General features: G+C 46.9%; 2 protein-coding genes and 2 pseudogenes across 2 annotated transcripts; 3 read left to right on the top strand and 1 right to left on the bottom strand.

Annotated features, from left to right (window-relative positions):
- Positions 1-45,892: 45,892 nt before the first annotated feature.
- FZD9 (frizzled class receptor 9) lies at positions 45,893-48,232 on the top strand. Its single transcript, XM_012449041.3, has one exon. It carries the CDS (start codon positions 46,122-46,124, stop codon positions 47,895-47,897), a length of 1,776 nt encoding a protein of 591 aa, XP_012304464.3. The 5' UTR covers positions 45,893-46,121; the 3' UTR covers positions 47,898-48,232.
- A 4,833-nt stretch (positions 48,233-53,065) lies between these two features.
- On the bottom strand, positions 53,066-132,632 carry BAZ1B (bromodomain adjacent to zinc finger domain 1B). Its single transcript, XM_064375670.1, has 20 exons — positions 132,151-132,632; positions 118,205-118,321; positions 117,152-117,296; positions 108,182-108,383; positions 103,069-103,190; positions 99,089-99,286; positions 88,005-89,706; positions 82,252-82,390; positions 81,416-81,549; positions 78,315-78,420; positions 77,513-77,611; positions 75,034-75,211; positions 71,683-71,865; positions 64,123-64,270; positions 62,852-62,999; positions 59,483-59,598; positions 56,138-56,283; positions 54,914-55,017; positions 54,370-54,742; positions 53,066-53,874 (listed from the first exon to the last, which is right to left on the bottom strand). The coding sequence occupies exons 1-19, from the start codon at positions 132,255-132,257 to the stop codon at positions 54,385-54,387; spliced, it is 4,452 nt and encodes a 1,483-aa protein (XP_064231740.1). The 5' UTR covers positions 132,258-132,632; the 3' UTR covers positions 53,066-53,874; positions 54,370-54,384.
- Positions 115,675-115,742, top strand: LOC135274674 (U6 spliceosomal RNA; annotated as a pseudogene).
- An 8,944-nt stretch (positions 132,633-141,576) lies between the features above and the next one.
- On the top strand, positions 141,577-142,083 carry LOC105715034 (large ribosomal subunit protein uL22-like; annotated as a pseudogene).
- The last annotated feature ends 2,096 nt before the right edge of the window (positions 142,084-144,179 follow it).

Here is a 144,179-nt window from a genome sequence, read left to right as displayed (position 1 = left end):
TCTAACTGTTCTGACCAACTGAGTCGTGATAAGGGCACAGTAATGCTCAGCAGAGGGACTTCATCCACGGCCACCACTAAGCCAGCGTGTGTGTACACATGCCCAGGAGGCAAACACTCTAGAAAGAGACAGAAATGTCAACAGATAAATAATAATATATAACATATTATAATAAACCAAAAAGCGTTTCATCTTATGTATCTGATATTCTTCAATTCTCAACTATTCAAACTGTAAGTGCAGCTGGGGCTGGGCATGGTGACTCACACCTGTAAGCCCAGCACTTTGGGAGGCCAAGACGGAAGGATAGCTTGAGCCGGGGAGTTTGAGACCAGCCTGAGCAACATAGTGAGACCTTGTCTCTATTTGTATTTTTTAATAATAACAAAAATGGTTTTGACTTTTTTGGGTTTTTTTGTTTTGTTTTGAAACAGGGTCTCACTCTGTGACCCAGGCTGGAGTGCAGTGTTGTGATCTCAGCTCACTGCAACCTCTGCCTCCTGTGTTCAAGCAATTCTCCGGCCTCAGCTTCCTGTGTAGCTGGGACTACAGGCACACGCCACCATGCCCAGCTAATTGGTTTTTGGTTTTTTTTGGTTTTTTTTTTTTGTATTTTTTGTAGAGATGGGATTTTGCCATGTTGGTCAGGCTGGTCTTGAACTCCTGACCTCAAGTGATCCGCCTGCCTTGGCCTCCCAAAGTGCTGGGATTACAGGCGTGAGCCACCGCGTCCAGCCTGAAAATATTGTTAAAAATGAAGGGGCCGGGCACGGTGGCTCATGCCTGTAATCCCAGCACTTTGGGAGGCCAAGGCAGGGGGATCACAAGGTCGGGAGATCAAGACCATCCTGGCTAACACGGTGAAACTCCGTCTCTACTAAAAAACACAAAAAAAATTAGCTGGGTGTAGTGGCACATGCCTGTAGTCCCAGCTACACAGGCAGCTGAGGCCGGAGAATCGCTTGAACACAGGAGGCAGAGGTTGCAGTGACCTGAAATCGTGCCACTGCACTCCAGCCTGGGTGACAGAGCAAGACATCCTCTCAAAAAATAAAAAATAAATTAATAAAAATGTAAATGTGCTGGGGAGGGGCAGTGGGGCTCTTGAGTCAAATCTTCATGGTCCCCCATCCTACCCCTCACCTTGCTCCCTCCTGCTGAGCTTACCCCCTTGCTCAGGCCAAGGCAGAACAGCCCCTCCAGATAGGAGAACCGTTCAGACCCAGACAATGGCCACCCAAAAAAGAAAAGAGCTTGGGGGTACTGGGGTTTGGTAGCTGCTTTTAGAGAAATCCCAAAGACAGGAGCAGCACCAGGAGTCCAGTCCCAGGGAAATGAGCCCTGTGGAAAAGGTTAGATTCTGGAAATGGGGCCACGTGGCGTCCCAGAAAGAGCCCTGAACCTACTCCCGCCAGGTGACAGCCCCAGCATCACTGCAGTGGCACTCATGAGACCTATGCAAGGGGAGCATCTGTTACTCGGTGCTGGGCACACTGTGGGTGCTCCATGAGTGCCATTCGAGTCTGAGGCCCCTGAGGCCGACCTTCACGCGGGCTCTAACACTGAGGGAGGTGGTGAGTTGGAGAGGTCGTGGAGGTGGCTGGGGTCGCGGTCTGTTCTGGAACAGGCTCGCCAAACTCTGGTTGGTTGATTTTTATTGGAACGCCTCCTCCACAGGTGGAGAGACCGCCACACACACTGTGTGGACCTGAGTACCCTCCACACAAAGAGCAGGAAAGTCACTTATCGGCCGAACATGGTGGCTCACGCCTGTAATCCCAGCGCTTTGGGAGGCCAAGGCGGAGGATCGCTTGAGCCCGGGAGTTTGAGACTAGCCTGGGCAATATAGGAAGACCCTGTCTCTATAAAAATTTTTTTAGGCTGGGCATGGTGGCTCACGCCTGTAATCATAGCACTTTGGGAGGGCAGATCACCTGAGGTCAGGAGTTCGAGATCAGCCTTTAGTTTAGTTTCACCAAACTAAAAATGTCTCTACTAAAAATACAAAAATTAGCCAGGTGTGGCGGTGGGCACCTGTAATCCCAGCAGAGGCAAGAGAATCACTTGAACCTGGGAGGCAGAGGTTGCAGTGAGCCAGGATTGTGCCACTGCACTCTAGTCTAGGCAACAGAGACTCCGTCTCAAAAAACAAAAGAAAAATTTTTTAAATTAGCCAGGAATAGAGACGTGTGCCTGTGGTCTGTGTACTCAGAAGGCTGAGACAGGAGGATCACTTGAGCCCAGGTGGTTGAGGCTGCAGTGAGCTATGACTGTGCCACTGCACTCCAGCCTGGGCACTGTCTCAAAAAAAAAGTCATTTATCTCCCCCTACTGCCCAGCCCCTGATCCAGACTCTGTGTCCTGCTGTGCCTCCTCCCTGCAGCCCCATCCCACTGGTCTCTGAGGCCTTGGGCTTTGTGTCTTCAGGTGCCCACCCCTCCTCTCCATCTCTCTGCCCTGCCTGTATGGGATGCTGACACTTCTCACCTAGATTAATCACTGCCACACTGTCCCCAGGGCCTCCCCTCTCCACCTGCCACCCCTGCCTCACTCTGGCTGGAAGGGCTTCAGTCGCCTCAGTCGCCTTTGGGACCAAGTTCACACTCTCTATTTAGCACAGAAGCCCACCCCACCACCCCCACAGCAGCTGCTCTCTACCTTCCAGCCACATTGAACCGCCGTGGGTCCCAAATGTCCACAGCAGCCACCCCGACCCTGCGCCTTCCCGCGTGCGGCTGGCTCCGCCTGGACTGCACTCCGGTCTTTCCAAAACAGCAGACGCCCTATGGCTCACAAGCCTCAGGGGGCAGGAGCCAGGAGTCCAGGCACCACTGCCCCAGCAGCCATGGAAAAGGGGCCCCCTCAGCATAGGACTGAACTCTTTCCCAATCCAAATAAAACCACAGGAACGCTCCTCTTTGCCTGGTATTTAAATATTCCTTTCTCAAGTTTTCAAAGAAACATTTTCATTTCCTTATACAAAAACCACGCATAGAAGGTAGTTAAAAATACACACATAGGACTGGCGCAGTGGCTCACGCCTGTAATCCCAACACTTTGGGAGGCCAAGGCAGGCAGATCACAAGGTCAGGAGATCGAGCCCATCCTGGCTAACACAGTGAAACCCCGTCTCTACTAAAAATGTAAAAAATTAGCCGGGCAGGTGGCACATACCTGCAGTCCCAGCTACACGGGAGGCTGAGGCAGGAGAATCCCTTGAACCTGGGAGGAAGAGGTTGCAGTGAGCCAATATCCCACCACTGCACTCCAGCCTGGGAAATGGAGCAAGACTTCATCTCAAAAAAAAAAAAAAAAAAAAATAGACGCATAAACCTAGACAGAAAAAACTGCTGAAGCTCCACCTCCTCCAAGCAGCCTTCCCTGACCACCATCCAGGTAGATGGGGGTGCCTGGAGTGCACCGGGTCACACTACTCTCATGGGACCCCAGGCAGGCCTGCAGGCTGCAGTTCTGAGGACGGTCACCAACCCAGGGAAGTGCCTAGGGGCACTCGGAGTGAACAAAGTCATGCTCTGTAGCTTTTCTCCACCTGGGGCAACCACGTTACCTCCCTCCATGCCGCTTGTGACCCTCAAATTCGATGAGATCCTCAGGGGCACCCACACATTGCCAGTCACACAGCGGGGGTGTCGGGAGAGCCCCAAGGCCTCTGAAAGCAACCCGTCAGTCAGAAATGCAGGCAGGGTTTGAAACGTAGTTGTGAATGATTGTCAGAGAAACTACAGTTGAGGCGGGGCGCAGTGGCTCACGCCTGTAATCCCAGCACTTTGGGAGGCCAAGGTGAGATAACCTGCTTTTTGTTAGCTTAAATCGACTCTTTCTTAGCTGAGAGCTGTTCAGGCTTCACGTTAGCTTCTTGAGCCAGACAGACTCCATCTTGGCTTCTTCATTTTGGTTATTTTCCCCTCATTAAGTATGCAACCGTAGTCTGTAGCTGGGGCAGGATGACACCGGGCGCATCCCGGAGTGCATTTGCTGACGAGAGGCGGAGTTAAGTGGCACCTGCAGAGCCTGGGAATGCAGGTGCTGTCGAGTGCCCAGAGCCCCCATATCTACAAGCTGTATGTCTTTCATGACAGCTCTAGCCCTCGCATCTGGCACTGTCTTATTTCTCATGTACTAGTTTATCTTTTAACTTTTTGCTTACTCTGCTTCTGTGAAAAACTTGCTTCAGCTGGGTTCCCGCCTCCCTTTTCAAACTGGGATGTAAAAAAACCCCCAGACTCTTTCTTCGGGGCCAAGAGAATTTTGGGCGTTAGCCGCCTCTCGGTCGCTGGCTAAACTAAAGGACTCATAATTCAATCTCAGAGTGTGGTGCATTCATTAACTCGCTCGGGTATAACAAAGGCAGATGGATCACCTGAGGTCAGGAGTTCAAGACCAGCCTGGCCAACATGGTGAAACCTTGTCTCTACTAAAAATACAAAAATTAGCCAGGTGTGGTGGTGTGCACCTGTAGTCCCAGCTACTAGGGAGGCTGAGGCAGGAGAATCGCTTGAACTCAGGAGGTGGAGGTTGCAGTGAGCCGAGATCGTGCCACTGCACTCCAGCCTGGGTGACAGAGCGAGACTCTGTCTAAAAAGAAAAAGAAAAATCATGGTTGACTGGGAGGACTGAAACTCTAAGCCATGTCAGCTACCTCTTCTACAGTCCTTAAGCAGTTTGGGTCCCCAACTCAGGTTGGTTGATTTGTTTCATTTCATTTTGTTTTGGAGACAGAGCCTTGCTCTGAAGCCCAGGCTGGAGTGCAGCAGCATGATCTCAGCTCACTGCAACCTCTGCCTCCCAGGTTCAAGTTATTCTCATGCCTCAGTCTCCCAAGTAGGTGGGATTACAGGTACCCACCACCATGCCCGGCCAATTTTTATATTTTTAGTAGAGACAGGGTTTCACCAAGTTGCCCAGGCTGGCCTTGAACTCCTGACCTCAGGTGATCCACCTGCCTTGGCCTCCCAAAGTGCTGGGATTACAGGTGTGAGCCATTGCACCCGGCCCCCAACCCAGTTTAGAGGAGGAGGCCATCACAGGGGGTACCCCTGGCTCTCATGGACACTGTGCACCTCTGCCTGGGCGAGGCACCTCCATCCCCCTTCACACACACACATGTGGCCCTGCCTTCCAGCAGCCGCTCCTCAAAGGGCACTGGAAGGTCCACTTGCCCCACCCCACTTGGCATTTGGACTATAAAGCAGGCGCCTAGATGGGCAACCCCTGTGTGGACACAGCCGATAGCTCACAGCCGCGAATAGCACAGTGTTCCACAGCGGTGTACAAAGAGCCTCACTCAGGCCCCGTGAAATCGACGCGAAAGTCACCAACGTGCATTTCCAACCTCAGAATTACTCAGCAGCCCTTTCCTGCGTCACTGGCTCCTTTTTGATTCCCTGAGGAGGCCCTTCCCGGCTTCCCCCTTGACGCTGAGATCCCCCTTCCCTTCCAGGCACCCACATGCTTCTCTCCAGGCCCAGAGAAAATAAAAGCCACCAGGCAGAAAATAAGCCCTCCCACGGGCCAAAGACTCCTTCCCTCACACCAATCTTCACCCACCCTCACCGCCTCCTCTGGGCCCTTGAAGGCAGACATGCCTCTTCCTCTGCGCCAGTGACGCTGGCCCCACGGACTCCATTACCATCCTCTGCCTCCATCAGTCCCCTCAGTTGCCCCTGGCGCACCACTGTCAGGCCCCAGCATCACCCCTCTATAAACACTACACTGACCTTGGCCCCAGTGACCCTGTAGTTAACTGTCCAGCGGGCACCTTCCTTCTAGAAAGAAGTTATCTTCCCAAAGACCTCAGAGACCATGTGCCACCACTTTTGAACCATCCTTTCTTTTCTTTTTTTGAGGCAGAATCTGGCTCTGTCGCCCAGGCTGGAGTGCTGTCGTGGCGCAATCTCAGCTCACTGCAACCTCAACCTCCCAGGTTCAAGCGATTCTCCTGCCTCAGCCTCTTGAGTAGCTGGAATTACAGGTACCTACCACCACCATGCCTGGTTTATTTTTGTATTTTTAGTAGAAACAGGGTTTCACCATGTTGTCCAGGCTGGTCTCAAACTCCTCATCTCAGGTGATCCACCCACCTTGGCCTCCCAAAGCGCTGGGATTACAGGCATGAGCCACCGTGCCCGGCCCAAACCATCCTTTCTTTAAAATTCCTTCTCACACGGCTTTCACGAACCACTCTCCTTGTTCTTCTGTCTCCTTCACAGACCTTCCTTCTCTCCTCCACTTCTTTTCTCTCTCTCTTCCTCTGCCAGTTGCATAAATGTTGGGGTTCTGTCCCTGATTCCCTGATCATCTTTTTTTTTTTTTTTTTTTTGAGACAGAGTCTCTCTCTGTTGCCCAGGCAGGAGTGCAGTGGCTCAATCCTGGCTCACTGCAACCTCCGCCTCCTGGGTTCAAGCAATTCTCCTGCCTCAGCCTCCCGAATAGCTGGGATTGCAGGCGTGTGCCACTGCACCTGGTTAATATTTGTATTTTTAGTAGAGACGGGATTTCACCATGTTGACCAGGCTGGTCTCGAACTCCTGACCTCATATGATCCGCCCGCCTTGGCCTCCCAAAGTGCTGGGATTACAAGCATGAGCCACTGCACCCGGCCTCCTCTTTTCTTCCACACAGACGCTTCGTCTTGGGTAAACTCCTCGACTCCCAAGGCCCCAGCCTCCATCTTTACCTCAGAGCCTCACTGCTCCTCCCTGGACCTTCAGCTTTGCACCTCTGGGGCCTCAGAACCACCCCTTCCTGGTTTCTCCTGGGTAACCCGAGCTTCTGCTCACCTTCCTGAGGGTGGCTAGTGACAGCAGCCGAGCTAGAAACCTCGAGGCTACTGTGCTTGAGTGTCCTCTCCTGCTCTTCCCTTCCCAAATCCCATCGATTGTCACATCCTGTGCCTTCTGCCTCTCAAATATTCAGAAAGCCGATCTAGGCTAGGGCACGGTGGTGGCTCAAGCCTATAATCCCAGCACTTTGGGAGGCTGAGGCAGGAGGATCACTTGAGACCAGGAATTTGAGACTAGCCAGGACAATATAGTGAAACCCTGTCTCTCCAAAAAGTAAAATAAAATTAGCTGGGCTTGATGATGTGTGCCTGTAGTTTCAGCTACTGGAGAGGCTGAAGCAGGAAGATCATTTAAGCCCAGGAGTTCAAGGCTGCAGTGAGCTATAGTTGTGCCACTGCACTCCAGCCTGGGCAACAGAGCAAGAGGTGTTTCCAAAAAAAATTTTTTTAAAGCAGATCTAAAGAGAGGGCTGGCATGGTGGCTCATGCCTGTAATTCCAGCACTTTGGGAGGCCAAGGTGGGCAGATCACCTGAGATCAGGGGTTCAAGACCAACCTGGCCCAACATAGCAAAATCCTGTCTCTACTAAAAAATACAAAAATTAGCCAGGCATGGTTGGCGGGGTGCCTGTAATCCCAGCTACTCAGGAGGCTGAGGCAGGAGAATCGCTTGAACCTGGGAGAGGCAGAGGTTGCGGTGAGCCGAGATCGCGTCATTGCACTCTAGCCTGGGTGATAGAGCCAGATTCCATCTCAAAAAAAAAAAAAAAAAATAGATACAGAGCAGGCTCATGCCTCCAGCACCCAATTCTGCATACGGGATAACAAAATGGGGTGGGGGACAGCCACCCAACTGTAAGCATCAAAAGCCCAGGTGTCAACACCTGACATAGGTGCAGGAGCAGGGCAGGAAGAGGGGCTTCTGCAGAAAGCATCTAGGAGACATGGCACACTGAGCTGGTCTGAATCTGCAGAGTGGATAATGAAGCCTTTGAGCCACGCCACACGGTGAAGACGCCCAAGTGTGGAGGTCAGGAGCAGTCAGTCCCCAGGGGAGGCCAGAGAGCAGGAGAGTGAAGGCAGGAGCTGGGTGGTGGAGTCAGATGATGGGCTGGAGTTCATTCGCATCCCCACCGCCCGTGTGACCTGGGGTACAGTACTTCATGTCAAAGTCTCGGTTTCCTTATCTGTCACCTGAGGTGTGGTGGGGATCATCTCCTTTCATGCTTGTGAAAGTCATTTGTAAATAAAACATGCAGGACAAGCGTAAGGGGGCCCCAAGGAGAGGAACGCATGTTACACCTTGCAAAGGCCACCAGTACCAAGTCCAGGTGCCTGAGCTTTATTGTTTTTCAGATGGAGTTACCCTCACGCGGTAAGGGTATTCGGTGGGACTCTATTCTTTTTTTTTTTTTTTTTTTTTTTTAAGATAAGGTCTTGCTCTGCCACCCAGGCTGGAGTGCAGTGGTGCCATCATAGCTCACTGCAGCCTCCACCTCCTGGGCTCAAGCAATCCTCCCACCTTAGCCTCCCGAGTAGCTGGGACCACCAGCACACACCACCATGTTTAGCTGTTTTTTTTTTTCTTTCTGTAAAGACAGCATCTTGTTATGTTGCCCAGGCTGCTCTGGAGCTTTTGGCCTCAAGCAATCTTCCTACCTCCACCTCCCCAATTGTTGTGCCATGGTCCCTAGCCAAAATGGGACTCTCCATTCCAACAGTCAAAACCCTGACTTAAAGTAGCTCAGACACGCAGAGAATGGATTGGCTGCTGTCGTTCGTCTGCAGCCACAGCTGGATGCAGTACCCAAGGAGGATGTCCCAGCGTCTGTCTCTCTGGGATCTCATCTTTGTCCCCTGCCCTCACTGACTGCGTCTCATTTCTGCTTCCCTCTGTGTGGCTTCCTGTTGGTGGCAGGGCGAGGACCCCAGGACAGCAGGCAGCCTCACCTTTTCCCAGTACTGAGACCCAGAATCTCACTTCGAACTTCTTGAGAAAATCCCAGGGAAGGCTTTGATTGGCTTAGCTTGAGGTGTCACTGCTCATCCGTGGACCAATCAGAAGCTGGATGGTGTTTCCTGATTGACCACCTGGGTTAGTGCTGCTTCTGTGCTGGAGGTAGGAGCCACCCCTGAGGAGGTCCTGGAATTGGGGAGGCAGGGTCTTGGGAGGCCAGGCTGGGACCTCCTCCCCCAGGGAGTCCTGGGGATTCTGAACAGAGTGATGACTCCTCTGTGAGGAACAGGGAGCCACGGATGGAGAGGATGATAGGGGCGGATCTGGGTTGTGCCCAGAGAGGGGACCCTGCCAGGAGTGAGTGTCTTAGGGAGACAGAACAAGCCCCTGAAATTCCCAAGGTCCCCTTAGACCCCCACAGCCTCTGTCCCCAGCCTCACACAGAGTCCTGAGACTTCGGGGAAATGACTTAACTGTGCCCGTTTCACCGGTGAGGTTCAATGACTTTCCCGACATGATGGGAGTCAGAGGCCACCCAGCCTCCACCCAGTCCAGGAGGACTTCCACGGGGAGCCAGCACTGGGTGTCCAGGGCGAGTGGCAGAACCACAGGCCCTTCCTTCATCCACCAACACGTTTGGGTGGGGGCGAGCTCCTCTCGCCCTAGTTGGCGGTGGGGCTGCAGGAGGGCAAGGGGTGGGGAGATTGGGACTCGCCTGTGAGAGTTCAGCGGAACCCGGGCCGGCTTCCCGGAGGAGGCGGCCTCCAAGCCACTGGGCACTCCGATCCGCCCGAGCCTGGAAGAAAACGGGCGGCGCAGGAACAGAGGGAGGGGAGGCGGGGAAGGGTGCGGCTCCCACCCGGGGGCTCGGGGCGCACAGGGGTCCCCGCCGCCAGCCCGGCCGCCTGGCGATTCCTGCGCGTCAGCAGAGCGGAAACGCGGAGCGGCGCCAGCCGGGGCGGGCGGGACGGAGGCTGGCAGCGCGGCCGGCGCTCCGCAGGTTCGGTTCCGCCCGCGTTTGTGTTGGCAGCGGCCCGCGGCGCGCGGCCGGGCGCATGAAAGGGGCCTCTGTCTGCGCCCCAGCCGCCCCGCTCGCCTTTCACTCTTAATATAATCTTCACTTCATTTTTAACCCAGCGGAGGTTCTCTTGGAATTTTTCCCCTTCTTCCAAAAATACATGTGCGTGCGTGTGTGTTTGCAAAAGGCCTCCTTGGTGAAGGTCGGGATTGTCCCCGGGAAGGGAAGGGCGAAACCCGAGGCGGAGAGGGAGGGAGACAGAAACGTCTTTCTTCCTGTGCCCGGGCCTCCTCGGGGTCGCCGCCGCCGCTGGGGTACCCCGTCCAGCGCCACCTGGGGACTGGGGGTGCAGGACAAGATGGGGGTCCTTCTCCGACCACCCCCACACCCCAACCCCGGGATGAATGAATGGGCTGTTTTGAAATCGGGGTCAGCAGGGATGGGTGGGCGCCTCCTGCAGGGGTCCCTGCCCAGAACTGGTTAGAGAGTGGTGTCACCAGGTGTGGCCAGCTGGGGCTGTCCTCCCAGAGGGGTAGGAAAGGAGACAGGACCCTAGTCCTGCTGGAAAAGAACTTACTTTTTTTTTTCTCTGAGACAGGGTCTTGGTCTGTCACCCACGCTGGAGCACAGTGGTGCAATCATAGCTTACTGCAGCCTCTACCTCCTGGGCTCCAGTGATCCTCCTGCCTCGGCCTCCTGAGAAACTAGTACCACAGGCACTGCCACCATGGCCAGCTAATGTTTTGATTTTTTGTTTTTGTTTTTGTTTGGTAGAGATGGGCTCTCGCTATGTTGCCCAGCCTGGGTCTCGAACTCCTGGCCTTACGCAGTCCTCCTCCGCTGGCCTCCAAAGGTGCTGGGATTACAGGTGTGAGCCACCGTGCCCAGCCCTAGACTCCACTCTGTGCCGATGCTCACTTGTGAGTTTAAACAGCTGCCACAGTGTCTGGAAATTGTCACCAGTCAGCCCTCTGTTCACTTGCTGGGCAGAGGGGCGTTACACCTGAGGGGATTTTCCAGATTGTACCCACGGCGGCTGTTGGGAGAGTTCTCGCTTCAAGCATCACGATGCTCATCACAGAGCTTTCCATGCGAGTTCCCAGGCAGGTGTCTTTCGGCCAGGGAAGTCAGGTGTGATTATCCCAGCAGACGGGGAAAAGAAAGCTCAGAGAAGGCAACTAACTCGTCCCCAAGTTGCGGAGCATGAGGTGCTGGGATGGGAATGAAAAAGCGGGTGATGGGAAGCCCAGGTTCTCCCTGCTGAATGCCTGGTTTTCAGACTGTTTTCTGCAGAGTTTCTGTTGACATTGGGGGCCCCGGAAATGTATCAGTCCTGTTATTTAAAATATATTTTTTAAATATATAAATATTTTTATTATATTATATATATTTCATATATTTTTGTTTATATATTTATTATGTATTATATTATATATTTTATACATTTTATATTTATAAAATATTATGTTTTATAATATAATTTTATATATTATATTATAAAATATATAATATAATTTTATATTATATATAAATAATATATATTATATTTTATAATATAATTTATAAAATATTTTATAAAATATTATATATAATATTTTATATATATAATATTTTATATATAAAATATTATATATATATATACCAGGCAAAGTAGCTCATGCCAGTAATCCCAGCACTTTAGGAAGTCCAGGTGGGAGGATTGCTTGAGCCCACAAGTTTGAGACCAGCCTGGGCAACATAGTGAGACCCTGTCTCTACAAAAGTATCCTTCTGCCAGGCACAGTGGCTCATGCCTGTAATCCCAGCACTTTGGGAAGCTGAGGCAGGCAGATCACCTGAGGTCAGGAGTTCAAGACCAGCCTGGCCAACATGGCGAAACCCCGTCTCTACTAAAAATACAAAAATTAGCCAGGCGTGGTGGTGTACACCTGTAATCACAGCTACTCAGGAGGCTGAGGCAGGAGAATCACTTGAACCTGGGAGGCGGAGGTTGCAGTGAGCCGAGATCTTGCCATTGCACTCCAGCCTGGGTAACACAGTGAGACTCGGTCTCAAAACAAACAAACAAAAACACTTCTTTAATTTTAAAAAAATTAGCTGGGCATGGCCACGGTGGCACATGCCTATAGTCCCAGCTACTCAGGAGGCTGAGGTGAGAGGATCCCTTGAGCCCAGAAATTGGAGAAGGCAGTGAGCTATGATTGTGCCACTGCACTCCAGCCTGGGCAATAGAACGAGACCTCTATCTCTAAAAATATCAAGGGGCTGGGCGAGGTGGCTCATACTCGTAATCCCAAAACTTTGGGAAGCCGAGGCAAGTGGATCACCTGAGGTCAGCCATTCGAGACCAGCCTGGCCAACATGGTGAAACCCTGTCTCTACTAAAAATATAAAAATTACCCAGGTGTGGTGGTTCACACCTGTAGTCCCAGTTACTCAGGAGGCTGAGGCAGGAGAATCACTTGAACCCGGAAGGCGGAGGTTGCAGTGAGCCGAGATCATGCCACTGTACTACAGCCTGGGCGACAGACCAAGACTCCATCTCAAAAAAACACACAAACAAAAAACAAAAAACAAAAAGTAGGAATTGAAACAGTGACACCAACTAAAATGAGGCTGTCCAGGCTAAACCCTCAGTGAAACAAATGTTTGAGAAGGAAGATTTTTAGGCACAGAGAGATAAGAAAGAAATTTGTCTCAACCTGAACTGGTGGAATTTTTTTTAAAAAATCCCTCCCATATTAAAAAAGAAAAAAAAAATCTCCTGAGGATTTGTTACCATGGGCCAGTGCTCACATGTTTCAGATTCAAATGGACTCCACCTTCGTTATCCTAAAATTCAGAGGGCCGGGCGCAGTGGCTCACACCTGTAATCCCAGCACTTTGGGAGGCCAAGGCGGGTGGATCACCTGAGGTCAAGAGTTCAAGACCAGTCTGACCAACATGGAGAAACCCCATCTCTACTAAAAGTACAAAATTAGCCAGGTGTGGTGGCAGCCGGCTGTAATTCCAGCTACTTGGGAGGCTGAGGCAGGAGAATCGCTTGAACCTGGGAGGTGGAGGTTGCGGTGAGCCAAGCTCACACTACTGTACTCCAGCCTGGGCAACAGAGTGGGACTCTGTCTCAAATAATAATAATAATAATAATAATAATGAAGTACTACCTTGAGTCATCTGCTTCACTCAGTACAGCTTTCCTCCCACTTGCTCGTTACATTTCCATATGTCATAGTCCCAACAATACATAATATGCAGATTGTTTTATACTTTTGCTTTTTAAAACAGTTAAGAGAAGAAAGAAAAAGGAATATGACTTGATCTTTATTTTTCATTTTTTATTTTATGTTATTTGAGACAGACTTTAGTTCTCGTTGCCCAGGCTGGAGTGCAATGACATGGTCTCAGCTCACTGCAACCTCCACTTCCCAGGTGTAAGCGATTCTCCTGCCTCAGTCTCCCAAATAGCTGGGATTGCAGGTGCATGCCACCATGCCTGGCTAATTTTTTTGTATTTTTAGTAGAGATAGCGTTTCACCATGTTGGCCAGGCTGACCTCGAGCTCCTGACCTCAGGTGTTCTGCCTGCCTTGGCCTCCCAAAATGCTGGGATTACAAGCATTAGCCACTGTGCCTGGCCAAATATGACTTTCTACTGTCTTTTATAATTATGTAACTGTCTTTATTGATATATATATATTTTTTTAAGGTGAATTACTCTCTGGGGTCACTTGTTTTCAACCCAAAGAACTTTCTTTAGTATTTCCTATAAGGAAGGTCTGCTAACAACTAATTATCCCAGTTTTTTATTTGGGAATGTCTTTATTTTGCTTTCATTTTTGAATGATAGCTTTGCTGGATATAGGATTCTTGGTTGACAGGTTTTTTTTTTCCCCCTAGAGCATTTTGAATATTTTTGAAATATCTATCTCAGTGCCTTTTGGCCTTCATTCTTTTTGTTTATTTTTTTGTGACAGAGCTGAGATTATAGGCATAAGCCAGAATGGCCTGTCATTCCTCAGCTTCCCTTGTAAGTGATGAGTTGTCGCCTCTTCCTGTTTTCAAGATTTTTCTCTTTGGCTTTGGCTTTCAATAATTTTGCAAAGGAGATTTCATGCCCAAGAAGTGAGGCCTCCCGTCTTCTACTCAGCCCCAACTTTGCTGGGGGTATGGCACCACTGAGGCTACTGGGGTCCTCAGCCTCTGCTCTGGCTTGTAAGACAGAGATCCTTTGGCCAGGTGTGGTGGCTCACACCGGTAATCCCAGCACTTTGAGAGACTGAGGTGGGCGGATCACCTGAGGTGAACCCCTCTTGGGTTCAAGCAAGTCTCTTGTCTCAGCCTCTCCAGTAGCTGAGATTGCAGGCAGCGGCCACCACACCAAGCTAATTTTTGTATTTTTAGTAGAGATCTGCCCTCCCAAAGTGCTGGGATTACAAGTGTGAGCCACCACACCCAGCAGTGGTCAGGTGGTTGTTAAACTGTCTTTCAGAAAAAAATAATTGGTTGCAGCTGGCACCAGGGAACGGCCGTCTCCCAGAAGATAGAAAACACCTGAAGCTGGTGATGAGCAGCTTCCTGATAAGATCTCAGGAGCTGGGCAAGCGGGCTCAAGCATGCACACTAAGAGGCAACATGGTGGTGTTTAACTGGCATAAGCCCTTACAGGTACACTTGGCTGGTAAGGGAAGAACGTCCTGAGTGAGCATGCACACAAGTTCAGTACCCACACTGCGAATGCAGCCCCTCCCAAGTGTGAGCAGGCCACTGGGCATGCGAACAGCCCACCCTGAGGAATAATCAAGGGAGGAAAGATACAAACCCCGGAAACATGGCAGTGTAGAAAACTCCAAGTCAAGACCAGGCGCTGTGGCTCATGCCTGTAATCCCAGCACTTTGGGAGGCAGAGGTGGGTGACTCACTTGAGGCCAGGAGTTCCAGACCAGCCTAGCCAACATGGCAAAACCCCATCTCTATGAAAAATACAAAAATTAGCCGGGCATGGTGGTGCACGCCTGTAGTCTCAGCTACTAGGGAGGCTGAGGCAGGAGAATCGCTTAAACCCGGGGGGCGGAGGTTGCAGTGAGCCGAGATTGCCCCACTGCACTCCAGCCTGGGCAACAGAGCAAGACTCCATGTCAAAAAACAAAACCCAAGTCAAGGGTTGGACAGGGCACTTGCATCTCTCAAGTCGCCCACTTGGCTCTCTTCCAAGTGTACTTCCTTTTATTCCTTGTCTAAAGCTTTAAAAAACTTTCACTCTTGGCCAGGTGCAGGGGCTTATGCCTGTAATCTCAGACCTTTGGAAGGTCCAGGCAGGCAGATCATGAGATCAAGAGATCAAGACCAACCTGGCTAACACAGTGAAACCCCATTTCTACTAAAAATACAAAAAAATTAGCCAGGCATGATGGCACATGCCTGTAATCCCAGCTACTCAGGAGGCTGAGGCAGGAGAATTGCTTGAATCTGGGAGGCAGAGGTTGCCGCAAGCCAAGATTGTGCCACTGCCCTGCAGCCTGGGTGACAGAGCAAGATTCCATCTCAAACAAAAAGACTTTCACTCCTGCTCTAAAACTTGCCTTAGTCTCTCACTCTGCCTTATGCTCCTCGGCTGGATTCTTTCTTCTGAGGAAACAAAAATCGAGTCTGCTGCGGACCAGCATGCATTTGCTGCCGCCAACACTCCCAGGGTTCCCCGTGAGGTCCTCAGGCCATGCACCGACAGTGATAGTGTTACTGGTGGAGGGTGTCCCGGTTCTTGGAGATTTGGATATAGAATTGCACAAAACCCATGACCAATACAAGGAATGGGTGAAGCAACAAAACCAGAAATTTATTAAAAACGAAAGCGCACTCCACTGGGCAGGAGTGGGCCCGAGCACAGGTGCTCAAGAGCCTGGTTACAGAATTTTCTGCGCGTTTTTTGTTTTGTTTTGTTTTTGTTTTGTTTTATGAGACGGAGACTCGCTCTGTCACCCAGGCTGTAGTGCAGTGGCACAATCTCGGCTGACTGCAACCTCTACTTCCTGGGTTCAGCCATCCTCCTGTCTCAGCCTCCTAAGTAGCTGGAATATAGGCACCTGACACCATGCTCCGCTAATTTTTGTATTTTTTTTTTTTCTCTTTTTTGAGACGGAGTTTCTCTCTTGTTACTCAGGCTGGAGCGCAATGGCGCGATCTCGGCTCACCGCAACCTCCGCCTCCTGGGTTCAAGCAATTCTCCTGCCTCAGCCTCCTGAGTAGCTGGGACTACAGGCATGCGCCACCATGCCCAGCTAATTTGTGTATTTTTAGTAGAGACGGGGTTTCACCATGTTAACAAGGATGGTCTCGATCTCTTGACCTCGTGATCCACCAGCCTCGGCCTCCCAAAGTGCTGGGATTATAGGCGTGAGCCACCGCGCCCGGCCTAATTTTTGTATTTTTAGTAGAGATGGGGTTTCACCATGTTGGCCAGGCTGGTCTCGAACTCATGACTTCAAGTGATCCACCTGCCTCAGCCTCACAAAGTGATGGCATTACAGACATGAGCCACTGCCCCCATTCATTTTCTGGGGTTTAAATATCCTGTCGAGGTTTCCATTGGTTACTTGGTGTACACCCTATGAAAATGAAGAGGATGAAGAAAAGTTAAGTCATTTACTCAGTGTACACCTATGTAAATGGAGAAGATATTTCCTGTTGTAGCTGAAATGTTTCCTCGTGATTTCGTTGTAGGAAGTTAGTGTGAATCAGCCTATGTTCCCTGCCTCCAGACCCTATTCTCCTGCCTCAGTAGTAGCCAGCATTCTATGCCATGTGCCATTAACTCATATAAACTTTCCAACAGCACAGCAGGTACAATTATTACTCTCACTTTACAGATGGGAAAACTGAAGCACGGGGTATTTGAGGATTTTGTCCAAGATCACAAGCTAGTTAAGGGTCAGAGCCAGAATTTGAACTCCGATGGTTCTAGTCTCTGCTCTAATCCATTCACCATGGCACTTTAATGTTCTCTCTCTCTTTTTTTTTTTTTAGATGGAGTTTTGCTCTTGTCACCCAGTCTGGAGTGCAGTGGCATGATCTCAGCTCATTGCAACCTGGGCCTCACGGGTTCAAGCGATTCTCCAGCCTCAGCCTCCCAAGCAGCTTACGGGCACACTCCACCACACCCGGCTAATTTTTGTATCCTTAGTAGAGATGGGATTTCACCAGTTGGGCAGTCTCGAACTACTCACCTCAGGTGATCCACCTGCCTCGGCCTCCCAAAGTGCTGGGATTACAGGCATTAGCCACCGTGCCTGGCCTTGATATCCTCTAGAATGTAAGTGCCAGGTGAACAGGGACCTTGCCTGTTCTGTCCCCTGCTCTACCCCCGACCCAGGAACAACATAAGAGGTCCTTCCCCATAAGAGGTCCTCCATGAATGCTTGTAGAATGAATGAGAGAATTCCCAGTTTAGAATAAGAGGGGCCTGTCTGTGGGTTCTGTGCTCATAAAGTGTTGCTTTTGTTTTATTTTGTTTTGTCTTTTGAGATGTAGCCTCACTCTGTCACTATGCTGCAGTGCAGTGGCATGATCTCGACTCACTGCAACCTCCGCCTCCTGGGTTCAAGCGATTCTCCTGCCTCAGCCTCCCGAGTAGCTGGGACCACAGGCATGCACCACCACGCCCGGCTAACTTTAGTATTTTAGTAGAGACGGGGTTTCCCCATATGGGCCAGGCTGGTCTTGAACTGCTGACCTCGTGATCTGCCCACCTCAGCCCCCCAAAGTGCTGGGATTACAGATGTGAGCCACCACACCAGGCCCAAGTGTCGTTAATGTTACCAGAAAGGGGTCCAGATCCAGACCCCAAGAGAGGGTTCTTGGACCCTGCATAAGAAAGAATTGGAGCAAGCCCATAAAATGAGAGCAAGTTTATTAGAGAAGTAAAGGAATTAAAACATGTGATATGGTTTGGTTATATCCTCACCCAAATCTCATCTTGAATTGTAACTCCCATAATTCCCACAGGTCGTGGGAGGGACTCCGTGGGAGGTAACTGATTCATGGGGTTGGGTCTTTCCCATGCTGTTCTCGTGAGAGTGAATGAGTCTCACAAGTCTGATGGATTTATAAAGGGGAGTTTCTCTACACAAGTTCTCTCTTGCCTGCCACCATGTAAGATGTGCCTTTCACCTTCTGCCGTGATTGTGAGGCCTCCGTATCCACGTGGAACTGTGAGTCCATTAAGTCTCTTTTTCTTTATATGTTACCCAGTCTTGGGAGTGTCTTTGTTAGCAGCATGAGAACAGACTAACACAGAATGGCTATTCCATAGGCAGAGCAATCCCAAGGGCGGCTGGTTGACTATTTTTTTTTCAATTGATGAGAGCTCTCTATGCTGCCCAGGCTGACCTTGAACACACAGCCTCGCCTCCTCAAGCACCAGGACAACTGACCTGAACCACCGCCGCTCCCTGGTTGGCTATTTTTTATGGTTATTTCCTGATCACATGCTAAACAAGGGGTGAATTATTCATGAATCTTCCAGGAAAGGGACAGGCAATTCCCAGAAATGAGGGTTCCTCCCCTTTTTAGACCATATTGGTGACTTCTGGATAATGCTGTGGCATTTGTAAACTGTCATGGCCCTGGTGGGAGTGTCTTTTGTATGCTAATATATTATCATTACCATTAATGAGCACTCTGGTCGCCATCTTGGTTTTGGTGGGTTTTGGCCGGCTTCTTTCTTGCATCCTGTTTCATCAGCAGGATCTTTGTGACCTGTATCTTGTGATGCCAGACCTGCTGACCTCCCATCCCATGCTGTGACTTAGAATGCCTTACCCACCTGGGACTGCAGCCCAGCCAGTCTCAGCCTCATTTTTACCCAGCCCCTCTTCAAGATGGAGTCACTCCGGTTCAAACGCCTCTGACAGTCACACAAAGGAAGCTCAGAGAAGAGTAACTTCTCCGAGGTCTCCTGGGGCGTGGTGTGGCCAGAACCACTGCTCAAGTCCAATTAGATGCATAGTGTCGCCGCAGTCTCTGCCAGGATGAGAGCCTCTCCCCTCAGCACCCAGGGCATGGCAATGTTCTGCCAGGCAAAGGCCGCTGCCCAGGAAGAGGGCTGGACTCCAGGGAGGGCGGAGAGGGCACTCTGCCACCTGCTGGACGCCCACACCCTGGACATGATGAGAGAGAGAAACGCTGGAGGCAGCTACATGATAATCCTGAGCTTGGACACAAGAAGGTATTTGGAGTTTTCCACTGTGATCTAGACCCTGGGTTGCGGTTAGAGAGACCCCAGTTCAAATCCCAGTGTGTAAAAATAGAGATGATAGCTGCTGCAAACGTGTGTTGTTGTGGATTGAATGAATGAGCTTGTGAACCGCACCTAGCAGGTCCTTCTCCACCGGCCCTTCCCTGACCCGGGGCCTGATCCCCAGGAAGGCTGCCTCCCTGCACCCCCAGCTGGGAATGGATCCTTCAGAGAGAGGCTGGGACACGGGAGAACTGGGTGACCAGGGCAGAGTGTGATCATGCCCCAAATAGGTTGCTTTTCCAGCCCGTCACTTTTTCCCACAGTTGCTGACCTAGAGACAACTGGAAAACTGGCTGGCCCCAGGGGAAGGGATGGCAGGGAAGGCACAGAAGGACACCTTGACCCTGTCCTGCCTTCCACCTCCCAGGGCTGCAGTCTTCTGGTGGGGGCTGTATCAGAATGGGGGTTGGGGGGGCCTGGGACACTTAAGGCAAGGACAGTGGCTCTTGGAGCTGCACGGGGATGGGGTGTTGTTTAAAATATAGCTCTGTGGCCAGGCGCGGTGGCTCACGCCTGTAATTCCAGCAATCTGGGAGGCCAAGGTGGGTGGATCACTTATGGTCAGGAGTTCGAGACCAGCCTGGCCAACATGGTGAAACCCCATCTCTATTAAAAATATAAAAAATTAGCCAGGCATGGTGACGCATACCTGTAATCCCAGCTACTCAGGAGGCTGAGGCAGGAGAATCACTTGAACCCGGGAGGCGGAGGTTGCAGTAAGCTGAGATTGCGCCATTGCACTCCAGCATGGGCAACAAGAGGAAAACTCTGTCTCAAAAAAAAAAAGGAGCTCTGCACCAGATGCAGTGGCTCACTCCTGTAATCCCACCTACTCAGGAGGCCAAGACAGGAGGATTGCTTGAAGCCAGCAGTTCGAAACCAGTCTGGGCAATATAGTAGGACTCTGTCTCTACAAAAAAATTAAAACTGAGCCAAACATGGTGGCATGTGTACCTGTGGTTCCAGCCACTGAGGAGGCTGAGGTGGGAGGATCACTTGAGCCCAGGAGGTCGAGGATGCAGTGAGCCATGATCACACCACTGCACTCTAGCCTGGACAACAGAGCAAGACCCTGTCTCTTAAAATATACAAATAAATATAAAATGATAAATTAAAAAATAAAATGTAACTCTGGCCCCAACCCCAGAGAGTCTACGTCTTGCAGGGGGCTTGAGGCAGGCCCTGGAGTCTTTATCATAAGGAGCACCCCAAATGACCCTGCTGTCAACCCCAGACTGCACTGGCAGACCCTGGTTCCAGGTCACCCTAACTAAGCTCCTCCTTTCCCTCTGCCTCAGTTTCACCTGCTGTCAGATCACAGAGGAGCTAATAGGATGCTTTTTAGGGGCTTTCAACTGAAGTCTCTCTCCTCACAGCCCAAACTGGCTGCCGGCTCTGACTGTTTCTCCACCTTGACTTTGCCCATGGGTCTGTCCTGTCTCCTCTGCAGCTGGCCTGAGCCAGCCTGAGTCAGCCGTGTTGGCCTGGCCCCTCTCCTCCAGCAGCTCAGTCTGGAGGACAGCCCCCATTTTGGGAGAGACAGGGCAGGCAGTAAGCCTGGTGCTGGATGAGGAAGAGAAGGAGGAGGAGCAGGAGGAGGAGGGGGAGGGGGAGGAGGAGCAGAAGGAGGAGGGGAGGAGGAGGAGAAGGGGGAAGAGAAGGGGGAGGGGAGGAGGGGGAAGGGAGGAGGGGGAGGAGGAGTAGGGGGAGGAGGAGTAGGGGGAGGAGGAGAAAGGGGAGAGCAGGAAGAAACCAGGCAAACTAGGCGTGACCAGCGGGTGGGGTCTGGGGAGGAGGGGGGAGGGGGGTGGAGGGTTGGCCAGGCCATCTCTGCTCCACGCACAACCATGTGCAGGATGCCATGTGGCTATTTTTACCTCTGCCGAGGAAATAGCCTGATTTATGTGAGGCCTGGTCCCATTCGGAGCTGTGTTATAAATACACCTGGCCCCACACTCATGTTCGCTTGGAGAGAGAACTTGGGCCCTGGCCTGCATGGCCATCTCTGGCCTCCCTCCCTGCCTCACCCTGCCATGCAACCTTGTTGAGAAGCCCTTCTGTTCCAGTAGGGAGCTAGTCACACAGGAGCAGGGCAGGAGAGCCCCCACAACCAGGAATGTCAGGCAAACGCTAGGTGACGGTCAGATGGTTCTGTTCTTGTTGTTGTTGTTTGGTTTTTGTTTCTGAGATGGAGTCTCGCTCTGTCGCCCAGGCTGGAGCACAGTGGCGCGATCTCGGCTCACTGCAGACTCCGCCTCCTGGGTTCAAGCAATTCTCCTGCCTCAGCTCACTGAGTAGCTGAGATTACAGGCGCCTGACACCATGCCTGGGTAATTTTTGTATTTTTGGTAGAGACAGGGTTTCACCATGTTGGTCAGGCTGGTCTCGAACTCCTGACCTCAGATGATCCGCCTGCCTTGGCCTCCCAAAGTGCTGGGATGACAGGCATGAGTCACTATGCCTGGGCCAATATCTCCCACTGTAACTGACCCATGTCCCGGCTTCATGAACTGGAGTACACCATAGGGTTTTCCAGAGAGTTTATTTATTTGTTTATTTAGTCACTTTGTCACCCGGACTAGAGTGCAGTGGTGTGATCTTGGCTCACTGCAGCCTCAACCTTCCAGGCTCAAGAGATCCTCCTACCTCAGCCTCCCAAGTAGCTGGGACTACAGGCACATACCGCCATGCCTGGCTAATTTTTGCTTTTTTTTTTTTTTTTTCCATAGAGACGGGGTTTCACTGTGTCACACAGGCTGGTCTCGAACTCCTGGGCTCGAGTGATCCACCCATCTCGGCCTCCTAAAGCATTGGGACTAGGGGCATGAACCACTGTGCCCTGCCTATTTATTTATTTATTTTAGGCTAGTCCAGTGAAGCAATGGGAGAGGAGAAGGAATAAAAAAAAAAATCTGTAACTGGCTGTGATCAGTTAACTGTAGGCGCCACCACTCTCGGGCCAGCCTCCATAAGTTCACTACGGGGAAATGCGGAAGGAGAGAAGAGAGAGAGCAAGCTTTCTAGTTTCTTTCTTTTTTTTTTTTTGAGACGGAGTTCCGCTCTTGTTGCCCAGGCTGGAGTGCAGTGGTGCGATCTCAGCTCACCGCAACCTCTGCCTCCCGGGTTCAAGAGATTCTCCTGCCTCAGCCTCCTGAGTAGCTGGGATTACAGGGGTGCACCACCACACTCGGCTGATTTTGTGTTTTTAGTAGGGAAAGGATTTTGCTATGTTGGTCAGGCTGGTCTTGAACTCCCGATCTCAGGTGATCCACCCACCTGGGCCTCCCAAAGTGCTGGGATTACAGGCGCGAGCCACCACGCCAGCCTGAGAGCTTTCTACTTTCTAGACCCTGGGGTTTGTGGGGAGAGGAAGGCCGAGGGAGGAGAGGAAGAGACTGGATCTGGCGTGCCACCATGGGCGTCTCCATCTGGGCTGCTGCTAGAAGGGGTGTTGTTCTCTCTTTTTTTTTTAAGACAGAGTTTTTGGCTCTTGTCACCCAGGCTGGAGTGCGGTGGCGCGATCTCAGCTCACTGCAACCTCCACCTCCCAGGTTCAAGCGATTCTCCTGCCTCAGCCTCCTGAGTAGTTGGGGTACAGGTGCCCACCACCACACCTGGATAATATTTTTAAACGGGATTTCACCATGTTGGCCAGGCTGGTCTGAAACTCCTGACCTCAGGTGATCCACCTGCCTCAGCCTCCCAAAGTGCTGGAATTACAGACGTGAGTGACTGCGCCTGGCCAGTTGTTCTCTTAAGAGAGGCAGGATTCTCTTGCTCTGCTGCCCCATGGACTCATGGAGGAGACCCACACAGCCTGCAGCGCCATCCTGGGCCGAGAAGCATCAAAGCAGATGTGGGGCCAGCAGGCTCACAGCGGGGACGCTATCACCATGAGCTCTCTAAGGCCTCTCACAGCGGTCCTTGGCAGGAGTCCTAGCTTAAAAGCCAGCCACAGATGCAGTGACTCATGCCTGTAATCCCAACATGTTTAGGAGGCTGAGGTGGGAGGATTGCTTGAGGCCAGGAGTTCGAAACAAGGCTGGGCAACATAGTGAGACCCCCTCCCTACGAAAAATTTAAAAATTAGCTGTGCATGGTGGTACATGCCTGTAGTCCCAGCTACTTGGGAGGCTAAGGTGGGAGGATCTCTTGAGCCCAGGAGGTTGAGGCTGCAGGGAGCTGTGATGGAGCCACTGGACTCCAGCCTGGACAACAGAGTGACACCCTGTCCTAAAGGATAAAAAGAAAAAAAAAGGCCAGCCAAGACGTCATCTGTGGTGGGCAAGCGGTCGCCTGACAGAGGGCAGGAAGGCGTGGGTACCAGGACCACATCCTGGGAGCTGGCAAACACCCATAGGCCCATGAGCACGAGGCTAGATGCAGTGGGCATACAGATGAGAGAAGTCACGGACAGAAATGAAAAACGGTGCTGCCTTCCAAGTGTTTAGAAAGTCACGGGGAAGGTGAGGCACATCCACAGAGCGCAGCAACGGGAGTCAAGGCCCGGGAGCCAAAAGCTTAGAGGACTCCAGATGTGAGTTTCATGTAAGCCAGGACCTTGTCACCTTGTTCGACCTAGCATCGCCTGGTGTCTCACAGGGCTCCATCAATCTGGAATGACTGAATGAGTCTCAAGGGAGGCTTTGGGAATGGTGGCTGTGAGTCCAAACGTGGAGGCAGTCAAAGGTGTATTCCTGGTGGTGGCAGTGCTAAGCCCAGGTGGTGAGGCCAGAGGCTCTAGGTCTGCAACCTGGGAATATTTCCGTCCCTCTGCAGAAGCCTGATAGCCTGGAAGGGGTTGCAGGGTCATAGTTGGAGGGCCTGGCAGGAGCCAGGGAGGCTGAGAGGGACAACGAGGTGGTTTGGGGCGTGACGCTGGATGAAGACGTGGGAGAGGAGGATGCCTGTCCCCCAAGCAGTAGGATCAATGTCCCCAGCCCTTTCCCTGTATATAAAATCCCGAGCTCCAGAACCTCATCTGTAAACCTGGGAGGGTGCATCTTCCACTGCCAAGGTGTTGGGAGAATTAAATGGGATCATCATAAATGATGCCTAATGCAGCATCTGGTGCATAGCAGTTGCTCAGTAAATGCCTGTTCCCTTCATTCTCTCTTTTTTTTAACCCTTTTTCTTCTTTTGAGACAAGAATCTTGCTCTGTTGCCCAGGCTAGAGTGCAGTGGCATAATCTCAGCTCACTGTAGCCTCTCCCAGCCGGGTGTAGGCAATTCTGCCTCAGCCTCCCGAGTAGCTGGGATTACAGGCGTGCACCACCATGCTTGGCTACTTTTTTCTATTTTTAGTAGAGACGGGGTTTCACCATGTTGGTCAGGCTGGTCTCGAACTCCTGACCTCAAATAATCCAGCCACCTCGGCCTCCCCAAGTGCTGAGATACAGGTGTGAGCCACTGTGCCCGACCGAAAAAGTTATCATTGAAATGAAAATTAAAATTTTAAATCCTCAAGGAATTTGACGATCTCTCCAAATGCTTTTATCCCTGTCTTGAGAGCCATCCCTGGGAAACATCGCCCCATACAGACGCGGCAAGCCTCCAGGGCCCAGGACCTCACTGTGTAAAGCCCAGGACAGAGCAAGCACTTGGTAAAAGCTGATGGGTAATTAAGTGAAGGAAAGAAAGATCGGACGTGCAACCGGAAGATGGAGAGGGATGCGACGCATTGGTTCAGAAGGTGCCCCTTCCAGAAGTTGTGAAGTGGAGCGATCTCCAAAGCAGGGGTCCATGGTCCCCAACTGGTCCTTGGCTTGTTAGGAATCAGGTAGCACATCGGGAGGTGAGTGCAGGTGAGGGAGCATTACCACCGGAGCTCCATCTCCCTGTCAGATCAGCGGTGGCATCAGATTCTCACGGGAGCATGAACCCTATTGGGATCTAGGTTGCGCACTCCTCGTGAGAATGAACCGTTTCATCCCCAAACCATCTGCCCCCCCGCTCCACCCCCAACTCCACCTCTGTCCATTGAAAATTTGTCTTTTTTGAAACTGGTCCCTGGTGTCAAAAAGTTTGGGGCCTGGGTGCAAAGGTTCATGCCTGTAATTTCAGCACTTTAGGAGGCCTGGGGGGCAGATTACTTGAGGTCAGGAGTTTGAGACCAGCCTGGACAATATGTCAAAACCCTGTCTACTAAAAATACAAAAATTAGCCAGGCATGGTGGCGGTCGCCTGTAATCCCAGCTACTCAGGGAGGCTGAGGCAGGAGAATCATCTGGACCTCAGAAGTAGAGGTTGCAGTTAGTTGAGATTGTGCCACTGCACTCCAGCCTGGGTGACACAGCGAGACTCGGTCTCAAAAACAAAAAAAAAGGCTCTAAGGGATAGAGGACAGGGAGGTGGAAGAAGGAAAGGCGAAAGAATCACTTGAGGCCAGGAGTTCAAGACCAGCCTGGCCAACGTGGTTTAGTAGAGAAACCCCATCTCTACTAAAAACACAAAAATTAGCCCGGCGTGGTAGTGCACCCTATAATCACAGCTACTCAGGAGGCTGAGGCAGGAGAATCGCTTGAACCCAGGAGGCAGAGGTTGCAGTGAGCCGAGATCGCACCACTGCACTCCAGCCTGGGCGACAGAGCAATACTCCGTCTCAAAAAAGGAAAGGAAGCCTGAGTCACAGTGAGAGGCTTCTCCCCAGCCCCGCAGAAGCAGAAAAAGCCCTGACAGGACAGGCTCCCAAACTCAGGACCCCTGCTGGGTGCCTGCCGCCATTGCCACCACCGACCTGGGAGAGGGCAGTGGCCTCATTATGATGCTGGAGGTGAGGGCCATGCAGCCCCCTGCTTAGGGGGCAGCGCCTTTGCAGCCCTCCCGCAGCTGAAGGTTCACTTCCTTCCTGATGCCATAGTGCTCCAAGGTGACACAGCCAGGATGGGAGCCTGGGAAACTGTCATCCACCCTGGAGCCCTTTCCCCCTCTCAGCTGCTGTCCCAGCCCTGCACCCCAGGAATTCTGCAGGCATCGGTGTCCCCTAGGCTTCCTGGATGGGGGAGCACACCTGAGAGGCAGAGCGGCACAAACCCTCCTGTGGGTCCCGTTCTCTTCCCATGGGGATCAGTGAAGCCCAGGGCGTCGGGGCTCAGCCTCGGTGTCCCAGCCCCTGTGGTCACACAGCAGCTATTGCTACAGGGCTGGGATGTGGGGAGGAAAAGCCCTACGTCCCCCTTTCCACCCTAGGCCCCAACTTCTCTGTATTTATTTATTTACCTTGGAAAAGGCCCCACGGCCCAGGCAGGAAATGGGCCAATTCCAGGAGGCCGGGCCGGGAACAAGGAGCTGCATTGTGCTCCGCGCGGTGGCTCCCCACCCGGGCCTGCCGGGAGTCCAGAGAGGGGGGTCTGCGTGGAGGCCAGGCAGGAAAGAGGCATGGGGCTGAGGGGCTGCCAGTGCCCCGAGCCAGCTGGCCAGCCTGTGAAAGGGCTTCTGTGCTGGGGGGGTGGGATGGGGACTGTGGCTCCCCGCCCCACCTGGGAATGAACAGAGGCTGGGTAGTGGGGGAGTCAGACGCTGGGCTGAGGCTGGCCCTTGGTCATGACCCAGGGTCCACCTGGCACCGATCTACCAGCCCGAGGCAGAAGGAAGAGACCCTGGCCCGGGAACCCCATCTCCTTGGGCTGAGATCTCACCCCATGGCTGGGGAATGTTCTTGTCCTCAGTCTCCCTTCTGGGGTCTCAACTCCTGCCAGGCAGCTGGCCTGACCTCATGCTGCCCCTAGCCCAAGGCCGGGGGCTGGAGAGCCCCGTGGTCAGAGCCCTGCCCTCCCTGCCCAAGCCCAGGCTGGCACCGGGGCTCATGTCGTCATGGGGGTGGGTTGAGGAGGGCTGACCTCTCCCTGACCCTAGACTCTTCTTTACTGACAGGTTAGCGTCCATATGGACTGATCATTCATTCACTCATTCATTCATTCAACACGCTCCCTGTCTGTCGGACGCACACTCCACTTTTTATTCTTTTCTTTTCTTTTCTTTTTGAGATGGAGTTTCACTCTTGTTGCCCAGGCTGGACTGCAGTGGCGCAATCTCATCTTAGCGCAACCTCCGCCTCCTGGGTTCAAGCAATGCTCCTGACTCAGACCTCGTAGATGGGATTACAAGCATGCACCACCACGCCCTGTTAATTTTATATTTTTAGTAGAGACGGGGTTTCTCCATGTTGGTCAGGCTGGTCTCAAACTCCTGATGTCAGGTGATCCGCCCGCCTCGGCCTCCCAAAGTGCTGGGATTACAGGCGTGAGCCACCACACCTGGCCTTTCTTTTTCTTTTCTTCTTCTTCTTTTTTTTTTTTTGAGACAGGCTCTCGCCCTGTCTCCCAGACTGGAGTGCAGTGGCTGATTCATAGCTTACTGCAGCGTCAAACTCCTGGGCTCAAGCGATTCTCCCACCTCAGCCTCCTGAGTGGCTGGAAGGCTAAGGGATGATGGCTTGAGTCCAGGAGTTTGAGGCTGTGCCACCACAGCCCGCTAGTTTTAGTTTAGTTTTGTTTTGTTTTTTGAGATGGAATCTCACTCTGTCGCCCAGGCTGCAGTGCAGTGGTGAGATCTTGACTCACTGCAACCTTCTCCTCCTGGGTTCCAATGATTCTTCTGCCTCAGCCTCCAGAGTAGCTGAGACTACAGGCATGCACCACCACACTCAGCTAATTTTTGAATTTTTAGTACAGATGGGGTTTCACCATATTAGCCAGACTGGTCTTGGCCTCTCAAAGTGCTGGGATGACAGGCATGAGCCACTGTGCCCGACCCCCAGCTAGTTTTTTTAATTTTATATAGAGACAGGGTCTTGCTATGTTACCCATGCTGGTATCAAACACAGGCTCAAGCAGTCCTCCCATCTTGGCCTCCCAAAGTACTGGGACTACAAGCATGAGCCATTGTGCCCAGCCTAGAACATGTTATCAAATAAACACCCATGCAGCCCTCATTCAGTCAAGAAGTAGAGCACTGACCGGGTGCGATGGCTCATTCCTGTAATCCCAGCACTTTGGGAGGCCAAGGTGGGCAGATCACAAGGTCACAAGTTCGAGACCAGCCTGACCAACATGGAGAAACCCTGTCTCTACTAAAGATACTAAAATTAGCCGGGTGTGATGGCACACGCCTATATTCCTAGCTACTCAGCAGGTGGAGGCAGAATTGCTTGAACCCGGGAGGCAGAGGTTGCAGTGAGCTGAGATCACAGCACTGCACTCCAGCCTGGGCGACAGAGCAAGACGCCATCTCAAAAAAAAGAAAAAACGTTGAGCATTGCTAGTTAATCCCTAGATGCCTCTGCCTGCCCCTTCCCAATCCTAACCAATGTCCTTTCCCAGTCCTGACCACCATATCCTGACAATTACGATGGTCATGGCTTTGCATTTCTCTAATGTTTCTCATCAATATCAAACTAGTTTTGTTTTGCCTATCTCTTTTGCATAAACGAGCACTGTGTGTCTATTGGGCCTGGCTTCTTCCACTCAACATCATGATTTCAAGATTCAGCATTTGGTGCCGGTAGCTATTGTTCTTGCATTTTCATTGCTCTATAGATCTTTACTCAACATACCTTAAAAAGTATTCTGAAACAAGAACAGGATGCCATTAAAAAAGAAAGAAAAATAGAAAACTAAAAAGTCCTCTGATAAATTTAAAATATGGTAGTTAAGGCCGGGCACAGTGGCTCACACCTATAATCCCAGCACTTTGGGAGTCCAAGGTGGGCGGATCACCTGAGGGCAGGGGTTCGAGACCATCCTGGCCAACATGGCAAAACCCCGTCTCTACTAAAAGAATGCAAAAATTAGCCAGGAGTGGTGGCGTGCGCCTCTAATCCCAACTGTTTGGGAGGCTGAGGCAGGAGAATCGCTTGAACCCAGCAGGCAGAGGTTGCAGTGAGCCGAAATCACACCACTGCACTTCAGCCTGGGTGACAGATTGAAACTCTGTCTCAAAAAGAAAAAAAGGTGATTATAAATTGTATGTATTATATTTCTTTCTCCTTAAGAAAAGTAAGCGACCTGGCACGGTGGCTCACGCCTGTAATCCCAGCACTTTAGGAGGCCGAGGCAGGTGGATCATGAGGTCAAGAGATCAAGACCATCCTGGCCAACATGGTGAAACCCTGTCTTTACTGAAAATACAAAAATTAGCTGGGCATGCTGGCGTATGCCTGTAGTCCCAGTTACTTGGGAGGCTGAGGTAGGAGAATTGCTTGAACCCGCAAGGTGGACGTTGCAGTGAGCCGAGTTCCCGCCACTGCACTACAGCCTGGCACATGGCGACAGAGCGAGACTGTCTCAAAAAAAAAAAAAAAAAAGTAAGCACACTGGAGGCTGAGGTAGGTGGATCAATCACAAGATCAGGAGTTTGAGACCAGCCTAACCAACATGGTGAAACCCCCGTCTTTACTAAAAATACAAAAATTAGCCAGCCATTGTGGTGAGCACCTGTAATCCCAGCAATTTGGGAGGCTGAGGCAGGAGAATTACTTGAACCCGGAAGGCAGAGGTTGCAGTGAGCCAAGAACACACCATTACACTCCAGCCTGAGCAACAGAGTGAGACAGGAAGGAAGGAAGGAAGAAGGAAAGAAAGGAGGGAGGGAGGGAAGGAAGGAAGGAAGGAAGCCACCGTCAAGAAGGGTGAGGCCAGCAGAGAGACTGTCTGGAGCAAAGGTGTGAGCCGAGCCCTGGGCTTGCTGGTGTGTTTGGGTGGGTGAGAGACACAGGTGTTGGGACCCCAGGCTCCATGAGTGTGGCTGGGAGAGCAATGGCAGGTCACTGAGGCCCAGCAAGGCCCGATCAGCAGGCTGACCCACGTGGGTATGACACTAAGAAGATGGGAGCCAGTGAAGGCTTTGGAGAGGGCTGATGTCAGGCATCAGAAAGATCTGGCCTCTCCTACTGGGCATCTGGGGTTGAGACACAGGGGAGGGGGCTATAGCCAAGGCAGCCCCAGACTAGCCAGCCACCAGGTAGGGAAAGGGGCCCCTGCACCCAGAATCCTGGAGACTTCTCCTCAGCCATGGATGTGGGAAGGACCGCAGGGCTCTCGTGGGCCAAACCTCCCACCTTTATAGGAGAAAGCTTGCTTCGCACAGGTGCAGGGAAGAAGGAAGGAAATTCCAAACAAGTAAAGACAGAAGTTCGGGTCGGGGTGTCCGCCCACCTGGGGGAAGGAAACCTCCGTGCGGAGGGAATGAGGCTCCACCAGACAGCAGGGCTTCCAACCCAGCGGGTACAGGTGGCCTCATGCCGAGAGCCCACCAAACACTCGGGGGTCCCCACATTCCTTTCTTCCTTCCTTCCTTTCTTTCCTCTTTCCTCTTTCTTCCCCTCCTTCTCTTCCTTCCTTTCTTTCTTTTCTTTTTGACAGTCTCACACTGTCGCCCAGGCTGGAGTGCAGTGGTGCGATCTCGGCTCACTGCAACCTCTGCCTCCTGGGTTCAAGCAATTCTCCTGCCTTAGCCTCCTGAGTAGCTGGGATTACAGGAGCCGCCACCATGCCCAGCTAGTTTTTGTATTTCTTAGTAGAGACCGAGTTTCACCATGTTGGTCAGGCTGGTCTCAAACTCCTGACCTCAGGTGATCCACCCACCTGGGCGTCCCAAAGTGCTGGGATTACAGGCGTGAACTACTGTGCCTGGCCTCATTTCTTTTAAAATCAGAAGGAAAAAAATATATAACTTTTAGGCTAAAAATGTCTTCATGTATATTAATAGATTCATCTTTTCCCAGTGTAACCATAAATATCATTTTTAAAAATTATTATTATTTTAGAAGCAGGGTCTCACTCTGATGCCCAGGCTGGAGTGCAGTGGCACGATTTTTAGCTCACTGCAGCCTCCAATTCCTGGGCTCAAGCAATCCTCCTACATCAGCTTCCTGAGTAGCTATGAACTCAGGCAGACGTCACCGTGCCCAGCTAATTTTTGTTTATTTTTTTTTTTGGTATAGAGTCTCATCATGTTGCCCAGGCTGGTCTTGAACTCCTGGCCTCAAGTGATCTTCCTGCTTTGGCCTCTTCAAGTGCTAGGATTATAGGATTGAGCCACCAAGTCCAGCCCAAATACAAATTTTAATTTTTTTTTTTTTTGAGACAGAGTTTTGCCCTTGTTGCCCAGGCTGGAGTGCAGTGGCATGACCTCAGCTCACTGCAACCTCCGCCTCTCGGGTTCAAGCAATTCTCCTGCCTCAGCCCCCAAAGTAGCTGCGATTACAGGCATGTGCCACGACGCCCAGCTGATTTTGTATTTTTAGTAGAGACAGGGTTTCTCCATTTTGGTCAGGCTGGTCTTGAACTCCTGACCTCAAGTGACCTGCCCGAGTCAGCCTCCCAAAGTGCTGGGATTACAGGTGTGAGCCATCTCACCCAGCCTAATTTTTTTTTTTTTTTTTTTAACAGAAGAAGGGGTCCAAGAAGTTAACAGTGCCCACAGCCCATGAAAGTCAAAATGAAGACAATGGAGACTGGGCGCGGTGGCTCACACCTGTAATCCCAGCACTTTAGGAGGCCGAGGCGGGTGGATCACCTGAGGTCAGGAGTTCAAGACCCGCCTGGCCAACATAGTGAAACCCCTACTCTACTAAAAATACAAAATTAGCCGGATGTGGTAGCGGGTGCCTGTAATCCCAGCTACTCATGAGGCTGAGGCAGGAGAATCGCTTGAACCCAGGAGGCAGAGGTTGCAGTGAGCCGAGATGGTGCCATTGCACTCCAGCCTCAGCAACAGAGTGAGAATTTGTCTCAGAAAAACAAAATGAGGACAATGGGGCTTCCAATGGCAACTCAAGACATTAGTTTACTCCAGAGTCATGGAGACAGTGAATGGAGAATGTGTGTGTTGTGGGGGAGGATGGAGGGAGGGAAGGAGGGAGGGTTACAGGAGTGTGGGAAAATCAACAGGAAATGGAGGGAAGGTTCGCTGTGAATTGACAGTAGCTGTGACATCGCAGGCGTGTTCGGAGTCCCCAGCTCACCAGGGACTGTGCCAAGGCCAGTACCTTCATGTCATGAGACCCTCTCAGCAAACTTGTAACCTTGTTCCCACCAGAATATTCCTTTCACAGCTGAGAAAAGGACAACACAGAGAGGGTGGATTAAAAATTGTGTAACACGCTGGCACATTGGCTCCCGCCTGTGATCCCAGCACTTTAGGAAGCTGAGGCAGGTGGATTATCTGAGGTCAGAAGTTCAAGACCATCCTGGCCAACATGGTGAAATCTTGTCTCTACTAAAAATACAAAAATTAGGCGTTGTGGCGAGCACCTGTAATCCCAGCTACTTGGGAGGCTGAGTCAGGAGGATTGCTTGAACCTGGGAGATCCAGACTGCAGTGAGCCAAGATAGCGCCACTGCACTCCAGCCTGGGAGACAGAGCGAGACCCTGTCTGGAAAAAAAAAAACTGTTTCTGATGGGATGGGGTGTCAGAGGTGTCCTTACAGGCCTGGCCCCACCCCCAGGCCCACACCCAGGCCCTGGGTCCACAGCTCATGGCACCTGGCAGGCAGGAGAAGGTACAAAGTGGAACAGAGGGAGGAGGAGGTCTGGATCTCCAGGATGATGCAGTGCGGGGACGACAGAACCCCAGATGGCCATGAAGTTAGCGGACTGAGGACCCAGGTGAGTGTCTCCTCCTTGGGGTGTTCAACTCTTATTTCCAGAAGACTTCATTCAACAGATATGACCCGAGCACTGTGCGGAGGGCATGGTAATGAACTGGACCCAGCATGGGGACAAGGGAGTGGGAGATGACAGGGCGGGTTAGGTGGATGTGCCCTGGAGGGGGTGATGGCCAAGTCAGGTCCTAGCATTGAGTTAGCTGGAGTTAGGTGAGATACAGCTTGGGTATGCCGGGGCAGGGACCCTTGAGTGACCTGCAGACTCTGGGTCCTGCCTGCAGTCAGTGGGATGCAGTGCAGTGAAAGGCTGGTGTGGGACGTGCCATGGGGAACCCCTGGGAGGCCAGATCTGCAATGTGCTGGTGTAAGGAGGACCAAGGGCTGCTGGTTACAAGTCAAAGAGGGGTCCCCAGGGTGACCTGGAGACAGGGTGCAGCTCTTTCTTTTCTTTTCTTTTCTTTCTTTCTTTTTTTTTTTTTTTTTGTTTTGTTTCTTAAGACAGTCTTGCTCTGTCACCTAGGCTAGAGTGCAATGGTGCGATCTCGGCTCACTGCATCCTCTGCCTCCCACGTTCAAGCGATTCTCCTGCCTCAGCCTCCTGAGCAGCTAGAATTGCAGGCGCACACCACCACATCCGACTAATTTTCGTATTTTTAGTAGAGACAGGGTTTCACCATGTTGGTCAGGCTGGTCTTGAACTCCTGACTTTGTGATCTGCCCTCCTAGGCCTCCCAAAGTGCTTGGATTACAGGCATAGCTGCGGTGCCCGGCCCAGGTGCAGCTCTTTTAAAGCTCCTGCTGGGCTGGGTGCAGTGGGTCACATCTGTAATCCCAGCACTTTGGGAGGCTGAGGCTAATCCCAGCACTTTGGGAGGCTGAGGCAGGAGGATCACTCGAGCCTAGAAGTTTGAGACCAGCCTGGGCAACATGGCAAATACCCATCGCTACAAAAAATATTTAACACAAAGCTGTGGTAGCTTGAGCCTGTGGTCCCAGCTACTCAGGAGGCTGAGATGGGAAGATGGCTTGTGACTCTGGGAGGCAGAGGTTGCAGTGAGCCAAGATCGAGCCTGGGCGACAGAGACATCTCAAAATAAAATAAAATAAAGCTCCTGCTGTGACCATGTGAGGCCACTAAGCACTCATAGGAGGCTGGGAAGGACTTGATGGGAGGCTGGGGACAGAGTGGCATCCCCCACCCTACAGATGTCCTGCCAGAGCAAGGACAGTGAAGGCAGGTACCCTTGTCTCCACCCCCGGCAGACATCACTGGGGCAAGGTGAGGGGCTGGGGCAAGTGCTACCTGCCCCTTGGACCAGAGACTGACCCCTGCCTGGAGGGATTGAAAGGAGACAGTAGAGAGGAAGAGACTGTGCGGGCAGGGAGCTGGGCGGCCGCTTCTGTCCTGCACGCGCACCCCTGGCTGATGGAGGACGTGGTCTGCAGAGGCAGAAGGTCACAGCCCACCTGCCAGGCCTTGCTGGGTTTGGGCCTCACACCTGGAGAAGCAGGTGGGCCAGAGCTAGGGTCCTGTGTTGGCTTCAGTGGCCGGGCTGGGGCCAGGCCAGCCAAGCAGGGTCAAGAAAGTCCCCAGAACACCCTAGGGACCATCTCTCCCGAGCCTCCCCCAGGCAGGGACCCCAGTGCAGCTTGCTGGCCTCAGGGGCTGGCCGGGGAGTCAGGACACGTTCCCTGGGGACCCCTGGGACTAGCACAGCCTCCAAGAAGGTGGGCTCCCGGCCCGGGGCTGGGGCGGGGCTCTGGGCCGTCTGAGGCTCAGGCTGCAGGGATCCCGGGTCCTGCCGGGTCCCCTGGCCCCTCTCTGGGCCGGACAGGGCAGCGGGCGGGAGGACGGAGGTGGGGGGCGCTGGGGCCTCTTTCCCGGTCGCCCGGCAGCAGCTGAGGTTATTTTTTCCCCCTCGCCGCTGCTGAATTTCCCTCCGAGTTGGATAAATAAGCAGCAGAGTCCAACGTCAACGAAACAGGAGCTCGCTCGGCCGCACAAAAGCCGCTTTCAGCAGCGGCGGCGCCTCCGGGCCTGTCCCGTGGCCGGGGCTCCCGAGCAGCAGCGAGCGGGGCTGCCCTTGGCCGACGCTGCCATCGCGGCCTCAGAGGCCTCCTCCCTCCAGAACTCCCTCGCTTGTCCATGTCTCTTTTTTTATTTTTAATTTAATTTTTGTTTTTAAGAGATGAGTTCTCGCTCTGTCTCCCAGGCTGGAGAGCAGTGGTACCGTCACAGCTCACTGCAGCCTCGACCTCCCAGGCTCAGGTGATCCTCCCACCTCAGCCTCCCGAGTAGCTGGGACCACAGGTGTGAGCCACTGAGCCTGACTATGTCCTCTTCTGGTCCCTGCCTGTTCCCTGCAGAACCTATGCTGGTCTTTTGCCCCCACGGTACTCTGTGTAAACCCAATTAAGCATTCCCTCCCTTAAAACCTTCTGTGGGCCAGGCGCGTGGTTCACACCTGTAATCCCAGCACTTCGGGAGGCGGAGGAGGGCGGATCACGAGGTCAGGAGATCAAAACCATCCTGGCCAACACGGTGAAACCCCATCTCCACTAAAAATACAAAAAATTATCCGGGTGAAGTGGCGGGCGCCTGTAATCCCAGCTACTGGGGAGGCTGAGGCAGGAGAATCACTTGAACCCAGGAGGCGGAGGTTGCAGTGAGCTGAGATCATGCCACTGCACTCCAGCCTGGGCGACACAACAAGACTCTGTCTCAAAGAAAAAAAAAAGCCTCTGTGGCTCCTCACTGCCAGAGAGAAGATCATGGCTTTCCAGACCCCACCGTGAGCCCCAGTTTCTTGCTCTATTGCCCAAAGCTGCTTCCTGTTTCTTGCCAGTGCCTTAGCAGAGGCTGGTCCCTTCCGTCTCTTCCGCCTGGCTCCCACTCGGTTTTGAGATTCAGCTCCTGCATCGTCTTTTCTGATTCCAGCCTCCACAGCTTCTCTTGCTCATCACAGGCATCAGCTGATGCCAGAGTGGTCACTGCTCTGTCTGTGACTCCAGGTGACCTTGAGCCACCACAGGGCAGGAGCTGAATCTTTTTTTTTTATTTTTTTGACACAGAGTTTTGCTCTTGTTGCCCAGGCTGGAGTGCAATGATGCAATCTCGGCTCACCGCAACCTCCACCTCCCAGGTTCAAGCGATTCTCCTGCCTCAGCCTCCTGAGTAGCTGGGATTACAGGCATGAGCCACCATGCCTGGCTAATTTTGTATTTTTAGTGAAGTGGGAGTTTCTCCATGTTGGTCAGGCTGGTCTCAAATTCCCGACCTCAGGTGATCCACCCACCTCGGCCTCCCAAAGTGCTGGGATTACAGGCGTGAGCCACCGAACCTAGCCCTCACAGCTTCTCTCGCTAATCACAGGCATCAGCTGACACCAGAGTGGTCACTGCTCTGTGACTCCAGCTGACCTTGAGCCACCACAGGGCAGGAGCTGAATCTTTTTTTTTTTTTTTTAACAGATGAGGTCTTGCTGTGTGCCCAGACTGGAGTGCAATGGCGAGATCAAAGCTCACTGTAGCCTTAACCTCCTCTCCAAGCCATCCTCCCACCTCAGCCTTCCGAGTAGCTGGGACTGCAGGTATGTGCCACCATGCCTTGCTAATTAAAAAATAAATGTAAAGATGGGGTCTCACTGTGTTGCCCAGGGTGGTCTCAAACTCCTGGCCTCAAGTGATCTTCCCACTTCAGCCTCCCAAAGCACTGGGATTCAGGCATGAGCCACTGTGCCCGGCCAGGTCCCAAACTTGGCTCATCTTGTGTCCCCAGAACCCAGTCTAGTCCATGCTGTGTGCTGCAAGAGGCACAAAAGGGCCATTGCCTGGCATGCAGTAGGTGCTCACTTAATGTCTCCTATTAAAAAGTGACATAAAATCAGGCAGAGGTTGCAGTGAGCCCAGATCGTGCCATTGCACTCCAGCTTGGGTGAGAGAGCTAGACTCCATCACACACACAAAAAAAGGTGACATAAAATCATAGTAACATTACATTCTAGATAACAAATGCAAACTAATCTGTCCTGACAAAATGCAGTGCAGTGATTGGCTGCCTGACTACAGACGCAGGGAAGGGGCGAGAGGGCACAAGAAAAGCTTTGGCGGAATGAATATGCTCACTGTCTTTTTTTTTTTTTTTTTTTAAGATAGAATCTCACTCTGTCACCCAGGCTGGAGTGCAGTAGCACAATCTTGGCTCACTGCAGCCTCCACCTCCTGGGTTCAAGTGATTCTCCTGCTTCAGCCTCCCAAGTAGCTGGGATTATGGGCGCCTGCCACCATGCCCAGTCATTGTCTTAAAAAAAAAAAATTCCGGGCCGGGCATGGTGGCTGACGCCTGTAATCTCAGCACTTTGGGAGGCCAAGGTGGGTGGATCATGAGGTCAGGAGTTCAAGACCAGCCTGGCCAACACAGTGAAACCCTGTCTGTACTGAAAATACAAAAATTAGGTGGGCGTGGTGGCACGCACCCATAATCCCAACTACTCCGGAGGCTGAGGTGGGAGAATTGCTTGAACCTGGGAGCCAGAGGTTGCGGTGAGCCAAGACTGTGCCACTGCACTTCAGTCCGGGTGACAGAGCAAGACTCCATCTCAAAAAAAGAGAAAAAAATTCCTGGCATTATCACTTGCTCAAGTTGCTTCAACTCTCTCTAAGTATCAATGTCTTCATCTAAAAATGAGAATGAAAGGTAACCACCGGCCGGGCGGAATGGCTCACATCTGTAATTTCAACACGGGGAGGCCAAGGTGGGTGGGTATCTTGAGCTCAGTAGTGACCAACATGGTGAGACCAGCCTGGCCAACACGGTGTAACCTTGTCTCTACTAAAAATACAAAAATTAGCCAGGCATGATAGTGTATGCCTGCAATCCCAGCTACTTGGGAGGCTGAGGCAGGAGAATCGCTTGAACCCGGGAGGCAGAAGTTGCAGTGAACCGAGATCATGCCACTGCACTCCAGCCTTGATAACAGAGCGAGACTCCATCGCAACAAAAACAAACAAATAAATAAATAAATAATCACCTCATAAGATATTATGAGGATTAAATGACATACAAATTAATATTTAATAAATGGTACTTTTTTTAAAATTTTTTTTTTGAGACAGAGTCTCACTCTGTCCCCCAAGCTAGACTGCTGTGGCACAGTCTCAGCTCACTGCAATTTCTGCCACCGCCCGGGTTCAAGCGATTCTCCTGCCTCAGCCTCCCGAGTGTGTGTGCCACCTACAGGCAGGTGCCACCACACCCAGCTTATTCTTTTGTATTTTTAGTAGAGACAGGGTTTCACCATCTTGGCCAGGCTGGTCTTGAACACCTAACCTCATGATCCAGCCGTCTCAGCCTCTCAAAGTGCTGGGATTACACTGCACCCGGCCTATAACTGGTAGTTATTATTAAGCTCGTTTCACACTATATTGTAGTATGTACTAGCTATTAATTTTTTGGGACAAGGTCTCACTCTGTGCCCAGGCTGGAGTGCAGTGGTGATTGCAATCATAGTTCACTGCATCCTGGACCTCCTGGGATCAAGCGATCCTCCTGTCTCACCCTCCCCAGTAGCTGTGACTACAGGTGTGTGCTACCATACCCAGTTAATTTTTTCTTTTTTTTTTTTGTGGACATAGGGTCTCAATTTGCTGCCCAGGCTGGAGTGCAGTGGCGTGATCATAGCTTACTGCAGCCTCTACCTCCCAGCTCAATCAATCCTCCTGCCTCAGACTCCTGAGTAGCTAGGACCACAGTTGTACACCATCACACCTGCCTAATTTAAAAAATTTTTTGTAGAAATGGGATCTCGCTATATTGCCCCGGCTGGTCTCAAACCCCCAGGCTCAAATGATCTTCCCAAATCGGCCCCCCAAAGAGCTGGGATTATAGGGGTGAACCATCAAGACTGGCCAGTTATTAAAATTTTAATGTACTTCTTTCCAGTGGGATAGTTGCATTTTAACTGGAACATGTTCATTATGTGGACCAATCCTGATGACGACTGCATGCATATATTCATAGGTCAAAAATCATCAAATTGGGCCGGGCGTAGTGGCTCACACCCATAATCCCAGCACTTTGGGAAGCCATGGAGAGTGGGATCACCTGAGGTCAGAAGTTCGAGATCAGCCTGACCAACATGGTGACATCCCGTCTCTATTTAAAATACAAAAATTAGCCAGGCATGGTGGCGCATGCCTGTCATCCCAGCTACTCAGGAGGCTGAGGCAGGAGAATCGCTTGAACTCGGGAGGCGGAGGTTGCAGTGAGCCATCACACCACTGCACTCCAGCCTGGGCAACAGAGCTAGACTTGGTCTCAAAAAAAAAAAGAATGGAACAGTCTACTCTAGCCTTTGATATCCTCTTAATAGGAAACTGAGTCAGAACCAGAGCTCAAGCTACAGAAGGGAAAACATTCCCTGAGCCACAGCCGGGGTCTTCCCAGCCCTGCTGCAGTGCACAGCCTGTGTACCTGGGCACAGGTGCACACACAGGAGTAAACAGGCACCTGCATGGACCCTGGGTGTGCATCTAACCTACACACACACAGAGACACAGACACAGACACACACACACAATTCCCCACACACACAGCCCCCCACACAGACACACAGACACACACATACAACCACACACAAACATATACACAGTCCCCCAACACAGCCCCCCACACAGACACAGAGACACACACACACACAGACATACACACACACAGACACAGACACACACACACAGACACACACATACAGCCACACACATATACACAGTCCCCCCAACACAGCCCCCCCACACAGAGACACACACACACAGACACACACACACACAGACACAGACACACACACACAGTCCCCCACACACAGCCCCCCTACAGACACCACACACAGACACACACAGTCACACACACACAGAGACACACAGCTGCACACACACACAGCCACACACAGACACGAAACAGACACACACACAGACACACACAGCCACACATACAACCACACAGACACACACAGTCACACACACAGATATACACACAGACACACACACACACACACATAGCCACACACACAGTCCCCCACACAGCTGCCCCACACAGACACACAGAGAGACACACATACAGAGAGACACACACAGCCTCCCCCACACACAGCCCCCCACACAGAGACACACATAGCCACACATACAGCCCCCACACACACACAGAGACACACACACACAGCCACACACACAGACACAAAACAGCGACACACACAGACATACACACACACAGCCACACACAGCCACACACACATACACACACACACACAGACGCCTGCCACACACAGACGCCTGCCTCGGCAAAAACACACTGGTGCTCCCATCCACCCTGCCCCAGGGAGCAGGTGTGTGGCAGGTGTGTCGGGTGGACCTGCTGGGTCCCCGAGACCGTGGACAGCCTCTCCTGTGGGGCAGCTCAGGCACCGGAAGGAGGTGCAGGATATAGCCCCCCTTCTGGTCCTTGCTTACTCACACGGCCACCTCTGTCCCCCAGAATCCAGTCAACACCCCTTCTCCAGCCTGAAGCCCCACGAGAGTTCAGCCGTTCCAGAAGGATCCCTGGCCCTCTTCTCATTCTGACATTCTTTACACACAACAGCTATTTATGGGGGCTACTCCCAGCCAGGCTCTGAGGCGCTGCAGAGTACGGCCAGGCCCTGACCTCCCCAGCTCGTAGGGATGAAGGCACAGGGGCAGCGTGGTGGCTGCAAGGCCCAGAGTGGGGCACAAGGGTCAGGGGGGCGCTGCGTGGGGGAGGCAGGAAAGGAAGAGGCAGGTATACCCTCGAGGGGGTGACTTGTGTCCGGGGAGGGGAGAGTTGGGAATGCGTGGACACAGATCAGGAGGGTGTCCCTTCCCACATATGTAGGGCAACTACCGGCCCCAGCCAAGGCCCCAGGAGGGAAGCCATCTCCCCGGGGGGGAGGAGGAGTTGGGGGGCCCCTCGGCCCAGGGAGGAGCGCTGGAGATGGGGATTGATAATGACCTCCCTCCTCCCAGCCCCTCGGGTCCTCCCATGGTCTCCCTTTCAGCGAGCTCCAGGGGCATTGTTCCGCCTTTGTAAAGCGGGAGATCGGGTGACAAAGCCGGGTGGGTGGGCAGGAGGCCAGAGGCCTCTTCTCTCCCAGGCCGCATCTGCATGGGGGCGGGGCTCATCCACCCCCCACCTCTGGCTTCCCAGGCACAGCCGTTGCCATGGTGACAAGCCTGGCATCCCACGGCCCCTGGGGCGCCCTGCCCACCGAGGCTGCCAGAGGAAGGGCCCCCCAACACTTCTCCACCCTGGCAAGGTGGAGGCGGGGACCCACAAAACCTGGCTCTTAGGCCAGCCCCAGCAGTAAGAGGTTGCTAGCAGCCTGAACCTCCCAAGTCCGTGGGAAGGGAGCCCCACCCCGGCATCCTGACAGCTGGGGGCTCAGGAGGTGGGGTCATACATCACTATCAGCCAGGCACCTAGGCCTCTTTGGGGCCACATACAGAGAGAAATAATATGTTTTATTTGTTTGTTTTTTGGAGCTAAGGGATCTTGCTATGTTGCCCAGGCTGGTCTGGAACTCCTGGGTTCCCACCTTGGCCTCCCAAAGTGCTGGGATTGCAGGCGTGAGTCATCGCACCCGGCCAATATGTTATTTCTTGATGTTATTCCATGGCCTTTAAACAGTGACTGGCGTGGGGCCAAGGGAGGGCAGATGCAGAGGCCACAGTGTGCTGGACAGATGGGCTGGCCTGGACCCCGGACCCACAGAGCGGAGCCTCCAGCCCCGGCCAGGAGGGATGGAGGCTGCCCCTGGGAAGTGATGCTTCAATCTGGGGCGCCAGATGGAACAGAAGAGGAGAAAGGCCATCAGAGCTGGGGAAACAGGCCAGGCAAAGGCCTGGAGGCATGATTTTGCTGGGTGTTTCTAGGAAGGAGTAAGAGTGGGGTGTGGGGTGTGGCAGGAACTGAAGAGGTGGGGAGGGGGGCTCTGCTTGGAGGGGCTTCCACTGCCATCCCTAAGAGCACACACTTTATTCTGGGCAGCCGCTACTCAGGCTTTGGGACCATCCATTATCATTGCCCAGATGATCAAAGCTGGGGCTGGCCTGCCTGCCTTCCCTCCTTCCCTCCTTCCTTCTTCCTTCCCTCCTTCCTTCCTTCCCTCCTTCCTTCCTTCCCTCCTTCCTTCCTTCCCTCCTTCCTTCCTTCCCTCCTTCCTTCCTTCCTTCCTTCCCTCCTTCCTTCCTTCCCTCCTTCCTTCCTTCCCTCCTTCCTTCCCTCCTTCCCTCCTTCCTTCCTTCCCTCCTTCCTTCCCTCCTTCCTTCCTTCCCTCCTTCCTTCCCTCCTTCCTTCCTTCCCTCCTTCCTTCCTTCCCTCCTTCCTTCCTTCTTTTCTTCCTTCCCTCCTTCCTTCCTTCCTTCCTTCCTTCCTTCCCTCCCTCCTTCCCCCCCGTCTTCACTCCCTTCCTCCCTCCCTCCTTCCCTCCTTCCTTCTGTCCTTCCTTCCTTCCTCTTTCCCTCCCTTCCTTCCCTTCCTCCCTCCCTCCTTCCCTTTCCTTCTGTCCTTCCTTCCTTCCCTCTTTCTCTTCCTCCCTCCCTCCCTCCCTCCCTTCCTCCCTTTCTCTCTCTCTCTCTTTTTGCCTAGAGACAGGGTCTCACTCTGTTGCCCAGGCTGGAAAGCAGTGCTGTGTTTATGGCTCACTGCAGTCTCCCAGGCTCAAGCGATCCTCCAGCCTCAGCCTCCTGAGTAGCTGAGACTGTAGACGCACACCACCATGCCTGACTTTTTTGTTTATTTTTATGTTTTAGAGATGGTGTGGGTCTTGCTATGTTGCCCAGGCTGGTCTCGAACTCCTGGGCTCAAGTGATTCTCCCACCTTGGCCTCCCAAAGTGCTAGAATTACAGGCTTGAGCCACGATGCCCAGCCTGGGTCCCCCAGGGCCACAGGTAGCACACTCCTGCCTTGCCTTCTTGGGAAGTTCAGGACCTCTCATGGCCCATGTGGGCCTGAGTGCTACTGTGTGCTGGACACAGGGGCTGGCTGCATCTCTTTGGTGCATCTCCTTGGTGCCCTGTCTCCCAGGTCCTCTTGAAGAGTGAGGGGCTGCGTGGATGCCCAAGAAGGCATGTGCCCTGCCTGGTCCCCTCCCTGCTCCAGCACAGCTCTAAGGGCCACAGCACCAGCACCCCCCCGCCGGCCCCCCTGCAGCAGCGCCACAGCCATCCCTGGCAGCCGGGGCCGAGGGCAGGAACACGGCCTGGCTCACTCGAGCTGAGCAGTCCCACAAACCGGTGCCTGCCCACCGGTCTCAGGGCGCGGGCCATCTCTGAGCCACCCACACGTGTCTGGGAGCCCTAGAGGCTTCCACCGGCATCTAATTACAGAGATGAGTGGGAAACGGTGGCCCCATTTTCTAACCATCACCGCCACTGCTGCTGACGCCTCCCAGAGTCCCCACCACAGGCTAGGCTCTGTGGCCGGCAGGTGTGGCTGAGTTGGGCCGGCTGGGCTGGTGCCCTGCCTCTGGTGGTGGTAACAGGCAGCCTCTTGCAATGGAGGAGGCTGGATGCCAACCTTGACCCTTACGAGCTGCATAATCCTGGGCAAAATACTTTGAGTTTGCTAAGCCTCAATTTCTCATCTGTAAAATGGCTACAGGATTCCTTGTAGCACTGTGATGAGGGTAAACAAACGATCACTGCAAAATGCCTGGCCCAGACTCCAGGAGGCTCAAAGCAGGTCCTCGGTCAGTTTCTGTGCCTCCCTGCCATTATAGGTTACTCACTCTTTCATTCACTCACCATCCCTGAGCTCAGCCAGGGTGCCTAGCCCTGTGCTAAGTGCTTGTGTTAAACAGTGCTAAGTGCTCATGTGAAACAGTACTAAGTACTCACGTGAAACAGTACTAAGTGCTCATGTGAAATGGTGCTAAGTGCTCACGTGAAATGGTACTAAGTGCTCATGTGAAACAGTACTAAGTGCTCACGTGAAATGGTGCTAAGTGCTCACGTGAAACGGTACTAAGTGCTCATGTGAAACAGTACTCAGTACTCATGTGAAACGGTGCTAAGTGCTCACGTGAAATGGTACTAAGTGCTCACGTGAAATGGTACTAAGTGCTCACGTGAAATGGTACTAAATGCTCATGTAAAATAGTGCTGAGTGCTCACATGAAACAGTGCTAAGTGCTCAAGTGAAACATTCTGCATCCTCCAGGTGTTTCCAGGCCAAGGGAATAGGAACAGATGGGTGGAAGGGGGATGGCCTTCTCTAAAGAGTCCCAGATCAGGGTCCCTTGCCCCTTGTGTGGCCTGCCGGTGGCAATTGGATTTCACCCACAGAGCTACCCAGGAATCGTGGCAATGTCTAAGCAGGTGCCAGGGGTCTCCAGGGGGCAGCCTAGAGAGAGCTGAGAGGGTGATGGTGCCACTCCCCAAAGGAGTACAGTGGCCTTGTGAAATGAGTATGGGATCCAGAACAGACAGTCACAAATGGAACACTTAGTAGCTCTGTGCCCTTGGGTATGTCATTCCTCTCTGAGCCTCAGTTTCCCCATCTGGGAAATGAGGATAGTGTGGCATTCCTGGATTGCTGAGAAGATACACTGAGGTTAAGTGTGCAGCATGATCAATCAGATTCAGGTGTCCAACACATGAGTTGTTTCTTTCTTTTCTTTATTTCCCTTTATTTTCCTCAGGCCAGCCTCGATGGCACACGCCTGTAATCCCAGCACTTTGGGAGGCTAAGGTAGGTGAATCAGCTGAGGTCAGGAGTTTGAGACCAGTCTGGCCAACGTGGAGAAACCCCATCTCTAGTAAAAATACAAAAATTAGCCGGGTGTGGTGGCATGTGCCTATAATCCCAGCTACTTGGGAGGCTGAGGCAGGAAAATTGCTTGAATCCGGGAGGCGGAGGTTGCACTGAGCCGAGGTCATGCCATTGCACTCCAGCCTGGGTGACAAGAGCGAAATTCCATCTCAAAAAAATAAGTAAATAAATTTTTAACTATTACTATTTTCTTTTTTAGAGATGAGGTCTCACTATGTTGCCCAGGCTGGTCTCAAAATCCTGAGCTCAAGTGATCCTCCTGCCTCAGCCTCCCAAAGTTCTGGGATTACAGGTGTGAAGCCCCGTGCGTGGCAGAATTGTTGATTTTAACAGTAGGATTATCTGCCTTCATTACAGAAAAGCAAGCTGAGGCTCAGAGAGGAGCCCCAAGTCACATGCACCCAGAGGAGAGGCAGAGGCTGCATTCGAGCTGCCACTGAGTACAAAGCAGAGGCTTCCACTTGTGGGAAGGCTTAGAAATGGTCTCCCCTACTGGACACGGTGGAGCATAACTGTAATTCCAGCACTTTGGGAGGCCGAGGAGGGTAGATCACCTGAGGTTGGGAGTTCGAGACCAGCCTGACCGAAATGGAGAAACTCCATCTCTACTAAAAATACAAAATTAGCCGGGAGTGGTGGTGTCCGCCTGTAATCCCAACTACTCTAGTGGCTGAGGCGGCATAAGGTCACTTGAGGCTGGGAGATGGAGGCTGCAGTGAGCTATGATCACGCCACTGGACTCCAGCCTGGGAACGAGACCCTGTCTCTAAAAAGAAATAATAATTAAAAATAAAAATAGTCTCCCGGCTGGGCGTGGTGGCTCACGCCTGTAATCCCAGAACTTTGGGAGGCCGAGGTGGGTGGATCACCTTAGGTCAGGAGTTCCAGACGAGCCTGGGCAACATAGTGAAACCCCATCTGTATTAAAAATACAAAAAAATTAGCCGGGCGTGGTGGCGCATGCCTGTAATCCCAGCTACTCGGGAGGCTGAGGCAGGAGAATCACTTGAACCTGGGAGGCGGAGGATGCAGTGAGCCGAGATCTCACCACTGCACTCCAGCCTGGGCGACAAGGACTAAACTCCGTCTCAAAAAAAAAAAAAAAAAAAAGCCTCCCGCCTAGAGTAAAATGAGGCTACCTAGCATGAGAGTGTGGGCACGAGGCCTTCCCGCAGCCTCGCCCAGGCAGCAAGGGAAGGGGAAGAACCGAGTGGAAGCAGAAGGCGAACGGGCAGGCACTCACCAGGCTCCGCCCCACCCCGCGCTTCGCGGGGCAGGGAGACACGGCGCCTTTAAAGCCCAGCGGGGGCGTGTCCCTGGGCGTGTCCTCCCGGAGCCCCGCCCCGGGGGCTGGTAGCCGCGGCCCCGGGAGGCTGCGCCGGCTCTGGCTCGGCGGCAGCTCGGGTGGCAGCGGCGGTGGCGGCTCGGCGGGTTCCGCGGCTCCTGTCCCTCGGGAGGCTGCCCGCGCGCTGCCCAGGGCGCCCGGACACACGTGGCGGCTCGGCGATGGCCCGCGCCCCGCGACGTGGCGGGCAGGCACCGGGGCGCGGGACCGCTCGGCCCGAGTGAGCCGGGGCCGCGCTCCCGCCCTCGGCCCGCGCCGCCCGGGATGGCCGTGGCGCCGCTGCGGGGGGCGCTGCTGCTGTGGCAGCTGCTGGCGGCGGGCGGCGCGGCGCTGGAGATCGGCCGCTTCGACCCGGAGCGCGGGCGCGGGGCGGCGCCGTGCCAGGCGGTGGAGATCCCCATGTGCCGCGGCATCGGCTACAACCTGACCCGCATGCCCAACCTGCTGGGCCACACGTCGCAGGGCGAGGCGGCCGCCGAGCTGGCGGAGTTCGCGCCCCTGGTGCAGTACGGCTGCCACAGCCACCTGCGCTTCTTCCTGTGCTCGCTCTACGCGCCCATGTGCACCGACCAGGTCTCGACGCCCATCCCCGCCTGCCGGCCCATGTGCGAGCAGGCGCGCCTGCGCTGCGCGCCCATCATGGAGCAGTTCAACTTCGGCTGGCCGGACTCGCTCGACTGCGCCCGGCTGCCCACGCGCAACGACCCGCACGCGCTGTGCATGGAGGCGCCCGAGAACGCCACGGCCGGCCCCACGGAGCCCCACAAGGGCCTGGGCATGCTGCCCGTGGCGCCGCGGCCCGCGCGCCCTCCCGGAGACCCGGGCCCGGGCGCGGGCGGCGGCCGCACCTGCAAGAACCCGGAGAAGTTCCAGTACGTGGAGAAGAGCCGCTCGTGCGCGCCGCGCTGCGGGCCCGAGGTCGAGGTGTTCTGGTCCCGGAGTGACAAGGACTTCGCGCTGGTCTGGATGGCCGTGTGGTCGGCGCTGTGCTTCTTCTCCACCGCCTTCACGGTGCTCACCTTCCTGCTAGAGCCCCACCGCTTCCAGTACCCCGAGCGCCCCATCATCTTCCTCTCCATGTGCTACAACGTCTACTCGCTGGCCTTCCTGATCCGCGCGGTGGCCGGGGCACAGAGCGTGGCCTGTGACCAGGAGGCGGGCGCGCTCTACGTGATCCAGGAGGGCCTGGAGAACACGGGCTGCACACTGGTCTTCCTGCTGCTCTACTACTTCGGCATGGCCAGCTCGCTCTGGTGGGTGGTCCTGACGCTCACCTGGTTCCTGGCGGCCGGGAAGAAATGGGGCCACGAGGCCATCGAGGCCCACGGCAGCTACTTCCACATGGCTGCCTGGGGCCTGCCCGCGCTGAAGACCATCGTCATCCTGACCCTGCGCAAGGTGGCCGGGGATGAGCTGACCGGGCTCTGCTACGTGGCCAGCTCAGACGCGGCAGCACTCACGGGCTTCGTGCTGGTGCCTCTCTCCTGCTACCTGGTGCTGGGCAGTAGCTTCCTCCTGACCGGCTTCGTGGCCCTCTTCCACATCCGCAAGATCATGAAGACAGGCGGCACCAACACAGAGAAGCTGGAGAAGCTCATGGTCAAGATTGGGGTCTTCTCCATCCTCTACACGGTGCCCGCCACTTGCGTCATTGTTTGTTACGTCTACGAACGCCTCAACATGGACTTCTGGCGTCTTCGGGCCACAGAGCAGTCATGCGCAGCGGCGGCCGGGCCTGGAGGCCGGAGGGACTGCTCGCTGCCAGGGGGCTCGGTGCCCACCGTGGCCGTCTTCATGCTGAAAATCTTCATGTCGCTGGTGGTGGGCATCACCAGCGGCATCTGGGTGTGGAGCTCCAAGACTTTCCAGACCTGGCAGAGCCTGTGCCACCGCAAGATGGCAGCTGGCCGCGCCCGGGCCAAGGCCTGCCGGACCCCCGGGGGCTATGGCCGTGGCATGCACTGCCACTATAAGGCTCCCACCGTGGTCTTGCACATGACTAAGACGGACCCCTCTCTGGAGAACCCCACACACCTCTAGCGACACAGGCCTGGCTCGGGGTGTCTACTGCCCCCTCCTTGCCCTCCACGCCCTGCCCCCCTCCTTCCCAAGACAGCTGACTAGCAGCTACCCAGCTGTCAAGGTCAGGCAAGTGAGCCCAGGGGGCTGAGGACCAGGGAGGGTACCCCGTGAGGCTCATGTCCCCAGCTCCCCTAACATGGGGGCTGGGCCAGACTGAGTCCCCATAGGGTCCTAGGAGAGGATATGGAGAGGAGGGGGCAGAAGGGGCACGGTCCAGCTGGAGTTTATTTAATGATGTAATTTATTGTTGCGTTCCTCTGGAAGCTGTGACTGGAATAAACCCCCGCGTGGCACTGCTGAGTTCTCTCTGGCTGGGAAGTGGGGAGGTAGGAGGGCGAGGGCCCTGCAGGAGTCTCCCTTGTAAGTGGAGCTGGCGGTGGGTACTGGCATCCCCCAATCAGGAGGAAGTCCCCCCAGAACAGCTGCAGGAGTCCCAGACACCATGCGTGCATGTTTTCCCCTCCCTTCTTCCAAATGGAGACAGGGACGCCTGCGGGATGTTCAGGGAATCTCCCAGGGTGACGCCAGCACCTCTGGCCCCAGGAGTCCAGTTTGAGGCTGTGGCTGAGTTTTCCTTCTCTGGGGCCTTGCTTTTCTCATTGGTGTGGAAAGTGAGGGCATCAGCCTGTGTCAGTATTGTCACGAACGCCCCCTCCCTGGGGCCTTGGAAGATTGCCCGTAAGGGCAGCCCCAGCCCGCTCCCTGGTGTCTCCAGGTGGGGGAAGATGAGGCTGGACTGGTCTGCGGCCCTCTGGGTAGCACAGACATGTGCGTGGAGCTGGGAAGCCCTTGAGTAGAGTGGGAATTGGGCCCCCAGCTCCAAAGCTTGTCAGATTTGAGGTGCTGATGACAGCGGTGGGAATGAGGCAGCCCGGTGTGCAGAGCTCCACAGTGGGGCAGGGTATGTGGAAAGGCCCCATGTCCCATCAGCATGCTGGGAAAGCTTAGGGCTCCTAGGGCCTGCCCTGTTTCTGCGGGTGGGTAGCTGGGCATGTGTGGCCATCTGGAGACCCCTATTGGCTTGGGGTCAAACCCCAGGGCCCCATCTTGGCTACTGTGACTCCAGCCAGGTGAGGGTCTTAGTTACTGTCCCTGGGTGCCTACTACACACATGACTGGCATTTGGTGTCAGTGCCAGGCAATCCCAGAGGTCCAGCCCTGCTGCCAGCCTCACTTTGGAGCCACCAGGAGGCCCCAGAAGGGAGGCGCTCAGGTGCCAAGGATCAATGGTGAGGCACAGCCCCAAACCCAGGGCCTCTCAGGCTAGAGCCCTGTGCCCTACCCCAACCACCAATCCCACAGGGACAAGAATAATCCAGTGAGAACCAAACAGGTTGGGTCAAGCTCCCAGGAGACAAGACCATCATGGGCTGAGGGGGTTAAGGGGTATCCCTCACCACAAGGAGCAGTGCTACCCCAGGGAAGCTCACAGCCCGAGCACCTGTTCTTAGGCCGTTTATTTCACGGAGAATGCCCTCTCCATCTAAATCCTTCGCTTCTGGCAGAGCATACATTAAGTCCCCGTGTGCCTTTTACCAACAGAGCCAAGTGACCCTACCCCTCTTGTAATGCTGCACATAGGGTTTTTTTTTTTTTAATTTGAGATGGAGTCTTACTCTGTTGCCCAGACTGGAGTGCAGTGGCATGATCTCGGCCCACTGCAACCTCCGCCTCCCAGGTTCAAGCAATTCTCCTGCCTCAGCTACTCAAGTAGCTGGGATTACAGGCGCCCGCCACCATGCCTGGCTCATCTTTTGTATTTTCTTGTAGAGATAGCATTTCACCATGTTGCCCGGGTTGGTGTTGAACTCCTGGCCTCAAGTGATCCACCCGCCTCGGCCTCCCAAAATGCTGGGTTTACAGGCACAAGCCACCGCGCCTGGCTATGCAAGGGTCTTTGAGTGGGAAACAGAATGCGCTTGTTGGAGGCAGTAGTGCCCACACTAGGGGCAGAGGCTACAGTGAGCTGGACTCACAGGCAGTGGGAGGGAAGATGGGAAGGGCCTGCACCAGGACAGGGGCAGCTGGAGCGAAAGGATTCCAGACTTGGGAAGAGCAAGGCGGGCAGGGTGTGGGAAAGGCAGGGGGTTGGGGGAAGGATGAGCATCCCAGGGCACCCACCCGCCCCTTCTTCGTTGCCGTCAGTGGCCATGTCCTGCTCAGCAGACATGAGCCTGGTGCTGGTTTCCAGGGCAGCTGGGATGGGAGCGAAGAGAGGGGCAGTGCAGGGTCAGGACAGGCCCCAGGGGGTTCTGCTTTGAGGCCAGGACCTGGGAGGGAGGGCAGGGCCCTACCAGCCTTCTCAACCCTGGAAGATGCTATGGAAATAAGTCCCAGGCCCTGGAGGAAAGGGAAGAAGGAAACACAGGCCTCCCATGTGATCCTGCTCACCCCAAGTTTTGGAAGGGAAGTGTTTAGATGGCTTGGCCGCTGGAGCTCATGACCAGGCAGTTTGAGGCCAAGCTGGGAGTTGAACCCAAGTCTGCCTCCAGAGTTTTTGTGATTTCCACACCAGGGATCCGATTAGGTCCTGGTGGGGAACGGCAGGGTGTGTCTTGGTGAAATTATGTCCCCAGAAGCTGGGCAAAGCAGGTGGGGAGGAAACAAATGCCCCTCCCACTGCCAAACCTCCCCCTATGCCCATTAAGGAAACTTCTACGGCCAAGCAAAAATACTTTGGAAACCCACAAGTGCTAGCATGTGCATCGCGTGTCCGGACCGGGGCCTGCCCCTTAGTGGCCCTGGTGCCCAGCATTTGGGGTTTTCAGAGAGCAGCACTAGAGCAGCACCACACACCCACAAGCCCCTCAAAGGGTGAGCCTGTCCCTGTGGGGTGCATGGTGGGCCCCAGATCCTATTCCCAGGAAGTTGCCCCCTCAAGGAAGCAGCTCCTAGACACGGCAGTCCTGGGTGTCATTAAGGCTGGGAGGCCCAGGGCCGGGATTAGGAGAGTGTGGTTAACAAGAGATGGGCTCCTCAGTGTCCTGCTAGAGACGTCCTGGCCCCTGGCCAGCAGGAAGAGGTGCCCTCTCTGAGTGGTTCTGTTGGAATCCAGATGCCACCTCACTGCCAACCAAGTCCACTGACCAGGTCCCCTCCCCAAAGACAAGATGTAAGGAGAAAAAAACAGTGTGCGGGACAAGGACAGGCCTCAGCTGACTCCCAGAAGCCATGACTCAGACCCCTGTCCTCAAGAGATGGAGTTCCCACACCCCCATTTGCAATAATCAAAGTGAAGTGGCTGCCCCACAAGGCCACAGCATTTGAAGGGAGGCGGCAGCTGAGAGTGTGCTGAGACCAGGACATGACCAGAGGTGACGATCCCAAGGGGGTATCCTAGTGTGTGCCTAGGAAAATTACTGGAGGAGCAGGACTTCACAGAGGAAGGCTGGGAGCCCCAAATGTCACCGTCGCCATGCAGAAAATGTCCAGCGGGAGCACGGCTCTCTTCTCCAGAGGTGGAGGGCCAGAGTGGATGAACCGGGCAAATTCAATTTGCTGTTGGGGCAAGCCCGCTTCCTCCAGGCAGGACAAAAACCCCTAAGTCCCCTGTGTAGGCTGTGGCTCGAAGCCCATGCTTACCAAGGCCATAAAGCCGGTCAGCGGCAGAACCTGCACCCAAGGTTCAGGCCTCAAAGGCTCTTCCCATTTCGCCAGCTTCACCTGGCTCAGCTGGTCAGGAACTGGCCCTTTCTCAGTAACTGGTCCCAGGACAGTGGCTCAGCAAAATCTCTGTATTTCATCAGTGGGTGCTGTTAGGCAGCTACACACATGAACCAGCTGGATTTTTTTTTTTAAGAGATGGGGTCTCGCTATGTTGCCCAGGCTGGAGTCCAATTGCTATTCACAGGTGAGATCCCACTACTGAGCAGCACGGGAGTTTTGACCTGCTCCATTTCCAACCTGTGCTGGTTCACCCCTCCTTAGGCAACCTGGTGGTCCCCTAGTCCCAGGAGGTCACCATATTGATGCCGAACTTAGTGCAGACACCCGACTGGCATAGCGCACTACAGCCCAGAACTCCTGGACTCAGGCCATCCTCCCACCTCAGCCTCCCGAGTAGCTGGGACTACAGGCACACGCCACCGTGCCTGGCAAACCAGTTGGACTTTAAAAGATATATGAAGGCACAAATAAAACAAGATTGGCCATGTGGTAGAACCATCAGAGCCAAGTGCATGGGAATTCTACTTTTTCACTGTTTCTGTGTCTGGAATTTTTCTTGAGGCTGGTTGCACCGGCTCACGCCTGTAATCCTGACACTCTGGGAAGCCAAGGCAGGCGGATCACTTGAGGTCAGGAGTTCGAGACCAGCCTGGCCAACATGGGAAACCCAGTCTCTACTAAAAATACAAAAAAATTAGTTGCGCATGGTGGCGTGTGCCTATAATTCCAACTACTTGGGAGGCTGAAGCAGAATTGCTTGAACCCAGGAGGCAGAGGTTGCGGTGAGCCGAGATCGCGCCATTGCACTCCAGCCTGGGTAACAAGAGCGAAAGTCCGTCTCAAAAAAAAAAAAGAAAAAAAAGAACATTGAGAGGCCCTCTGACTAGAGGCCCAGGCTTCAGAGGACCTGGCTCCAAGAGTCAGTGGGAAAGCAGCACTTGAGACAGCACTACCCACCCTCACCCAAGACAGAACACGAAGAAACAGCCACCAGAATGGTTTCTTCCGTATAAACACAAGTACATGAGGTTTATTTGAAACCAATTTATTACAAGTTCACCCTTTAATGGGGCCCTTCCTCCTTGAAGACAAAAAAAAAAAAAAAAATTCAGGTGTCACTGAAGTGGGAACACAGAATTCTCACTATGAACAAGAACAGACTGGATCTAGGAGAAGAGGCAGGGGAAGCTGGCGGTGGCAGGGGTTATGAAGCTGTGATGTCAGTGCCAACTCCATGCCTGTAGAAGGGACGGTAAACTACCCGCCAGCCCTGGAGCAATCCCCGCCGTCCCTGGGCAAGGAGGACGGGAGAAGCAGGGGCCACACTCCGAAGTTTAATAGAGGCATTATTCTCATGTTCTTGGAGTTGCAGTCCCCTTGGTGGACTGTATTAAATAGGTACAGAAGAGCTTGGGTGCTCAAATTTTCCAAATTCAAAGTCAATAAAAAAGAAAATTAAACCCTGTTTTGTACTTTTATCAAAATCCATCATAAAAGGGAAAGAAGACTACAAAGTTTTGCCTAAATATAACAACTAGAGCTAGATTTGTTATGGGAAGGGGCTCTCAGAGCTTCTCTGCCGCTCTCTCCTCCCAGCCCCCACCAACACTGACCACTGGAATCTTCAGGTTCTCGAGGAGTTCCAAGTCTGAGGTCAGAACAGGCATGGGAAGCAGCGGACGCAGCACCCTCCCGAGCCACCCCCTGATGTGGCTGCTTGCCTCAATGAGCCTCCAACCCAACTGCTGTGCAGGAGAGTGGACGGGCTGAGGGAGAAGACGGGGAAGTTAGAGCAAACACGTTATCATAGAAACTGTACTGTACATGTGCCAAAGCGAGATGTCAGAGTATCTTACAAGATATTCTTTATACAATATCACTGCTGAAACAAGCAACTTTTAATAACTAGAAAAGTCAATTAAAAAAAATTAAACATTTAAATTCTTCCTGCTTTTCTTCTGCTCCCCTAAGAGCTTGTCTGGTATGAGGGTGGGCTGGGCTCCAACATCCCTCTGGCCAGATCCATCAAAGTAAAGGTTATATGCATGATTATAAGCAGGACTCCAGTCTCTTACTGAAGTGCCTTAGTTTTGTTTTTTTGTTTTTTTTTTGGGAGGGAGGGGGGGAGGTTGTCACAAAGAAGGGGAGATATTCAGGAATGGCTCCAGGACATGTCCCTTTACTCTGCCAAGATCAACTCAAAAGACCACAACTGATCCATGATGCTGGTGAATACAGAATTCTGTATGGCACTCACTGATACTGTCACCTGAGAGGAAGATGGGGGAAGAGACAGAGTATGGGCTTAAAGAAACAAGACTCTATATAAATACAGATTAAAAAAGAAAACTCGCCACCATCTCCCCTGTCGGCCTGACTACCCCGAGCTTACTATGTAACACAGCGATCCCTCCCCTGAAGACCAGAGGGGCTTGGCACTGTGGTACAAGCCAGAGTGGGAGAGGCCTCAGAAAAGAAGGCAGGAGCAGGAACTGGGTTCACCAGAAAAGCTAGACCCTCAGGCTCCTCCTGCAAACTCTCGGAAGGGAGGGTTATGGCCCTCTTCATCCCAGAATATTTCTGGACAAAGACCACCAGCCCAACATCAAGTCCTCCAAAGAGCTTTTAGAAAAACAGCATAAGCTTGGGATGACGGGTGTTTCCGGACTCCCTGCAATCTCTTCCGAGTTTTTGGTCTTCCTCTCTCGTCTCCCTCCCACCCTCCCTCGCTGTTCCCCGCTATCCCCCACCTCAGCTCCCTTACCACGGCCCTGTCTCTCTACTTCTTCTGTCTTCGTCCCCTGGACTGTCCAATGGGCTCTGGCTCACTGTCCCCTTCATCTTCAGCAAGCCTATCAGGAAACTTCTTGCGCTTCCTGCGGACATATGGGTGGCCAGGAAGGTGTTTATGCAACAGAGCCACCAGACACTGTTCTGTCTTCGCCATGCAGCTTAGCACATGGCTGCCGCGGCAGTTGTAAACCTCAGCATTGGTAAACACTTGCTTCATGTCAGTAAGAAACTCCTGCACAGAGCGGTAGCTCCCACAGGAACATTTGTTCTGCACTGTCTGAAAGTCCATGGGCTGCGTGATCACATCATAGTAGTCCTCGGCCTCGTCTCTGGTCACGGGCTCCCTATGGAGAAGAACCAAATGGAGAGAATCTGCACAGCCCTAATGGCAGCAGCCCTGCCACTAAGACACGTCCTGAAAGACGGGCTTGGCTGAGAGACCCTCAGGGGCGCTGGAAGCTTTCAGAACCTGCCAGGCCACTCCTCTCCCCTGCGCCTGAGAATACAGTGCTCACCTGAAGGGCCAGCTGAAACGGTACTTCACGATCTTGTGGAGGATCTCTTCACACTTCTGCAGCTCCAGGCTTTGCCTCCGGGAGCTCCGCTTGCTCTGAAGCACCTGGCAGGAAAGAAAGAACAATGTTATTACAGATTCAAGACAGGAGGAAGAGTGGACAGGGCAGAAAATGACTGTATCTGCTCAAAAAAGGAAGACAGTTCAACTATTTCCTTGAAGCAGAGGTGCTGAAACCTGACATTCAAGTCAGGGAGCACCCTCGGCCCATGAGGCCTGCATCTTCCCAGTGGTCCACTCACCTCCCCCAGGGGCATGGCGATCAAAGCAGCAGAGAGCAGGCAGCAGGGGCCGTCTTTCCCAGCAGTCCTGCTGGAGGTCTGCTGGAGGAGGCCACTGTTCTTCTCAGAGAACAGGTGGACCTGGGGTTACAGTGACACCATGGAAGGGCATCAACAAGCCACTGCAGAAAGCCAGGCTATCTGGGCCACCAGCAGCCAATTCTGTGGGGGTGAGGTGCCTCTGGGAAGAGAAGCAAGAGGCCCAATTCCCTTCCTGGGCTCTTCCACCAGACATATGAGGACATGTGAGGGCTAAGTGGCTAAGCAGGAAGGGGTGGGGTCTCCACTCCAGGTAGCCATAACAAAGCTGTGACTCAAGCCCAAGGGGTGAAGGCTGGGCCAACACGAGCATCCTCTCATGCCCTTTGATCTCTTCAGTGGCTTGCCTTAAGCCCCCAACTCCAATTTCATCTGTCAAAACAAGCACCTTTTCAAGAGTTTCTTTTTTGTTCTTTAAAGCTCAAGTGAGATCTAAAAACTACTAAAATTACATTGGTTAAGGAGCAGAGGGGAGGGTAATATCCCTCCCATAACAACTGTCGACCCAACAGTAAGTGAGGCTCCAACATTGCTGACATTCCCACAATGAAGACCCAGCCCCTCTGGGCCCACTAGAGACACATGGATACTATTTTTAAATCCTTAATAAGTTGCAGGCTGCCTGCTAGCTAGTCTGTAGGCTACAGCAAGGGAATGCCGGACATAGCTGTTCCTGGAGGGCCTGCTGCTTCTGTCTGCCTACAGGCCCACCCATCTGCCTTCCAAGTTAGGGAGCAGGAAGGAGGGGGAGGCTCCCATACCATTTGTTGCCTGATGAATTCCTAATGTCAGGGGTGGGAATAAAAAACAGAAAGGTTAGAGGAGGGATGATAAATAATTCTCACCAGTTCATCCACCTCAGCATCATCCACAGGTGGTGCCTTCAGCTGAGCCTTCTTGGTAGAGTGTGGCTTCTTACCCGGGCGCCGGCCTGACCTTGCTGGAGGGGGGATGACACTGAGCTTGCCCCGGATGGTCTTTCGAGGTCTCACTGAAACAAAAATATAGATTCAGCACAGAACAACTGAAGGTGAAGGAATGAGAATCTTCAAAATAGGGAAAAAGGATGCAGGGACAATCTGGACAAGAAAAGCGGTGGCTTCCTTTGGTTTTAAGGTACTGTTGCTATCTTCTCTTGCCTTACCTAACAGGACACTAAAAGGCAGCAGCAGCAGCAGATGAAGTATGGGTATCTTTCATCCACTGCCAAAGCCCTTGAGAAGGCCAGGCCCTTCAGTACTTCTGTCCTGCCCGCACTCTGCACGGTTGCTCCCAGCCATGAGGCCCTTGCAGGAATCGACTATAAACTCTGAGAAATAGAAGCCATCTGCTAATAGGTCAGCCTGAGTAAGTGGATGTTATTTACATGTGAGATGGAACTGGTTTGTAAAATGGACCCTGTGTTGTAACCTCTAGAGTTACTCTACACTCATCATCAGTGTATTTTCAGAGAAAAGCTGGTCCTTACATGAAAGGCCACAAGGCTGCCTCATTAAATACAATTTAGAGCTAGTCCCCTCCATAAGAGCCCTGCCCAGGGTACCCAACGAGAGACTAAAGAATACAGGCTGGGCATAGTGGCCCACTCCTGTAATCCCAGCACTTTGGGAGACTGAGATGGGTGGATCACTTGAGGTCGGTAGTTCGAGATCAGCCTGACCACCAAAGTGAAACCCCACCTCTACTAAAAATACAAAATTATCCGGGCACGGTGGCACATTTCTGTAATCCCAGCTACTAGGGAGGCTCAAGTAGGAGAATCACTTGAACCTGGGAGGTGGAGATTGTGCCACTGCACTCCAGCCTGGGCAACAAAAGCAAAACTCCGTCTCAAAAAAAAAGAATACAAAGGCAGTGAGATGACTTGTGTCTCAGGTTTACCACGTCAAGCCAGCCAGCATTCCTCAGTGAGCCTGGGGAAACAACGCCCTAAGGATTAGCTCCAGGCTTTCCACCACCTTCCCTCACCAACACCCTGGGGAGTGGGGAGATGACACTGGACACAGATAGGGGTCTAGAGAGGCCGTGACAAGAAGAATCGAGAAACACTACTTTCCATTCTATTTCTGGACCACGAGAACCCTTCCTTGGTTACTTTAGGGTCTCTAGCTCAAGCCCAGGCCAGTAAGAAACGGTAAGAAGCTGACGCTTAGGTGCTAGAGCTTTCAGCTGCACCTGGGAACCACATCTTTGGTGGTCTAAAAGATGGAGCTGAAAAAAGCTCTCAAGTACCAAATACTTCCTAGATCCATCTGTCAAGGAGAGGCCACAGAAACCTAGAAAAACAGTTCCTTGAAAAGAGAGCTACAACGTAGAAGTGGAAAGCAATCACTAGCTTAAAAATAAACAGAATCAGTACAGTACCATATTCTATAGTACTACAGAATCTGCTCTCAGAAAAACCAGATGCAGTGGCTCACACTTGTAATCCCAGCACTTTGGGAGGCCAAGGCAGGAGGATCACTTGAGCCCAAGAGTTCAAAACCAGCCTGGGGAACACAGTGAGACCCTATCTCTACAAAAAAGCCGGGCATGGTGGCACATGCCTATAGTCCCAGCTACTCAGGAGAGGATCACTTGAGCCTGGGAGATCAACTGCACTCCAGCCTGGGCAACAGAACAAGAGCATCATCTCAAAAAAATAAAAAATGTTCCCAAACAAAGGTGTGCCCAAGTCACAGACTCTGACCAACAGAAGGATGACATCCTTGAATGCAGGACTGGTGGGCCATCTATTCACTTACCCTAGGATACCTGAAAAATCAGGCCCAGTGAACAAACAAAAAGAGCCAGCTAGAATGTGAGAGATTAAGGTGTCCCAAATTACACCTCTGCAGAAAGTGGAAGGATAGGAGAAAATGTGCAAGCCCCAAGTCATTGGGTTTTGGTGGTCTCACTGCAGTAAGAGACTGGTCATGCCAGGCATCTTCTCTCTCACTCCTTATATCAAGCAAGACCATTCAGAGCTGCTATGATCTTGGGAACTGTACCACTGCTTCAAAACTTCATCAAAAATTTTGATCTGTGATCTGTTTTCTACCAACCTATAAAGAAAAGTATATTGGCCAGGCACAGTGGCTCAGCCTGTAATCCCAGCACTTTGGGAGGCCGAGGCAGGCAGGTCTCGCTGTGTTCCCCAGGCTGGTCTTGAACTCTTGGGCTCAAGTGATCCTCCTGCCTTGGCCTCCCAAAGTGCTGGGATTACAAGTGTGAGCCACTGCACCTGGTTTTTCTGAGAGCAGATTCTATAGTACTATAGAATATGGTACTATACTGATTCATTTTTAAGTTAGTGAGCTCAGGAGTTCGAGACTAGCCTAGCCAATATGGGGAAACCCCGTCTGTACTAAAAATACAAAAATCAGCCAGGTGTGGTGGCAGGCGCCTGTAATTTCAGCTATTCGGTAGGCTGAGACAGGAGAATCACTTGAACCTGGAAGGCAGAGATTGAGGTAATCTGAGATCATACCACTTTACTCCAGCCCAGGTGACACAGTGAGACCATCTCAAAAAAAATGTATTCTGGAAAGAGGGAGGCTGTTAAAAGAAAGGCTCTGACTAGAGGACATCAGCCACGAACACACCTCTCCAACAGTCATGAACATGAGAGAATGAGAATGAACACAAAAGATAATGTCTTTTTTTCTACCAGCATCCAGTGAGAACAGGTCTGAACTTTCCTAACATCCTTACATTTAAGCCTTCAAAAAAGTCAGTCATCTCTTTTCACACCAGCAAAGCTATAGCCCTGCACATGCAGGGAGGAAAAAGTCACTGTAGCCAGAGAGAAAAAGTCACTCTCTAACAGCAGCAATGCAGCAACAGCCAGAAGAGCTGTTAGGAGACGGCAAGGGGCCTAGCTTTCCTTCCCCATCGTCCCCACACACCCAGAAGCTTAGATCCAGCAGCCTTGTCATAAACATACTTGGGACCATGAATTCTACTAAATCTTAGAGCAAGTGGGTTGATGCTACTGAGATCAAGCCACCTTTCCTCCTACCAGGCAGAAAGTTAAACGCCATCTTGAAAACCCATTTAAACCCGTGGCAGCTAAGTCAAGCCACAGTCACAACATGAGAGAAACAGAAGGGAGCAAGCCGGCCACACTACCTACTCCCAAGCCACCCTTTCCAAGCGCTCCAAGTTTAGAAGACTGTGAAATCAACTACAAAGGCAAACAAAATACTTACATCGCAAACCAGCCACCTCATAATCTTCTTCCTCCTCCTCCTCTTCTTCCTCCTCTTCCTCTTCATCGCTCTCATCATCTTCACTGTCCTCAGAAGCAGACTCTTCAGTATAATTCCTGTGGGTAGAAAAAATAATAATATAGGGAACACAGTTGTAGTCCAAAGTGGTCCTAAGAAGGGCTCTAGTCCCACAGGGATCAGAAAACTCTCTTCACAGACTAGTTGTGCCATATATGGTAATACAGGGAGGGAACCTGAATGTAAGCCAGGAGAGTCTTTCACAAAAATGAAAAACCAAGTTTCAACAGCATGCATCCCTCTGATAGGCCACAAACAGTTTGGACAAGATACCAAAGGCAACAGAAATCAAAACCAAAATGCAACCCTACCCTTCCCCACACAAAGCAATACAAAACACTATTTCTTTTGTCTCAAAAAAAGAACCAGATAACACATCAGGTACTAAAAGCTGTCCCCACCTCTGAGGTGGATTGAAAGGATAAACAGAGCCTAGACAGGTGTGACTTCACCTTGATGGCCCCCTTCCAGGAGCTGAAACAGCCTGCAGATGACCATAACATCAAAGCAGTGGTAATCCCAGCTCAGAACAGCTGGTCCAAAGCCCCACCATTTCAGAGCAACATGTCTCAAAGTGCAGCTGGGGTGGACTGGGAAAGAACCTGGTCATACTGTTAAAGTGGGGTCAGGAACAGCCCTGCCCTTTAAAAGGAAGCCCAGGCTGGGGGCAGTGGCTCACGCTTATAATCCTAGCACTTTGGGAGGCTGAGGTGGGTGGATCACCTGAGGTCAGGAGCTCAAGACCAGCCTGACCAACATGGAGAAACCCTGCCTCTACTAAAAACACAAAATTAGCCTGGCATGGAGGCTCATGCCTGTAATCCCAGCTACTCAGGAGGCTGAGGTGGGAGAATCGCTTGAACCCAGGAGGCAGAGGTTGTGGTGAGCCAAGATCGCACCATTGTACTCCAGCCTGGGCAACAAAAACAAAACTCCCTCTCAGAAAAAAAGGAAGCCCAAGCCAGAGTGCCTATAAGCTGCCCATTTTACAACTTCAAATTTCAATGTGGAAAATAACAGTATCATCTTGGCAAATCTTAGGTGTCTCCTCTTTACAAGGCCCTGTGTTTGGCCTTACCGAAACTCGAGTAAAGAACAAAGCATCACCTCTCCTCTCCGGACATTAACAATCTCATGGGAGACAGACATGTATAAAACTAACCACAGAGATAAAACACATGTACCAAAATACTACTTAGAGAACGAAGGCTCAGCTGGAACACAGAGGAGAAACCATCAAGCCTAAAGATGCAAGCACATTTCAAAAGAGCAGTGAAATTTTAGCAAAGCCATGGGCAGTTTATCCACTGGGAATTCTGGGCAGAGAATGTTCACAGTTGGGAGAAAGGCAAAAGAGGCAAGAATGAACAATAAACAGACTGTAACAAGCACACAAATATGGGACCTAAAGCTAATAAAAACCCAGGCTGGTACTGTGTGAGAGTCTCAGAAGCAAAGCCAGGAGTTGGACTTTATTCTAGAGGCAATGGGAAGACTGGAAGTTTGTGATCAGGAATGTGAGCAGATCTTTGCGTTGTGCACAGCATTTTGGTATCACAATAGCTGGTAGAGGGGAGAAGATGTCATGTAAGAAAGAGGAGTTGAGAAGCCACCAAAGGAGCCCAGGTGACAGATGCAGGAGGGACAAATGACAGCAAAGACCATGGAGAATGGAGAGCAAGAAACCGGATCATAAACCCCCCGCTGTGGCTCTCAGCAGCTCGGGCAGCAGGAGAAGTGGCAGCGGCCAGGCAGCCCAGCTTCGCAAAGGCTTTTGGAACGCCGCAGCCTGCAGGCACCCGGCACACACCTCCCCGCCGCCAGGATGCCCAAAAGGAAGGTCACCTCCGCCCTACAAGGAAGAACCCAAGAGATTGGCGCAGTTGTCAGCAAAACCTCCTGCAAAAAAAGTGGAAGCAAAGCCGAAAAAGGCAGCAGTGAAGAGTCCAGCCTCTGATGAAGCAGGAGAGAAAGAAGCCAAGTCTGATTAATACCATATGCCGTGTCTTATCAGTGGTCCCTGTCTCCCTTCTTGTACCATCCAGAGGAATATTTTTATCAACTATTTTGTAAGTGCAAGTTTTTTAGTAGCTCTAGAAACATTTTTAAGAAGGAGAGAATCCCCACCTCACCCCATTATTTAAGTGTAAATGCTTTTTTTCAAGAGGTGAAATCATTTGCTGGTTGTTTATTTTTTGGTACAACCAGAAAATAGTGTGGGATATTGAATTATGGCAGGCTTTGACTGTCTCAGGTGTCAGCTTAACAATCCATAGATCGCGAGTTAGTTTTTATATCCTATGATACGAAGCATATTAAACAGCAATATGGAGTCAGTCCTGCACTTAATGTCTTGAACATTTTAAATTACTTCTATTCCCATGTTTTTTTTAGTAGAATTGTTTCCTAAAGAAAACCACTCTTTGATCGTGGCTCTCACTGTCAGAATTGTGTGCACTCTGCAACATCTTTGGTTGTGGTAGTCCTGTTTTCCTAATAACTGTTACTGTGCTGTGAAAGATTAAACATTTGAATATGTAGCGTACATGCTACTCAGTTGTGAATTGTTGGGACGTATGTAACAGCTTATTAATATGTGAAGATACAGGTACTTGACAGCCTCTTAAGGAAATTTGCTTCCAAATTTTAAGCTAGAGAGTCACTGGAATAACTTTAAAAAACAATTACAATACATAGCTTTTTAGATTTTTGTTACGTATGTTAAGAATTTTGTACAAATTGAAATGTCTTTACTGATCCTCAACCAATAAAATCTCAATTATGAAAGAAAAAAGAGAAACTGGATCATAAAACATCTGGGCATTGGACTGATATCATGGCAAATTAACAGAGACACCAGAGGAGGGAGAGACATTCATGTTCAAGTTGACACCCAAGTTCTACTTATGACAGGGAAGAAAAACATTCTGTATGGGTAAGGAAGGCAATGAGTTTGAGATTTTTAGTAGTGGGTGATTGCAGAAGTAATCACGAAGACACAGGAAGTGGGCAACAGGCAGCTAAACACAGAGAGATTTCTTTACTTGAAAAGAAGGTATGGTCAAGAAGACAGAGAATGTGGCTGGCAATGAAAACTAGAATGTCAACATTCAGCTAAAATCAGATCAGAGCCCTCTGAGCTCCTACTGAAGTACTATAAATGATCAGGCTCTGTACCCAAAAGATGAACTGAAAGCTCCTGAGACTCATTCTGTTTGAATAACTCAAGCTTAATTATAATAGCTATTCATATTTATTCCTTTAATTATTTTTAAAAGAAAAGGTTCTCACCTGCCACGAGAGTTGCGCCTCGCAGTAGCGGGCTGGCAAGCTGGGCACTGCCACTCACCATCTGGTACTTCATAGAGGGCCGGCCTCAGACAAAACAGGTGGAAGGCTTTATTACACTCATCACACAAGATCAATTTGTCATCCTCACCTGCAAAGAGATAAACGTGAATAGAACTGTTGGGAGCACAGCAGCAGTCAATGAGCTGTAAGGAAGAGGCAACCATCCTACAATTCACAGCACACGAGAAGACATGTTCCATAGAGTGCTACCCAGTTGTTTTGTAAATGCAGTCATTTTCTATTAAAAAAAAAAAAGTAGCATAATTTAGACCACAGATAATTTAGGAATCAGGTCTCCTAAATTATATCCTGAACAAAATCTCCCTGTGGCTAAGACAGAATAGTTAGCAATTACTAAGAGGCACAAAAAACCCCAGTGAGAGCAGAAAATTCTGCTGCTCTTTTGACCTCCTCAAACTGATACCTGATGGGTTCGCACTCTCATTTACTTATTATTTTTTTGGAGACAGAGTCTCACTCTGTCGCCCATGCTGGAGTGCAGTGGTGTGATCTCGGCTCACTGCAACCTCCACCTCTCAGGTTCAAGCGATTCTCCTCCCTCAGCCTCCCAAAGTGCTGGGATTACAGGCGGGAACCACCATGCCCGGCCCCTGATGGGTTCCCTTAAACCATGTGGTTTCCTTACATTTGAAAAAGTCGATTTAATATGGTCATTTCTCCCTCCAACCGTCATTGTAGAGCAATTGAACGCTTTACAGCAACTGATTTTATGCAGATCTCTTCACCTCTAACCTAACTCAGAAAACAACTCTAGCCACTCAGAAGTCAATCACTAGGGGGTTTCTAGCCATGAAGTTCCTTTTACACAGACGAGACTGCATGCCTCCCACTGTACAAGGACTGCCCCCTGCTGGAAGCACATAACTTACTTCACAGATGACTCCAGTTCTGAGCCAATTAAAGGATTTAAAACTAAACTAACCTAATTTTGTTTTCTGTAGAAAATCTGAAGACTGAAGAGATCAATTGCTTTGATTTTATGCTTTAAACTGAGGAACAAAGGACCTGTTCTGATTCCCGGGCAGGAGATTTCAAAGACTGGCATTTCATAGACCTTCAGGAGAGTAAAATCTATACTACCACACTTATATTCTGTGTACACAAAATTCTTTTGGGTAGAAATGAAGATCTTGAAAATAGAAATCCTACTCCCTAATATGCCCACATAAGCAAATTTGATCTAAACATACCTTTCTTACGACAAACTTTGCACCTAGCATTTTCTGCGGACATATCCCACTTGATACAGGCATCAAGCATCCCAAGCAGCACGTGCATCCTGGAGAAAGTCTGAGCTTCCCGGATTGCTGTCTTCCATTTCTCCAGTGCAGATGCAACCTAAACAGAGACCAAACCAGGCCAGCATTACTACAGTGACCAAAGACAGAGAGAGAGAACTAGAACAGGTGACAGTATGAGAGAATTCTGAGGACACTTGCCCCCTACAACCTCACCAGTCTAAACCATTTATCTTATGGAAGAAATCCAGGCTCCAAAGGGTGAAAAAAACTTGACGGAGGTCACATAAAGATGCAGTGGGAGTGGGTAAATGACTGGAAACAGGCATCTTCTAGGGAAATCCACTTAAAGACTCAATATACTTTAAAATAGGATTGCCTATATGCTGTAAATGCTATAATCCAACAATTTTATATAGCTAATAAAACTCTGATTTAAAAGATAATCAATAACCTACCATAACACCACCAATCCAATACCACAGCTGGAATTCACTGCCCTGCCCTAAGTAAAGAGATCCTTGTAAATTAATGAATCTCCTAAAGGAAAGGAGCCAGTTATCCTGGAAGGCCATGGGTTTTAAAATACAGTGCCAAGGGAGAAAGAGAGTTGAGTTAGTTCCGAAGTAGGTACTACACAGACTGGGTGAGGGATGAGGATAACAGGGCTGCTTTTTCTCTTTCCTATAGAGAATCACAGGGAGGCTTGTGTGTATAAATGTACAAATAGCAAGGATAAGTAATATCAACACACACACTCAAATCTACATTTCAGAAGCTGCTGAAGTTCTACCAGAAACTGACTCATTCCTTACTCCAACCTCTGCTGTAGATATTTCAACATCTGCTTTGAAAAGCAGGAATCTCCTTCCTTACTTCTGCAGAAGTAAAATTAAGGTCCACAATCACAGCTGCCTTGCTGTCTTCTCCCCTGATAAATGGAGAGCTGACAAACACTACTGTAGACTCTTTTCTTGAAAGGATAACTCAAATCTTTTCAATGGAATGTAAATGTAAGAATTTTAGGTTCAGTTCTTAAAAAGTGCTTGAGAACTGGCAGGGAATGACTGCAAATGGGCTTTGCTGTCCTCTAGTGGACACTCACATGTAGTACAAACAGTATGAAAGAAAACAGCCATGGGCAGTCCTGCTTTTTACTTCCTATTTCCTATGAATTATAAAATCTGAGTAGCCAATAGCTCATCTGACCTCATTACAACCTTTTTTTAAACTTGAAGATATTTTGAGAACAGGCTTATTTAACCTCGTTTTTTTAAAAATCGATTTTCAGTAGTATCATGCAATAGGTAGTCCTTTGTAATTGACTTCTTTCAAATGAGCATGTTCCTAGATTCATTCGCAAAGCATGTAACAATACTTCAACTTTACTGCTGAACAATATCCCATTGAATAGATATTTTACATTCTGTTTATCAATTCATCAGCTGACAGATACCTGGGTTGCTTCCATATTTTGGTTATTTGGAATCACCCCATCTTACAATGGTTCAGACCTATGACTTCACAATGGTGCAAAAGTGATATACATTCAGCGGGGACCAGTGGCTCACGCCTGTAATCTCAGCACTTTGGGAGGGCAAGGGGGGTGGATCACGAGGTCAGGAGTTCGAGACCAGCGTGACTAGTACAGTGAAACCCCATCTCTACTAAAAATACAAAAAGCAGCTGGGTGTGGTGGCAGGCACCTGTAGTACCAGCTACTCAGGAGGCTGAGGCAGGAGAACGGCTTGACCACTGGGAAGTGGAGGTCGCAGTGAGCCGAGATCATGCCACTGCATTCCTGCAAGGGCAACAGTTCGAGACTCTAACTCAAAAAAAAAAAAAAAAAGTGATACACATTTAGCAGGCTCCTCGACTTATAATAGGGTTATACTCAGATAAAACCATTGGAAATTATAAATATATAAGTCATACAATGGGTTTATTGGGACACAGCCCCATTCTAAATTCAGGAGCATCTATAATCAGGTTGTCAGGACAAACGCCACCAAAGAAAACAATCAAACAAAACCCAGGATTTTGCCAAATGATACATCAGTCTTTTCTATTTAATTCAGTAAAACAAAATAAGCATTAAAAATTGAGATCATCCACTACTACAATAAGGAATTTAAGAAAGAATCCATTTTTATAAATAAGGAAACTGAATCCCAGATTAGACTGATAAAAACTCATGCAATCGCGTAGTGCCAGCTGAAAAAACTCTGGCCCTTGCTAGGTGGAAACCTTCAAAGCAAAGAGCAGTGGAAAATTTCAAAGCTGAAGTAGAGCTGACCTCTGGTGGGGAACCACAGGACACAATGTCATTTTAATGCATAACATTGCTGAACTACTTAGTAGGCAACCTAGACGATTTTCCAAGAAACTCTTCCATGCTTTCCATTTATGTACTGTGTCTGGACCTGCAAAGTTCTCATATTTTCCTCTCTAACTAAGCTAAGAATAAGTCTCATCTGACAAACTAAAATGAGTTTATTTCACTGTGGGGCACAGTACTCAAGAAGTTAATGAGAATCCTACAGTGAAGGTGAGTTATCAATGAGAAGAAAGCACTGTTGCAGGAAAAGAAATGGGCAGGACAGATGTGACTCTTGGACAGGTCACATCAAGAGACTCTTCTGTATTGAACTTCAGTTAAAAACAAAACCTACAAAGTAGTAAGACTAAAACTTATGCCTAATGAGAAGAGATTTAGCTAAGGAGACTAGTTAACTGTTTAATCTTAAGACATCATCTAAAAGGTTACCTAGGTGCTATTATACAACCATTTAAAAGGAACACAGGGACAGATGTGTGACTCGTGCCTATAATCCTAGCACTCTGGGAGGCCAAAGCAGGTGGATCACTTGAGCCCAGGAGTTCAAGACCAGCAACATGCTGAAACCTTGCCTCTACAAAAAAAAATAAAAAAACAGCTGGGTATGGTGGCACACACCCGTGGTCCCAGTTATCTGGGAGGCTGAGGTGGAAGAAACACCTAAGTCCAAGAGTTTGAGGCTGTAGTGAGCCCAAGATCACACCACTACACACCAGCCTGAGTGACAGAGTGAGACCCTGTTACTCATTCACAAATAAAATAAAATAAACATACGCTGGACATGGTGGCTCACGCCTATAATCCCAGCACTTTGGGAGGCCAAGGTAGGAGGATCACTGGAGTCCAGAAGATAAGACCAGCCTGGGCAATGTAGGGAAGCCCCTTCTCTACACAAGAAATAAAAAATTAGGAATGGTGGCAGGCACCTGTAGTCCCAGCTACTCAGGAGGCTGAGGTAGGAGGATCACAAACCTGGAGTTTGAGGCTGCAGAGAGCCATGATCTTGCTACTGCACCCCAACCCAGACAACAGAGTGAGACCCTGTCCCAAAAAGTAAAGAAAAAAATTTTTTTTGAGACAGAGTCTTACTCTGTCCCCTAAGCTGGAATGCAGTGGCGTGATCTCGGCTCACTGCAACTTCTGCCTCCTGGGTTCAAGCCATTCACCTGCCTCAGCCTCCCAAGTAGCTGGGACTATAAGTGCATGCCATCACGTCTGGCTAATTTTTTGTATTTTTAGTAGAGATGGAGTTTCACTGTGTTAGCCAGGATGGTCTCGATCTCCTGACCTAGTGATCTGCCTGCCTTGATCTCCCAAAGTGCTGAGATTACAAGCGTGAACCACTGCACCTGGCAAGAAATTTTTTTTAAATAGAAGAAACAGAAGAAGGTGAAAACTAAATCCCAGCCAGATGACATACCACATAGTAAGACTGTAAGCTTAAGTCATAAATTAAACCTTTATCTAAACTGAATTTCCTTTCTCTACACTGCTTACCTCTTACCCAAAATTATCTTCCCCATATCATATAGCATCCTCAGCCTCAGAAAGAAATGTAGTGGGAACACAACTATGTACAAATATCTGTTAAGCTTTGGAAAGAACAGTAGATTCACTTTACGTAAATGGGGAGGACAAACCACCAGCTGTCAGTGACAAAAGAGGTCAAATTCAGTTGAATCTGAAACGGCCTATGCCGTCCCTCCCATGACCTGATCCATTCCTACACATTCTTCAAAACCCATCCTCTCTTCCCTCTGGGAAGTTTTCTCGTGTGCCCTGGGTATCCCTCACAATAGGCCTGAGTATTGCTCTTTCTCATCATTACTGGTCACACCACAGCAAGCATCCCTTGCCTGTCTCTCACACTCAAACTGAGTTCCCTGAAGGCAATAACTTAAGGCTTTTTTTTTTGAGATGGACTCTCACTCTGTCGCCAGGCTGGAGTGCAGTGGCAAGATTTTGGCTCACTGAAACCTCCGCCTCCCGTGGTCAAGCTCTTCTCCTGCCTCAGCATCCGAAGCAGCTGGGACTACAGGAGTGCAACACCAGGCCCAGCTAATTTTTTTTTTTCCAGTAGAGACGGGGTTTCACCATGTTGGCCAGGATGGTCTCAATCTCTTGACCTCGTGATCCACCTGCCTGGGCCTCTCAAAGTGCTGGAATTACAGGCATGAGCCACCGTGCCAAGCCCCGAACTTAAGGCTTTTTTACTCATCTCTATCCAGCCTCCAAACTTTAAGTAGTGACTGGCAAAAGCAGGCCTTTAACAGATCTTTGTGGAAAAAAAAAAAAATAGAAAGAAAGAAAAGAAGGGAGCGAGAGGCAAATATAAATTTAGGGACAAGTATTCTGCACTAAATAATGGTTAGAAACTCTCCCAAAATGTAGTGTTCTCAAATTCTTTTCTTCACAAGTAAACTTAAGCAGAAATCTAATACACAAAACAGACAAACATGGAGCTGCTAGTTATTTTAATAAGCTTCATATTCATTAATAATACAGAAATTAAAAGACCAAATGCAGCAGGGTGAGGTGCTCATGCCTATAATCCCAGCACATTGGAAGGCCGGGGGAGTGGATCACTTGAGCCCAGGAGTTCAAGACCAGCCTGGCCAACACAGCAAGTCTACCTCTATACAAAAAATTTAAAAATTAGCTGGGCGTGGTGGCACTCGCCTGTAGTCCCAGGTACTCAGGGCAGCCTGAGGTGGGAGATCACCTGAGCCCAGGAGTTTGAGGCTGCAGCGAGCCATGACTGCACCACTGCACTACAGCCTGGACAATAAAGTAGAGACCCAGTTTCTAAAAAACACAATAAAATAAGAAAAGAGCAAATATAACATCAGGTAGATCTGGGCGGACTAACGGGAGAGAGGGGACAGATGCCTAGGATATACTGGTAAGTGAGAAACTGAAGACTATTATGCATAAGATTCCATTTTGTAAAAACTCCAACACATCTTTGTATATACAAAAAAGGACACCAAACTATTAAAAGTGACACCTTGGGCAGTGAAACTAGGGTGGGAGTTACATATTTTACTTACCTCTCATTTTATTTACTTACAATAAAGCATGCTACATTTAAAAATAAAAAGTGAGGAAACTGGATATCTAATATGAAAAAAATGAAGCTGAAGCCTTACCTTCTACCACTCACAAAAATCAAATCAAATGGATCAAAGACCTAAATGTAAAAATCAAACTATAAAATATTTAGAAGAAAACAAGAGAGAGAAACGTTCATGATACTGAATCTGGCAATGATTTCTTGGATATGACATTAAAAGTGGAGGCAACAATGAAAAAAAAATAGGTTAAGCTAGACTCCATGCAAATGAAACGCCTGTATGCAAAGGACACTATTAACAGAATTAAAAGGCTACCCAATGGAATGGGAGAATATATTTGCAAATCATATATCTGAAAAAGGATTAGTAGCAAGAACATATAAAGAACTACAAGTCACCAACAACAAAAAACCCAGTTTAAAAATGGGCAAAGGTCTTGAATATACATTTCTCCAAAGAAGGTAGACAAATGGACAAAGATACTGGAACAAGATTTGATGAGCTTCCAGTAACACACTTGGAAGCTGGGAGGATGGACCATAAGCCCCTGCTCTGCCACATTCCTTGTTCCATGCAACCATTCCATCTGGCTGTTCCTGAGTAGTAGCCTTCAAAATGACCCAGTAAACCTAAGTAAAATGCTTTCCTGGGTCGTCAGGCATTCTAGCAAATTATCAAACTTAGGAAGAGGGGCCATGAGAATCCTCAATTTATAGATGATACGGGTGGCAATGTGGGACTTGTGACTGGCATCTGAAGTGACAACAGTCTTGTGGGAGGGAGCGCTTTAACTTGCAGATCTGACACAAACGCCAAGTAGACAGAGTCAGAATTAAACTGAATTGTAAGTGTCAGCACAGAACTGAAGAACTGCTTATTGTGGTAAAAACTCACATATTTGGTGTCAGAAGTGTATGAAAAAGTTTTAGAGACTGAGGGTGATGGTTGCAAAACAATGTGAATACACTTAATGCCATAGAATCGTACACATGAAAGTGGTAAATTTGGGCTGGGCGAGGTGGTTCAGGCCTATAATCCCAGTACTTTGGGAGGCTGAGGTGGACGGGTCACTTAAGTCACGAGTTCAAGACCAGCCTGGCCAACATGGTGAAACCCTGTCTCTACTAAAAATACAAACATCAGTCAGGTGTGTGGCACACGCCTGTAATTCCAGCTACTTGGGAGACTGAGGCACGGGAACTGCTTTTGAACCTGGGAAGTAGAGGTTGCAGTGAGTCAAGATTATGCCACAACATTCCAGCTTAGGCAATAGAGTAGGACTCTGTCTCCAAAAAAAAAAAGGTAAGTTTGTATGTTATGCATATTTTTACTATAATTAAAAAAATATCTAGAGCAAGCATGGCTGGGCGCAGTGGCTCATGCTTATAATTGAACTTTGAGAGGCCAAGGTGGGAGGATAGCTTGAGGCCAGAAATTCAAGGTTACAGTAAGTTATGACTGAATCACTGCATAGCAGCTTACACAAGAGCAAAACCCTTTCTCTAAAAATTAAATAAATACATTTTTAATGTGTTTAAAAGACATCACCTCCCTGTTAAAAAAGAAAGTCCGGTAAAGGTGGGAAGGCCACATCCACTGTGACCACCGTCTACTGACCCAGAACCAGGGCTGCACTCCACAGACCACTGCGAAAACCAGAAGTGGCAGAAAGTGGTTTTTAAGAAGGGGAGGTGGGCGGGGATATAGTGGCTCACACCTATAATCCAGCACTTTGGGAGGCTGAGGCAGGCGGATCACAGGTCAGGAGATCCTGACCAACATGGTAAAACCCCATCTCTACTAAAAATACAAAAATTAGCTGGGCGTGGTGGTGCGTGCCTGTAATCCCAGCTACTCAAGAGGCTGAGGCAGGAGAATCACTTCAACCCAGGAGGCGGAGGTGCAGTGAGCTGAGATAACGCCACCACACTCCAGCTTGGGCAATAGAGTGAGACTCCATCTCAAAAAAAGAAAAAAAAAAAAAAGCAACACTCACTCAGGGAACAATGCCCACAGTAGCTAAAATGCATAGGGTTACATTATTTTAAAACCAAATCACATTCATCTACATAATCATAAACAACTTAAATAACAAAATACCTTTGCTTCCTCTACCATTTTCTTTTCTTCATCCACTTCCTCAATTTTTGCTGAATCTTCACTTTGGAGTTTTCTTCTCTTTTGCTTGGGAGCCATGAAGCCTTGGAGAAATTTCTTTATGACACTGGCCTGAAGGGCAATCACACACTCGCCAAAATCCTTCAATTTCTCCAATGAAATGACCTATAGAAAGGGATTTTAAAATCAGACTGAGAGAAGGCCAAGAGGAACAATCTATCCTCAATTACATTCAAATCAGTCTAGACTCAAATGCCACATAACATTTATCTAACAAAATCAAGAGCCACATACGATCAATTTAACTGTGCTCCTCAGTTCACTGCATGGCTTATGCATTTAAAACTACTTGACTGGTCAGGTGCGGTGACTCATGCCTGTATTCCCAGCATTTTGGGGGGCTGAGGTGGGCGGATCACTTGAGGTCAGGAGTTCGAGACCAGCCTGTCCAACATGGCAAAACCCCGTCTCTACTAAAAATACAAAAATTAGCTGGGCGTGGTGGCATGTGCCTATAATCCCAGCTACTCCAGAGGCTGAGGCAGGAGACTCGCTTGAACCGGGGATGCAGAGGGTGCGGTTAGCCTAGATCACATCACTGCACTCCAGTCTAAGTGACAGAGCAAGACTCCATCTCAAAAAAAAAAGTGGCAGGGAGGGTACCAGGCACAGTGGCTCATGCCTGTAATTCCAACACTTTGGGAGGCCGAGGCGGGCAGATCACCTGAGGTACCAACCTGACCAACATGGAGAAACCTCATTTCTACTAAAAAGACAAAATTAGACGGGCATGGTGGTGCACGCCTGTAATCCCAGCTACTTGAGGCTGAGGCAGGAGAATCACCTGAACCCAGGAGGTGGAACGTGTAGTGAGCCAAGATCACGCCATTGCACTTCAGCCTGGGCAAAAAGAGTGAAACTCTGTCTCAAAAAAAAAAAAAATAAAAATACTTGACTATTTCCCTTTTCCCAGTGAAGGGATCCACTAAATGTTAGAAGCTCCCCCACTTAAAGGAGTTACATAGTTGATTCATTCAATAATGACTGAGTGTCTACTATGTGCAAACTACAATCTTAATGCAAAGACACACTAAGGAAGTAAAACAAAAGAAAGTAAAAATTTTACTTTCTTAGTGTGTCTTTGCATTAAGATTGTAGTTTCCAACTTACTATATATTTTTTAACTTTTATTTTTTTCCTATTTGTAACTTGTTTGCAGCACGTAACTGTATGTAAGGTAGTATGTTTCACACACTTGATCTCCTTTTTCTTTTTAAAGAGACAGGTCTCACTGGGTCATCCAGGCAGAAGTACAGCAATCACAACTCAGCGCAGCCTTGAACTCCTGGGCTCAAGGGATCCTCCTGCCTCAGCCTCCCAGTAGCTGGGACCACAGGTACATGGCATCATGCCTGGCTAATTTTTTAAAATTCTTTTTAGGGTCTCACTATATTGCCCAGGCTGGTCTCAAACTCCTGGTCTCAAGTGATCCTCATCCTTCACTGATCTTTTAAGCTTCACATCTCCCTGATAGATGAGAAAACAGAAGTTAAATCACTTCATCAAAATCATGCACCCAACCAGGTGTGGTGGCACATGCCTGTAATCCCAGCTCCTCAGGAGACTGAGGCAGGAGTTTCAGGCTACTGTCAACTATGATCTGTGAACAGTCACTGCATTTCAGACCGGGCAACATAACAAGACCTATCTCTTACAAGATCAATTAATTTAAAAATACAAAGAAATAAAAAATGTCCTTAAACACTATCTTGTCAGTCACACAAAACATGCCAATTAGAAGATAACATTCTAATAGTCGCAAAGAAAACGAAGAAGAATCATAACCCAATATCAGCAAGATACAGGCCTGAATCTGGCACAAAGCAGGCAATTAGTGAACATTTGCTACACAAAAAAGTAAATGTGTAACATTTGAAACTTACAAGATCCTTTGGGTTCAATAAATCTTTTTTAAAAAAAATCATTAAGAACCATAAAGATGTTTAAATCCCTTTCCCCGGCAAATGTACCAAGAATTCATCACAAGATTAATTAAAAATAAAAATATGCCTATGTAAGATACACATATAATTTGCTTATTCTAACAGCAAAGAAAAACAGACTGAAACAGTTGAAAAGTACATATAAATTAGTAAACATGGCATGTGGGGGATGCAAATTAAACTGTTCATAAAAATCACGAAACTATAAGAACACACATGTTGGCTGGGTGAGGTGGCTTACGCCTATGATCCTAACACTTTGAGAGGCCAAGGCAGGAGGATCTCATGAAGCCAGGAGTCTGAAATCAGCCAGGGCAACATAGTGAGATTTTGTCTCTACAAAATTTTGTGTGTTTGTGTGTGAGACAGAGTCTCGCTATGTTGCCCAGGCTGGTCTCAAACTCCAGAGCTCAAGCAATCCTCCTGCCTCAGCCTCCCAAAATGTTGGGATTACAGGTGTGAGCCACTATGCCCGGTCTCTACAAAAAAAAATTTTTTTTTTAAATCAGCCGGCATGGTGGCTTATGCCTGTAGTCCCAGATACTTGGAAACCTGAGATGGGAGAAACACCTGAACCCAGGAATTTGAGGCTGCAGTGAGCAATGACTGTTTCACTGTACTCCAGGCTGGGTAACAGAGGGGACTTCATCTCTTTAAAAAGAAAAAAAGACAAACATGTCATAGTGCATGAGGAATTTGAAAAGACCCACAAATATTAGTATTTCTAGAATTATGTGGACTTACGGATTTAAAATCAGCAAAAAACCAGTTTACAATAATAACTGATGGATATTATTCACCAATCATTGATACATAAACCTACCTGATATGGGTTTTGGGGTCTTTTGAAAAGTTTCACCTATACCACTTAAGGGTCCCTCTGACCAATAAAGGACAGGACTGTAATGACAGCCCACTGGACAACATGAGTGATGTCCAACATAAACAGAAATCTGAGCTGAGTGTGAAGAATGGGCAGGTGCATGATACACAAGCATGCTCCACACCTGATAGCACAGGCATCACAAGGGCAAGATGTTAAATGATGCTCTATGACTACAGCTCTACAACCAGTTTTCATTCACCTTAGTAGTGAAGTTCTTCTCATACCAAGGTTGTAAGCCAATTATTAACCTTTTCTTGATACCAGCAAACAATGACAAGGGAAAAAAAATACAGGTATTTTTGGTTCCATACATGTCTTTCAAGACAAATCCAAACATCTGATTCCCAAGGTCATGTTGGGAAGTCAAGAACAACATCAGGGAACAACTTCAGATTGAGTTTCCATGATTAAGAACTTTCAAAGGGGATTTTCTTATATTCTTACCCGGGCTTCGAATTCCGATGTTTCTTCCACATATCCAAGTCCTCCTTTTTGTAACCTTGTTGCAACTTCAATGAGATCACTACGAAGAAAGTTTAAAAGCTCCTGGTTGCCATCACAGGATTTTAGGCCCAAATTTGGCTTCCGAGCTAGATGAATAGAGTGAATAATGTCCTGGTACCTAGAAGAGTTGGGACAAGAGAAAAGGGGAAGAAAGAAACTTTTGAAGATGTACCTTAAATTTCAATTACTTGAAAAACGTGTTTTATTTCTAGAAAACTTAACTTAGGTCTCTTTCACCTCTCCTTGTTTTGTTTCATTATTTCTTTATTTTTCTCTGAGACAGGGTCTTGCCCTATCACCTAGGCTGGAATGCAAAGGTGCCATCACAACTCACTGCACCCTCAAACTTCTGAACTTATGCAATCCTCCCACCTGAGTCAAAGCTGGGACTACAGACATGCACCTCCACACTTGGCTATTTTTATTTTTTGTAGGAATGAGGTCTTGCTTTGTTGCCCAGGTTGATCTCAAACTCCTGATTTCAAGTGATCCTCTCCCCTAGGCCTCCCAAACTGCTGGGATTACAGGTGTGCGCCATCACACCAAACCACTTCTAAGCTTCTAATGGAAGGATTCAATCTTCATATTTAGTGAACAAAACAGGTCCTTTCAACACACGTACATATCAAATATTCTGCCCAAAGAGAAGGAACATCACAGAACTATATTCCTTTGTGGATCTGTGTACTGACATTTTCCTTTGTTTTTCTTAATTTGCCTAGACATGTATATTCAGACAACACGATTCTGAATACAATTTTAATTAATTTACACATTAAGCAGCGGACTAACATCAATATAATGTACCTATTTTCCTTCGCAAAAGTCTGGCAATGGTGTAGAGTATGTACTGAAACATATTTTCCTTCTCTCTTCCAACAAACCTAAATTCAACCATGAAATTGAGCACAGAGTCAGAAATCAGAGGTGGCATTACGCCAAAATCTTGTCCTGGCTTTGATAAAAATAATGTCTACAATAAATATGGTAGCTGCAAATTTAGATGGAGTTGATGCTACTGTGTAGACAGAAGACGGTTTTTTGGTTCTTTTTAATTCATATGGCATAAAATTCATCAACTTGAAGCATGTCCTTCGGCGGTTTTTATGTTGTACAACCACCACAACTATCTAATTCCAAAACATTTCATTACCCCAAGCAAAAATCTCTTACCTGTTAGCAATCATCACTCCCAATTCTCCCCTTCCCCTATCCTCTGGCAACCACTAATCCACTTTCTGTTTGAAACAGATTTTCCTATTCTTTTTTTTTTTTTTTTTGAGACGGAGTCTCACTCTTGTTACCCAGGCTGGAGTGCAATGGCGCGATCTCGGCTCACCGCAACCTCCGCCTCCTGGGTTCAGGCAATTCTCCTGCCTCAGCCTCCTGAGTAGCTGGGATTACAGGCACGCGCCACCATGCCCAGCTAATTTTTTGTATTTTTAGTAGAGATGGGGTTTCACCATGTTGACCAGGATGGTCTCGATCTCTTGACCTCGTGATCCACCCGCCTCGGCCTCCCAAAGTGCTGGGATTACAGGCGTGAGCCACCACGCCCGGCCTCCTATTCTTGATGTCTCATTTGAATGGAATCATACACCACATGGACTTTGATGTCTGACCTCTTTCACTTAGCATAATGTTTTCTAGATTCATCCAAGCTGTAGCACAGAACAGTACTTCATTTCTTTTTGTGGCTAAATAACATTCCACTGTTTGAATATACTAAATTTTGGGAGTTTTTTGTTTCATTTTGTTCGAGACAGTGTCTCGCTCTGTCAACCAGGCCAGGCCAGAGTGCAGGGGGGCATGATCTTGGCTCAACACAACCTCCGCCTCCTGGGCTCAAGTGATCAACTCAGCTCAGCCTCCCAAATAGCTAAGACTACATACACAAACCACCACACCCAGCTAATTTCTGTATTTTCTGTAGAAACAGAGTTTCCCTATATTTCCCAGGCTGGTCTCAAAACTCCTGGATTCAAGACATTGGCCTGCCTTGACTTCTCAAAGTGCTGGGATTACAGGTGTGAGCCACCGCACCCGGCCTGGATATATACTAAATTTTGTTTATCGATCCCATCAGTTGATAGGCACTGCCATTGTTTCCATCTTTTGACAGAACACTTCTGGACACCTATCCATCTGGGCCTGCATCTACAAGGCGGTCTAACAACCATGGAGTTCACGGCTTGGTACTGGCACATGATCTTTAGTGCATAATCCTGCTACTCTGTATACAGATGGCCAAAGGTATATTTTTCCAGTAAGCATAATGTGACAAGAAAATACCAGGCAATATGAAGAAAAAACGGTTACACACATTTAAAATATTTTACTTTAATAACTTGAATGAGTAAGGGGAAAAAAACCCTCAGATATTTACATCTAATGCTAAAGAGAAGATGAAACCCCTTACCTCTTCTCTAGTCTCTCTTTAAGTTGACTTTCTCTTATTCCCTGAGGGTGAAGACAGTTTAGCAACTCATCCAGCTCCTTTTGACTATCACATAAAAACCTGTAGGGGCAAAACAGACCTGAAAACTCTGAAAAAAACAAGAACAAACTCAAACACTAAGCAAGCAATCTAGAGTTGGTGGTGGGACTTAGGAGAACAGAATTCCAAATGTGTTCAGAATCTAATATCCAGAAGTAGAATAAGTAATTTACTATTTCCATGATGCCTAATGTTAATTCTGTCCTAGGATTTTGGAGCCAAAGTTAATTGGCATACTTGTCCCTTTCCCTTCAGAGAGTAAACCTATACCCAAAATTCAAAATTGAAAGGCCATTAAACCACAGGTGATCACATAGAACAGATCCTCTCAAAACCAAGCTCGCTGCCTAAAAGCAGAGTTGCATACAAAGAAAACTATGCATAGCATTTTTATTAATAAAATTTAATTAAGGAAAATCTTAAATACCTCTATTCCCAACCATATTTAAGCTACATTTCTACTGCTTTGTAAGATCTATCACATAATATACAAAGTTACATTACGAGGGGAAAAACCAAAATTCCAACCCTTAAAAAAACAAGTATCATCTTAACAAAAAAAAATCAGTTTTGCTAATCCAAGAAGTTTTGATATCCAAAATATCAAAGTCACACAAAGCATCCTGAGCACATAATTATTAACTCGCTGGCATCACCCTACCAAAACTTTGTTCCTTAATATTTAAAAGAAAAGAAAGAGCAACCAGATGAATGCTCACATTACCATAGGTTCTGTCCTTGTTTAGGTGTGGTTGTCTCTACAGCAACTTCTGCTGCTGGTCCATGTTGTGTGTTCATGCTTGCATTTTTACCTAAGTTTGCTTTCTTACCTAAGAAAAATTTAGACATTAGGTTGACTACAGTAAATACCAGTTGCTAGTTTCAAACCTAAGCAGTACTCACTGCCAAACTCAACAATTTATAACAACACAGAGGCTTCCTGTGAAATGTATCAAATGTATCTTCATGTATAATAGACGCTAATTTTTTCTTAAATATCTTAAACACAGCATTTTATCTCAGGTATTTGCTCTCTGAAGTGGAATCGTTGCACCATTCCGAAGTTTAAGTGTACTGCAACTTAGAATGAAGAATGACTAAATATATTTATATCAAAGCAAAATAAAGAATTTACTCCTTTTACATGATGTTAAGAGCAAAGGCATCTGTAGTAAAGCAGAGGCAACAAGAATACATAAATACTATAGACTTATCCTTGGAGGTTTCAAGAGTCAAATAATACAACTAACTTTTTTGTAAATCAGTTCCTATACGTTGATACATGACTTTAACACAGATATACCTTAAGCCAATTTATCAAAGCCTATTTTAAATCATCACAGTATTTGGTTTTTGTTTTGTTTTTTGAGATGGAGTCTTGTTCTGTCACCCAGGCTGGAGTGCAGTGGTGCAATCTCAGCTCACTGCAACCTCCGCCTCCCCAGTTCAAGAGATTCTCCCTGCCTTAGCCTGTTCTGACTAGGCTGGGATTACAGGCATGCACCACCATGCTTGGCTAATTTTTGTACTTTTATTAAAGATGGAGTTTCACCATGTTGGCCAGGCTGGTCTCGAATTCCTAACCTCCACTGATCTGCCCGCCTTAGCCTCCCAAGTGCTGGGATTATAAGTGTGAGCCACCACGCCTGGCCAGTCATCACAATACTTGAAGCCTTACTTCATACTATGATTGTTTCTCTTCTCTTCCCCATTCTCCCCACTTTAATCTGAAACATCTCTGGAATACTAACACATAACCTTGTTTAGTCTTTTATGTTGGGTAATTTTATTTTTTGAGACAGAATGTTGCTCTGTCACCCAGGTTGGAGTGCAGTGACACAATCTTGGCTCACTGCAACTCCTGCCTCCTGGGCTTAAGCAGTTCTCGTGACTCAGCCTGCCAAGTAGCTGGGACTACAAGCACCCACCACCACACCCAGCTAATTTTTGTATTTTTTTGTAGAGACGGGGTTTCACCATGTTGGCCAGGCTGGTCTTCAACTCCTGAACTCAAGTGATCCGCCTGTCTCAGCCTCTCAAAGTGCTGGGATTACAAGGCATGAGCCATCGCACCCAGCCTCAGATGGGTAATTTTAAAAAGAAACTGCCATTCTGGAACTGGAAAACATGAAACAACATCTACCAGGATGCTCTAGAAGTAAAGGGTCTGGGTTCTCAATCTTCTCTCAGGGTGCTTTAACTGCGTAGACATTACTTTCAAGAACTGCCACCAGGCTTTTGAAACACACTATAAAGTAAAATTCCTTCATCCTGCTGGAATCCCTACCAAATCTAAACAACCAGACTCCACAGATACTGCTCTCAAATGTAACTGCCCTCACCTGAGTATTTATAATGTCTATCAAAACTAGATTCTTCTACTAAGTGACATAATCTACGCTCAATATAATTCAACATGAAAACACCTTAAATTTGAAGTTTTATTTGAAGGAATGTTTATTTTTGTAAATCAGTAGTATTCTTCTTTAACAATTTTGTGAGTTTCGAGTTTGAGTTAGGAATTTCTCTAAAATGAAAAATTGCTTTTAAAAAAAGATGTATCAAAGAAACACAATAATTTAGTATTCAGGAATCAATTTTCTTTTTTATCCTTATCTCCTACATGACACCAACACATAAGCAATTTTCATTAGGTTACAGACAGCAGAACTGGAAGGAAGCTTATGGATCACTGAACCTAGTGGTTCTCAATGGGGAGCACTACTGCCTGCTACGGGAAATCTGGCAGGATCTCGAGACATACTTTGTTCTCACTTCTACTATCTACTGGCTATGTAGAGGGAAGCTCCTGAATAAACCACAACGCGAAAGACAGCTCCCAGGACAAAAAGTTATCTTCCTCATCAGTATCATGGTGGGAGAAAATAAAAGAGATTCATCTGGCCCAAAATGTCAGTAACTCCTAAGCATCTTTTTTTTTTTTTAAGGTCTTGCTATATTGCCCAGGGTGGGCTTGAACTCCTGGTATCAAGCAATCCTCCTGCCTTAGCATCTTATTTTTTTAATTAAAATTTGTTTCTTTCTTGAAATATACTCAACATATATACTTTAAGAAAGAATATTAATATATATTCAGAAAATTATTCAGTGTAGGTTTTGGCTTCACAAATAGATTCAGCAAAAACACTGAATAAATTAACTTTAAAAGTAGAAGAAGAGGGTCAGGTACGGTGGCTCACACCTGTAATCCCAGCACTCTGGAAGGCCAAGGCAGACGGATCACCTGAGGTCAGGAGTTCGAGACGAGCTTGGCCAACATGGCAAAACCACTACTAAAATTACAAAAATTAGCCAGGTGTGGTGGCACACAACTGTAGTCCCAGCTACTTGGGAGGCTTAGGCAGAGAATCGCTTGAACCCAAGAGGCAGAAGTTGCAATGAGCCAAGATTGCACCATTGCACTCTAGACCGGGCGACAAGAGTGATATTCCATCCCAAAAAAAAAAGGTAGAAGAGGAGGAAATGTAACACTGCCTTCTTAGCCCCTATACCTCAATTTTAGCCATTCAGGCACCTACGATGGCTTCTAAGGGACAATTTGAAAACTTCTCCTATAAAATCTAATACCCAAATACCCTAATATTCAAGCTCTTTATCTTTTCACACTATGCTTAGAACAAAAGTAGTAATCAAATCTGAATTTCTTTCCTTCTCTCTACATATTTCACATCTACCCACTTCACTCAAACATATTTAAGACCAAAATAAAGAAATTTTGCAAATGGAAAAGGGGACAGAGGAAAGACAGCCCTTAATGCTGAGCCCACTTGAGCAGGGTGAAATAACTCAGACAGAGATACTCACTGCGGGGACAGTAATCCTCATCAGCAGAGTCTGTGTGCTCTTTGCAGTGATGGTTGAATCGGTAGTCAATGCTGTCATGTACCCAACCTTTTTCAATGAATAATCCTGGAACTTCATCAGAGAAGAGCCAGTATCTACAAACCACAACCAGTATTAATAAGACAATCAATAGATCAGGATTGCAGGATAATTTTACTCCTGGAGAAGATAACTACAGAGTATCACTGAGCATTCAAAACAGTTTACAGAATTCTTCCTCTTCAGAACTCCAGACAGGTAAAAATTGTAAGGTAAATCAAATTATATAAGAAATGTTGAAACTGGAGACTAGTTTAATGTCTGTAATTTTTATGACTTCTCCCTTTTTTTAATGGAAATGGGTGGCTATGTTGGCCAGGCTGGTCTTGAACTCCTAGCCTCAAGCAATCCTCCCACCTCAGCCTCCCAAAGTGTTAGGATTACAGGTGTGAGCCACCACAACCAGTCCTAACTTGTGTAACTACTAATATTTCTCCTTCTTTAGGTTTCACAAAATGTATGCATTTAAAACCTACTGCCATTTTGAAAGACTTGTATTTGGATTACACTTCACCTGTCACCATCATGTAAGCTTCCTACTTGTGGTATCTTCAAGGGCAGGAACATTCTCACTTAACTTTGCAACTCTAGCATTTGGCACAGTTAATATTCAACAACCATCAACAATTCTGTTTCCAAACACAATTGGAAAACTGAAGAGAGAAGCTTGTCTATTTCTTGTACTTTAGGTAATTTTCGTAACTAATAGCAATGAAAATAGTCCTACAAGAAAACAAAAATTTGGTTTAGGAACTGACCTATTATGGTTTCGATCTGTACCAATAGGAGTCCTACGCATGACTAGTTTGGCCTTGGCAATTCCTTCCTGGAAAGCTTTCTCAGCAGCTGCTTTGTGCTTCCGTATTCGTTCTTCTTCAGCTTGGCGCTCCAGTTTCACTGTTAAAGATAAAAAGACTCAATCAGATCTTTTCCTAGTAATTCCCACTCTTTCAAATTAAATATGGAGTAAAAAGTGCCTAGCGTATAGTAGTTATCAAATCTTAATTTCCTTTCCCTAATTCTAATCTGTTATAAGAAATGATATGTGTCCAGGCATGGTGGCTCACTCCTGTAACCCCAGCACTTTGGGAGGCCAATGGGGGCAGATCATGAGATCAAGAGATGGAGACCATCCTGGCCAATATGGTGAAACCCTGACTCTACTAAAATACAAACATTAGCCGGACGTAGTGATGCATGCCTGTAACCCCAGCTACTCAGGAGGCTAAAGCAGGAGAATCGCTTGAACCTGGGAGGCAGAAGATGAAGTGAGCCGAAGTTGCGCCACTGCACTCCAGCCTGGTGACAGAGGGACATTCTGTCTCACAAAAAGAAAAAAAAAAGAAATGACATGTAAGGCAGAAACTTCTACCTAGTCCTCCTGCACTCCTTGAATTTTGGAGCTAAAATAAAATCTTTTAGCTCCAAAATATCGCTTTCTTTTTGTTTTTGTTTTTTGAGACAGTCTTGCCGGCTGGAGTGTAGTGGGGCAATCTCAGCGCACTGCAACCTCTGCCTCCCAGGTTCAAGCAATTCTCCTGCCTCAGCCTCCTGAATAGCTGGATTACAGGCACACACCACCACGTCCAGCTAATTTTTGCATTTTCAGTAGAGATGGTGTTTCCCCATGTTATCCAGGCTGGTCTCAAACTGACCCCAACTAATCCACCCATCTCGGCCTCCCAAAGTGCTGGGATTAGAGATGTGAGCCACCATACCTAGCCAAAATATCACTTAATGTATTTTAAACAATCCTGAAGAAACAGTTAATAGTTCATAAACAGGACTAACTGAAACATCTTTTGGTAGGTGCACCTACAGGTCCTCAAAAAGATCACGATAAATAAAACTAGTAAAGTAACTATTTCAAAATAAAATATACTTCAATCCTGAGGAATCTGACCATAATTTGGCTTAACAGCCCTGATGACAAGGAAAAAACCCTGAAAAACAATGGCAGGTGAGTATTTGGGGATAATAATTATTTTACATTGAACATCTATTTTTCTAATTATTCAGCAAGTTACTGTTAATGATAAAAATGCTAATTTATTTCTGATCATTCATTAATTAGGTTTATTCTATTCAGTAGAAATTTCCCTCAACTACCAAAGCAGCCCACTAATTTTGTCTTGTTTTTCCATAATTGTCACAAACCCTGATACCACAGGGTACAGAGCAATGCTATTTACAATGTCACCATTTTTAAAAATTGTTTCTTATTTTTTTTAAAGACAGGGTCTTACTCTGTTTGCCCAAGCTGGTCTCAAACATCTGGGCTCAAGCGATCCTCCTGCTTGGTCTCGAACTCCTGACCTGAGGTGATCCGCCCACCTCGGCCTCCCAAAGTGCTGGGATTACAGGTGTGAGCCACCACTCCCGGCCACAGTTATAGTTTCTTCATAAGTCTGGTTTTTTTTGGGACAGAGTCTCACCATCACCCAGGCTGGAGTGCAATGGTGCAATCTCGGCTCACTGCAACCTCCGCCTCCCTGATTCAAGGGATCCTCCTGCCTCAGCCTCCCGAGTACCTGAGATTACAGAAGCGCACCACCAAGCCCAGCTAATTTTTTGTATCTTTAGTAGAGACTGGGTTTCACTATGTTGGCCACACTGGTCTCGAACTCCTGACCTGGTAATCTGCCCACTTGGCTCCCCAAAGTGCTATGGATCATAGGCATGAGCCACTGTACTTGGTCTCTTCATAGGTCTTTAAAATGGTAAGTACAATGGCCAGAGACAGTGGCTCACGCCTTTAATCCCAGCACATTGGTAAACTGAGGCAGGCAGATCACTTGAGGTCAGAGTATGAGACCAGTCTAGCCAACATGGTGAATCACCATCTCTACCAAAAATACAAAAATTAGCCAGGCATGGTAGAAGACATTTGTTATCCCAGCTACTCAGGAGGCTGAGGCACAAGAATAGCTTGAACCTGGGAGGCAGAGGTTGCAGTGAGCCAAGATTGCACCACTGTACTCCAGCTTGGGTGACAGAGCAACACTCTGCATCTAAATAAATAAATAGATAAAATGTATACATTATATATGTATACTCGGGCACAGTATATATATATATATGTGAAAATATTTCGATGGCCTTAAGCAGTGTAAACTAAAATCTGTTTTAAAAGAAACATACATTTCCTAATGAAAGAACTATTCAAGCCGGTTGTGGTGGCTCAGGCCTGTAATCCCACATATTAGAAGGCTGAAGCTGGAAGATCGCTTGTGTTTCGGGGTTCAATACCAGCCTCTACAAATAATAAAAAGATTAGCCAGGCATGGTAGCACAAGCCTGTAGTCCCAGCTGCTCAGGAGGCTGAAATAGAAGGATCACTTGAGCCCAAGACGTCAAGGCTGCAGTGAGCTGAGACCAAACTGCTGTACTCCAGCCTCGGTGACAGAATGAGACCTTGTCTCAAAAGAAAATAAAATTTAAAAAGTAAATGTTGAAAAAGAACAAGCTGGAAGACTCACACTTCCCTATTCTGAAACTCATTACAAAGCAAAGTCATCAAGACAGTGTGGCATTAACATAAAGACAGACAGACAGATGAAATAGAATTCAGAGTCCAAAAATAAGCTAACATATCCTAGAGTCATATGATTTTTGACAAATGTGTCAAGGCTATTTCAAAAAAATGACACTGGGACAACTGGATAGCCGCATGCAAAAAAAATAAAGCTGGACTTTTACCTTACACTATAAAAATTAGCTGAAAATAAAAGACCTAAATTTAAGAGCTAAAACTGTAAGACATTCCGAAGAAAATAGGAGTAAATCTTCATGACCTTGGATTTGGCAATAGATCCTTAAACCTAACACTAAATCTATGAGCAATAGAAGAATAAATAGATAAAATGAACCTCATCAAATTTAAAAAATGTTTGTGCTTCAAATGATATTAGTAAAAAAGTGAAAGGACAGGCTGGGCGTGGTGACTCATGGGTGTAATCCCAGCACTTTGGAAGGCGGGCGGATCACCTGAGGTCAGGAGCTCGAGACCAGCCTGGCCAACATGGTGAAACCGCATTTCTACTAAAAATACAAAATTAGCCAGGCGTGGTGGCGAGTGCCTGTAATCTCAGCTACTCTGGAGGCTGAGGCAACAGAATCACTTGAACCCGGAAGGTAGAGGTTGCAGTGAGCAGATATCACACCACTGCACTCCAGCCTGGGCACAAAAAAGCAAAACTCCGTCTCCCAAAAAAAAAGTGAAAGGACAACACACGAAATAGACGAAAATTATCTGTAGACTGGGTATCTAACAGGGAATTGTATCTAGAATATATAAAGAACTTGTACGACTGAATAAAAAGACAACTCAATTTAATAATGGGCAAATGAAGTGAATTAGTATTTCTCCAAAGATACACAGATGGGGAGGAGACACATGATAAGATGCTCAACATCATTAGCCATCAAGGAAATGCAAATCAAAACCACAATGGGATACCATTTCACACCCACTAGGATGACTATCATCAAAAAGTCAGAACCTTTAATTCACTGCTGGTGGGCATGTAAAATTGTGCAGCCACTTTGGAAAACCGTCTGGCAGTTTCTCAAATGGTTAAACATAACCATATGACCCAACAATCCCATTCCTAGGTATTTACTCAAGAGAAATGAAAGTATATGACAACACAAAAACTCATACACAAATGTTTATGGCAGCATTATTCTTAAGAGCCAAAAGATGAAAACAGTCTAAATGTTTATCAAGTGATGAATGATAAACACAACATGATATATCTTTTGGGTTTTCTTTTAAAAATGTTTTTGGGCCGGGCGCCATGGCTGGCTGGGTGCGGTGGCTCACGCCTGTAATCCTAGCTCTTTGAGAGGTTGAGGCGGGCAGATCACCTGTGGTCAGGACTTCAAGACCAGCCTGGCCAACATGGCGAAATCTCATCTCCATAAAAACATAAAAATTGGCCAGGCATGATGGCATGCACCTGAAAGCTCAGCTACTTGGGAGGCTGAGGCAGGAGAATTGCTTGAACCCGAGATGCGGAGGTTGCAGTGAGCCAAGATCACGCCATTGCACTCCAGCCTGAGCGACAGAATGAGACTCCATCTCAAAATACAAAAAAATGTTTTGGAACTAAATAGAGGTGGTCTATTTGTGACTGGCTTCCTTCACTTGGCATAATGTGTTCAAGATTCATTCATGCTGTAGTATGTAAAACATTATGCTAAGTGAAAGTCACAAAAGACTACCTATTTATGATACAATTCCACGTACAGAAAAAGTCTAGAATAACAAATCTATAGAGACAAAGTAGACTGGTGGTTGCTCAGGGCTGGGGAGGATGGGCAAATGGGGTAATGACAGTTCAAGGGTAGGTGGTTTCTGAGATGATAAAAATGTTACAAAACTGGCTGTGGCAATGGTTGTACCTTATCTGCGATTCTACTGAAAACACTAAATTATACACATTAAGTGAATTAATTATACTGTATGTCAATTATTTTTTAATAAAGCTGCTTTTTAAAAGTTCAGATTTGATGGTGCCATCAAAGACCAAAATTTTCAAGTTCTTAAATATTAAAGGACAGATTACTTATCAGAGTTGGTGACTGTGCTAGGGGCTTCAAATATCTTGTCAATTTTAGGGCAATCTTAGCAAGCATATGAGGCAAGTGAGGCATGGATAAGTAACCAGCCCAAAGGAACACTGTACAGCTAAGTCAGAGCTAGGATCTGGTTACTTATTCAGCCCAAAGGAACACTGCACAACTAAGTCAGAGCTACGATCTGGTTACTTATCCAGCCCAAAGGAACACTGTACAGCTAAGTCAGAGCTAGGATCTGGTTACTTATCCAGCCCAAAGGAACACTGCACAGCTAAGTCAGAGCTACGATCTGGTTACTTATCCCCTTCAAGGAACACGGCACAGCTAAGTCAGAGCTAGGATCTGGTTACTTATCCAGCCCAAAGGAACACTGCACAGCTAAGTCAGAGCTAGGATCTGGTTACTCATCCAGCCCAAAGGAACACTGCACAGCTAAGTCAGAGCTAGGATCTGGTTACTCATCCAGCCCAAAGGAACACTGCACAGCTAAGTCAGAGCTACGATCTGGTTACTTATCCAGCCCAAAGGAACACTGCACAGCTAAGTCAGAGCTAGGATCTGGTTACTTATCCAGCCCAAAGGAACACTGCACAGCTAAGTCAGAGCTAGGACCTGAACCCAGCTCAGTCCATTCCCAAGTTCTTTGTTGTTTCCACTATGTCTATTTGTGGATTTGGTCTTTTATCAAACCCAGAAAAGATGCTAATATCACATTAACTTATTAACTAATCAGAATGCCAGCTGAGCACTCCAGCTAAACTATGAAATTATCAACAGAACAAAGAAAAAATAAAATACATACCAATAGGTGCTGGGTTATTACATACAGAAGTAAGCAAGCAAACAGACCCCACCGTTACCTCAGTAATTTCCTTTCTTTTACCATCTTCTACAGAGCTTCCCCTTTTCTCTCGGCATGAAATTTTACCTTTCATTTCTCTTTCCTGGATTTCCCGTTCCTTCTTAGCTTGAATGGCAAGCAATCTTCTGCTCTTCACAGCACTAATCATGTCTTCAGCTTCTGTATCTACTTGGGGCTCAAACTTCACAATTTCTTTTTTCCTATCAGTTTTGCCTAACCCATTCTCCACTTTTCCATTTTCTTTATTTTTGGCTTCCATTTCTTTCCGTTTCTGTTTCTCTGCTCTCTTCTTATCATTTTCTTCCTTCAACACAGCAAGCCGCTCCTTCCACAACTCTGCAGACATCTGCTGTCTGGTCTCCATGTGGTCTTGCACCGAGTATGTCATGAGGATCCGGTGGCACAGTGCTGTCAAGATCTGTAGCTTCTCTTCTGACGTCAGCTCAAAAAATTCAGAGGTCTCCAGCTTTTCTAGGAACTCATCTTGTACCTCATTATCCTCAAATGCAGCTGAATCTTTATTGTCATCCGTGTCTGAGCCCTCACTTTCCTCCTGAACATCAGATCTACGCAAGCAGAGCCTCACCAGCTCTGAAACAGAATGCAGAGTCAAAGGGATTTCTGACAGCTTCATTCCCAATTCACCATAGTCTTCTGCTATCTCATCTTGTAGTAGGGTCTGTAAGAGGATGACCAACACCCTATTAAGATATAGGAAGCCACCCTTATCTGCACTCAAGGCTTCCATAAGGGACACAGCAGTAATAGGATACTGAGCATCTGGTAAGAGTAGCCCAGAATAACAGCTCAAGAACTCCACCACCATGGCCACATCCCCAAACAGCGTGTTGGGCAGTCCTTCAGGGGTATCCACCAATCTGAATGCTGGAAGGTTTTTGCCAGTTAACTCTTGGTCCTCATATCGCTTCTGTTTTTCTAATCTCTCAAGCATTTCTTTCTCTCTTCGTTCTTTGGCTTTTTCCTTCAACTTCTTTTTCAGCTCCTCCCGTTTCTTTTTTAAATATTCTTTCCGTTGCTCTTCAGACATAGAAGCCCACCTCTTTTTGTGCTCTAGAAGTTCATATCGTTTTTGAACAAGACTTCGCAATTCTTCTGGGAGACGAGCTCTATCTTCACTAGAGAGAAGACGAGCTGTTTTGGAGATAACACAGGACAGGGCGCTCCTCTTGTCCTCCCTGTCTTTGTTTTCTTTGTAGTAGGCAATTAGGTGTAGGGCTGCAGGGGGCAGATGTTTATGAGGTTTACTAGAGGACCTAGGTGTACCCCCAGAATTCCGTGGGGCTCGTGTCATCTTTTGCGTGCCTTTGGCCATATCCAACAAAGTCATCTGCTTCATTTTGGTTTTAGGAGTCTTCAGTCCCTTTTTGGGAGATTTGGAATTCCCTGTGGATTTCTGTCCATTCAGGATGCCTTTGCTTCTGCCCTTTGCTTTCAAAGGCTTGTCACTGTGCTTCCCTGGTTTCTTGGCAGGTGGGCCTTTTTTAGGAATGTGAAAGTTAGCATGCAGCTTATTGGGTGACATCATCTTCATCACTTCTTCTAGATGGTCTTCAGGAGATCTGGAATTCTTTGAGTTCTTCACTTTGAGTGGCGAGCCACTCAATGACTTTTTCAAGTGTACATGACACCATAACTTAGGGTTTAGTGGTGAACTCAGAGAAGAGTTGTCTGTCTTGGATTTCTTTGAGGGCTTCCTGTCTGGGGATCCAGTATTCTTCCTCTTAGTAGAAGGGTTGAGAGTCATATACTAGAATTTAAGAATAGGAGCAAAATTAATTTTAAAAACTAAAACTAACTTAAAGAAGCAACATTTAAGTATCTTAAAGGCTCTCTTCCCCAGCTATTCAGGTAAAGCTACATAGTCTTATATCTTCACAGAAACTGTGTCCCTGAAAAAACAAAGAAATGAATGGTAGCTAATGTTTCTGCCATGTCAACACAAAATTCCCTTGATATCCAGACTTAATACTAGACATTTTTGCTATGTAACTAGTTCTTTGTTTATATATATTAATGGTTCTTAAATATTTTAACAAAATCTGTGAACCCCTCCACCAGAAATAGTAGACAAAAACTATGCATACAGTTTCAGAGAATCCATCCATGGATCCCAGATTAAGGATGTCTGATCTACAAACTGGCAAGATCTGAAAAGCTTAAAAAGCACTTGTTCCTGAAACAAGACTAATTTTCATCCTTTCACTATTTGTTCTTATGCAGGGCATTCTATGCTTTTAAGTAGAAATGATACCATTTTAAGTACTTTTGTCTAAATTCTGAGGCATATTTTCTTATAGAAGCATCAGTGAGTGTAACAACAACATGAACACTGCTCACAGAAAAAGATGCCTCCTGATCTGGGCCTCTTGGTATCTCAAACTCCCCTTTGTCCTCACCCCAGGCTTCTGAAAACTCGTTCTAGCTGGGCGCAGTGGCTTATGTCTGTAATCCCAGCATTTTGGGAGGCCGAGGCAGGCGGATCACTTGAGGTCAGCAGTTGGGAGACCAGCTTGACCAACATGGTGAAACTCCATCTCTAATAAAAATACAAATATAGCCAGGCATGGCCGGGTATGGTGGCTCACACCTATAATCCTAGCACTTTGGGAGGCTGAGGTGGGTAGATCACCTGAGGTTGAGAGTTCGAGACCAGCCTGACCAACATGGAGAAACCCTGTCTCTACTAAAAATACAAAATTAGCCTGCTGTAGTGGTGCATGCCTGTAATCCTAGCTACTTGGGAGGCTGAGGCAGGAGAATCACTTGAACCCAGGTGGCAGAGGTTGCAGTGAGCCGAGATTGTGCCATTGTACTCCAAGCTGAGCAACAAGAGCAAAACTCCATCTCAAAAACAAAAAAGCCAGGTGTGGGGGCGCATGCCTGTAATCCCAGCTACTCAGGAGGCTGAGGGACGAGATCGCTTGAAGCCAGAGGGAAGTTGCAGTGAGCTGAGATCACACTACTGTACTACGGCCTGAGGGACAAAGCAATACCTCCATCTCAAAACAAAACAAAAAAAAGTCATTTCCATGATTAATTTCACATCATTCTCTCTTTGAACATACCCTCTTATCTTCCAAATCCACTCCCTCTAGACCCACAACTCTACAATCTTTCAATCTCACCAGGACGTTAAATCCATTAAAATATCACATTTTCACCACCCTAACCCCCTTGTCTTGCTTTACCCAGATTAAATTTTAGTCAACCATGATAATCAATCTCATATAAACTTATAGTTTCCTTGTCTCTCTTTCTTTTTTGGTGGGGGAGACAGAGTCTGGCTCTGTCGCCAGGCTGGAGTGCAGTGGCATGATCTCGGCTCACTGCAACCTCCGCCTCCTGAGTTCAAGTGATTCCCCTGCCTCAGCCTCCCGAGTAGCTGGGACTACAGGGTGTACCAACACGCCCAGCTAACGTTTTGTTTAGTTTCACCATGTTAGCCAGATGGTCTCAATCTCCTGACCTAGCGATCTGCCCACCTCGGCTCCCAAAGTGTTGGGATTATAGGCGTGAGCCACCCTGCCTGGCCTTGTCTCTTTTATTCTATTATATCTACTTGGAAAAACCATAACCCTGGATTAACTCACTCTATGTATTCCTGGTCTGCATATGTTCAGCTTAAACATGGCTAAAATAAAAGATACAAAAAAAATGAGTGGTCTCACTTCAAATTCATTGCCAGGCACCTCAAACAGGTCCTCCACCTCACGCAGCAAACACAGCATATTCCCTTAGTCCACTCATGTTCCCACTTTCCCAGATACACATCTCGTGTCCTCAAACCTCCCATGCTGCATCTCCACCATACACAATCAGTTAATAGGTTACAGTCTAGTCCATCTGTCATGATATCACTGCTTCTCTTTTTAAATGTGTATTAAAAAAAAGAAAAGACCAAACTCTATGAGTGGAATGCTTTAAAAAAAGGTAATTACAAAGAAAACAGCCTGATAGCTAAGATGCAAACTAAATGAAATAACCAAGCAATCCAAAATACAGCCAATTTCAGAGGAAAACTTTTGCTTCAAGTGATTAGGGAAAAGACAAGATAAACCCTAGAATACTTGATTTTTATTACCAAAAGCAGCTAAGCATATCAATGCCACTCACAGATTTGATGAACATCCAGTTTTTGAGTAGAAGGGACTAATCAGGAAAGAGCAACATGTAAAGAAGTAGTCTAATGACAACAAGTAAGTCAGGCTAGTTTGAGATGAGACTACAGTCAAGAAAACAGGAGACTACGGTCAAGAAAACAGCTAAGGACTACTGAATACTGAATTACGAGCCCCTTAAAAGAGAGTACTGGGAAATGGCTAAGGTGAGAGAAATCCCAGAGATCACACAGTAAAACACCTATGCTCTTGTTAGGAGAAAAGCAAACAGGTTTAGTAAAATTAAATAAGATGTATACTATAATGCCAATTAAGATTTTTTTTTTTTTTTTGAGGAGTCGTCTCACTCTGTCTCCCAGTCTGGAGTTCAGTAGCACAATCTTGCAATCTTGGCTCACTGCAACATCTTCACAGGCTCAAGTGATTCTCCTGCCTCAGCCTTCCGAGTAGCTGGGATTACAGGCATGTGCCACCACACCTGGCTAACTTTTGTATTTTTAGTAGAGACAGGGTTTCACCACGTTGGTCAGGCTGGTCTCCTGACCTCAGGTGATCCGCCCACCTTGGCCTCCCAAAGTGCTGGGATTACAGGCATGAGCCACCAGCCAGGCCCCACTTAAGATTAAAACATTAAAAGATGTAACAAGAAATGAGTCCAGAGAACCATGGCAACACAAAGAGGAAAAAAATATGGCCTGCACTGAGTAGGATATACTTAACAAATCCCTCTTTTAGCTAAGCTCTCTAACTTTAAAGGCCAATTGGCCTTTGAAGAGTTCCAGGCAACTGCAGGTTATTGTTTCTCTGCTGGACTTTTTGTTGCCTGATTAAATCTGGAATGTGTTGTTCCCCAATCCCCAATAATCATCCTTAGAGTGGGCTGACAAAGAGGTTTTATAGCTTTACAACATATAAACTCTATCCATGACTCCAGGAATACTTTCCCTAGATGCAGAATTTCCTCATTCTAGTTTCCCAGAACTCAATTTCAAAATGCTAGGAAGAATAAGCCAAGATAACTTAATTAAGACTCCATTCTCCTCATGGACAGTTAATACTATCAGTATTCCAAAGACAGTACGTCAGAGGCCATCCTACAAATTATAGAGCAAGACCCATTATTACCCTGGCAGGAAATAAGAAAAAATGTATGCCCCAAAAAGTTAACAATCTTCTTCAGCCAGCCTTGGAAAATCTTCAGAGTCTAGACATACAGACTGACATTTTTCCTAATGCTCAGAACAACAGATTATATAAAGTTATCCTAAAATGAAATTTATCAATAAAAAGGTGACTAAGTTTCATTTTTAGCATTTTAAATAGGTATGTTTTAATAGGGTCTGTTACAGTTATTAGGACACTTCTTTATTTACTGTATAGTTCTGTTTTAAAAGAAAATCGCTCACATTTTGCATAGGGTTCTTTAAACTTCTACTTAGAAGCATATAGTATGAAGAAATGACATAAGAAAGAGGTGGGATGGCTTAGCCATGAGGGTCTAGCAACCCATTTTTATTCTTAAGATGTGTTTTTGTCCAAGCCACACCATGTTTGTTTGTTTTTCTTAAAAATGAAAGAAATGAACTCACCCAACCCCCTCCCAATAGGCCGGCTCCCGGCATGAGCAGTCCTTCAGTAACTGGATCATCTCAGCATGGGGCATGCTGGGCAGTCACAGCCAAATGGGAGCCGGCGTGGCTGGACTCAGGGGGATCTGAAAAAGTATAAAACCACTTATAGGCTAACAGCGCTCCCTATCCCCAATTCAGCACAGCTAATCTACCAGACTAGCAGATGGGGAGGGAGAAGAAAGGACACCCGGATTACTAGTAGTATAATTTTTGGCGAAGGCCCTTTCTAATTGCTAAATCGAAAAAAAATTTATGACTATCTTGGCAACATGGAAGGTTGAAAGGCAAAGAGAGTGTACACAATTTTACGTTTGTTCCTGTCACTTGAAACACACCACAATATCTGTCTGCAACTCCTGTTTCTTGAAAAAGCTCATTCAGATGATGAATATAACTTAATAATAAGCAATATAATCTAGGCAGCAAAACCCTAAATTAGCAAACATTGGTAATCTATATTCTGACTCTTATCTCACTGTTCTCATTCACCCAGGGCAACATGTTAGAAGTTTGAGGACAACACTTAAATAATGGGCTTGTCTCAATTTCCATATGCCTTTATTAGCAAATTTGCAAAATTTGTTACTAGAAAATATATTTAAAGTGTTTTCAAAACGATATTAATATGCCTTTCATGATTTTTCATTCTTTTTTCTTCTAGCAAACCACTCCTTCAACAATATAATTTACCTTTTAAAGTACTTCTGTTCTAATCCCTAACTCATAAACAAACTTTTTTCCCCCCTTCCAAACAGGGTCTCACTCTGTCACACAGCTTAGAGTGCAGTGAAGTGATCACAGCTCACTGTAACCTTGACATCCTGGGCTCAAGGGATTACCCTGCCTCAGTCTTCCAAGTAGCCTAGACTACAGGCACATTCTACTACACCCAGCTAATGTTTTGTATGTGTAGAAACAGGATCTCGTCATGTTTTCCAGACTGGTCTCAAACTCATGGGCTCAAGCAATCCTCCCACCTCAGCCTTCCAAAGTGCTAAAATTACAAGCATGAGCCACTACACCCGGCCATAAACAACAAACAAACTTTAAGAGAGAGACTTTATTTAAAGAAAAATCAGCTGGGCATGATGGCTCATGCCTGTAATCCCAACACTTCGGGAAGTCAAGAGGGAAGGATGGCTTGAGCCCAGGAGTTTGAGACCAGCCTGGGTAACATAGCAAGACCCTATCTCTACAACACATTAAAAATAAAAATTAGCTGGGCTTCGTGGTGCATGCCTGTGGTTTCAGCTACTAAGGAGGCCAAGGTGGGAGTATCACTTCAGCCCAGAGGTCAAGACTGCAGTGAGCTATGATTGTACCACTGCACCTCCAGCCTGGGCAGAGCAACATCCTGTCTCCAAAAAAAAATACTATGAGTGACAGACAAAATTATGTCATTGCCTTCTTATATGATGCACGGAGAAGAATACAATTCTTATATCCAAATATTCACGACTTGAATGTAATCAAAGAGAAATAAAACAAAATCGAAGAGCATTCTACAAAATAACTGGCTTCTATTATTTTAAAATGCCAAAGTTTTGAAAGACAAAGAAAAGCTGAGGGTCTGTCCCAGATTAGAAGAGACCAAAGAGACAAGTAAATGTAACATATGTGACACATGGTAGCACAATGAATCCTATTAAAGCAAAACGAAATTGTTTTTTAGTTAAACGATTACAGAAGAATTGGAAAAATGTGAGTAAAAACTATAGATTGTAGCATAATTTCCATGTTAACTTCCTGATTTTGACAACTGTACTATAGTTATGTTGGAAAATATCCTGGATTTTTTTGTTTTGTTTTGTAGAGATGGAGTCTCGTTATGCTGCCCAGGAAGGTCCTTGAACTCCTGACCTCAAGCAATCCTCCCACCTCAGCCTCCCAAAGTGCTAGAATTACAGATGTGAACTAGCAAATATCAATGTTTTGAAGAAATTCATATTCCAGTATTTTGTAAAACGGCATCTAGTCTGAAAAATTACTTGGCTCAGGAAAAAATAATTCGTGTGTGTACAGAGAGATGAGGCCAGATGCAGTGGCTCATACCTATAATCCCAAAATTTTGGGAGGCTGAGGCAGGAGGATCACATGAGACCAACCAGGAGTTCAAGACGAGATGGGCAAGGGTGAGACTCCATCTTTACAAAAAATAAAAAGCACAAAAATTAGCTGGGCATGGTGGTGAGCACCTATAATCCCAGCTAGTCAGAAGCATGAGGTGGGAGGACTGCTTGAACCCAGAAGTTCCAGGCTACAGTGAACTATGATCATTCCTCTGCACTCTAACCTGGGAGACAGCGTAAGGCCTACCTCAAAAAAAAAAAAAAAAAGAGAGAGAGAGAGAACAATAAACAAATATGATAAACGTTAACATCTAAGGAAACCTAATTAAAGAGTACATGGAAATTCGGTAGTGTTTTGTCAACTCTTCTGTATAAAATTATTCAAATAAAACACTAAAATGTATTAAGAAAAAGAGTAAACTCGCGCAGGATTCCAAATGCCTTAAAGTGTTATTTTCCTCTCAAGTCTCTAATTCAAAGGCTTCCCTACTAGGATTTATCAGTCTAAAATAAGAGCTCAAACATGAAGGAGAGACTAACAAAATAGGGCTGCAGTGTATCATAACTAGAGGAAAATGAGCTGCAGATTTCATCTCAGATGACAGTCACCACCCAACTGCCTTGTAAATCATTCCTCCAGATCACTGGGCCTACAAAAATTATGCTACCCCTAAAACCCAAATGTCAGTGGCATTTTTCTCCAACAAATGGAACTTCTTCAAGAAATGAATAGCCAGTTACCTATTATACTCAACATACTATGCTAAACATTGCAAGATATAAAATAAGCAGGATAGTTCTTATTCTTAAGTAATTTATATTCTAGAAAGAATCTGGAAAACCACAAACGCACCCTCATCATCATCACATTAGGTACTCAGGTAACAATCCAAAATTCCTTTATCTTTACATAATTTTCCTCTCTCCCACGTAAGCCCTTCCTATGGGTCCTTTGCTAAAACTATTGCTCAGAACTCTCTCTCTTTATGCCTCCTCTCCCTTTACAGTAAATGTATTCAGTGCCTGATAGAATACTATATTCTACAAAAACCAGAGTATACAGAGAGAAAATATGCCATGCCTTTGGATGGACAGATCCTATGTGATTAACTTTCATCCTCAATAAATTATTTTAAATTTCTTATAGACAAAGACTCCAAAGCAATGTTTTAGGTTCTACTTACTATCATCTGTGTTATTTACTGTTTCACCTTGGCTAAGAAGCCAAAAGTCCTAATTTTATAAATACAAAAAACATAGCTTGTAAGCAAAAAAAAAAACAGAAAACAAATCAGTAACATGTCAATAGTAGTGGGAAATAAAAAAATATTATTTAAGGTAGGGAAAACAAATGATAAACCTGAATATACACCTTAAACTTTGTAGACTACTATTTTACATGAGTCTTAAGTTTTCTGAGTAAAATCACTGCCCTCTTTCAGACTTTAGTCTAAGCATTTCCTAGTCTCAACGCGAATGATAGCCAAATTTCATAACATTAGTAATTTAAGCCCTCGGTAGAAATTTTGAGAGTAGCTTATTTCTTCAGAAATTGCCTTTCAGGTTATGAGTTCCTAGAATTCTAGCCTCTCTCTCCTACAAAAATTGCGCATCAGCTGGGTGTGGTGGTGCGTGTCTGTAGTCCCCAGCTACTAGTGAGACAGTGGGAGGAGAGTCACTTGAGCCCAGGAGTTTCAGGCCGCAGTGAACTGTGACCGTCTCACTGCACTCCAGCCTGGGCAAAAGAGCAATACCTTGTCTCTAAAGTAAGAAATAAGTGTGGATCAGCTTTCATGTCTTAGGAAACTCAAAAAATATTTTACCCATAAAAATAGTGTTTCACATTATTCACATACTTGAATCACTAAACTAAAATACATAAAAGATAGTTATAAGATCAGAAAAGAGGAAAATATTTAAGGACTCAAGTAATCCAAGAATTAGTCTAAAACCCAATTAGAGATGGCTTTATAGAGTTCTCATATAGTTAAGATAGTAATGTAAAGACCACAGAAAGCTGAATCATGGTTCCAAACTCTGTGGCAACAAAATGACAGTGAACTCAAATTTCTCCTCCGTAAACAAAAACAAACATTGAGAAAAAACTGTAATTCCATGGAAAATTTAGTCCTGATGTAGAAAAAGTCAACTAATTCCCAAACTTTTCCTTTTAAGCAAATAATAAAACTTTAGACCAGGCATGGTGGCTCACGCCTATAATCCTAGTATTTTGGAAGGCCAAGGCGGGTGGATTACCTGAGTTCAGGAGTTGGAGACCAGCCTGGGCAACATGGTGAAAACCGATCTCTACTAAAAATACAAAATATTAGCCGGGCATGGCAGCATGTGCTTCTAGTCCCAGCTACTCAGGAGGCTGAGGCAGAAGAATTGCTTGTAACTGGGTGGTGGAGGTCATAGTGAGCCAAGATCATGCCACGGCACTCCAGCCTGGGTGACAGAGCGAGACTCCGTCTCAAAAAAATAAAAAATAAAATAAAATAAAAATTTAAAGAGTATAACAAAAGACACCACTTATCTTGCTGGTCTAGAATAAGAAAATCTGCCGGGTGTGGCGGCTCACACCTGTAATCCCAACACTTTTAGGTGGCCAAGGCGGGCAGACCACCTGAGATCAGGAGTTTGAGACCAGCCTGACCAACATGAAGAAACCCCGTCTCCACTAAAAATACAAAATTAGTCGGTGCTGTGGCATGTACCTGTAATCCCAGCTACTCAGGAGGCTGAGACATGAGAATCACTTGAACCTGGAAGAAGGAGGTTGCAGTGAGCCAAGATGGTGCCACTGCACTCCAGCCTGAGTGACAGAGTGAGACTCCATTTCAAAAAAAAAACAAAAAAAATTACTCCTCAAGAGGAAAATGCTAGGTTTTCCACTAACTTATCACACGTAGTGCTTCTCACTCCAGGTTCTTTTCAAGGCTGTCAATATATATGTGATCATCTTGTATGACATGCAAAATCAGTTTTCATTTTTAGTAACTGATTAACAAAATACTTTTTGTATTTACACCATATCTCATTTCAAAAAGGATCTGAGGCACAAAAGCACTCGTATACAGATTTTTTAAAATTATGCTAGCATAATAAAAAATAAATTGAACTGGGGAAGATTTCAATATGGCCTCTCCCCTACCAACCTCTCATCACAACCCATATGAAACCAGATACACCTGAAAATTTTTCAGTTCATTATCTGATGTTAGAATTCAAAACCTGCTATAAATATACTGGAGCCACCAGAGAAATAATGATATTTTATCCTGCCGTCCAAAAATTAACAGTGACCTTACCTTGTATGGATCAAGTAAAAAGTCACTGAACTTGCTGGGCAGAGAATATTTCTTCACCAATTCATCTTCTACGACCCAAGGTGCATTTTCACCAGTACCAGCTCGTAATGCATTATGCCGTATAAAGTATCGAACTATCTCCTTATTTGGTGGGCGCTCTGTACGAATCAAGCTGTCTGCTGGCACATTACTGATGATCTAGGTTAAAATAAATAAGTAACTCACCACTGGGGTAAAAAGTAATTATCCAAACGAGAACATGCAATATGTGTTTCTCTCCACAAAAATCAAAATTCCATCTTTATCAAAAGGGTTATAAATTAGAAAGAAGAAAATACAGGCCAGGCATGGTATCTTACACCTGTAATCCAATCAAATCAGGGGGCCAAGATCTGAAGATTGTTTAGAGACCAGGCTGGGGACTATAACAAGACCCTCTGTGTACAAAAGTCAAAATATGCCAATAGTCCTAGCTATTGGGAGGCTGAGGCAGGAAAACTGCTTGAAACCAGGAGTCTGAGGCCGTAGTGAGCTATGATCACAGTAATGCACTCCAGCCTGGGCAACAGAGTGAGACCCTATCTCTTAAAAAAAACAGAGAGAAGAATGGAGAATAATTTTCAGAGACAGAATGTCAATTAAAAAATATCCTTAGGCAATCTGTCAATATGTATCCAAGTTTTCTAAAAGTACGTATACTCTTTCAGGAATTCCTCTCGTTAAGAATTTATCTTAGGAAGTAAAGAGACAAATTCATCATCAAATGCTTCTAATAACAAAAAAGTGGGGAAGGGGTTGAGGGTTATCACCTAAAGGTACATCAATAAGGAATTTTTTAAATGAAAATATGTACATATAATGGACACTGCAGTCCTAAAAAAAAAAGGTTCTCAATCCAAAGAAATTCATCAGAATCATCTAGGGTGCTATTAAAATGCAGATGCTTGGGCCTCCATACACGCTTAATGAAACTTATGAATCTGTGGCAGTAAAGGTTAGAAATCAACATGTTTTATCAGCTCCCCTGGTGGCTATCACACACTAAAATCTGAGAATACTGCTTTGGAAGAAAATTTAATGACATTACAAATGCTTAGCTTACAACAAAAAAAAAATTTAGTTATAAAATAATATGGACGGAATATTTCTACTTTTAAAAGTCACTTAATACCAGGAAACAGAGATGTAAAGAAAAGAAAAATTTTTTAAAAGTCACTTAGGAGCTAACTACCATTCACTAAATCTATATTCACCAATTATCTGAGTGTGAAATCAGATATCAACTCATTCTTATTTGCATTTTCTTCCTTCCTATAACCAACACTTACTATTTATGAACAACAAAACACTTACATTCATCAATAAGAATACAAGTGATACTTAGGAAGTGGCTGAGACTAAGCATGCCTTAATCAGCTACATTGCTGAAGAAGAAGAAACTTGATGAAAACTGTATTTAACAATATCCAATTTTCAAATATAAAAAACATCCTAGGCCAAGCATGTGGCTCAGGCTTGTAATCCCAGCACTTTGGGAGGCAGAGGAGGGTGGATCACCTGAGGTCGGGAGTTCGAGACCAGTCTGGCCAACATGGTGGAACCACGTGTCTACTAAAAATACAAAATTAGCCAGGTGTGGTGGCGCATGCTGTAGTCCCAGCTACTTGGGAGGTTGAGGCTGGAGAGTTGCTTGAACCCAGGAAGCAGAGGTTGCAGTGAGCTGAGATCATGCTATTGCACTCCAGCTTGGGCGACAAGAGCAAAACTTGGTCTCCAAAAAGGAAAAAAAATCCTAACAACACACCCAAGGCTTCTGATCACAAACCATAAAACCAATAGTCAAAATGAAATGGGACTTGTCAACATTCTGAGGCAGGAACAAAACAATGCAAATAAAGAAGCAAAAGACAGCCAGGCGCAGTGGCTCACACCTGTAATCCCAGCACTTTGGGAGGCCAAGGTGGGCAGATCACGAGGTCAAGAGATCGAGACCATCCTGGCCAACATGGTGAAACCCGGTCTCTACTAAAAATACAAAAGTTAGCTGGGCGTGGTGGCATGCGCCTGTAGTCCCAGCTACTCAGGAGGCTGAGGCAGGAGAATTGCTTGAACCCAGGGGGCAGAGGTTGCGCTACTGCACTCCAGTTTGGCGCCTGGTGACGGAACAAGACTCTGCCTCAAAAAAAAAAAAAAAAAAGAAGCAAAGGACTGGGGTTATAACCCTTCCCAATCTCATTTACTGAACGAGGAGCTTTGACAGTTATTAAACTTCTCAGGTCTTAGCTCTTTCTTCTGTAAAATGGTTATGCCTGAACGGTGCACTGCCTTCCACACCCAGTCCCCATTCACCTCTTTCCATTTATAAGATTCGACATATACACGCGGTGTAGGAATACCTGAAAATAACATTTCATATTTCTTAGAATCTAAGTTCCAATCAGCAAAACCCACTTTTTTTTTTTTTAAGATGAAGTCTTGCTTGTCACCCAAGCCTGGAGTGCAATGGTGAGATCTCAGTTAACTGCAACATTTGCCTCCCCAGTTTAAGCAATTCTCCTGCCTCAGCCTCCCAAGTAGCTGGGACTACAGGTGTCCACCACCACACCGGGCTAACTTTCTATTTTTTAGTGGAGTCAGGATTTCACCATGTTGACCAGGCTGGTCTTGAACTTCTGACCTCATGCCATTCGCCTGCCTCAGCCTCCCAAAGTGCTGGGATTACAGGTTGAGCCACAGTGCCCGGCCCCAAATCCTTTATTTTACATACCATCAAGAAGAAAATTCTTGCCAATTGATTCTAATTTACATCCTGATTCCGGACAAGGTAAAAATAAATAAATAAATAAATAAAACCTGAACATCTTACAATAAATACAGTACTAAGTTAATATGAGAGTATTTATTATTGTAGGTTATTATTAGCTTGTAGTTTTATAAGGCTCCTTGTAAAACCACCAAGCAGAGTTGACTCAACTTCTGCGTTTAATTATACTAACAAATGACTGCTCTACTTTTAACTGGGAAGAGTGATTTCCTTAGAAAGTCCGTAACTGCTGGGAATAGATTCTTACTTTTCAAATTGAGTTTGAAGCTCAAATGTAAATTACTTATGCCCTGGTAACTCCTATAAAAAAGAGAAAAAGTGGACGGGCGCAGTAGTTCACACCTGCAATCCCAGCACTTTGGGAGGCCAAGGCAGGCGGATCACGAGGTCAAGAGATCAAGACCATCCTGACCAACATGGAGAAACCCCGTCTCTACTAAAAAAAAACAAAAAATTAGCTGGGACTGGTGGCGCACGCCTGTAGTCCCAGCTACTCAGAAGGCTGAGGCAGGAGAATAGCTTGAACCCGGGAGGCGAGGTTGCAGCGAGCCAAGATCGTGCGACTGCACTCCAGCCTGGCGCCTGGCAACAGAGTAAGACTCTGTCTCAAAAAAAAAAAAAAAGAGAGAGAGAGAGAAAGTGCCAGGCACAGTGGCTCACACCTGTAATCTCAGCACTTTGGGAGGCTGAGGTGGGTGGATCGCCTCAGATTGAGAGTTCAAGACCAACCTGACCAACATGAAGAAACCCCGCAGCTACTAAAAATACAAAATTAGCCAGCCATGGTGGAGGGTGCTTGTAATCCCAACTACTCGGGAGGCTGAGGCAAGAGAATCGCTTGAACCTGGGAGGCGGAGGTTGTGGTGAGCCGAGATCATGCCATTGTACTCCAGCCTGGGCAAAAAGAGCAAAACTCCATCTCAAAAAAAAAAAAAAAAAAAAAGGAATAGCATGCTGTCCTCTAGGAAAGGAAAAAAATGTAATTTACAATAACTTGAAATCATTAATTACTATAACCAGAAAACTACTCAGAGTCTGTTGTACAAAGACATTCATTTACATTTTTCTTTGGCACATTTTCTCCAACAAAACCTATGAGATTTTCTTAAAGAACATCTATCACATGTAAAACGTTTAATGTAAAGTGTCAACTAACCTTATCTTCATTTTGTAGTTTCACGTCGTATTTGTGAGGCAGAAATTTTGGGGGAGCCCATTTACGTTCTCCTTTTTTTAATGAAGTAGGGAGTTTTCGTGGCGATCTACGTGCTCTGTCATCTATTTAAATCATAGAAAATTAGTGGAAAACACGATTATATTAATTATATTCATTCATTAATGATAGTCTTAACTGAACATCTGCTCTTCAGTAGGAACTGGGTGGCATAACACAAAGATGAATCATAATGTCCTTATCTTCAAAGAGCTTAAGTCTATGAGGAGAATCAGAAAGTAAATAACTACAATGTGGACAGTATACAGAATTTGGTAAAGAAAAACACTATGAGAATACACAGAAGGAATATCTAACTTACTCTGGAAGGTAGGTAGAAAGATGAGCAAGATGACTACTTGGGCCAGGTGCAGTAGTTCACGACTGTAATCCCAGCACTTTGGGAGGCCAAGGTAGGCAGATCCCTTGAGTCAAGAGTGTGAGACCAGCCAGGGCAACATGGCAAAACCTTGTCTCTACAAAAAATTAGCCAGGTGTGATGGCACAAACCTGTAGTTCCAGCTACTTGGTGGCTGAGGTAGGATGGCTTGAGCCCAGGAGGTCAAGGCTGCAGTGAGCCCTGATCTTGCGACCGCAATCCAGGCTAGGAGACAGAGTGAGACCCTGTCTCAAAAAGGAAAAAAAAGGCCGGGCATGGTGGCTCACATGTGTAACCCCCACCCGAGGCAGGTGGATCACAAGGTCAGGAGTTTGAGACCAGCCTGGCCAGCACGGTGAAACCCTGCCTCTATTTAAAAAAAAAAAAAATATATATATATATATATATATATGAATATCTATATATGAATATATATATGAATATATATGAATATATATATATGAATATATATATGAATGAATATATATATGAATATATATATGAATGAATATATATATATGAATATATATATATGAATGAATATATATATATGAATATATATATATGAATGAATATATATATATGAATATATATATATGAATGAATATATATATATGAATATATATATATGAATGAATATATATATATGAATATATATATATGAATGAATATATATATAACGACCTGAGATTGCCAGCAATGAGGTATGGTTAAACATGATATATCCTAGAGTCAAAATAATTTAAAAAGGTAAGCCAAGGCCACATTAGAAAGGGCCTTGCACACCATTTAAAGAGATTAGAATTTGTCTTGCTAGCACTAAGGAACCAATGCCAGACTGTAGCTATGGTGCATTCTGGAAAGATCAATGGTTTGAAAAACAAAATTCAGCAGTTAGAAGATGAATATAAAATGGGGCCCATCACAGTGGCTCATGCCTGTAATCCTAGCACTTTGAAGGGCTGAGGCAGGAGGATCACCTGAGGTCAAGAGTTCGAGATCAGCCTGGACAGCATGGTGAAACCCCGTCTCTACTAAAAATACAAAAAATTACCTGGGCATGGTGGCACACACATGTAATCCCAGCTACTCAGGAGGCTGAGACAGGAGAACTGCTAGAACCAAGGAGGCAGAGGTTGCAGTGAGCCGAGATCAAGCCACTGCACTCCAGGCTTGGCGACAGAGCAAGACTGTCTCCAAAAACAAAAACAAAAAAAGAAAGAAAAAAAGACGAATATAAAATGGGAAGGTGAGACGGAACATAAGGAAATCAAAAGATACAATGCTAAACATCTGAATAAGGTTGGGCATGGAGGCTCACATATGTAACCCCAGCACATTGGGAGACCGAGGTGGGAGGATCACCTGAGGAGTCTGAGATCAGCCTGGCCAACAAGGTGAAACTCTATCTCTACTAAAACCACAAAAAACTAGCCAGGGATGGTGGCAGACACCTGTAATCCCAGCTACTCGGGAGGCTGAGGCAGGAGAATCGCTTGAACCCAGGAGGCGGAAGTTTCAGTTACCTGAGGTCGAGCCACTGCAATCCAACCTGGGTAACAAGAGCAAAACTTCATCTCGAAAAAAAAAAAAGAATCCTATGGAAAAAAATCAAAGGAATGGCAGGGAAAAAAGGAAGTGAAGAAACATAATAGTTGGAGCACGAAGAGACAGTGGTATTAAGCTAACAGATATGAGTGACCAACAGCATTAAATGTAACAGATGCAGCACTATTAACAATAACAAAGACATGGAATCAACTTAAATGCCAATGATGGACTGGAGAAAGAAAACATGGTAGACATGCACCATGGAATACTATGCAGCCATAAAAAAGAATGAGATTTAAAAAAAACAAAATTAAAAAAAAAAAAGAATGAGATCATGTCCTCTACAGGGACATGAATAAAGCTGTAGGCTATTATCCTTAGCAAACGAACACAGGAACAGAAAACCAAATTACCACACATTCTCACTTACAAGTGGGAGCTAAATGATGAGAACAAATGGACACATAGAGGGGAACAACACACACTGGGGCCTTTTGGAAGGTGGAGCAAGGGAGAAGATCAAGAAAAACAACTAATGAGTATGTAACAACTCTGCACTTCTACCACTAAACTTAAAATTGAAAAATAAATAAAAAATAAATATTAATAAATAAATATAACAAAGAAGTCAAACACAGGCCAAGAGAAATCTCTGCATTTGACAATTAAGAGGACACCTGTAAACTTATTAGGAACTGTTTCAGGAATATAGAGGCAGAAGAAAGACCACAATAAAACTGAGGTTCAGAAAGCAGAGAGAACATTCCTAACCAAAACATTTCTCAACCTCAAGGAATTACAAGTAATTCCCTTATTATAAAACTTCAGTATCACAAAGAAAGGAGGGAAACTGGAAAACACAGAAGTTAGCATTCACAATACAGAGCAGGAAACAAAACTGAAGTATCAACAACCTGGAGTAGACCAACTACAATGACACTCTCAGAAGCTTCAAACTACATTAAGAAAGTATCTCAAAAACTATCTGCACAAATCCAAAACATCTAGAGACACAAAACAGAATGGGAAACAGACGACATCCCATTCTAATGCAAAGTCTTTAACACTGAAACAGTGAGCTAACGCTATTTGATCCTCTAATACTCATTCAGAGGGAGGCCATGCACACCAAACACTTGGTGCACCCACATTTTTGGAGACAACAATAATTGAGTCCAGTCAAATTCTTTATTAATGAAGGCCTCAGAGGCTCAATGGTCTTTCCAGCAAGCCAAATCTCAATTCTTCAACTTTAAAAACATTATTGTGGGGTGGGAATTTAAAAATAAATAAAAATAAAAATAAAAACATTACTGTTAGAGTGTCCAGGTTCCTAGGATATCATAGTTTCAGAATTTTACCTGCTCCCAGCTGAGAGGGACTTAAGATTACAGAACATGGAGAGAAGAAAGTGCAACTGACCCTTGAACAGCATGGAGGTTAGAGCTCTGACATCTCCTCTTCTACAGTCAAAAATCTGTATATACAGCCAGGCACAGTGGGTCATGCCTATAATTTCAGCACTTTAAGACGTCGAGGCCACGAGGAGGTCAAGGCTGCAGTAAGCTGTGACCATAACACTCCATTCCAGCCTGGGGGCAACAGTGAGACCCTGTCTCAAAAAAAAGAGGCCATCGCCTGAGCTCAGGAGTTCAAGACCAGCCTGAGAAACATAGAACTAATCTCTACCCAAAAAAAAAAATGCTGCAAAAATTAGCTGGGTGTGGTAGTGCATACCTATTGTCCCAGCTACCTGGGAAGCTGCAGCAGGAAAATCACTTGAGCCAAGGATAGCGAGGCTGCACTGAGCCATGGCTGGACCAGCCTGGCTGACAGAGCAAGACACCTTATCTTCAAAAAGTCAAAAAAACGACACTAGGACAATTAGCAACTTACTAGAGAGATGAACTAGCGTCACATAAAATGACTGAGCTCATTGCAACAGCAACCGGAGGTCACTATGAAATGATTACAGTAGTACAGTATATACTACAATTCATTTTATTTGGTTATTATTTAATACTGAATCTTCACATTTCTCTTGACTGAGAATGGTGTCATATATGGTCTGTTGATGTAAGTTTTGATAAATTTTAACTTTTTATATAATAGATTTCTACATGTATTTTATGGTAGTTAATGATAAAACAGACTAGTATCTACATGTATTTTATGCATTTATGACATACCTAACTTTTTGGGTTTTTTTTTCAATATTTCTAGGTTATGTAGTTCGTCTCTGAGTTTCTTCAAACTGTCACAAGCCTCCAAAGAATTTTCCAATACTTTCATTGAAAAAATCTTGAAACGGACAAGTGCCATTAAAAAAAAAAAAAAAAAAAAAAAAAAACAAGAAAAAAAAAATCCATTCATATGTGGACCTGTGCAGTTTAAACCCACGTTATTCAAGGGTCAGCCGTACCTAAAACCATCACATTGGCTTACACACTGCAGAGCAGGAAGTGTTAGAGTAATTTGCTCCTCCTACCTTGATCACCCACCAACGCATACATACACATTTCCTTTTTAAGACGAAAGGAAAGCAAACTTTCCTTGCCATCTTGAGTAGCCAGCAACGTGCACACAGATTTATTTTTTTTTTGAGACGGAGTTTTGCTCTTGTTGCCCAGGCTGGAGTACAATGGTGTGATCTCAGCTCACTGCAACCTCTGCCACGTGGGTTCAAGTGATTGTCCTGCCTCAGACTCCCAAGTAGCTGGGATTACAGGTGCCCACCACCATGCCCAGCTAATTTTTGTATTTTTAGTAGAGACGGGGTTTCACCATGTTGGCCAGGCTGGTCTCAAACTCTTGACCTCAGATGACCCACCCTCCTCGGGCTCCCAAAGTGCTATTACAGGCATGAGCCACCGCGCCCAGCCCTGCACATAGATTTCTAAGCAACTAGAGGAAACGACTTCCCAATGGTCTTAATTCTTTATGGAGATTTAAGCCTTGATTCATGTTGTAGACATTTTAGTTGTTCTATGAATCATAAATGAACAAAATCATGTCTATATAAAAACTCATTCACACATTTAGTTGCTAGAGAACTCTAAAAGATACGTTCATAATGAAATAAATAGGATTGCATAAAGCACTAAGGAAAACTAGTGTCAAACATACTAATACTCTCTCTCCTTCCTTCATCCTCTTTTACAACTGTCTCCTTCTTCTGATGGTCCTGAGCAATCTGACTGGAATTCTCTTTGTCACTTGATGGAGAATCACAGGCACCATCAGATTTCTTCTCAGTGGCCTCTTCGTCTATTTTCTGCAAAGGATGAATCTTCACAATCTTCACCTTAAGCATTTTCTCCTTCCCAACCTATAAAGGAGATAGTAGAGAAAATCAGAGATAATAAATAAGAACCAGAAACCCAAAGATAAAGTTTACAATATATCATCCAATATACATGCCCCCTCACCTAACAAAAAGTGATTGAAACAGTAAATATCTAAGTACAATGCATTTTTTCCAACTTTATTTCTCAGACTACTAGGTTGAAATACGGCACCCTAAAAACTGAAATGATCACAATCTAGGTTCAGGATTCATGTACTATGCCAATTATACAAGCCCAAAGGGCAATCACTGTACCAGCCTAAAATATGCAAATACAGTCCAAGAACTTACATTTTATTTATTTATTTATCTATTTATTTTTTGAGAGACAGTCTCTCTGTCACCCAGGCTTAAGTGCAGTGGCATGACCTCAGCTCACTGCAACCTCCACCTGCTGGGTTCAAGCCATTCTTCTGCCTCAGCCTCATGAGTAAGTAGGACTACAGGCATGTGCCACTATGCATGGCTAATTTTTGTACTTTTAGTAGAGACGGGGTTTCGCCATCTTGGCCAGGCTGGTCTTGAACTCCTGACCTCATGATCCACCCACCTCAGCCTCCCAAAGTTCTGTTATTGTTTTAAAGAAACAAGATTTTGCTTTGTTGCAGACACTGGCCTTGAACTTCTGGGCTCAAGCAATTCTCTTGCCTCAGCCTTTTAAGTAGCTGGGACTACAGGCACACACCACACGCAGTCCATGTCTACCTTTAAACTGAAATGTTTAGACTACTTACGTTTAATATAATTATAGATATATTTAAGGTTTATTTGCTTTTCTGTTCAGCCTCAACAAAACTAAAAACTGCTCTTCAAAATACACTGTTAAGAAAAAAAAAAAAAAGAAAACAAAAACAATGGCCAGGCATGATGGCTCATGGCTGTAGTCCCAGAACTTTGTGAGGCCAAGCTGGATGGACTGCTTGAGTCCAGGAGTTCAAGACCAGCCTGGGCAACATAGTGAAACCCCATCTCTACAAAAAATACAAAAAAACTTGCCAGGTGAGGGTGCACGCCAGTGACCCCAGCTACTAGGGAGCCTGAGGTAAGAGGATCACTTGAGGGTGGAAGATGAAGTGAGTCATGATTGCACCACCTCACTCAAGCCTGGGCAACAGAGTGAGACCTTATCTCACAAAATAAAAATAAAAAAAACTCTACAAAGTTTCCCAATGATCCTAAAGAGTTCAAACTAGGCAGGGTACAGTGGCTCACGCCTGCAATCCCAGCACCTGAAGTCAGGAGTTCAAGACCAGCCTGGCCAATGTGGTGAAACTCCATCTCTACTGAAAATTGAAAAATTAGGCTGGGTGCGGTGGCTCATGTCTGTATTTCCAGCACTTTGGGAGGCGGAGGTGAGTGGATCATCTGAGGTAGGGAGTTCGAGACCAGCCTGACCAACATGGAGAAACCCCATCTCTCCTAAAAATACAAAAAATAGGCCGGCATGGAGAAACCCCATCTCTACTAAAAATACAAAAATAGGCTGGGCACGGTGGCTCACACCTGTAATCTCAGTACTTTGGGAGACCAGTGGATCACCTGAGGTCAGGAGTACGAGACCATCCTGGCCAACATGGCAAAACCTGTCTCTACTAAATATACAAAAATTAGCTGGGCATGATGGCGGGCACCTGTAATTCCAGCTACTTGGGAGGCTGAGGCAGGAGAATAGCTTGAACCCGGGAGGTGGAGATTGAAGTGAGCCGAGATCACACCACTGCACTCCAGCCTGGGCAACAAGAGAGAAACTCCATTTAAAAAAAAAAATGAAAAATTAGCTGGGCACGGTGGCGGGCACCTGCAATCCCAGCTACTCAGGAAGCTGAGGCAGGGGAATCGCTTGAACCCAGGAGGCAGAGGTTGCAGTGAGCTGAGATTGCACCGTCTTACTCCAGCCTGGGCAACAAGAGTGAAACTCTATCTCAGTAAAGAGTTCAAACCATTTTTGCAAAGTAAACCTTATGACAAAACAAAAACAACAGAGTTCAAACCATGACCTAACCTTTGAGACCCCATACAAGATCTAGCCCTTGGCCACCTGATACTACCCTTCCCACCATCCTCCCTCATTATATAGTCTAGCCACATGGATTTTTTTCTCTGTTCTCCCAGCACAATGGTTTTCCAAATACAGGACAGAAGTAATTTTGTCATCCCTCTTTTCCTTTCCCCAAGACATATGGCAATGTCTGATTTTCACAACTGAGAGGGTGCTACTGGCATGTAGTGGGTAGAGGACAGGTATGCTACTAAATACCCAACAATGCACAGGACAGCCCTCACTAGAATCATCTGGCCTAAAGTCTGTAATGTCAACATTGAGAAGTCCTGTTCTTGACCATCCAAGTTCCCTTTTGCTTAAGGGTCCTCACACACCCAGTTCTCTCTCCCTGAAATACTCCATACCCCCTTCTCCCACGGATATATCTTACTAAACATTTAGGTTTCACCTTAAATGTTGCTTCCTCAGCCGGGAGCAACAGCTCATGCCTGTAACCCCAGCACTTTGGGAGATCAAGGCAGGTGGATCACGAGGTCCAGGAGTTCAAGGCCAGCCTGGCCAACACAGTGAAACCATGTTTCTACTAAAAATACAAAAATTAGCCGGGTGTGGTGGCACCCACTTATAGTCCCTGCTACTCGGGAGGCTGAGACGGGAGAACTGCTTGAACCCTGGGGCAGAGGTTGCAGTGAGTTGAGACCACCACTGGGTGACAGAGTGAGACTTCAACTCAAAAAAAAGAAAAAAATGTTGCTTCCTCAGAGGAGCTTTACTAGATCAGCACGAATTCTAGTTCTAACCTAGATTCCCCTGATTATAAATTTTAATAAATACCCTGTGCTTTTCCTTCATAGTTCTCATCACCAATGTTAAACACCCAAAAAACAACTGTGAAGTTTGGTCACTGTTTATTCCAGCACCCAAAAGATGCTCTCTACATAGCAGATCATCAATAAATATATGGGATAAACACCTCTATATGGAGCTTGAAACAATGTTTGTGGCACCCTTCCAATGACCATCACATCTACTTTTTATTTTTTATCACACTTAGAGTACAAAACATGTTTATAAATAACGAACACCTGTGTACCCACCATACAGGTTAAAGTACTTAACATTAATAGTGGCCAGGCCCAGTGGCTCAGGCCTGTAATCCCAACAGTTTGGGAGGCCAAAGTAGGAGGATCGCTTGAGCTCAGGAGTTCAAGACCAGCCTTGGCAACATGGCGAAACCTAGTCTCTACAAAAAATACAAAATTTAGCCAGTGCCTTTGGACTATAGGATGAGGGGAAAAAAAAATACAATTAGCCAGGCATTGTAGCTACAGTCCCAGCTACTTGGGAGACTGAAGTGGGAGGATGGCTTGAGCCTGGGAAGCGGAGGTTGCAGTGAGCCAAGGTCATACCACTGCACTCCAGCTTATGCAACAGAGCCAGACCTGTCTGAAAAATAAAAAGAATATTAGTAGTACCTCAGAATCTCCCAGTAAGTCACTCTCAGGGGGAAACAACCCTCTCCTCCTGACAGTGGTAACAAACATTCTAAGTTATTTAGTTTTGCCTGCTTTGAGTTCTCTAGAAATGGATCCATACTGTATTCTTCTGTGACTTCAAGTTCATATTTTTTTCTGCTATAGAGTATTCTATGGCTTAATAATTTGTTTATCCATTCACCTACTGATGGCTACTTGGGTCATCTCCTTGTTGGACTACTATGAACAATTCTATTAATATACTTACACAAATCTCCTAGGGCAAAATTAAGAGGGTAAATATTCAAGAAAAAAATACTTAGTCAAAGGATATGTATAATATCCAATTGTATTCAGCAATGCCAAGTGTTTACCAAAATAGATGTGCTATTTACACTATGAGCAATTCCACATTCCTGTCAAAACTTGGCAGTAAATTTTTCTTCTTTATTAATCTGATGTTTATATATTATCTCACTATGGTTTTGATTAGATTTCCTGCATTACTGATGAGTTCAAACATATTTTCATGTTTATGGACATATATACCTCCTCAATATCTCTTTCCTTTCCTCAATCTTTTTTTGCTATGTTGCCCAAGCTGGAGTACAGTGGTGTCATCATAGTTCACTGTAGCCTTGAACTCATGGGTTCAAGCGATCCTCCTGTCTCAGTCTTCTAAGTAGCTGAGACTACAAACATGCACTACCAGGTACAGCCGATTTTTGTTATTTTCTGTAAAAACAAGGTCTACCTATGTTGCACAGGCTGGTCTGTAACTCCTAGCTTCAAGCCATTCTCTCGCCTCAGCCTCCCAAAGTATTGGGATTACAGGCAGGAGCCACTCAGCCCATCTTTCCTCAAACATTTCTTCTTTCACCTTGCAGATGTGTGCAAAATATTTTGGTTTTGCCACTTCAAATCTATTTCCATCCTTCTCTACCTGGCTCTATGCTTACACAGGCTGACCTTTACAGCCTCCACCAAGACTCCCATTGCCATCTAGATTCTGGCGAGTTCAGTTCACAGAAGCATTAGCAGAAATCCAGAAGACGGAAGTAAAGTGTCACTGGATGTTTATTCCCAAATGCCTCCCTAGAAGATTGGTTACGGTTTTCTCTCACTACCCAAGTACTCTTCAACAACAATGGCCACTCGGTTCTAGTTCCTGCACCCACTCCTTCCCTCTGTTTCCTTGGGGTTTAGAAAGATAACGTCTTAAATGAAAGTTGCCAGGAAATTTTTAAAAAAATGATAAAGTCTCCCCTAACTGCTGATAGGTATGAGGTACTTAAACTTTCCTTGTTAAGTTTTCCTTAACCCTGATCAGACTGCTGTCTGCTGTCAACAGCCCCTTTGTTAAACTCAATTCAATTACATTTGAGTATGCTATCTGTTTCCTGCCAGGACACTGACATAGTATGTGATGAGAACCCACTAGTGGCCAGCCACGGTGATTCATACTTGTAATCTCAGCATTTCGCAGGCCCAAGGTGGGAGGATCACGCGAGCTCAGGAGTTTGAGACCAGCCTGGGAAACATGGCAAGACCCCATCTCTTTATAAAAAATAAAAAACAAGCTGGGCACGGTGGCTCACACCTATAATCCCAGCACTTTGGGAGGCCAAAGCAGACGGATCACGAGGTCAGGAGATTGAGACCATCCTGGCTAACTCAGTGAAACCCCGTCTCTACTAAAAATACAAAAAATTAGCCAGGCATAGGGGCACACACCTGCAGTCCCAGCTACTTGGGAGGCTGAAGCAAGAGAATCAGTTGAACCTGGGAGGTGGAGATTGCAGTGAACTGAGATCGCACCACTACACTCCAGTCTGGGCAACAGAGCAAGACTTCATCTCAAAAAATAAATAAATAAATAACTTAGCTAGGTATGGTGGTGAGTGCCTACAGTCCCAGCTACTCAGGAGGCTGAGGTTGGAGGACTGCTTGAGCCTGGGAGGTTAAGGCTGCAGTGAGCTATGACTGCATCACTGCACTCCAGTCTGAGAGACAGAGGGAGACCCCATTCCAAAAAACAAAACAAAAAAAACAAAACAAAACAAAAAAACAAAGAGGCCAGGTATGGTGGCTCATGCCTATAATCCTAGCACTTTGGGAGGCCGAGGCGGGTGGACCAGTTGAGGTCAGGAGTTCAAGACCAACCTGGTCAACATGGTGAAATCCTGTCTCTACTAAATATACAAAAATTAGCCGGATGTGGTGGCAGGCGCCTGTAATCTCAGCTACTCGGGAGGCTAAGGCAGGAGAATGGCCTGAACCCAGGAGGGGGAGGTTGCAGGGAGCCAACATGGCTCCACTGCACTCCAGCCTGGGCAATAAGAGCAAAACTTCATCTCAAAAAATAAAAAAAAAACACAAATAAACAAAATCCCACTGCCAGACATGACAAATAAAAAAGAACTAGCTAGGGGATACAAAGGAGTCAAAGTAAATTAGTTCAACAAAGAAAGAACAAGAACTTTGAAACCAGAGAGAGAGGTGTGAATCTTGGTCCCATCATGCACTGGCTATTGTAGCACAAACTGGTGCTCAGCTGGCTACCAAGCTATTCCCTCCTCCTTCTCTCTTGCCAGCCTGTCTCTTTTGAGACCTAAACACAAAGGAAGATACTCTTTCTCAGCCCCCGCTGCAGCTCTGGGTGGTTATGTAAGCCAAGGTCTAGCCAGTAACATGTAAAGATAAAGGGTGGTGCTTTCTATTTTATGCTTCTAGAAAGATTTTTCCAGATATGCTTCTGGAAAGATTTTCTTAGCCTGCTTTGGTAAGTATTCCCTCACTCTGAAGACAGTCACAATTTCACAACTAAGAGGCAACAAAGCTAAGGGCCAGAACTCAACATACTGAGAAGAACAGAAGAGAAAGACAAAGTCTAGGTCCTTGACAATAATATTCAACCTCTATACCAAACTTGGAACTCTATACAAAACACACACACACACACATACATCTAAGACTTACTATGTGAGATAACCACATGTCCTTTTTGTTTAAACCAGTGCTACTAAAAGTGTTGTACTTCATGTGACCACATCATCACTACCCTGCAGTGTTAGAATTGAAAAATGTTAGGTCCTACCCTAGACCTTCCGAACTCTCAAGGAATGGGCTGAAGACGGTTCAAGCAATTCCCCCACCTCAGCCTCCCGAGTAGCTGGGTCTACAGGCATTCGCCACCACACTCGGATAAATTTTGTATTTTTTGTAGAGACAGGGTTTTGCCATGTTGGCCAGGCTGGTCTCGAACTCCTGACCTTAGGTGATCTGCCCACCTTGGCCTCCCAAAGTGCTGGGATTACAGGTGTGAGCCACCATGCCCCAGCCAAAATAATGTATTTTCAGTAGCTAAGTATTACACTAAAGGTTGAGAACTAAGGGCCACTATTAGAATTTCACTACATATGGCTGAAAGCACTCTTAACTAATATGTATCAACCATGACATACCATTCAGATGTATAAGACTGCCTACCATCTCAAGATTTTTGTGCAAATTCAGCAAGACATTATGTAAAGAAATTAGCCCAGTGTCAGGTACATACAGATAGATATTTAACAACTGTTTACTTCTTTCTCCCGAATCTCACTTTCAGCTTTCACAAGATTACATGGGGATTGCTTTAGTATTAGGTATCACTTTTGTAATAGTTATCCTTTAGCTATTTCGACTGGATAATTAAAAAACAAATCTAAGTAGAAAAAGAAAAAAGCCACGTCTGATTATAGTGAGGACTTGGATTAAATACATCTGAAAGTCTTTTAAACATAGTAAGAATTATGTGCTCACTTTGCCAGCACATACAATGAAACTGGAATGATACAGAGAAGATGAGCATGGCCACTGCATGGGCGGAGCACAGTGGCTAATGCCTGTAATCTCAGCACTTTCGGAGGCCAAGGTGGGAAAATAGCTCAGGAGTTAGAGACCAGCCAGGGCAACATGGTGAAATCCAGTCTCTATAAAATATACAAGAAATTAGCCGGGATGGCCAGGCACAGTAGCTCATGCCTATAACTCAGCACTTTGGGAGGCTGAGGTGGGCAGATTACCTGAGGTCAGGAGTTCAAGACCAGCCTGACCAACATTGAGAAACCCCATCTCTACTAAAAATACAAAATTAGCCAGGCGTGGTGACGGACACCTGTAATCCTAGCTACTGAGGAGGCTGAGGCAGGAGAATCACTTGATCCTGGGAGGCGGAGGTTGCGGTCAGCCAAGATCATGCCATTGCACTCCAGCCTGGGCAATAAGAGAAAAACTCTGTCTAAAAAAAAATTAGCTAGGCATGGTAGTACACACTTGTGGTCCCAGCTACATCAAGGATGACGTGGGAGGATTGCTTGAACCCGGGAGGTAGAGGCTGCAGTGAGCCGAGATCACGTCACTGCACTATTCCAGCATGGATAACAGAGTAAGACCCTGTCTCCAAAAAAGAAAAAGAAAAATCAAAACCAAAAAAGCAAAACAGCATTATCAAAAAAGGATGAAAAAGACAAAGCAAGGAGGATGCACTCACTAGTACAACAAAGTGTAGCAATTATTACAATACTAAAACACTTAGTGATGAATGTGGTTCTAAAATTTGGTTCAAGGCCAGGAGACTGCATATGCCTGCAGTCCCAGCTACTCTGAAGGCTGAGGTGGGAGGATGGCTTAAGCTAAGCCGTCCAAGGCTACAGTGAACTATGACTGCACCACTGCACTCCAGATTATGTGACAGAACAAGACCCTGTCTCTAAACAAATAAATAAATAAAAATAAAATGTAGTCCTTAGAATACTTGATATTAACTACTAATATCAAGTATTAGGCTGGGCACCGTGGCTCACACCTATTATCCCAGCACTTTGGGAGGTCAAGGTGGGTCGACCATCTGAAGTCAGGAGTTCAAGACCAGCCTGACCAACATGATGAAACCCCGTTGCTACCAAAAATCAAAAATTACCTGGGCATGGTGGCGGGTGCCTATAGTCTCAGTTAGTCAGAAAGCTGAGGTGGGAGAATCACTTGAACCCAAAAGGCTAAGGCTGCAGTGAGCCAAGATGGCATACTGCATTCCAGCCTGGGCAACAGAGCAAGACTTCACCTCAAAACACACACATACACACACACACACACACACACACACACACACACACACACACAAACATCAAGTGTTAATACTTGATATTAAATATAACACGATTTTATATACACAAAAATGTGTTCTGTAAAATACGCTGGCAGCTCTAAGTTCGAAACAAACAGGCACTCACCTCAAAGTCACACTCTTCTCCCACAGCGTATTTGGTCATGATCTCCAACCAAGCAGTATCCACTAACTTCTCTAAGGAGGCTGTGTTATGGTGAACCATTTCCAGAACAAGCTTTTCATACCAGGCAGGAAACTCCTCCTTCAAACTAAATAAATGTTATTAGTTATCAAGAAAACACAGAAAAACGTATCCAGAGATTTAATTCAAGTCAATTCAAACATTTCTTCCTTTCTTTTCCAAATATTTCTCGCTCTGTCACCAAGGCTGGAGTGCAGTGATACTCATAGCTCACTAGCCTCCACTTCCTGGGATCAAACGATTCTTCTACTTCAGCCTCTGAGGGAGCTGGGATCAAATGCATGTACCACTGCATGTACCCTCTTTTTTTTTTTTTTGAGACGGAGTCTCACACTGTCGTCCAGGCTGTAGTGCAGTGGTGCAATCTTGGCTCACTGCAACCTCCGCCTCCTGGGTTCAAGCAATTCTCCTGCCTCAGCCTCCCGAGTAGCTGGGACTACAGGCGTGCGCCACCACGCCCAGCTTATGTTTTTATATTTTTAGTAGAGACAGGGTTTCACCATGTTGGCCAGGATGGTCTCGATCTCCTGACCTTGTGATTCGCCCACCTTGGCCTCCCAGCTACTTGGGATGCTGAGGTGTGAGAATTGCTTCAACCCAGGAGGCAGAGGTTGCAGTGAGCCGAAATCGTGCCACTGCACTCCAGCCTAGGCAATAGAACAAGACTCCATCTCAAAAATAAAAATACACTACATTTCCAGCGTACTTACAAGGTGAAAGAATGGAGCAGAAACACTCAAAGGCCTGATAAATACCTAAATAAGTATATATATAAAACTAAATAAATATTCCCCACCTTGCTACTAACAAAATGCCATTAGGCAAAGGAACCCAGAAACACATACAGTACACTAATGTAATATATTCTAATTTGTGTCCTATAAATTTAAATACAAATACTGCTTTAGAGTTAATATTCCCTCCTTCCCTAACAATGTGAAGATGGTGCCAAAGGGCAATGCTTCTATTACTTACAGCTCAGCAACTTCCTGTTCTTCCTCCCAGGCTTCCTTGTGTGTTAGCTGACTGCTTCCAGTACTCTTGCACGTCCAAATGCGCTCACTGTACCTTTCTAAGCGGGCTTCATACTCTCTGTTGGCAGTAGTTCAGGAAAACAATATGCAAGCAACAGAAACAACTAACCCATACCCGTAAGATACTTATATATAGAAAAAAATCTGCAGTATCCTTTTTAAAATGTGTAGCATGAGAACATAAAAATGGAATCAGGGTCTTCAAGCAGAATCAGGGCCCAAAGCAAAATGACTATGACTAAAGTATAATGAGAATGGATCATCATGGGCTGGGCGCACCGCATGGGATTTACAGACTGGGATGATCACGTCTCTAATCGCATTTTGGGAGGCCAAGGTGGGGAAATCATTTGAGACCAGGAGTTCGAAACCAGCCTGGCCAACGTGGTGAGACCTCGCCTCCACAAAAAAATAAAAATTAAAAATAAGAATGGTTTTTCATGTTTTACAAAAAAAATTGGTATTTTAGTACAAATGTGATTTCCTCAATTCACCAAAGTTTCATTACACAAGACTTACATTGTACTAAAACTTCATAAGGAAAAGTAAAGATAAATTAAAACACAAGTCATAAGAAATAACAATGTAAGGTAAGTGAAATTTTTAGAAAACTCAAGATAGTCTGCAAGTTTAAGAATCAGTCCACTGTACCTCCATTAAAAAAAAAAAAAATCGGTCTACAGTAAGATGAGATGACTAGGCCACAGTCTCACAGGCAGTTTGGAATAACCTTGAGCGTATGTTAATGATCCATTTACCCACAGCCCTAGAGCCCACCTTGGAAACATCTGTTCCTTCTCAGTGTTTACAAGCTTGTTCAACCTGCGGCCCAGGACGGTTTTGAATACAGCCTAATACAAATTCATAAACTTTCTTAAAACATTATGAGTTGGCCGGGCATGGTGGCTCACACCTGTAATCCCAGCACTTTGGGAGGCTGAGGTGGGTGGATCACTTGACGTCAGGAGTTCGAGACTAGCCTGGGCAACATGGTGAAACCTCATCTCTACCAATAATACAAAAATTAGCCAAGTGTGGTGGCATGCACCTGTAATCCCAGCTACTTGGGAGGCTGAGGTAGAAGGATCACTTGAACCCATGAGGTGGAGGTTGCAATGAGCTGAGATCATCCCACTACACTCCAGCCTGGGGCAGACAAGAGTGAAACTCTGTCTCCAAAAAAAAAAAAAAAATCATGAGTTTTGTGTGGTTTTTTTAGCAAATCAACTATTGTTAGTGTTAGTGTTAGTGTATTTTATGTGTGGCCTGAGACAACACTTTTTCCAATGTGACCAAAAGATTGGATACCCCTGGTTTAAAAAATAAATTTCATAAAATATGGAAGTATTCCGAAAAGGCCAGGTGTGGTGGCTCACACTTGGAATCCCAGCACTTTGGGAGGCCGAGGCAGGCAAGGTCAGGAGTTTGAGACTAGCCTGGCCAACATGGTGAAACCCATCTCTACTAAAAATACAAAAATTACCTGGACGTGATGGCAGGTGCCTGTAATCCCAGCTACTCAAGAGGCTGAGACAGGAGAATCCCTTGAACCCAGGAGGAGGAGGCTGCAGTGAGCCAAGATCGTGTCATTGCACTGCAGCCTGGGTGACAAGAGTAAGACTTTGTCTCAAAAAAAAAAAAAAAAAAAGTGGCTGCGCGCAGTGGGTCACGCCTGTAATCCCAGCACTTTGGGAGGTTGAGGTGGGTGGATCACCAGGTCAGGAGATTGAGACCTGTAGTCCCAGCTACTTGGGAGGCTGAGGCCGGAGATTCGCTCGGACCCGGGAGGCAAAAGTTGTAGGGACCCAAGATCACGCCACTGCACTCCAGCCTGGGCAACAGAGCGAGATAACGTCTCAAAAAAAAAAAGTATTCTGAAAAGTACTTCTGATATAATAGTTATCCAGTCTCTATGATATCTCCAATAAAACTTACATTCAGAAGATCATTTACTAGCCACTTAAAGTCTTCCTGAGGGAGACGAGAGAAAGAAAAATCAAGTTGGTAGCATAAAAACAGCAACTAACTTTCGACACAAAACCAACTGGAATTCACCATCAGCTGGTTGCTTTCAAATTCAAATGGCAAGTAACTAATTTACTTTTATGCTAAGCAACAGATGCTATGTAAGAAAATCAACTGACTTAAGTAGAAAGTTAGCAAACAATACCTGTATATTCCAAGTGACCCGTTTTATAGTGGTTGAAATAAAAGTATTTAAACAGCTTCCTCTATAATACTACCTAATAACTAAACAAATATTCTAATTTTTGTTTTTAGAGACAAGGCCTTGTTATGTTGTCCAGGCTGGCCTGATTTCCTGGGATCAAGAGATCCTCCTGCCTTAGTCTCCTGAATAGCTGGAATTACAGGCTCACACTGAAGCACCTAGCTCATTTATCTATTTATTTATTTTTGACACAGGGTCTCACTCTGTCACCCAGGCTTAAGTGTAGTGGTGGGATCATGGCTCACTGTAGCCTTGACCTCCTGGGATCAAGCAATCCTGAGCCTCAGCCTCCTGAGTAGCTGGGACTACAGGTGCACACCACCATGTCCAGCTAAATTTTTTAACTTTTGCAGAGTTGGGTTCTCACCAAGTTGCCCAGGTTGGTCTTGATCTCCTAGGCTCAAGCAGTCCTCCTGTCTCAATCTACCAAAGTGCTGGGATTACAGGTGTGAGCCACGGCGCCCGATCTCATGTTTAATGAATATAGATGCTTGGTTTTCCAGGGTTTTAATCAGCAAAAAGGCTAACAAGAACAAACCACAGGTAATCCAAAACGGTAATCCAATAGTATAAGCACCTTTGCTCATTGTGGATCTTTCTCTAGATCTGCTAAAATTGAAGTAATAAATCCATTTCTTTAGCAGGGGTGATGCTAATATCTAAGTGATTAAACAAAATATATAGTATGAGTAAAAACCTGAGTCAGACTTCCATATACAGCTATGCAAATCCAATCACTGAAAAATTTTCAAGCCTATACCCAGAGAAGAGCAACAGAATGGCTTCCATAGGGCATTATCACAAGATGGTTTTGTCTGCTACACTAGGGGAGTGGAGGGGATGGGTAGTAAAATAAGGATAGAGAAGGAATCAGTAAGTGGACTTACTTAAACTTTCAAAAAGCTTGGTAACATTCTAACACATTATTTACCCATATTTAAGAAGCTCCAGCAGTCATAGTGGCTCAGGCCTGTAACCCATCATTTGGGAGGACAAAGTGGGAGGATCCCTTGAGCCCAGGAGTTCAAGACCAGCCTGAACAACATAGCGAGACTCTATCTTTACAAAAAAATGATTAAAAAAAAAAAAAAAGAAACTCACTGTGTCATCAGAGAGAATGTAAGAGAAACTACATTAATAAACATGTCTTTTTTTTTTTGGAGACGAAGTTGTGCTCTGTAGCCTAGGCTGTAGTGCAGTGGTGCCATCTTGGCTCACTGCAATTTCTGCCTCCCAGGTTCAAGCGATTCTCCTGCCTCAGCCTCCCGAGTGGCTGTGACTACAGGCATGTGCCACCAGGCCCAGCTAATTTTTATATTTTTAGTGGAGACGGTTTCACCACGTCGGCCAGGCTAGTATCAAACTCCTGACCTTGTGATCCACCTGCCTCAGCCTTCCAAAGTGCTGGGATTATAGGTGTGACCCACTGCCAGTCAACAAATACTGCTCTCTTAAAGAGAGAACAGTAAGTTTTTATTATTACAAGTTGAGGATTCCTTATCCAAAATGCTTAGAACCAGTAGTAGTTTGAATTGCAAATTTCTTTCAGATTTTGGAGTATTCGCATTATACTTACTAGTTTAGCATCCCAAGTCCAAAAATCCAAAATCCAAAATGCTCATTGGAGCATTTTGGGGATCATCTTGAGACTCAAAAACCTTCAAATTTTGGAGCATTTCTAATTTGTGGATTTGGGATGTTCAATCTAGAGCTGTTACTTTAAAAAGTAGAGGTCGGCTAAGCAGGGGTCGCCTGTAATCCCAGCACTTTGGGAGACCAAGGCAGGAGGTGAGGAATTCAAGACCAGCCTGGCCAAAATGGTAAAACCCCAACTCTACTAAAAATTAGCCAGGTGTGATGGCATGCGCCAGTAATCCCAGTTACTCAGGAGGCTTAGGCAGGAGAATTGCTGTAACCTAGGAGGCAGAAGTCGCAGTGAACTGAGATCCCAATATTGCACTCCAGCCTGGGCAACAAGAGTGAAACTCCGTCTCAAAAACATAAAAAAGTAGGGGCTGGGCACGATGGCTCATTGCCGCAATCCCAACAGTTTAGGAGGCCCAGGCAAGAGCACCACTCAAGCCCAGGAGTTTGAGACCAGCCTGGGCAACATAGCAAAACCCCATCTCTACAAAAAAAAGAAAAAAATTAAAAATTAAAAAATTAGCTGGAAGTGGTGGCACAGGCCTGTAGTCCCAGCTATTCAGGGATCTGAGGTGGGAGATCACTTTAGCCTAGGAGGCGGAGGTTGGAATGAGCTGAGATGGTGCCACTGCACTCCAGACTGGGCAACAGAAGAAGACTGTCTTTAAAAAAAAAAGATTGCCGGGCGCGGTGGCTCACGCCTGTAATCCCAGCACTTTGGGAGGCCGAGGCGGGTGGATCACGAGGTCAAGAGATCGAGACCATCCTGGTCAACATGGTGAAACCCCGTCTCTACTAATACAAAAAAATTAGCTGGGCATGGTGGTGCGTGCCTGTAATCCCAGCTACTCAGGAGGCTGAGGCAGGAGAATTGCCTGAACCCAGGAGGCAGAGGTTGCGGTGAGCCGAGATCGCGCCATTGCGCTCCAGCCTGGGTAACGAATGAAACTCCGTCTAAAAGAAAAAAAAAAAAAAAAAATTGTCCAAAGGGAACACTTTCCCTCCCTCCACACACAACTCCTCTGACCCTGACCCCGACACAAATAAAGAAATAAACACCTGCTCCTTTTCCAGGGTTCTCTATTTCAGAGAATAATACTATAATCCAATAGAAAATCAAGCATTATCCTTGACTCTTCCCCAATCAATCACCAAATCTTGTCAAATCCACATCATTGGCTGGGCACGGTGGCTCACGCCTATAATCCCACCACTTTTTGAGGCTGAGGCAGGCGGATCACCTGAGGTCAGGAGTTCCAGACCAGCCTGGCCAACACAGTGAAACCTCATCTGTACTAAAAATACAGTAATTAGCCTGAGTGGTGGTGCGCGTCCATAATCCCAACTGCTTGGGAGACTGAGGCAGGAGAATCGTTTGAACCCAGGAGGTGGATGTTGCAGTCAGCTGAGATCAAACCACTGTAATCCAGCCTTGGAGCAACAGAGCAAGACTCTGTCCAAAAACAAATAATAATAATAATTTGTCTCTGAAATCTATCCATTGTGCTTTTTCTCCACTTCAAAGGCTAGTAAGTTTATTCAAACCACCATTATCTATTGCCAAGACTTTTTTTTTTTTTTTTTTTTTGAAACAGGGTCTTACTCTGTTGCCCAGGCTGGAGTGCAGTGGCACGATTTCAGTTCATTGCAACCTCCGCCCCCCAGGTTCAACTGAATTCTCCTACCTCAGCCTCCCAAGTAGCTGGGATTACAGGCATGCGCCACTAACTTTTGTGTTTTTAGGAGAGACAGGATTTCACCAGGTTGGCCAGGCTGGTCTCAAACTCCTGACTTCAGGTGATCCACCTGCCTCAACCTCCCAAAGTGCTGGGATTACAGGCATGAGCCATCGAACCCAGTCACTTACCTAGACTATTTTAATAGCCATGTCACTGTCATGATGCTGCTAGTCTCAAGACTGGAGATCTATTCTCAACACTGCAAGCCAGGCGCAGTGGCTCACCCCTGTAATCCCAATACTTTGTGAGTCTGAGGCAGGCAGATCACTTGAGGCCAGGAGTTTAAGACCAGCATGGCCGACATGGTGAAATCCCGTCTCTACTAAAATTACAAAAAAATTAGCCAGCTGTGGAGGTACGCGCCTGTAATCCCACCTACACAGAAGGCTGAGGCAGGAGAATCACTCAAACCCGGAAGGCAGAGGTCGTGGTAAGCTGAGATCATGTCATTGCACTCCAGCCTGGAAAACAGAATGAGATCCTATCTCAAAAACAAAAATATAAAAACAGTACAGCCACAGTAATCTTTCTAAACCTAAAAGCCTGTTTCCTTTCATATTCAAATTTTTCAAAAGCCTCCACTAAATGTAAAGCCCAAAGGAAACTCCTCAGCCCACCTCACAAGTGCTAGTGTGATGCTGTCCTTTTCTGTATCTCTCACTACTTACTAGGCAACTCATCCCCAATCCCACTTCTCCACTCTAGCCAGTGTGAAACTTCTACTTTTTAAAAATCAAAAACCTTCAGCCAGGTGCAGTGACTCATGCCTGTAATCCCAGCACTTTGGGAGGCCAAGGAGGGCAGATCACTTGAGGTCAGGAGTTTAAGGCCAGTCTGACCAACATGGTGAAACCCCCGTCTGTACTAAAAATACAAAAATCAGCTAGGCGTCGTGGTGGGCACCTGTAATCCTAGCTACTTGAGAAGCTAAGGCAGGAGAAGTGCTTGAACGAGTTGCAGTGAGCCGAGATACCGTCACTGAACTCCAGGCTGGGTGACAGAGTGAGAATCTGTCTCAAAAAAAAAAAAAAAAAATCAAGAACCTTCAAACTCACACAATCACAAACTCATCACACCTTCTCTGCCAAGAATATACAGTCCTCTACTATTCATCTAACTAAATTCTAATTATCCTTTAGATCTCAACAATAACTTTTCCCAGAAAACATTCCTTGAACCTTCAAATGTGATAGATTGTATTAGTTTCTAACTATTCACCTCCTTTCCATAAGAGGATTTTACATCTCCACCCACTGCCATGTGGCTTGTTTGCAAGGTCCCTGAAAAGGAATGTACCTCTCCTCCCCATTAACATTAAGCTTGACCACGTGGCTTGTTTCAGCCAATAAATGTGAGCAGATGTAATATATGTCACTTCCGGAAAAAGGCTTAACACCTCATGACGTCTTCTTCTAGCTCTTTCTTTTCTTTTTTTTTAAACGGAGTCTCGCTCTGTCGCCAGGCTGGAGTGCAGTGGCGCAATCTTGGCTCACTGCAACCTCTGCCTCCCAGGTTCAAGTGAATCTCCTGCCTCAGCCTCCTGAGTAGCTGGGATTACAAGCGAGCACCACCATGCCCAACTAATTTTTCTTTTTTGTAATTTAGTAGAGACGGGGTTTAACATGTTGGTCAGGATGGTCTTGATCTCCTGACCTCATGATCTACCCTCCTCGGCCTCCCAGAGTGCTCGAATAACAGGAGTTGAGCCACCGTGCCCAGCCTCTTCTAGCTCTTTCTCTGTGCCACTAGAAAGGCATGTCACACATAGGGTCTACTCTTCCAGCCTTGGTCTTCTTTTTTCAAGGCAGGGTCTTGCTCTGTCACCCAAGCTGGAATGCAACGGCCCCATCTCGGTTCACTGCAACTTCTGCCTCCTGGACTCAGGTGATCCTCCCACCTCAGTTTCCCAAGTAATTGGGACCACAGGCAAACGCCACCATACCCAGCTAATTTTTCTATTTTTAATAGAAACAGGCTTTTATTCACGATGTTGTCCAGGCTGGTCTCAGATATCCTGAGCTCAAGCAATCCACCTGCCTCAGCCTCCCAAAGTACTGGGATTACCAGCACATGACACCACATCAGGTGTCAGCCTTTGTCTTAAAGTGAGATAAACATGGCAAGGTATGGTGGTTCACACCCATAATCCCAGCACTTTGGGAGGCAGAAGTGGGCAGATCACTTAATGGAAGGAGTTTGAGACCAGTATGGCCAACATGGTGAAACCCCGTCTCTATTAAAAATACAAAAATTAAAAAGAAAAAAAAATACAAAAATTAGGCTGGGTGAGGTGGCTCATGCCTATAATCCCAGCACTTTGGGAGGCCGAGGCGGGCGGATTACCTGAAGTTGGGAGCTCGAGACGAGCCTGACCAATATGGAGAAACCCAGTCTCTACTAAAAAAAATACAAAATTAGCCGGTGTGAAGGCACATGCCTGTAAATCCCAGCTACTTAGGAGGCTGAGGCAGGAGAATTGTTTGAACCCGGGAGGCAGTTTGCAGTGAGCAGAGATAGTGCCATTGCATTCCAGCCTGGGTAACAAGAACAAAACTCCACCTCAAAAAAAATAAGCCAGACGTGGTGGCGGGCGCCTATAATCCCAGCTACTCTGAAGGCTGAGGCAGGAGAATCCACTGCCAGGAGGCAGAGGTTCCAGTGAGCCGAGACTGTGCCACTGCACTCCAGTCTGGGCAAGAGTGAGACTCCATCTCAAAAAATAATAATAATGAGAGAGAAAAACGTGGTTTTCCTTTTTATTATTTATTTTTTGGAGATGGTGGTCTCACTACGTTGCCTTGGCTGGTCTCAAGCTTCTGGGTTTAAGGACTCCTCCAGCCTTGGCCTCCTGAGTAGCTGGGACTACAGGCGCTCACCACCACATTCAGTTTTTACCTTTTTCCCACCATTTTTTTTTAATATGAGAGTACTACAAAATTTTTAATTACATGTGGCTCATATTATACTTTGTTGGACAACAATGACTGAAACCTAAGGTATACATCTCAGAAAATGTATTCTGACAGTATTAACTCAAAATTAATTGACTAGTCAAATTAATTTTAAAAATCTGAGGTCAGCACCATGGCTCACACCTGAAATCCCAGCACTCTGGGAGCCCAAAGCGGGTGGATCACCTGAGGTTAGGAGCTTGAGACCAGCCTGACTAACATGGCAAAACCTCATCTCTACCAAAAATACAAACATTAGCCGGGCACCTGTAATCCCAGTTAATTGAGAGGCTGAGGCAGGAGAATCGCTTGAAGTTGGGAGGCAGAGGTTGCAGTGAGCCGAGATCATGCCATTGCACTCCAACCTGGGGGACAGGGCAAGCCCATCTTTAAAAAAAAATCTGGCCAGGCACGGTGGTTCACATCTGTAATCCTAGCACTTTGGGAGGCCGAGGTGGTTGGATCACGAGGTCAGGAGTTCAAGACGAACCTGGCCAACATAGTGAAGCTCTACTAAAACTACAAAAAACATAGCTGGGTGGTGGCAGGTGCCTGTAATCCCAGCTACTAGGGAGACTGAGGCAAGAGAATGGCTTGAACCCAGGAGGCGGAGATTGCAGTGAGCTGAGATTACGCCACTGCACTCCAGCCTGGCAGACAATGCAAGATTTCATCTCAAAAAAAAAAAAAAAAAAAAAAAAAATCTGAAACTGAAATTCCTACAACCCCTAACAATGGCTCTTTTAAGTTTATGTAACTCTTCTGGTAATTACTTTCACTTATATTAAGAGAAAGTAAGGCCACACACAGTGGCTCACACCTGTAATCCCAGCACTTCGGGAGGCTGAAGCAGGAGGATCACTTGAGGTCAGAAATTCAAGACCAGCCTGGGCAACTTTACAAGACCCGGTCTCTACAAAAGGTACAAAATTCAGATAGGTGTGGTGGTGCGCACCTATGGTTATAGCTACTCAGGAGGCTGAGGGGGAGAATCACTTGAAGCTGCAATGACGCATGATCACACCACTGCACTCCAGCCTGGACGACAGTGAGACCCTGTCTCAAATTAAAAATAAGTAAGAAAAAAAGGGAAAGCAAGAAAAAAAATGAAAATGAAAAGGCAAAAAAGTCCATTAGAAGGATACTGAGTCAGCTGCCTCTAAATCCTATTTCAGATTTTAGGTTACCAAAATAAGTCACTCACTCTCAAATAACCTCTCAGAGCAAATGCCAATTGAGGTTTTTATGTTCCAGCAACTGCTGCACATATAATTGCAGACAAAATGTCAAAGCAATTCTCCAAAGGTTGTGTAAGCTATAAATGATAAGATATTTTCCAATCCTAGACTCTCTCATTATGCATCTACTTTGCCATCAGCTACCTCCTCATCACAACATGCTGCTGCTTTGCTCTCTTCAGCCTTGCATGGATTGTTTCTTTCAATGAAGTACTTGATATCCTGAAAGGAAGTGGCCCAGAAAAGTATAGTTTAAAAAGCATAACTGTAACCTAAGAGTTCTAAGTCAGAAGACGGCAAATAGTGAGCCAACTCAAGATCTGCTTTTTACCCAATTTTCTCTCTTTGGGCCAAACTGTCTTTCAGTTAAAAACAAGTCTAATATGGCATAATATGTTAAAGAATGTATAAAAAATCAACATAAGAGCTTAGTATTCCAACTGTCCAGTAAAACCCTATCTTATCACTTAACTCCATCCACAGCTACTCAACTCTTAATACATGCTCTAAGACAGGCACAGTAGAACTTGCCTGTAGTCCCAGCTACTCTAGAGGCTGGGGCTGGAGGATCTCTTGAGCCCAGTTCAAGGCTTCTGGGTGCTACCATTTCATCTGTGAACAGCCACTGCACTCCAGCCTGGGCAACATAGCGAGACTCCGTTTTTAACTTAAAACAAACAAAAATATGCTCTAGTCACACTTGTCTAAAGCCAGATTAACAGTATGAATAAAAGTCCCTCATTATCATACCCTCTATAAATTCTCACATAATGATGCTACAAAGGTCATGAACAAGCTGTTTCTTAAGCTTTAGAAACTATGACAGTTGAAGCAACACAAAAATACTAATCAACAGCAGGCTGCTTATAGCTTCAATTCCTACCTAAAACCTACCTTGACTTAAATAAAGTCGGTGTCACATCAAGAACCGATTCTGATAAAGTTAATATTTTCCAAGATCTAGTGTCCTGCCTGTGGTACTACTCTAGGAAGTAATGCACCATACAAAGCTACAGTACAATCAACATAATCACCAATATATAACACCTAGTCATTAAATGTGTGCGTTACTCACAACTTCCACTAAGTTTAATGAAGATTTACAATATACCTCCAAGAACATACCAACACACACCTTTAAGTCAGTAAAATATCACACAAACTTCTGTGATACATGCAATCAAAAGGTAGGTACTAAAAGAAAATTAAAGTATCAAGTCCTATTAAAAACATAATTGTAAATATAAACTGAGAACTGGGAATACTACTTCAAAGGCAGCTGTTACCCAACTACATATTTGTTCTCCTCTGTGAAACCACTAATAGCCTAATAAAGAAATATGCCTATCTGCCAACCATACAGTACAATTGTTTAAAAACCATCCTCAAAGTGCTTCCACTTGTAGAACTTCCCAAAGGAGCAATTTCCCCCCAATATAAAATGTGCTTTAAGAACTCTTTCGTTAAAAGGGTTCTAAATACCAGTATGGGAAATTTAAAAATGAAGAATGTTTATTAAATACATACCACTTAAAATGTTCCAGGTTTCAGTTTTCAGTTGTTATCATCAGGAGAAACTCTTCATATATATATTGCAATAATTTCATTCAATAATATGAAAAAGCCTGTGTTGCCAGTCCTAAATTAACTACCTACAGGCATTTTTTACATAGCTCAGTACCTGTTATATGCTTAGAACCTGTCTCTTCTCCATGGCATGTTTCTTATACTCCGCTAAAACCAGACCTGAGAAATTATCATCTGACAGTGGGTGAGCATCCATCAACGCTCAAAACATTAATGACATTTGAAAAGGACATGTTGGTCGGGCGCAGTGGCTCATGCCTATAATCCCAGCACTTTAGGAGGCCGAGGCAGGTGGATCACGAGGTCAAGAGATCGAGACCATCCTGGCCAACATGGTGAAACCCCGTCTCTACTAAAAATACAAAAAAATTAGCTGGGCGTGGTGGCGCGCACCTGTAGTCCCAGCTACTTGGGAAGCTGAGGCAGGAGAATTGCTTGAACCCAGGAGGCGGAGGTTGCAATGAGCCGAGGTCGCACCACTGCACTCCAGCCTGGCGCCTGGTGACGGAGTGAGACTCTGTCTCAAAAAAAAAAGGACATGTTGGATTCTCACAAGTTGCTACTCCACTGACGTTTCAAATGTTATTAAAAAGTAGGGTACTGGCCAGACATGGTGGCTCACCCCTGTAATCCCAGCACTTTGAGAGGCTGAGGCAGGTGGATCACCTGAGGTCAGGAGTTCGAGACCTGCCTGGCCAACATGGTAAAACACCTGTCTCTACTAAAAATACAAAAAAATTAGCCAGGCGTGGTGACTAGTGCCTGTAATATCCCAGCTACTCATATCCCAGGAGGCGGAGGCAGGAGAATCGCTTGAATCCGGGAGGCGGAGACTGCAGTGAGCCGAGATCGCATCACTGCACTCCAGCCTAGGCAACACGAGCGAAACTCCAATTCAAAAAAAAAAAAGTGGGATACCTTTAGAATAATGCAGTATTTGGTATAGCTAGAGGAACTTCTCCAAAGCATTCCAAGTCTTCGCTGGACAAGAACAAGATGACCACCCCTCTGGCCACTGTGCCTTATCTTATACCACACCGACAAAAAAGTGAGGTAACATTTAAATTAATTAAAAGTGAAGGAGTAACATTCCACCTTCTTCTCGATTGACTTACAGGCATCAGGTAGGAAGAGCGCTCGATTCTACTCCTAACTCTTTTATTATATGACCTTCAACAAGTCAACCTCCACTCTCTGGGCCAACTCGAGGAACCAAGCCCGAGTACCCGACCACCTCCAAGATCCATTTCAGCTCCAAGAGGCTACAGCTCTATTTCTCCACGAGCGTTCCTCCAGCATGGACTCATTTTCCAGGTCCCTTTGTGTGTATACTCCCCACAAAAGGACACTCACAAATTGCACTCCACACTCACAAATCACACTCCAACAAGAACGAGATTATCCTCTAACGTACCGCGTTAAAGTGAGAATCAGGGAGAAATTAAATAGCTCTCAGAGACACTTCCTCCTATACAGAAGCAAGCAAGAAACTAAGACATCAAACCCTTTCGAAGAGATAGGGCTGAGAAAACTCACAACACATTAGCCTTCACGCCTAAAGCTTTCAGTCTCCAAAAAAAAACACCTTGATTCCAAAATCTTTTTTTTTTTTAACAGATAAGCCTCAAAAATGATTCATCTGGCACCCATTAAAAAAAGCAAATAAAAGCTGCATAACTTTTCACTAAAAGATAATGCTTATGCAAGCAATCTTAGTCATTACGAGAGGATGCTTCCTTTTTAAAACAACAAATTTCGTGTTCCCAAAATACAACATAAAAACTTTAGGTACGTCTTGGTATTTTTATTTTAATTTCACTTTTAACGAATACCAATCTCCTTCTAAACCTGCAAAATTTTAAACCTGTGTCTGCCCAGGGAAGGCAGGCATCAGCTCACCCAGAAGCAGTTTTTTCCTTCCCTTTCCTCTAAGTGGGCAATCTCATTCCCAGTTTCCAGCCCCAGGGTCCTGTCAGTTCATCCCCGGCCTAAAGTTCCCTCGGGAGAAAAAAAAATGCCAACTGTCCCCGCAGAGACAGGGATAAGACGCAGTCGAAGACTTGCACACGCCGCATCACGAGGCCGCGCGGGTACAATTTCAAAACTTAAACTGCAGGATTCATTTAAATTTAGAAAAAAAAAATTGTGAAAAGCAAAGCAAGAAATCCAGCTCCCCCTCCCCACGCCTCCTCCTCCCTCTCGGATTCTCAGGCCCTAAAGCCAACCCGGGGGCGGTAACGAGGATGGGGGATGCGCTCCGCGCCGGCGGGGCCCCGGGGGCGGCCGGAGCTGGCCCTTCTCCCTCCAGGGCTGGCGCGCGCCCCCTCGCCGGATCCCCGGGAGGGATCGGCGGGCGCGGGTTGAGACTCTGCGTCCAGGCCCGGGCGGCCGGGGCGCGCTGACAGCTGCCCCGGGCGGCGGATGCGCGACCGACCCGGCCCCGCTAGCCCCCGGCCCTACCCCGGCCCGGCCCGGCCCGTGCGACTGGAAAAGGATACTCCCGGGTGCGGAAGGCCTCCTGAGTGTGCGGGATGGTGAAGAGCGGCTCCTCTCCGGGCAGCGGCTTCACCAGCGGGAAGGGCTTGCGGCCCAGGAGCGGCGCCATCGCGGCGGCGGCGGCGGCGGCGGCGGCGGCAGGGACGGGCGGCTACTGGGGCCGGCCCCGCGGCGCAGCACTAGGCCCCGCGGCCCGGAGCGAGCGCCAGGCGCCCGGGGGAGGGGTGGGGGAGGGGAGGGGTGAGAGGGCGGCGCGAACTCCGGTTCCCTTACCGCCGGCGCGGCCGCGCGACAGCCATGGAGCGGAACGCCAGGGCGCAGAGCTCCGGCACACACCGCCGCGCCTCCCAGCAGCCCCCAGCCGACCTCCGCCTCAGGTCCCGGCGGCCAGCAGTCACGACTCCTTCTCAGCGACACCGGAGGAAATTATTGAAAAATGGCGGGAGATTCCCCTCCTCCCCCCGGCCCGGCCAACGCACACACTAACTTGCTCCCCCGTGGCGCCGGTGTCGAATGCTCCAATAGGCGGAGAGCTGGTCAGCGCCCACAGCCTATTGGCTTGGAGGAGCTGCCGCTCCGCACCTGGGTCCCGCCCCCCTGCCCCTGTCGCGTAGTTGGGTTGCAGCGCACTAGAGGGCAGTCTGAAGAGGTGAAAGGTCAGGTTATGTAAGTGGCGGTGACAGGCGTGCGAGCCTCGGGCGGCGGAGTTAAAAGTAGCGGATAGCGGAGGACGGAGAGGCCGAGAACTCAAGGAGGTCAAGCTTGAGAGGCCCCGCTCGTATATACAGGCACTGCGCCATCTGTCACCGACGGCGACACCGACATCCGGGCACCACTGTCCGTGTGGTGCGCCGGAGGGGGAGGGGGAGCGCGCGGCCAGGGGCTTTGTCTTTCCTCTTGGGCTCCGCCCCCTTCTTAAAGGCGCCGCGCTCGGCCACGCCCTGGGATGCGCGGATGGGGCTGGGCTGCAAGGAGGGGTTGGCGGGAAGTGGCCCCGGGAGCTTCCCCGAGCTAAGGTTCTGCTGAAGGACAACTTGAGCTCCAGCTTTGCTCACCCCAAAGTTAACTTCTGGGCGAGAGTGTGGTTGAGATCTGGGTATGGGTAGAAGTACACTGCTTCTTTCTAGGGGTTTGCTGGAAAGTAGAATATAGAAGCTGCTTTGGAAAAATAGATTGAAAGATGTACCTATTAAAGATACATCCTGGGTGGGCACAGTGAGTCACCCCTAATCCTAGCACTTTGGGAGGCAGAGACGGGAGAATTGCTTGAGGCCAGGAGTCGAGACCAGCCTGAGTAACATAGCGAGACCCTGTTTTATAAAAAATAAAAGGTAGATTAAATTCATTTAGTATTCACTGGCACCTACAATGTTCCGAGCTGTGTGCTGAGTATCATGGGAGGAAAAAGAATTAGACATGGAGATTGCGCCCCCGCCGGAAAAAAACCAACAACAACAGAAAGAATCACAGTTCTGGGCAGGCATGGTGGCTCAAATCTGTAATCCTAACACTTTGGGAGGCTGAGGCAAGTGGATCACCTGAGGTCAGGAGTTTGAGACCAGCCTGACCAACATGGTGAAACCCCGTCTCTAGTTGGGAGGCTGAGGCAGGAGAATCACTTGAACCCGGGAGGCAGAGGTTGCAGTGAGCCAAGATCGCGCCATTGCACTCCAGCCTGGGCAACAAGAGCGAAACTTCATCTCAAATAATAATAATAATCTTGGGAGGGAGGCCGAGGCGGGTAGATCACCTGAGGTCAGGTGTTCGAGACCAGCCTGACCAACATAGAGACACCCCGTCTCTACAAAAATACAAAATTAGCTGGGCATGGTGGCACAGGCCTGTAATCCTAGCTACTCAGAAGGCTGAGGCAGGAGAATCACTTGAACCGGGGAAGCAGAGGTTTCGGTAAGCCAAGATCATACCATTGCACTCCAGCCTGGGCAACAAGAGTGACATTCAGTCTCAAAAAAATAAATAAAAACAATAATCACAGCTCCATACCAAGTGTACAATAAGAAAATTGCAGTAACTGTGTCTGGAGTGGGAGAACGTTTCAGTTGCTTCTCCAGACAACACCACATAGTCCAAAATTTGTTTGGCTTTCCAGTACAATCAAAAACACACTCATTAAATTATCTCCCTATGAAACTGTCTTTCTTGGTTTAAAGAACTTCCCTGGCCCCAGTGTGTACATTCCCAGCCTGTCCTTCAACGGGGCTAGACTGTGTCCCTAAATGTAGCCTCCTAATGCCAGACCCATTTCTCACCTCAAGGGTATCCTATTCGCACTACGAGGTCTAGGTCAGAAGCTACCTCTGTGAAGTTTCCTCTGATCACCTAGCAGAAAAGAGAGCTCCTTTTCCTTCAGTAGCCTTTTCTCCCAGGAAGAGTAGAAGCCTTCTGGGAGCACATGGCATTTGAGTTAATTGCCAAAAGACAGGCGTTCTCTGGACAGAGAAAAGAGGGATGAACATTCTAGACAGAGCACCAGAGTGAAGACTGGAAGTGCAAGATCGGGTACCCAAAATGTGAGGATCTGAGGCAGAAAATATCGGATGGGAATGGGAAAGGAAATGAGCATCCTGGCAACTCTGTTATGGCTGAATCGAAGTGACTACTACTTAGAAGGGAATGACAAGGCCCGGCATGGTGGCTTACACCTGTAATCGCAGCACTTTGGGAGCCTAAGGCAAGAGGATACTTTGCGGGCCAGCAGTTTGAGACCAGTCTGGGCAACATGGCGAAACCCTGTCTCTTTTTTTTTTTTTTTTTTTTTTTCACTATCTCCAGTAATGGCTATAAGCAACCCTGTCTCTACTGAAAATACAAAAAATTAGCCGGGCATGGTGGCGCATGCCTGTCATCCCAGTTATTTGGGAGGCTGAGGCACGAGAATCACTTGAACCCGGGAGGCAGAAGTTGCAGTGAGCCAAGATCGCACCACTGCGCTCCAGCCTGAGCGACAAAGCAAAACTCCGTCTCAAAAAAAAAAAAAAAGATAGAACAATTTGATATTTCAGAAAAGCATCTCATTTTGCCCATGTGAACTGGGCACCATAATCATTTCAGCACTTGGGTCTGCTGAGGGCTGGAATCCAGTCCTGGTGGTGGTGAAAATGGGATCTGAGATGGGAAAATTGGCGATGGGCTTGGTTTCAGCCGTGTGAACTCCTACCCTGGAAAGCCATCCAGAACACAGCCGGAAATTCCGAACGAGGAAGTGTGAGTTGGAGGTGGGGCTTGGTGAGCACAGCACGTAAACTTGAGCTTCAGGAACCATATGGAGCTTATGAAGAGACCCCAAATAAAGAACAGTGCTCGCCTCGGGGAGATGGATTTATGGTTTTTGCATTTTGTCTCGTTTGAGACGAGATCTTGCACTTTCACCCAGGCTAGAGTGAGTGCAGTGGGGCGATCATAGCTCACTGCAACCTGGACCTCCTGGACTTGAGATCCTCCACCTCAGCATCCAGAGTAGCTGGGACTACAGGCACACCACCATACCCTGCTAAGTATTTTCTTTTTTGTAGAGATGGTGATGGGGATGGGGTCTCACTGTATTGCCCAAGTTGGCCTCGAATCCCTGGCCTCAAGGTTTCCTCCCACCTCAACCTCTCAAAAGTGATGGGATCACAGGCATGAGCCACCCCGCCAGGACTGGAATTACAATTTTTTCTTCTTTTTTTTTTAACCCCCCCTTTTTTTTTTTGAGACGGAGTTTCACTGTTGTTGCCCAGGCTGGAGTGCAGTGGCGCAATCTCAGCTCACCACAACCTCCACCTCCTGGGTTCAAGCGATTCTCCTGCCTCAGCCTCTCAAGTAGCTGGGATTACAGGCATGAGACACCACGCCTGGCTAATTTTGTATTCTCAGTAGACATGGGGTTTCTCCATGTTGGTCAGGCTGGTCTTGAACTCCTGACCTCAGGTGATCTGCCTGCCTCAGCCTCTCAAAGTGCTGGGATTACAGGCGGGAGCCACCATGCCCAGCTTTTACCCCTCTTTTTTACTAGAATTACAATTGATGCAATTTTCTTCTTTATATTTTTCTATATTTTATGATTATATTTTTATAATGACTATATATTTGTTTGTTTTTGAGACAGGGTCTCACTCTGTTGCCCAGGCTGGAGTGCAGTTGCACGATCTCAACCCACTGCAACCTCCACCCCCCGGGGCTCAAGTGATCCTCCCACTTCAGCTTCCCGAGTAGCTGGGACCACAAGCACGCACCACCATGCCCAGATCTCTTTTTTTTTGTATTTTTGGCAAAGACAGGGTCGCACCGCGTTGCCCAGGCTGGTCTCAAAATTCTTGAGCGCAAATGATCCGCCCACCTAGGCCTCCTAAACTGCCAGGATTACAAGCAAGAGCCACCACACCTGGCTCTTTTTCTTTCTTTTTCTTTTTCTTTTTTTTTTTAAATACATTTAAAAAAATATTTTAGGCCAGGCGAGGTGGCTTATTTCTGTAATCTCAGCACTTTGGGAGGCCAAGGTGGGCAGATCACAAGATCAGGAGTTCCAGACCAGCCTGGCCAATATGCTGAAACCCCATCTCTACTAAAAATATAAAAAATTAGCTGGGCGTGGTGGCAGGCGCCTGTAGTCCCAGCTACTCGGGAGGCTGAGGCAGGAGAATTGCTTGAACCCAGAAGGCGGAGGTTGCGGTGAGCCAAGATCATGCCACTGCACGCCAGCTTGAGTGACAGAATGACAGGATGAGATTTGGTCCCAAAGTATATATATATTAATAGAGACAAGTTCTCACTCTATACTTCCTGGGCTAGTCTCAAACTCCTGCCTCCTGGGCTCAAATGATCCTCTCCCCTTGGCCACCAAAAATGCTGGAATTTACAGTCAGGAGCCACCACACAAGGCCCTGATTTTATTTCTCTTTATGGCTTCACCTTCCTCTTTGGCTAGAGACTCAGCCTTTGACCTCTTTCTTAAGCTCCGCAGCCTCAGGGGCATCCAGATAACATCGATTCCAGCAGCCTAAAATTTTGAACTGTTTCCCCTTCCTGCCATTCCACAGCACCTGCTTCAGGCCTTTATTATTTCTACCCAAAATTGCTATGATACTGACTTTCTGCTTAAAAAATGCTTTCAGTTGCATTCATATTATGTGTTCTCATGGTAAAATGAAAACAGTTCCAAAAAGAAACATGTATCAGTGTGCAGATGGATGGATTTTTTAAAAATAAAAAAACGGCCGGGCGCGGTGACTCAAGCCTGTAATCCCAGCACTTTGGGAGGCCGAGGCAGGTGGATCACGAGGTCAAGAGATCGAGACCATCCTGGTCAACATGGTGAAACCCCGTCTCTACTAAAAATACAAAAAATTAGCTGGGCATGGTGGCGCATGCCTGTAATCCCAGCTACTCAGGAGGCTGAGGCAGGAGAATTGCCTGAACCCAGGAGGCGGAGGTTGCGGTGAGCCGAGATCGCGCCATTGCACTCCAGCCTGGGTAACAAGAGCGAAACTCCGTCTCAAAAAAAAATAAAAAAACATAGTTCCAAAGAAAATCAAATAGTCCTACAAAAAGCAGCCCGGCCACACTCCTCTACCCACATCCTGCTCCCCTGGGGCATCCATTTGCTTTTCTTTTCTTTTTCTTTTTTTGAGATGGAGTCTTGCTCTGTCGTAAGGCTGGAATGCAGTGGCGAGATCTCGGCTCACTGCAACCTCCGTCTCCCGGAGTTCAAGCGAATCCCATGCTTCACCCTCCTGAGTAGCTGGGACTAAAGGCACGTGCCACCACGCCTGGCTAATTTTTTGTATTTTAGTAGAGACCAGGTTTCACCATGGCCAGGAGGGTCTCAATCTCCTGACCTCATGATCTGCCCACTTTGGCCTCCCAAAGTGCTGGGATTATGGGATTACAGGCGTGAGCCACCACGCCCCACCGGCATCCATTTTCAACTTGTTAATAACTCATATACTGCTATTTTCAGTTTTTTCTTTTTCTTTTCTTCTCTCTTTTTTTTTTTTTTTAAATGGAGTCTCATTCTCTTGCCCAGGCTGGAGTGAAGTGGTGCGATCTCAGCTCAATGCAACCTCTGTCTCCTGGGTTCATGTGATTCCCCTGCCTCAGCCTCCCGAGTATCTGGGACTACAAGTGCTCGCCACCACGCTTGGCTAATATTTGTATTTTTAGTAGAAACAGGGTTTCACCGTGTTGGCCAGGCTGGTCTCGAACTCCTAACCTCAGATCCACTTGCCTCGGCCTCCCAAAGTGCTGGGATTACAAGCGTGAGCCACTGCTCCCAGCCTAATTTTTTTTATCTTTTGCAGAGATAGGGTGTCACTACGTTGCCCAGGCTGGTTTTGAACTCCTGAGCTCAAGCGATCTGCCCACCTCAGCCTCCCAAAGTGCTGGAATTATAGGCATGAGCCACCGTGCCTGGCCTAGTTTTTCAGTTATAAATATTAGCTGTTGACTTTCTTCAGTGGAAGATGAGGACTTAGTTCCATAAACACCACGCACATATGCAAACATATTCCCAAAAGAATGATATTGCAATTGGCTAAATCAGCATGCGGTGTATAACTTATGATTATGCATTATTCACAGATGATTCTCATGGTAAACTCATTACATTTCCTTTCCTTTCTCTGGATGACTTCAGTCTGTTTTTTTTTTTTTCAGACGGAATTTTGCTCTTGTTGCCCAGGCTGGGTACAGTGGCACGATCTCAGCTCACTGTAACCTCCGCCTCCCAGGTTCAAGTGATTCTACTGCCTCAGCCTCCCAAGTAGCTGGGATTACAGGTGCCCGCCACCACACCCGGCTAATTTTTGTATTTTTAGTGAGCCACAACGCCCAGCCTATCTAGGTTTTAAAATAGTATGCCAGCCAGGTATGGTGGCTGTTGTGTGTAATCCCAGCACCTTGGGAGGCCAAGGCAGGAGGATTGCATGAGCCTGGAAGTCTAAGACCAGCATTGGCAATATAGTGACATCCTGTCTCTACAAATTTTTAAAATTTACTCAGGCATGCAGCAAACCACCATGGCATGTGTATACCGATGTAAAAATCCTGCATGATCTGCACATGTGTGGGTAACTCCCCACATGGGCACCGAGGAAAGAAAGCTGTGCAGACCCCAGGCACAATTAGTGCTTGAAGTATAACTTACTGCTTACTTATATCTAGCTTATATATATAATCATACTTAGTTCCATATAATCTTATATGTAGCTTATATATATATATAACCATACTTAGTTTTATATAATCTTTCTATATAATCATATACTGGATTGTAGTCGGAGCTGTACCGACACATTTAGTGCTGATTTATATAATTTTTCTATATAATCATATAGTAGTTTGTAGTAGGAGGAATGCCTAGAGCGGTCACAGAACAGAAGCAGTACATGGGAAAACAGCCAGACCAGGACAACAACCAATGACCCAGGCGGTAGTGCCCCTGCCTGAAAAGGCACACGTTGTATGGCAGGTCAGAGCCTAGACGGCAGCACTCAGTACCCACTTCATGGCCGGCTTGGAGCAAGAGTTATTCCTCCTGAAAAGGAGTGGCCATACCTTGCATCCAGTTCTTGTGGAAAGTAGGCCTCAGGCCTGAGATCCTGTGAACCGAGGGAGAAGAGCCCCTCTGGTGTAATCGTGCCATGGCAGCTGTACACCCTGTCAGCTTTTTCTCACTACTGGACTGGCTCAAATCATCCCCCTATAAATTATCTTAGAGAAGAGCACACTCTGTCCGCTCCCACTGCACTGGTTTATAGCATCCTTCTATGGGAATCCTTTGAAGTCTCCAGCCCCCAGATAAGAAGTGTTGCGCACAGCACTTGTTGCACACAGCTCAACTCCTTGCACCGGTGACCTAATGGGGGTGGACCCCTTTTGTGCATGACCCTCTACTGCTGCGCATGGCACGGCCCCCTACTGTGCACAGCCCACCTCTCTGCCCAGGTGACATAACGGGGTGGCCCCCCTCACTTGCTACTCACATGATTATGTATGCCCTATCATTTAGACTATAGATGACCTCACTCACGACCCTTCCCCCTGCCTTGTACCCAATAAATACAGATGCTTCTGGATGCTCGGGCCTCGCCTGTCTCTGCTAGTAGGTGGCGTGGCCCCCCGGGGCCCAGCTGCTCTTTTCCAGTCCTTCTGTGTCCTGTCTCTTTATCTCTCGGATCCTTCGACTCAGCACAGCAATAAGGGACACCCCATGACCCTGTCAGGCTGTGGCCCTACACACATGTACCCCAGAACTTAAAGTATAATAATAAAAAAAATTTACCCAGGTGTGATGGCATGTGCCTGTAGCCCCAGCTACTCAGGAGGCTGAGGTGGGAAGATCACTTGAGCCTGGGAGGTCAAGGCTGCAGTGAGCTGTGATTGCCCCACTGCCCTCTAGCCTGGATGACAGAGTGGGACCCTGTCTCAAAAGGAAAAAAAAAATTAAAATTATTCACCCCTAAAAAGACCCAAGCCTCCTTAAAAAATGGCTGGGGCTGGACAAGACCAAAGTGAGTCTGGGGCCGGATGCAGTGGCTCAATCCCAGCACTTTGGGTCACCCAGGCTGGAGTGCAGTGGTGCAATCTTGGTTCACTGATGGCAATGAGAATGAAACTCTGTCTCAAAAAAAAAAAACAAAAAAAACTTGTATGCAAATTTTTCAAGGCCTAACTCAAACATCACCTATTCTATAAACTTTCTTCTTTTGTTTGTTTGTTTGTTTGTTTGTTTTTTGAGATGGCTCACTCTGTCGCCCAGACTGGAATGCAGTGGCTCGATCTCGGCTCACTGCAACCTCTGCCTCTCAGATTCAAGTGATTCTCTTGCCTCAGCCTCCCAAGTAGCTGGGATTACAGGTGCCCACCATGCCTGGCTAATTTATGTGTTTTTGGAAATGTGGTTTTGTCAAGGACTCAAACTCCTTACCTCAGGTGATCTTCCTGCCTTTGCCTCCCAAAGCGCTGGGATTACAGGCATGAGCCACCACACCCGGCTCTATAAACTTTCTATGATCTCAAAGCCTCCAAGGTTCTTCTCCAGACCCTAATGGTATTACACCTTCACCACCCCTCATGGCTCATACTCCTCTCCACCTTCTCTACTGCATCTGACCATAAGCTCCTTAAAGGCAGAGACCACATGTTTACCAGTTGTACTTTACAGAGGACCTACCAACAGTATGTTTGCAACAAATACAGTTGTCCCTTTGTATCCACAGTTTCAACCGATAGTGGTTCAAAAATACTGGACTCGGGAGATGCGGAACATGGATAGGGATAGGGAGGGCCTACTGTGGAACTTGAGCATCTGCAGGTTTTGGTATCCACCAGGGCCCTGGGACCAATCCCCTCCAGATACCAAGGGACAACTGTATTTGTAAAATTTTTATTTAGCTCTTTCCCTAAGCGGCCTGAGGTAATCTGTGAAAATGGTTCACTATTCGCTTGACCTGGAGAACCCCACAAAATCATGCAAATCGAGAGGTTCTAATCTTCGTGTTAACTTTAAGAACACTCGTGAAACTGCCCAGGCCATCAAGAGTATGCATATATGAAAAGCCATGAAGTATCTGAAAGATGTCACTTTACAGAAACAGTGCATATCATTCCGACGTTACAATGGTGGAGTTGGCAGGTGTGCCCAGGCCAAGCAGTGGGGCTGGACACAAGGTCGGTGGCCCAAAAAGAGTGCTGAATTTTTGCTGCACGTGCTTAAAAATGCAGAGAGTCATGCTGAACTTAAGGGTTTAGATGTAGATTCTCTGGTCATTGAGCATATCCAAGTGAACAAAGCACCCGAGATGCACCGCTGGACCCACAGAGCTCATGGTCAGATTAACCTACACGTGAGTTCTCCCTGCCACAGTAAGATGATCCTTACTCAAAAGGAACAGATTCTTGCTAAGCCAGAAGAGGAGGTTGCCCAGATGAAGTAGATATCTCAGAAGAAACAAAAACTTATGGCACGAGACTAAATTCAGCATTAAAATAAATGCAATTAAAAGGAAAAAAAATTGTTATTTATTTATTTATTTTGAGACAGAGTCTCGCTCTTTCACCCAGGCTGGAGTGCAGTGCCGTGATCTTGGCTCACTGCAGCCTCTGCCTCCGGGGTTCAAGCAATTCTTATGCCTCAGCCTCCGGAGTAGCTGGAATTACAGGTGTGCACCACCACGCCCGGCTGATTTTTGTATTTTTAGTAGAGATGGGGTTTCACCATGTTGGCTAGGCTGGTCTCTAACTCCAGACTGCAAGTGATCCACCTGCCTCAGCCTCCCAAAATGCTGGGATTACAGGCGTGAGCCACCACACCTGGCCAATATTTTTATTTTTTTTTATTTTTATTTATTTTTTATTATTTTGAGGCTGGAGTGCAGTGGTGCGATCTTGGCTCGCTGCAACCTTTGCCTCCTAGGTTCAAGCGATTCTCCTGCCTCAGCCTCCTGAGTAACTGGGACTACAGGTGTGTGCCACCATGCCTGGCTAATTTTTTTTTTTTTTTTTGAGACAGAGTTTTCCTTTTGTTGCCCAGTCTGGAGTGCAATGGTGCAATCTAGGCTCCCCGCAACCTCCGCCTCCTGGGTTCAAGCAATTCTCCTGTCTCAGACTCCCGAGTGGCTGGGATTACAGGCATATGCCACCACGCCTGGCTAGCCCGACTAGTTTTTTGTATTTTTAGTAGAGATGGGGTTTCACTGTTTTAGCCAGCATGGTTCTCCTGACCTCATGGTTCGCCTCACCTCCCAAAGTGCTGGGATTACAGGCATGAGCCACTGCGCCTGGCCCTATTTTTATTTGCAGCCTTGACCTCCTGGGACCAGAGGTCTGTGCCTCCACACTCAGCTAATTTAAAAAAAAAAAAAAAAAAGGGCTGGGCACAGTGGCTAATGCTTATAATCCCAGTACTTTGGGAGGCCGAGATAGGCAGATCACGAGGTCGAGAGATCCAGACCATCCTGGGCAACATGGTGAAACCCCGTCTCTACTGAAAATACAAAAATTAGCTGAGTGTGGTGGCATGCACTTGTAGTCCCAGCTACTCAGGAGGCTGAGGCAGGAGAATCATTTGAACCCAAGAGGCATAGGTTGCAGTGAGCCAAGATAGTGCTACTGGACTCCAGCCTGGCAACAGAGCGAGACTCGTCTCAAAAAATAAATAATAAAAGAAAAAAATTTATTTGTAGGGATGGAGTCTCCTTGTGTTGCCCAGGCTGGTGTCAAACTCCTGGACTCAAGCAATCCTCCTCCTCAGCCTCCCAAAGTGTTGGGATTACAGGCATGAGCTACTGCATCCAGCCCATTATACTTTCCTTTGCTTAAACACATTAAAACAGTTATGTTGGCCAGGCATGGTGGCTCACGCCTGTAATCCCAGTACTTTGGGAAACCGAGGTGGGTCCAGCCTGGGCAACATAGTGAGATCTTGTCTCTACAAAAAAAAAAAAAATAGAAAAAAAGAAAAAGAAAACTTATTTTATGAACAACATACAATTACATTATCTCATTATCTGTAAAATTAATTTGACAATTTGATTTTTATTTTTTTATTTTTTCAATAGAAACGGGGTTTCACCATGTTAGTCAGGTTGGTCTTGAACTCCTGACCGTGTGATCCACCCGCCTTAACCTCCCAAAGTGCTGGGATTACAGGTGTGAGCCGCCGCGCCTGGCGACAGTTTGATTATATATATATATATATATATATATACACATTTTTTTTTTTTTTTGAGACAGGGTCTCCCTCTGTCGCCCAGGTTGGAGTGCAGTGGCAGGATCGTAACTCACCTTAGCCCCTGAGTAGGGGGGTGCTATAGACATGCACCAACATGCCCAGCTAATTTTTGTTTTTGTTTTAGGGATGAAGAAGTTTCACCATGTTGCCCAGGCTGGTCTCAAACTCCTGGGCTCAAAGATCCAAAGTGCTGAGATTACAGGCATGAGCCGCTGTGGCTGGCTGTTACATTTTTATTTTAATTTCTTTTGAGATGGAGTCTTGCCCTGTCACCCAGGCTGGAGTGCAATGGCCCGATCT

Source organism: Aotus nancymaae, unplaced genomic scaffold, assembly GCF_030222135.1.
Source record: "Aotus nancymaae isolate 86718 unplaced genomic scaffold, 86718_ANA_hifiasm-v0.15.2.pri h1tg000012l, whole genome shotgun sequence".
In the NCBI taxonomy this organism is placed as follows: domain Eukaryota; kingdom Metazoa; phylum Chordata; class Mammalia; order Primates; family Aotidae; genus Aotus; species Aotus nancymaae.
Note: the sequence above shows the minus strand (reverse complement) of the source record. Positions and strands in the feature narration are given on the sequence as shown.

Bases quoted from the DNA above. Each gene is read 5' to 3' on its own strand.
- FZD9 (XM_012449041.3), top strand. From the start codon at position 46,122: ATGGCCGTGGCGCCGCTGCGGGGGGCGCTGCTGCTGTGGCAGCTGCTG.
- BAZ1B (XM_064375670.1), bottom strand. From the start codon at position 132,257: ATGGCGCCGCTCCTGGGCCGCAAGCCCTTCCCGCTGGTGAAGCCGCTG. The intron at 117,297-118,204 runs GTAAGTAATAGA...ACATTTATTTAG, and splicing joins GAACAGGAAGTTGCTGAGCT to TTTGAAGGAGGAGTTTCCTG. The intron at 63,000-64,122 runs GTATGTTTAGAT...ATCTCTTTGCAG, and splicing joins CAAAGTTTGTCGTAAGAAAG to GTGAGGATGACAAATTGATC.